Genomic DNA, 122,177 nt, shown 5'->3' on the forward strand with positions numbered 1-122,177 from the left:
TAAAGTGCAAGGGGATAGGACCCAAATGTAAAAGAGAAACAAAAATTAGGTTAAATGGATAACTGAATAGAAACTTTCACACTATATTCTCTGCCTTTTCCAGTGTATTTGTCTTTTTCTTGTCTCGGGAATCGTTTGAAGGTTGACAGTAGTTCCATTAAAGAGGTTCTTGGAAACTGTTATCAACTTTAGCTTCTTAGAACTATACCTTTGTGTGAAATGGTAAGAAGATGAAAATGATCAAAACGACTGGCATGACACTACTACATAATAACAATAGAACTATTGCTTACCTTATAACAACACTATAAAGGCATACATACATAATACAAAGGTAAACGATATCACAGGTTATTCTGCAAACAAATTGTAAATCATAGCCTGTCCACGTAACTGTCCTTTGTTCTATCTAATTTTACTATATTCATTGTTAAAAGGTTCAATTTCACTAACTGTCCATCTACTTATTTTAAATGTCCTTTCGTTCGTCTTCGTTTTATTTGATTTTTTTTTTTTTACATTTTAATTTGCTTGTTATGATAATCATGACAACTTAATACCGTTACACCTCACTCTCACATACAGCTAAAGTAATTTTCCAAACAAAAATGCAGTTTTGCTTGAATAATTGATATGGAATATTTAAAGAGTCGACTCAATGCAGCCGCACGACATTCGACGAAAAGTTTGCAAAAGTCTACAAGAATGTTTTTTCCCGTCAATTGATGTTATCTTCGTTTGTTCTTGTAGTGGGTCTGTCTACTTAGGTTTTTTTTTTTCTTTCAAACCGCCACGGAACCAAATAAGTAAAATACAAGCTAATGTCGGTGCATGGTATGGAATGGAGAAAAATCCTCCCAATACTAATTGTTAATAAAATCCCATGACGATAAGCAATGAAGAGCATGGCCAAGGTGCGCAACACACGGAAAGGAAAACGACCGAAGAGCGAAAAGCGACCCGGCTGTGACGTCACCTAATCCGATAACCCGACAGTACATCGTCACCTAGGTCACCTAGGTGAGTAGAATGTTGCGCACAACTTTCGAACTGTTTCTTCTGTTAGAATACGGCAAGCCAAAAAAAAAAAAAAAAACGAGAAAAAACAAAGTAAATTATCGCGGTAAATTAATATGTATTTTATGCTATTAAAGTTGATTAATTTCAAACGAAGAAGTTCATCTTTCCATTATATTTTGCGATGCTTGTTGAACTTGTATGACATTACCTTGGATGAAGGTTCCTTAATTTGTGTTAGAAATTCAAAGTAAATAGAAAAGGGCGAGGCTGTATAGATTATCGTCCATGCGGAATGCCGTTTGTCACACAGCGTATAGGCTTAACCATTCAGCCAATTTTCTCTATAGCACAAAGGCCTTATTCTTCTATGTCGTGAACCGATCGCTAATACTTAATGAATTTTGATTGGGGGTTGCTCAATGAGAGCAGTAAACTAAAGTGACCCCCTCAGTTGCCACTCAAGTTCCCGAAACTAATGTACACTTCCCAAACGTTGATTTGTAACCTTCATATTAATTCAAAGACTATAGTATTGGTGGAGGCGTAGGGTTGTTTCCTCTACCCCCCCCCCCACCCCACCCACCCACCCCTCGCCACTCACGCTCCACCTAAATCTTCTTAATGATATTGAACGCAGTATACTGTGTGTATCTTTTTTTTTACAGTCAAGCCAAAGGCATAGTAGGCCAACCCTTCCCCCCCCCCTTAAACCCCAACTATAATATTGACAGAAAATTAATGACAATTATCCACGTTTTCTTTGTGAAACACACTCTGGCTAAGTGGCAGAAAACCACTGAGTGTATAAAGGTTCGGATCGCTACATGGTGACCTGCAGTCGTGGTTTATTTTATAGCATATTTGGTACTGGTGTAATATTGCCAGAGTAAATAAACGTTCCCTTATACCATGATATCATTAGTAAGGGTTGATCAGTACAAGCTTCACAGTTTCTGTTATAGATAAATACTAAACCGAGACCAATAGCAATTGGTACCGTAGTGGATAGCACCCATCTTTGTTTCGGCAATAATTAACCTTATAGCTGATTCTTTCCTATCAGCAGTTATATCATAAACACAAGCAAAAGACCAGCCTGCCGAGATACTGGTTTCATAGTGTAGTATTACAAAGAACCGCGGGTTTACGTATAGCGTACGGCTGAACAGGTCCCATGTCTATATTAGGCAATACTAATATCTATATTAGGCAATACTATATCTATATTAGCAGGGGGTAGGAGCCCGGGGTCACTGCGGGCACGTGTACCCCCCCCCCCCACTTTTCCCAAAATAGCAAATTGTGCCCTACAGGTAAATAAAATGTGCCCCTTCGATGAAGAACGGTCTTTTGGATATCTTAAGCCTTTGTTAATTTTAATATTTATATTTAATTCTTTATTTTTTAGTCTGTAAATGCTATTTTTAAAATGGCATCCCATATCTTTTTGTAGCACGGTGAACGATAAATAAACAATCTCGACAATTAAAAAAAAATAATGTTGCACCTCATTCTACTAGCGTATTATTCTATACTGTACAGATGTAGGTTGATAGAGTCACGTGCACCATAATAGTATTGATAGCATACTAACACATCATACATGTGTTAGTGATATGGCCGGTGTGTATCGGTTTATAGCATAACGAGTGGTGGTTTTGGAATGAGAAAGTGCCCCTCTGGCGTTGTGCCCCCCCCCCCCCACTTTTTGGAAGCTTCCTACCTCCCTGTTTATTAGGTAATATTGTACTATACTCGTTACCCATTCATCTTAGATCACTCGATTCTGAATTTACGGGTAATAGTTAACACCAAAACGTGACAATTTGTACAGTTTTGGACAATGGACTGTTTGAGTACGGTACATATAACAAGAATGTTACGATTGTTCCACTAGCCATGGTTGAATGATGATGAAGTGTTACTCAAGATTGTTGGGCTGTTTCGCGTACTTTAGTTCTTATGTAGGAGTAAATCGTTTTCAAATCACGAGATACCGATATGTTTCTATAACACATAAGTAAGATCGGGCAGCATTTTGCAGAAACTACTAATTTGAACAAATTGAACAACATTCTGGAGTAGTTCCATAAATAAGCTTAGCTTCATTTAGTTTTGGCTATAACGTTTGGTCATTTTTCCATTAAAACTCGTTCACGGGCACGTGGCGACAATTTGGTTTCGAATCATATCCTCACTTCGATAGTTCCGAAATTACAGGTTTTACTGGGTTCTCTTAAACTAGCCAGGTATTTTTGAATGGATTCACCAGATTGTTGATTTCTCTGTCCGGAACCGGTACTAGACTCAGAAACTCCAGTTGGTATGAAATGTTAGTTTCAGAGTTGAAAAGGGCTTGGTCGTATACTAAACTAAATCCTTGGGCGGTTCTCTTATTCAAAATCATGCAACGTAATAGAGTACACAGCCCTTCTTCGCCGAAGCAATGTAGAAGTGCTTTCTTACGCTCGGCCGAGAACTCATCACGTACCTCCCCTGAGCAAGTAAGGCATTTCCCAATCCCGAAATCCACTGTTTTCATGATGGCACATCAGGCTCGCCTGGTTGTAGGGAGAAAACAACTCGGTTGCACAATTTCAGCCATCTTCGACGCCATTGTTGTGTAGGGCCGAGCGCAAGAAGGAGAGCAAAGCAAACACGGACGCCTGTATACGTACTGTATGCGTATCTATTCCATCGTTATACACTATACAAAGTTACTCATGCATGATAAGACGGAATACCTCTCATCCTCTTAGTCTTAACAGATATCACCAACGAGTTTTCCATAACAACTCCCTGATGCCACATTCTTTAACAGATATCACAAATACTTGAACGTGTTTTCGATAAACCGATCCTTTTCTACGACGAGTTGACAAACGTATTACGTGAGTAAATATGTCCCTATGGTTACTTGGACAACAACATGCAAATGAACAAAACTCAACATTGAAAAGGCTTGGTTATCGAGCCCAGGTGTAATTACTATGCAAACGAAATGCAAATTACAATCTTAATGAATATTCATCTACTATCATTAAAGTATATTTTTGATGTAGATGTAGACATCAATTTCCCCCCCCCCCTTCCCCTCCATTTTTTTCATTGCGAATAAGCCAGGATATATAAGCTGGTTGAAAGATCGTAACTCGTTAGATTACACTTTATTATTTAAGAATAAAAGAAAAAAGGGTTTAAAAGGATAAATTATGCATGTTTATTTTTTCCTGTAACCAACTAACCATAGTCATTTATTTGAAATCAGAGAAAGAATAGTGCAGTAAAGTTGGTAGCGACATATAAGTTACAGTAGGATGACGTCGATATTACATTATTGTGTCATTCGATAGCTATCTTGCACCATACAAACGATGAACATTCATGCAAAGATTGCAAGAAAAGTTAAATGGTTTTCAAAACACCTACTCGAATGACCTCGCTATACCGTCCCATCGTTTGTTACATAACAGAGATTCGACATATATAAGTCTCAAGCCACGGGAGTTGAAAGTGTATACCACATATTCTTTACATATGTGAATCAAAGCAGGGAGTTATTATGGAACAACTCCCTGATCAAAGGCAAGAAGATCGCAGAGCGTACCTCAACGTTCGGCTACCCCACGCTCGAAAATAACGAGTTAGAATTTCGGCGTAAATTTAGACTTCTGACAGAAATGCCACAATCGGATCAATACAGTCCATTAGAGACGTTAGATATGAGTTTAGGCGATTAGAGATTAAGAAAATTAATTTAAAAAAAATGAAGGTGTTTTATTGAACAAGCACTTTGAAAATTGTGGTAGTTCTCGTTCAGTTCTACGTCATCAGCAATCAATGTTCGTTGACCAGATTTAACAAAATATTAACTGCCAAACAATCTCTACTAATCGGCTAAATAAATGGTTATATGATCGCTGCTGTATCTTCACTGTGGTCGATCATTAATACATCACAAACTATAATACGGTTAGTGTTACAAAATCAAATTAACAACAAAAAAAAAAATAACAAGAATGTCCAATTGTTTGTATCATTAATTGGTTTGGAAACTTGAATATCTTAAAAGTCGACCTGAGACTGCCAAACGGGATACGACGGAAAGTGTGACGAAAAAAGAAAATCCACAAGAAATGTTCGTTCCGTTGTCCTACAGAGGTTTTCAATGACGTTTGTTCTTTGCAGATGGTTCCTTATCTGCCTCCGCTTTTAAACCGTCGCGGAGCAAAAGAACTACAATGCAAGCTATCGCCACTGGTATCGAGGAGAGAAAACTTCCTCCTAATTGCAATTCTGAATAAATTCCCAGGACAAGAAGGAAGAGGATATCCATGATACCCAACACGCGGAAATGATAGCGACCAAAAGCGGCCAGCGATCCGGCTGTGACGTCGATTACACCGACAAGACAACGATACATCGTGGGCGATATCTCCAACGGAGAGACTGTCGCAAACCTTTCGAATTCTTCCTTCTGTTGAAACAAAAAAAAAACGGAAAACAAGAGAAAAGTTATTGTGAACTCTCGCGGTCCTCCAGATATTTTTTTTTTTTGCAGGACTACGACCCATGTGGCCTACATGAGGACGGAACCACGACTCACCGGACGGACACCTATTTAACTTATAAGGTCCAGAATGCATAGAAGCTACTGCATTGGGCTCTGGAAACTGTAAACCCCAACAACTGTAAACTCCGAAAACTGTAGATAAATTTTCCCGAAGTCTGGAAAAAGTCGCCCCATCGTTTACGGATTACATTACGGACTCATTGATTACAATATATATTATATTATTCTCTAGTGAAGGCCAAACTCGAGGTTTCATAGACAAATAGGGATGCCGAGAATCAGGGACGGGCCCGGGGTACAATTATGTCATAGGATCGCTGTTTTGTAATCTTCATAAAATCAAGACATATACAGTCATTGGTGTATGAAGATATTTATCTGAAGTGAGAATAGATCTCTTATTCCATATTTCCGTGGGTCACACTAAGTTGACCCTGGTCTCGGGAATAGCCCGGCGCCCCTTTTCCCGTGTGCCTCTTAAATCATTAGGGAAGTGTTGGTTTCTATGCCGTTAAATCATAGCTAACACAAGGCTTCTCAAAACAATGAAGTTGGTCAAACAGTAACCATATAACTTTAAAGCTGCCCCAGTGTACAGTATTTGCCCAGTACCAACACGTACACCCATACATTCAAGCCCAAATTAAATTACCAAGTTTCCGAACAGTATACACTTCTTTCAGGTAAATAATAGTAACCTTCAAAATGCTTCCCGGGTATTTCAGTGGGTGTTCCAGGCAACTGCCCCCCTCCCCTCCATAACCCCCATTGTAGTGAGAACATTACTGCCTGTTCCTTCCGTCCACGTACCGACTACCTGCCCTCTATTTGTGCCATGACCATGTGTACACAAAACCTTCACAAACTTCTGTACCAAAATAATTCGCTGGCTTAAATTGATCATGGTCCCCACCCACCCCTGTTCAACTCAGAATTACTGGATACAAGCCTTACTTAGTTTTTAAATGTTTCGGACTGATTTCCTTTCTCCCTCCCCACCCGACAAAGATGATCATCATTAAGTATATATGTTAGATGTAGGCCTACTTGAGGAACACCTGATCACTTGTGACAATATCTCTGTATATGTGTGTGGGGAGGGGGAGGAGGGGAGGATGGGGGGGTTGGGGTGGTACTGGTATCTGTTTGGCATATTTGTTGACAATTACTCCCTGAGATAAAAAAAAGAGACGTTTACTTACCATGAACTCGTTACTAAGGCCGACGGGTGGGTTGATCGGTGTAAGGTTCATGATGCCTATATAGACAAACAGTAAACCGATCCCAGTCGCGATGTAATGAATAGCTTCCATCTTGGCCGCTTCTGAAATAATCAGCTGTTTTCTACTATAATTACAAATATGTTTAAAAACACTCAAGCTAAAACAGACGTTAAAGTATTAGGGTTTACGATAAACTGAAGCAAACGAAAGTTTTGATTAACGAGTGAATAGTCATGAACAGTTGTACACTACCGTGTATACTTCATATATAGCCTAGATACTATATACAGGTTTTTGTCTTACAAACAGCTGTCGTATTCGTGAGAAGCGTACGGCTGAAGAGGTCACACAGAGTCTGCCAGCTTTATATAAAATGTATTGAGTGGCATTATCCATGCGTGCCCATTTATAGGTAATATATTATGAATAGCTCTCAAAGTGACTGAACTTTGTCCTAGAGGAGGGAATAGGCAATCTAATGAGATCATCAGCGCTCTTCACAGTGTCCGTCTGTGTAGTCGATGAACTCTGTGTGTCAACAAAGAATACAAAAAAAAAATCGCATCACTCGAAACAATTATTTTTATCAATTAGTCAAAGAGTACAATCAATTAAAAATGATACAATGGACATGTTACGCAAGATATGCGCGTATTGCAGATTGATCCGTATATAAACTGGTGTCACCATGCATGGAGGGGGAGTGGATAGGCATACGTGGACCACATTCCCCACCAAAAAGTGGTTCCCTGCTCCTTCTCCGAACCCACCTCTTCTTCCTGAAAATTTCCCATGTACAAGAAATAAAGCAGGGAGCCTACACAACTCTCTGACTTTATGTTTATTCCGCGTGGACATTTCACTCCACGTCAAGAAGCCTCGCGCATGATTCGCTCGCACTGGCACACGTGACACCAGCTTTTATTTTCGCACTGTGTGCCCGCTCAACCCCTCCCACCATCCCCACCCTCCCCACTTCCAAATGACTGCGACGCCAATGACCGTATAACTTACCCTTTCGTAATATGATGGGATCGACTAACTGGATGTATTTCAGAAAAAAAACATTAAAACCTATACCGGAAGTAAATCTCATACAAAACACTAGTGGTCTCGACTAACGAAACTTGACCGAAAATTTCACAATAATACATATTTGTTATTTGTTTATCTTGAACATATTGTGTAATTTCCGGTAGATTGCGTTGGTAGAGACGATCGTGTCGTAAGAAATTAATTCCGGAACCAAATCAAGTATTTTCTCCATCTGAATTGCGCAATATAGCATACAAGTCTTGAGCAAATGCATGGATGAAATTTTGGAACTAAAATCAACACAGCATGCCAGAGTCACCATGGCAACAGGTGTGTCACTCTTCGTTAGGCTCTTTCAAATGTTTATGAAATGATTATACTCTATGCTTTGTCCATTGTTAACCGGGTCCACTCAATATTTTCCAGTGCTCCCAAATTGACGGCCCTGGCCCAATGCTGTTTCTCTTCCCCTGCCACCCCACCACCCACCACCCCACCACCCCACCCCGACTCCTCTGACGTAGTCTAACGTCGGTACATCTCTTAGCAAACTATAATGAACACACTATAGTGCAGTAACTTTTGTATACTGGGTTGACTTGTCGAAACAACCAATGGAGTTGCTATCATTGACGATGCAATATTCTATGTAACACTAGCAAGAAAGAAATTTGCACACACATGCTTGAAATATATTGAGAAAATAAATTGAGGTTCCCTTATGTTATACTCGTGGATGTAATGGTCCTAAAATATGTGATCATTCAGGTGTGAGGGATTTTGTTTACACACGTCAAAAGGTTTTTGTTTGCAATGTTGACACTAGCTACATGGAAGTTTCAACTAACCTTCGACACCTCAATATTAGCATATCGATGTAATTCTTAAAGTCATTACGCAAGTCGTTTCTGCTCCATATAAAGATTAAGGAAAAGTGAAAAGACACATTTAATAATTTTTCAAAATATGAAAATATAACAAAAAAAATATATTATTTCTTTTATTGCATTATCTCATCCAAATTTAAATATAACGTTCCTACATAAACAGATAAACTGCCGGTCAAACTCTTTGGTTCACATGCTCACTCCATCTCAAAAAGTCACTGTTGATTATCGGATACGGTTTTAATAATATGCAAATAATATGCAAATACCGTGGTCAACCTAAAGTAATAAGCGTACACTTGATATTACTAGATGGCGTCGTCAACCGCCAACATGAACAATTGTGATCTGTTTTTGACCTGTTGATACCAGCAGGCCTGACAAGACGGGAGGAGGTGAGTGCGTTAGCCCCCACCCCCACCCCGGAGGGAGGGGGAGTTCGTGAGGTGCTCTGGATACTAGACTAATCCAAGAAGCCTTTCACCAGTACAGCTGTATCCAATATTAACCGGTGACGTAACGTGTTATGCATTGCTCTTTCATACTTTCTTAAAGTAATAATAACAATGATATATTTATCGAATAATATTAATGTAATTGTCATCTGTACTGTCATGAAATTTAAATAAATGAAAATTTTCTAACACAATTCAATAGTACCTTTCTATAGGGGAATCAGCCTGAGCTTTTCTTGTAGAAAGTGAGCGATGTTCAAATGACAAAAGTTGATGGTCTCAGCGAGGGCAAATTCTTTGCAATTGGTTGTTTGTCAGTGGGTGGGAATTATTTGCTGAAGTCGAAATACTAGTGATCATTATATGACTATCTGGCACATTCAGTCATATTCATTCATATTCATTCTTATTCATTCATATTCAGTCATATTCATTCATATTCAGTCATATTCATTCAAATGCTTTCATATTCATTCATTCATCCATTCATTCATTTATCTGGAATATTCGAGCGCAAGACGTATATGCTTTAAGAGGTTTATAAACATGCGCATAGTTGGACCTGATCCCATAGACGGCCTCGAATAGACAGTGGCAGAGATTCAAATTGGGTACAGTCCTGAAGGGAAGAGAATTCTCTCCTTAAAAAGGGGCGTGCCAGAAGTTTGATCGCCCAGTCAGGATCCGCCCATTATGCATACAGCTACTCAAGGCTTCACTTCATTTTAGTGATGTACCGGTATTCGCTTTATGTTATGATATCTTCAAGTTTGATAAGTAAAAAAAAAGGACCAGACTTTTCGTACCATAAAAAAGAAGGAACAAAAGTGTGACATTGATGCAATGTAAAAATGCTTTCTTACGTTCGGCTTAGAACGTATCATGTACCTTCCCATAGCAAGTAAGGAATTTTCCAATCCCGAAATCCACTGTTTTCATGCTAGCCTGGTTGTAGGGAGAAATACAACCCGGTTGCACAATTTCAGCCATCGTCGACGCCATTGTTGTGTAGGGCCGAGCGCAAGAAGGAGAGCAAAGCAAACACAGACGCCTGTATACGTACTGTATGCGTATCTATTCCATCGTTATACACTATACAAAGTTACTCATGCATAATAAGACGGAATGCCTCTCATCCTCTTAGTCTTAACAGATGTCACCAACGAGTTTTCCATAACAACTCCCTGATGTCACATTCTTTAACAGATATCACAAATACTTGAACGTGTTTTCGATATTTTCGACAAAACCGATCAACAAAAAATATGTCCCAATGGACAAAACTCAACACTAAAAAGGCTTGGTTATCGAGCCTCGGTGTAATTACTATGAAAGCGAAATGTAAAATAATAATCTTAATGAATATTCATCGACTAACATTAAAGTAAATAATTTTTGATGTAGAGATGAATCCCCCAACCCCCAAATTTTTTCTTAAATTTTTTCTCTTCATAATATGCCTGGGTATATCAGCTGGTTGAAAGTGAAGCTCGATAGATTACAGTAAATAATTTCAAAAAAAAGAGAAGAGATTTTTATAGAATAAATTCTGCATATGTTTAATTTTCATGTAACCAACTAACCATAGTCATGTATTGGAAATCAGAGTAAGAATAGTGCAGTAAAGTTGGTAGCGACATATAAGTTACAGTAGGATGACGTCGATATTACATTGTGTCATTCGATAGCTATCTTGCACCATACAAACGATGAACATTCCTGCAAAGATTGCAAGAAAAGGAAAAGGGTTTTCAAAACACCTACTTGCTATCAGGGCTCGTATGACCTCGCTGTACAGTCCCATCGTTTGTTACATAACAGAGATACGACATATATAAGTCTCAAGCCACGGGAGTTGAAAGTGTATACCACATAGTCTTTACATATGTAAGAAAAAGGCAAGAAGATCGCATGGCGTAACTCAACGTTCGGCTACCCCGCCACGCTCGAAAATAACGAGATAGAATTTCGGCGTAACTTTAGCCTTCTGACAGAAATGCCACAATCGGATCAATACAGTCCATTAGAGACGTTAGATATGAGTTTAGGCGATAAGAGATTAAGAAAATTAATTTAAAAAAATAAATAAAGTGTTTTATTGAACAAGCACTTTGAAAATGGTGTCGGGTATAGTTCTCGTTCAGTTCTACGTCATCGGCAATCAATGTTCGTTGACCAGATTTAACAAAATATTAACTGCCAAACAATCTCTACTAATCGGCCAAATAAATGGTACATTGTACCTTCGCTCTGGTCTATCATAAATACATCACAAAATATAAAACGGTTAGTGTTACAAAATCAAGTTAACAAACAAATAACAAGAATGTCCAATTGTTTGTATCATTAATTGGTTTGGAAACTTGAGTATCTTAAAAGTCGACATGAGACTGCCAAACGGGATACGACGGAAAGTGTGACGAAAAAGAAAATCCACAAGAAATGTTCGTTCCGTTGTCCTATAGAGGTTTTCAATGACGTTTGTTCTTTGCAGATGGTTCCTTATCTGCCTCCGCTTTTAAACCGTCGCGGAGCCAAAGAACTACAATACAAGCTATCGCCAGCGGTATCGAGGGGAGAAAACTTTCTCCTAATAGCATGTCTGAATAGATTCCAAAGACAAGAAGGAAGAGGATCTCCATGATACCCAACACGCGGAAATGATAGCGACCAAAAGCGGCCAGCGATCCGGCTGTGAGGTCGAATACACCGTCAAAACAACGATACATCGTGGGCGATATCTCCAACGGAAAGACTGTCGCAAGCCTTTCGAATTTTTCTTTCTGTTGAAAAAAAAAACGGAAAACAAGAGAAAAGTTATTGTGAACTCTCGCGGTCCTCCAGATATTTTTTTTTGCAGGCCTACGACCCATGTGGCCTACATGAGGACGGAGCCACGACTCACTGGACGACACATATTTAACTTATAAGGTCCGGAATGCATAGAAGCTACTGCATTGGGCTCTGGAAACTGTAAACCCCAACAATTGTAAACTCCGAAAACTGTACATAAACTTTCCAGAAGTCTGGAAAAAGTCGCCCCATCGTTTACGGATCGTCATTGATTACAATATATATTATATTATTCTCTAGTGAAGGCCAAACTCGAGGTTTCATAGACATATAGAGACGTCGAGAATCAGGGACGGGCTCGGGGGACAATTATGTCATAGGATCGCTGTTTTGAAATCTTCATAAAATCATGATATATACAGTCATTGGCGTATAAAGATATTTATCTGAAGTGAGAATAGATTATTCCATATTTCCGCGGGTCACACAAAGTTGACCCTGGCCTCGGGAATAGCCCGGCGTCCCTTTCCCGTGTGCCTCTTAAACCATTAGGGAAGTGTTGGTTTCTATGCCGTTATATCATAGCTAACACAAGGCTTCTCAAAACAATGAAGTTGGTCAAACAGTAACCATATACCTTAAAAGCTGCCCCAGTGTACAGTATCACTGTATTTGCCCAGTACCAACACGTACACCCATACATTCAAGCCCAAATTAAATTACCAAGTTTCCGAACAGTATATGCACTTCTTTCAGGTAAATAATAGTAACCTTCAAAATGCTTCCCGGGTATTTCAGTGGGTATTCCAGGCAACTGCCCCACCCCTCCATAACCCCATTGGAACGAGACGTACAAGTAACAACCCGTAGTGAGAACATTACTGCCTGTTCCTTCCGTCCACGTACAGACTACCTGCCCTCTATTTGTGCCATGACCATGTCTACACAAAACCTTCACAAACTATAACTGTACCAACATATATCGCTGGCTTAAATTGATCATGGTCCCCACCCAACCCTGTTCAACTCAGAATTACTGGATACAAGCCTTACTTAGTTTTTAAGTTCCTCGGACTGCTTTCCTTTCTCCCTCCCCCACCCGACTTAAGAGTCAAAGATGATAATCATTAAGTATATATGTTAGATGTAGGCCTACTTAAGGAAAACCTGATCACTTGTGAAAATTTCTCTGTATATGTGTGTGGGGAGGGGGGGATGGGGGGATTGGGGTGGTACTGGTATCTGTTTGGCGTATTTGTTGACAATTACTCCCTGAGGTAAAAAAATAGACGTTTACTTACCATGATCTCGTTACTAAGGCCGACGGGTGGGTTGATTGGTGTAAGGATCATTATGCCTATATAGACAAACAGTAAACCGATCCCAGTCGCGATGTAATGAATAGCTTCCATCTTGGCTGCTTCTGAAATAATCAGCTGTTTTCTACTATAATTACAAGTATGTTTAAAAACACTCAAGCTAAAACCGACGTTAAAGTATTAGGGTTTACGCTAAACTGAAGCAAACGAAAGTTTTGATTCACGAGTAGTCATGAACAGTTGTATACTACCGTCATGTATACTATATATAGCCTATATGCTATATACAGGTTTTTGTCTTACAAACAGCTGTCGTATTCATGTGAAGCGTACGGCTGAAGAGGTCACACAGAGTCTGCAAGCTTTATATAAAATGTATTGGTGGCATTATCCATGCGTACCCATTTATAGGTAATATATTATGAATAGCTCTCAAAGTGACTGAACTTTGTCCTAGAGGAGGGAATAGGCAATATAATGAGATCATCAGCGCTCTTCACAGTATCCTTCTGTGTAGTCGATGAACTCATGTGTGTCAACAAAGAATACAAAAAATCGCATCACTCGAAACAATTATGTTTATCAAGTCAAGGAGTATAGTACAATCAATTAAAAATGATACAATGGACATGTTACGCAAGATTTGTGCGTATTGCAGATTGATCCGTATATAAACTGGTGTCACCATGCATGGAGGGGGAGTGGATAGGCATACGTGGACCACATTCCCCACCAAAAAGTGGTTCCGTGCTCCTTCCCCGAACCCACCTCTTCCTCAAATGAAAATTTCCCATGTTCAAGAAATAAAGCAGGGAGCCTACACAACTCTCTGACTTTACTACAGCTATAACAAACCTTTATGTTTATTCCGCGTGGACATTTCACTCCACGTCAACAAGCCTCGCGCATGATTCGCTCGCACTGGCACACGTGACACCAGCTTTTATTTTCGCACTGTGTGCCTGCTCAACCCCTCCCACCATCCCCACCCTCCCCACTTCCAAATGTCTGCGACGCCAATGACCGTATAACTTAACCTTTCATAATATGGTGGGATCGACTAACTGGATGTATTTCAGAAAAAAAAAACATTAAAACCTATACCGGAAGTAAATCTCATACAAAACACTAGTGGTCTCGACTAACGAAACTTGCCGGAAAATTTACCAATAATACATATTTGTTATTTGTTTATGTTGTACATATTGTGAAATTTCCGGTAGATTGCGTTGGTAGAGACGATCGTGTCGTAAGAAATTAATTCCGGAACCAAATCAAGTATTTTCTCCATCTGAATTGCGCAATATAGCATTACAAGTCTTGAGCAAATGCATGGATGAAATTTTGGAACTAAAATCAACACAGCATGCCAGAGTCACCATGGCAACAGGTGTGTCACTCTTCGTTATAGGCTCTTTCAAATGTTTATGAAATGATTATACTCTATGCTTTGTCCCATTGTTAACCGGGTCAACTCAATATTTTCCAGTGCTCCCAAATTGACGGCCCTGGCCCAATGCTGTTTCTCTTCCCCTGCCACCCCACCACCCACCACCCCACCACCCCACCCCGACTCCTCTGACGTAGTCTAACGTCGGTACATCTCTTAGCAAACTATAATGAACACACTATAGTGCAGTAACTTTTGTATACTGGGTTGACTTGTCGAAACAACCAATGGAGTTGCTATCATTGACGATGCAATATTCTATGTAACACTAGCAAGAAAGAAATTTGCACACACATGATTGAGAAAATAAATTGAGGTTCCCTTATGTTATACTCGTGGATGTAATAGTCTTAAAATATGTGATCATTCAGGTGTGAGGGATTTTGTTTACACACGTCAAAAGGTTTTTGTTTGCAATGTTGACACTAGCTACATGGAAGTTTCAACTAACCTTCGACACCTCAATATTCAGTATTAGCTTATCGATAGCGCTCCTCAAGAAAGTCGTTTCTGCTTCAAATAAAAATTAAGGATAAGTGAAAAAGACACATTTAACAATATTTCAAAATATAACAAAAGATTATTATTCCTTTTATTGCATTATCTCATCCAAATTTAAATATAACGTTCCTACATAAACAGATAAACTGCCGGTCAAACTCTTTGGTTCACATGCTCACTCCATCTCAAAAAGTCACTGTTGATTATCGGATACGGTTTTAATAATATGCAAATAATATGCAAATACCGTGGTAAACCTAAAGTAATAAGCGTACCCTTGATATTACTAGATGGTGTCGTCAACCGCCAACATGAACAATTGTTGTCTGTTTTTGACCTGTTGATACCAGCAGGCCTGACAAGACGGGAGGAGGTGAGTGCGGGAGCCCCCCACCCCCACACCGGAGGGAGGGGGGAGTTCATGAGGTGCTCTGGATACTAGACTAATCCAAGAAGCCTTTCACCAGTACAGCTGTATCCAATATTAACCGATGACGTATCGATTATGCATTGCTCTTTCATACTTTCTTAATGTAATAATAACAATGATATATTTATCGAATAATATTAATGTAATTGTCACCTGTACTGCCATGAAATTTAAATAAATGAAAATTTTCTAACACAAATTCAATAGAACATTTCTATAGGGGAATCAGACCTGAACATTTCTTGTAGAAATTGAGCGATGTTCAAATGACAAACTAGTTGATAGTCTCACCGAGGGCAAATTCTTTGTCAGTGGATGGGAATTATTTGCTGAAGTCGAAATACTAGTGATCATTATATGACTATCTGGCATATTCAGTCATTCATGTTCATTCATATTTATTCATTTTCATTCATATTCATTCTTATTCATTCATATTCATTCATATTCATCCATTCATTCATTTATCTGGAATATTCAGGCGCAAGACGTGTGTGCTTTAAGAGGTTTATAAACATGCGCATAGTTGGGGCCTGATCCCATAGACGGCCTCGAATAGACAGTGGCAGAGACTCAAATTGGGTACAGTACTGAAGGCAAGAAAATTCTCTCCTTAAAATGGGCGTGTCTGAAGTTTGATCGCCCAGTCAGGATCCGCCCATTATGCATAGCTATACTCAAGGCTTCACTTCATCTTCCATTTTAGTGATGTATTCGCTTTATGTTATGATATCTTCAAGTTTGATAAGTGAAAAAAGGACCACAGTCTTCGTAAGATATGTAACATATAAAAAAGAAAAATAATTGTGACATTGATGCAAGAAACTGACGATGCGCGATTTCTGAGGCAAACTTAAGCTCGGGACGGCCAGAGAAATGACTCCTGCAAATAAATGCATTCTCTGATTTAGAAATGAAAAACAAATGCTAAGCAATGAGTGCAAAAGTTCAATTAACGCAAAGAAAACATGATAAAATAGCATAATAATAATTGCAGGGAAGACGTACCGTATAAGTTCATTTTTGTTGCAGAATTTAATAGAAATTGCTAACAGTACTAAAAATGGGGATTTGTCATCACTGATCCCTATCAGTTTCATTAAAACGTTAGTATATTGCATCACTGTACATCAAAACTGTATACTCTAACCAGTTCAATTAAAACACCAGGAGCAGATTTATGGTTGGCGCCCCCACCCTCACACCACCTGTATCACCAACCCTACCACTGACACTAGTATTTGTCGGCTTCTCCTTATCCAGATCTTGGAGAAAGCATTACCTGTTTCTGCTAAGTAACGACATCAACTTTGTCGACCTCCCGCCTCCCCCCGCCCCCCCCCCCTCCCCACCAACCATGTCGAAACAAATTCCCTAAATCTTTTCCTACCCATTAAACGTAGGCTACCGTGCGATTACTGCACTGAAGAATAGCTATATATCCCAACACCCTGTATTTGCAATAAACAAAAAAAATTTGTTGGAGAAGCAAATCCAAGCATCATCATTAGTCAGTGTGATAGAAGTACTACTTTTTCATGAACAGCTTGTCCATATACATAGCAAGCAAACATGATTCAATTTGAGAGATATCTCACTAATAACTTTATCCACGCTCAAAATGAAAGATGACTTGAACAAGTCTAAATATGATAACATCGAGTCCCATGCGCTCCAGTTATTAGTTCATGATCATGGATGCTTTATATTAACTGCATAGAGGAGGTTTTTGCAAATGCTGAATCTAAACATATTAGTTTTCATAACACGGTCTTACATTTGGTCTTGACTTTCTTCTTCTCATTATTATTGTTATTGCCGTTACCTGTTCATAATTCACCTCGAAAATATGCAAATTAGAAGGTTTTCAACCTACACGTGGCCCTATGATGGGAAAGATGGTTTTTGCTTCTCCTTCAGATTAAAGGCATAATATAACTCCCGACAAAACAAAATAAAACCCATCCAAATACCCAGATAAAAATGATTTCTAATATGATGTATTTTTTCTGTGTTTTTTTTTTGTTTTTGATTTTTTTTTTGGCCAAATACATGTCTATCATTCACGACTATGAAATTAATCTAGTTTCTTTTATTCTTTTTTGATTGATTTGGTAATGGTGCTGGCTCCCCAGCTCCTCTCTTTAAACCACTACGGAACACAAGAATTAAAACGGCGCAAATTTCAAACACAAAAGCTGGAAGAATATTGACGAGACTATCTCCGAGCGCGTACAAAGTATACATAGCACCGTTCATGATACAAATGATATCCACTGCACTCAGGAGCCGGTAGTGGTAGCGCCCAAAGGCTAGCAGACACCCAGCCATTATTTCGATGACACCGACGATTGTGCGATACAAGTCAGGTGATAGGTCGAGACCAATAGCTTTTAATGGTGATACCGTTGCATAGCGTACGAATTCTTCACTCTGTGGGAGAAAAAAGAAGAAGGGGCAAAAAAAAAATCAAATTTGTAGTAATGAGTTCCGCCCTGGATAATTCCTCCTGGTGGCATTAATATCATTGAAAAGATTCTGAGGCCCTCTATACAAATTGAGGACGGTCAGGGAGAATGTCGGAAATGGTCTCGGTCACGACCCCCATCCCCCCCACACAGTATCCAAATATGAGTACGTGGGGGTAGGGGTGGGATTGGGGTTGCATGGGGAGGAGTCTTGACCAATAGGCTATATCCAAAGATGTAATGGGTTAAATCGTCTACATAAAAGTCATTACCCTAAGGATGATTGCCCTTCACCCTTGGTGTCGCAGGACCTGTCTTCATTCTCATTTAGTAGACCAAGTCAGGTTTATTTTTTGGGAGTTCGAATATAATCAGTGACAAACTGGTGGAACATTGGGTACGTCCAATCAGGCAAGTCTAAAATATCCCATGTCATAGGCCTACACATTGAGTACGGTACATTTTATAGCTTCCACTTGAAATGTTCAGTGCGAAGCTATACGGGATCCACTAGCATCCCAGGTATGCAACCATTTACCTCCCCTTCCCCACTTTTCCGAGCTCTCTTCTGCCCTACCCCCCCCCCAACCGGTCACACGTACCCATCCCACTTTCCATATTGTCAGAGCTCCCACTTAAAGAAAGGTCCGACAAGGGAAGCTTCAGCAAGAGGAAACACCGCATTCCAACCCCCCTTTTATCCAAGCCCCCATGTATCCACTCATTCGTCATTACTCAGTGTGATTATTATGTCAATGCAAAATTACAATGCAACAGTATTTTTTATAGCCAATGTGAAACTTGCAAGCTTGGTGAGTCTCTACCAGCAGACCAGCTCCACTTTATAGATTTTCTCAATTTGCCGGTAAAATCTCGTTAATATAGGCATTAAAGAACTACCAAAGAACCCCTTACTCACCATCACATCATATCCATGGTCAAAGGGGTTGATCGGTACAACTTTCACGGTTCCTGCCCAGACGAACAGCAGACCAAGAATAATAGCTAAGATATTTACTGCTCCCATTTTCTCTCTCAAAGTCGGTTCAAAGTTTCGTATCCAGAAAGCTCGAAAAATTAATAAAAAAGAACAATCGAACCAAGTTGTGCAGTACTTTAAAAATGATCAGAACACGTATATATATATATATACTCTATCTTATGGTTAATGCTGTACTATGTGATCTAAGACCTAAAGGCGGCGTGGTTTTATCTAGTCTGGTTCTGTTTGTATGCCACGCGTTCAAATATACATATGCACGCTATATTATAATAACACAGTAGCGGAATTAGTTCACCATATATAAACTAATCGAGTTACGCTATAGCAGTTATTATCCCGAGCCTGGTGTACATATCAAGGCTGTAAATGACATTCAACTTCGCTCGTTGAACATCTGGTTAAGATATCCTTTACCTGCTGTTATGTTTTAGAAGTAACCTTTGCGGCATGTTAATCATTAAAGGGGACACACTAATCTTAAAAGAGATCTCAGTTTTGAAGAACATGCCAGGCTTGTACGGGAATCTAATGCTTCGAAATCAATATAAGAGAACAAGAAATATTCGAAAATTCCGCAGCTCTTACGGCTCCGGGATATGTCCCTCGACCCCGACTGGTGGGGGCGGGGGCGGGAGGGATCGATGGACCCTTGCACTTCCAGCTAATAAAACTGATCCCAGCTGAATCAGAAATAGCCTACTCATATAGAGCCATGTAAATAAAGCATGCAGTCTCCGGCAGGAGAATCGCTGATCTATATATAGGCCTATGTATAACGCTCTGAAACGGTCGTACAGATTAAATATAGGCCTAAAGAAATGTTCCAGTACGGACCAGTAGAGGTAAAAAGTGTGACAGACCAGCTTTAATCGTAGCCGACTCCCTGGTCTACTTTCAAGCCCCGGGAATTATGGCAAGCGTTGGACGGAGCAATCTCTTTCGAAATGTCTGGAGTCCTTCGAAATTCCAACATTTTCTGGTTTCCCTTAGTGATTATGGCCATAGCTCATTGCATCAAACATTTCGAAAGAGGTTGTATTAATATATTCGAATTGGTAGTTAATTGTTTAACTTGAATAGCCAAGTCTTGTTGTAATAAAAAATCAATCTTCGGATCCCACTGACTGATGCTGAGAGGTTTTGATTCCCTTTTTACTTGTCTTAAACACTCTCTTTTTCCATACCAAATTCCAAGGGACGGTTGCATGGATACGCTAGGATTGGCCTCGTAAGTTGGGCGATATGCACTCTTGAAGATAAAAAGTGCTCTGATTTATGAACCAGCATACCAACCCCCCACCCTCCCCCTCCCACTGCTCACTCGTACGTGTATATAGAGGAGAGCAGACGGGAGGGACGAGGAGAGGAAACGGGAGGGGGGGGGGGGAGGAGGGCAGGGTTAGAGACCAGAGAGAGAGAGCAGAAGATCTACATACTACTACTAACACGCAACAACATACATTTATTGTTCTATAAACGAAGACTAGGGGAGGAGGGGAAGATGATTCCGGAAACAAAATAAAATGAAAGGAAACAACATCCCTTGTTGTGCATGACGTATCACTATTTTATTGTGACGTCATCAGCGTTGTACATAAATTGGAGATAAACAACCATATTTTGTTACACTTAAAAAAGAAAGAAAGAAAGAAAGAAGGTAAAATCTACAATAGATTTCGATTGAAAAGAAAAACGGTGATCTCAATAAATACGACGTCTATTCTTCACTTTGCAAAAAGTCTTCGATAACAAATTTACAATGTTTTTTTTTTTTCCCCTTTTCTTTTATTCTTTTCATATCAAGCGGGTCCGTCCAATGGCAGCCTTTGGTCTTGCATTAAATGATCACGTGGTTACAAGGTACAGTAACAACAGCTGCATTTATCATACAGTAATTTTTATTTCATCTTAAATACATCTTATTATATATTTTGTCTAGAGGAATTCCTTTAATGAGCTGTAATATCATCAAAAATGCATATTCAACAGTGCGATGCATATGCAAATGACTACCTGCTGTGCAGGTAAAACATATAATTACTTTTACAAAGAAGAGTTCACTTGCACATGTTATACACTTTAATTGGGAAAAAAATCATAAATACATTGAATGAACAACTTAAACATGGAACCAGCAACAAATGGCAATTACTAATGGCGACAGAAGTGCAGCATGAGTGCAGGACTGGTTTGGAGATGAGGGGAGTGGAAGATACCCATAAACGTTATCTGAAGCTTTTTCAAGGTGGTTGTGGTAAGAGCGAGGTGGGGTGGGTGAGGTGTGGGAAGGCAAATTTGACCCCAAAATTTATGCTACATATCTCTCAGTGAGAGATAGACATGTTTCTTACCAACACCGAAAAATGGAATTCGACTGAAAAGGGGTTGAAACAGCTCTTTTAAAAGAAATAATAAGAGGATAATATTGTACTACAGTGTTCTTGATATATCTGTCTGATAAGAGTCACTGATTTGTTTTTGTTACAAGGAAAATTACATGTTAGAGTTAAGCAAATTTAAAATATTGGGTAACAATTGTTGCTTAATATGCAGACTATACCTACCAGTGAAACTTACACAAAACTATTGTAAAATTTAGAATACTTTCATGTACCCATCCACAATCACACACGGTAATTCGCCTCATTTATTTTATTTTTTAAGTTTTCGTTTTGTGTAATATTACATCATGAGAGCATACCACAATTTAAGAAAGTGAATGTTGTGGGGGCAGGGAGGGGGGGTATAATTAAACTGAGAAGGATGTATTACTGATGTATGCAAGCAGTCCTAATTACCAAAAACAAAACAAACAATACAAAAAAAATCATAATATATTATAAGAAAAGAAAAAAAAAACATAAATTTTTATAGCTAAATGCCTAGGTCAATCTCAGGATAACAAAATGAAAAAAAAAACTAATGCAATTTATTCAAAATAAAGAAGAAAAGAGGTATATTAAATTATTGTACAATCTAGCTAAATTTGTACAGAAAAAATAAAATAATAAACTGACCCTATCAGCTATTTGTATATGATTACTTGCACAGAGTTTGCGGCAACAGAGGCCATTATCCCCTTGTATACTGCTTTTGCCGAATAAGCGAGGCAAGCTGCGATAAACCAACCAGATGCCCATGTAAAGGCATAAAGTTCTTGCTCAAATCTTGTTGGGTGTTCACACCCCTTCTCCCACCAAAAGTTAAGGACAAAAAAAAAACAAAGATACATTTTCGTCTGACCCTGTAAATAAAGTTTAAGGCCTCAAGTATGAAACTTGTTCCCTTTCACCAGCCCTGATTCCAATCTCTGGTTTCTGGCAGTAAGTTTAACCCCATTTAGATAGTGACTTTGTATTGTATTTAATACAGGATGCCTGAACTCAAATCTGAGTTTTTATGGCTGAAAGCTGCTTTTTTGCACGTATTTGCACATATTTTATGGGAACAGGTTGTAACCACTTTGCTGAAGAGCTGAGGCAAGCTGCGAGAGACCAACCAGATGCCCATGTCCTCAGGCATGAAGTTCTTTCTAAAATCTTATTGGGTGATCAAACACCCTGCAACCCAACATCTGCCCCTCTTCCCATGAAGAAAAAAAGGAAAAAAAATGCCTGAACCCCTATCTGAGAAATGGTTGAAAACTGCTGTTTGCATGTAAGATTCATATAATTTAAAAAATATTTATGACAACCTCTACCTAGATGTGCAAGAGAGGTTTTACACCTTTTTGATGGTCTCTGGTTAGGATGTAGAGAGAGACAAGAGGGAGAAAGAAAAAAAATAGTAGTTAAAGTTAAGTATCTACTCTTAAATTAGTAAAGGACACCAAATGAATCCAACTCAAAATTGAGACATTTTAAACAAATTTGCAGTGAATCAGTTTCAAGTAACATTTTTATATTAATAAGTAGTACGTACCTTATGGTTTTTGTTCTTAGCATGTGAATTATTTTGCAAAAGGAAAAACTGGGACATTATGCCAGATTTTAATTTCTTGACCCTTAGGATGATTCACGGTTATATTCTGGATAATTAAGTTGGAAAGTTGCTAAATCTTGAGAAAAGTTTTGAAGAACAAAAAAAATATTTGATACGAGTTGACAGTTTCATTTTAAATGATTTTTAAACGTCTTTATGTTTTGGATGACTGTGTAATGTTACATGAAATATTGACTTGAAAACGTGTGAAAACAGGGCATACATACATACACCCCTAAATACATACTTAAAGACAGACAGACACACTCACAATCACAGACAGACAGATATTAGCACCACAGGAAGGCAGACCACCGACTATCAAATTTAAAAGTTAGTGTCAACCGTTTAACAATATTTTCTCTACGTTTCCAAAGAAGACTTTTAATTGTACATCAACCCTTAAACACACCTGCAAGGATATGAAGTTATATCCAAGTCATGCACCCCAAGTGCCCAACCAAGGGGTTATAATGCCAAAACAAAAAGAGAAAAAAAATGGAATTCCTCTCCCTTCTTTGGTATGAAATGGATATCTACAGAACAGAGCGACATATACAACATAGCAAATTATGATAATTATCATCAATTTAACAAAAGTAAAAATTATCTTCCTAAATTCCTTCCCCTCCCCTCCCCTCCCCGCCCCCCCCCCCAATCTACGACAATGCTTGCAACTTTTCCTTTTAGTTTCAGTTGACAATTGGGAGCAAATCAAGGGTTTGCTTCATGAAAAATTGGAGACTATTTTATGTCCTACCAAAATGACAGATATGACAAAAATTCCTTTGAAAAAAAAAAAAAAAAAAAATCAGTTTTTGAGGAATACAGGCCCTACTATCTGCTAATGGTACTATCCAGTCCAATCAAATTTTGGCAGTGGTTTCATTATAAATTAATGGGATATGTAAGTCAGACGATATGGTAAACTTGCCCAATATGTCACAACTGAACCCGGTCCTAAGGTTGGAGGTGATCTCTGTTAATCAACAACTTGTCTTGCTGGTGGTACCAATAAATATACTGCGGTACCTTGTAAACCAGGAACCACTGGGACTATCGGGTTCTAACTTTGTGGGGACCTCTATTAACCAATGTCGCTTTGCTTAGGCTAGGGGTACGTGTTCAAACACCGGGGTACCCTTTTATAAAAATAAAAGTAAATGTCACACACAAACTAGCCAGTTACCACTAACAAAATCAAAGTTACATGTCAACCGTAACACCAGGGATACCATGACCTGAGCAATTCAACCACACCATACCATAGGTTCTGCCTACCATGTCATCAGAGAACACAGCCAAATTGTATCTCATCCAGATATTACAACAACTAAAACAAACCCTACATTAAGTCAACTTTCAAATAAATTTACTAAAAATTAAATCAAACATAACTTCTCAATTGAACATGCGCATGACAACACTCTCACCGCCAGCCCCACCCTCTCTCTCTGACAAACAACGTTTGATGACTGTCCAACCAATTTATGTTTGCCTCCCTCTATTTGTTATTCACATTGTCAGACCAATGGTAGTTTTCCCTCCAACTTAATATATAACTTTTTTTTAAAAACAGATTGCTCATATGACTTTTAAGGTCAATTTTTGAAGAAACAATACTAACAAAATCATGAAAACTTGTGATTTTTTTTTGGTACCCTATTACATTTTAGGTATAGAAGTTTTGAATCCAAAGGATACACTCTTGTGCAAATATATTTGTTTTATGTAAAATAATTTTTAAATAAATCATTTCCAACTTTTGTTTCCCTCTGGAAATTTGGCACAGATCAGGTTATTCAAAATTTTATTTCACTTCTGGAACGCTAGCTTCGGTGATAAAAATATCACCTACTTTTGACAAAAAAGTTAGTATATTATGTTCTAGTTCATTATGTATGAGTAGTGAATGATCATTACTTACAAAAAAAAAATATATATATTCATAATGTTTGATGATACTTGTGATTATCACCAAACTATGATGTGCTTGAAGTACTGCATATAACCATGTTAGGCTAACAGCTTAGGCTGCAGGTTGTCAAGTACAGTAGCCTTAATAGATGTTACTTCCTCAAATTATCTACAAATTTAATCGAGATCAAAACTACCGTTTAAAATCACTACCAATATTCAGCTACAATCCTAGCGATCTGTTTTGTCTATCAAGCTCATTTTTATCTGAGGAAAGCAGGAAAATTGTTGAAGGCTTGTGGGATGCCAGAAGGGGGGGGGGGGGGGGAGGGTAAGGGGTGGGTCTAACTAGAGGGTTTCCTTGTTTTCTTTGTGCCAAAAAGTGATCTTAAACGATAGCTACATGAAAAACGGTAACAGATAAAATGCTAGAAAGATCAATCTCAGTAAAGGTTGAGAAAACTTGATGGAGTGTTTCAATTGACAATTTGCCTTTCTTTATCTCTTCTATTGTATTTAATATAACTTTTGTCAACACTACCCAACAGTCTGAACAACCATTGCTAATCCACCAGCTGGATGTACTTGTAAGACAGGATAAAGCAAAACATGTCCAGTGATATCTTGAAAATGGTAGCTCCCTAAAACAGGCTGGCTGCAGTCAGATAATGTTTGGCCTAGAAGGGGGGGGGGGGTGGGTAGGGGATGGGAGTAACAACTATTTACATTAGCCAACAAATAATCCCCCTCCCCAACCCACCCCTTCCCCCACCCCCAACCCACCCCTACAAAAACCAAAATAGAAGACAAATTACAGACATATGATTTCAGCAGACTCTTTTACATGCAAACTGGGTAAGGAATATCTTTTACATTTTTAAAATGTGAGGGTGTGATGTCATAAAAACCAATTTGTTGCGCTTTTGAGAACTTACCGAGCTACCACCCATAGACACCACCCCTCCCCCTGCCCCACCCCCGAGAGGGAGACAAAGAACAAAACCTGAATGGATTACTCTTTCTTGGCGGCGGTGAACGAGGAAATCTTTTTCATCATCCAGCTGTCTGTTCTATTTCTGGACGGGTCGCAGTTGTTTATCCTGTGTTCGAGATCTTGCGATTTGCACTGAGATTCGACCAATTCCAGCTTGGTGGCCGCCAGCTCCATCTCGAGGTCCTTGATGGTCGTTTGGGCCTTCTTCAACTGGTCGTTCTCCTGCACCTCTCCGCCGGCCACCACGTCTCGGATCGATTCGACTAATTTCCCGTCCTCGCTGATGTAGTTGGCGCACTTGGTGCAAGGTTGCAGTTTTGACTGTAGATCGAGAAAACAAAAACAAAAAATAGATAAATAAAAAAAAATAATAATAAGTGTATTGTCATTGTTAGGCCACGGCCCACGATCTTTCTTGTTTTCTTGGGGACCAAGCCACGACATGCCAGAACCACACCCTTCATAATCAACGCTCAGAGTACATTAATTCTAGCTTGAGCTATGGACTTCATGATAAGAAAACGAAAAATAACTTAATCGATCTCTCCGAAAACCGAAGATAAATTTTGCAATGTCTGAAAAAATCCACAGGAAGAACATTTGTTTTGGCAACCACCCACTTTATGGTTACACCTCAATAATTGATGATCAAAGTTAGAGTTGATCAAAGCGGAGAGAAAGAGAGGGAGGGTGGACTTGAGTGGGGGAGGGAGGGGGTTGGGAGGGGGTAGAGGGTAGGACTTATCTACTATGCCAATAATGGTCAGCATTGAGGAGCCTCCTCTTATCTGGAAGTAAGGGAAACTGATGGGGTGACTTGAAGATTGAAGTCTGGTAGAATGTTAAGCTTGATATTTCATACTTCATAGGAAACAGGGATAAAAGATGTTGGATGGTATTGCTTCTACAGCTTATTTTCCTTTCACAATATTGAGCATTATGATATGCTGTATATCTGAAATGTCGTCTTTATTGCAAAAATTGCAGCTTCAACTTTTTCTTGAAGTAATATTTTCCTCTGTGAATAGTTGGGTTAAATATGATGAAGAAAAAATGTTAATTTTCAACTTAATTGCTGTGATGACATCATACACAAAATGAGACATAATTTTGGAAAATTCATACCATCTCCTAGCAAAATATGCTACGAGGATATGTCTTTAACCTAAAGATGGGGAAAGTGTCCAGCAATATTTTTTTTTGTAGCAATGGACATCAGCCACTGGAATATCTCTTTAACATTCTACAAAAGTCATATTTTACCCACAGGTTTTCCTTCAAATTTAATAACATACGTAGAGGTGTACCAAACGGTCATTTTCTCCAAGACCGGCTGACATACCTTGAGATGAAGTAGATCGTCCCTCCTCTCTTGTTGCAATTTCTCCAACCTCTCGCTCTGTTGCGAACAGATCTGTTTGTATTCGGAGATGATGGTTTCGTTTCGTTTGTATTTCTGGAGATCAGCCTCGGCTTTTTCTGTCACTTCCCTGTACATCTCTTTGACCTTGAAATGATAATATATATAATATATAATATCATAATAATATTTGCTTTGTATACAGTGCTTTATACCAGCGATAAGTCTCAAAGCGCTTAACAGACGTTATAGTACCCCTGGTCAATGATAACCTGTCCCAGAGACAATCCCTCCAGTCGGCAGCAGTTATATACTGCGCCCAATGACAAGTTACGTCACAGGTACCCATTTAACCCCTGGGTGGAGAAAGGCAAGTGAGATAAAGCATCTTGCCCAAGAACACAACGCAATGAACTAGGCAGGAATCGAGCCAGCAATCCTTGCATCACGAGTCCGACGCCTTAGCCAATTGGCCACCACGCTCTCATGATATAAACATACACATCTCACAAAATCCCTTATATAAAGAAAAAAACACAAAACATCCCACGTCTTTGCTTTGCCTTGATAAGACTTCGTTGTAACTTTGCCCTTTGTTTCAATTCTAACTGAGTGGTGAAACGAGCACATGGGTTAATAGCAAACCTATCACAAAGGTGTGTTTGTCTGTATTTACATTTGTAAATTTTATATTGCTTCCACATCTATCTTCCCTTCTGAAGTCAAATACTAACTCTTGACAAGTAACTGAAAAGACTCCAACTTGTTGTACAAACTCAGGTGTTCAGATGCACTGGATTGTTTTTTGTTTTTGTTTTTTTGCGGGGGGGGGGTGTTATTGTTTTGTTATGGTCTTTTTGTCCTATTGTTTGAAATTGTGTATTTTGCTTTGCTGTACTTTGATTGGTCTCTTTCTCTGTATTTTAGGGAGCGAAGCACCCCGTCAAGCCCGCAAGGGTTTTTTTGTTCCGCTTCCTTCACTTCATGTATTATCCACTACTACTTATTGTTACTTGTTATTTGTAAACGTTTAAATGCATGTTGTGAAAAACAAATAAATGAAATGAAATGAAATGAAATATTCAAATAATTCGGGCAAATATTTAGACTAACAGCTTCATTTGTGATGAGTATGAAATAATAAACTATCATGTTTTAGCATTACCAAATCAACATTTATATTTTTGTTTATGATATACAATCCATTTAATTCATGACAAAGTAAAAACAAAAAACCAGAACAATTTGTAAACTTTTGCTCTAGATCCATACTTAATGCTGGTCCTTTGAAAAATGTCTCATCTTTTCTCCGGAAACAAATACAGTAGGAGTGAACCTTATTTGACCCGTTCCAGGGGGCGGGGGGGGGCAGGTTCCTTCACAGTACACTACTATTTTCATAATTATGATACAAGTATTGTGCCTGCAAGTCAATTTTATACTCTATGTCACGAAGCAACTACATATGAATGGGAGATAAGCAGAATGTCTCGTAATTTAGAAAGACCAAAAGTTTTAATGCCTTGAAATTTTTTTCAAACCAAATGGAAAGAAGCAGTTTCAGGGTGGGGGGGGGGAGGTTGGGGTGATTGCTTACCTTACAAGTTTCCGACTCTAAATGGTTATTCTCTTCTTTAAACTCCATAAGTTGTAATTTTAAGGATTTGACTTCCTTGTCAAAGTCCAACACTCTGTCTCTTTCCTGAATGTTAAAGACAAAACACCAGACTCATTATTATTCTCTAGATCTGTAACTTTCTATATTTCTACTTCTTCCCCTCCATCCCCCCCCCCCCCCCCCTCCGAACCCTTTCCGCATCAAGTTTCATCTTTGAGTGAAGTACAAATATCTACCAGTAAGCTTGTTATTCCTCTCAAGCACCTGCTTTGTGACACAAACATGCACTGCACAATCCTCAATTTCTTGACAACACCCCACCCCCCAATAAACTTTAACTCAGACCCCCCCACCGGCCGCCTCCCTTATAATGCTGTCACATTTCAAGGAACATTCTTTACCAACCTTACCAATAAAAACTAATCAGTGATCTTTAGCATTAATCTAACTAAGTTAATATTAATATCTCTTCAACTCCTTTTCTGTTACATTCTTCTCTATCCTTCTTTTTCAACCTAAAAGTTTCCTCTCCAGTAAATCGTCTACCATCACCTCGGTGACCTGAATTCTCTTTTAAAAATGTTTTCTCCACTCTTCATAGCCTGAAGCTCTTTTCACTTAATTTCTTTTCCCCTTTCTGTACCCTTAAATCACCTATCAATAAAATTCAAGCACAATTAATTAAATACATTTAGTACATACAAGTTAAGCTGAATTGCCCTTACAGTACACACCCACACAGTTCACAAACTACGGGGCATGACCCAAAAGTGAGTTGCTAAATTTTTTTCAGTCGGTCGCAGGATTCTTTTAGCTAGATATCGGAAAAAGTTGTCTAAAGCTTTTCCGAGCTTGGAAGAAGATTGATTGAGTTCTTGTTTCTAACACCAAGTCCGTATTCCAACCTAGCTTTGGAGCATCGATCTGGGGGGTCTGGTGGGTCCATCATCATGGAAGATACTGAGTTATGGGGTTAAAAGTTTGTGGACTATAAATTCATCACCCTTCCTTTCACCCTTCCTTAGTTTTGTCTACCCCCCCCTCCCTCCTGAAATCAGATGCCACTTACGTTGTCCAGCTGCTTTTCCATGGCAAGTTTGTAGGTAATGAGTTCGTGGGCAAGTTCATCATTCTCCTGCTCTAATCTCATGTTGCTTTTCACCAAAGATTTATTCTCTCTCTGAAGAAATAGTAATAATAATAATCATAAAAAACAAAATGTAGTTCTCTTCTTCCCGCTCCCCCCCCAGTGCATTTGCATGATTTTGTATGTGGGGGTAGGTTGGGAGGGGGAGGGGGGATGGATGGGTGGTGGATTTATCTTTCACACAGTTATTTGATAAATCCCAAGCTAGCCTTGATTGGTTTCCTGCACAATCTGAAATGTAGGGATGCACTGACCAACACTTCCTGGTGGGAGTTTGTGAGGTGTTACATACAAATAATTTCCTGCGGTATGTGTCTGGGGAGTGAGGGGGGGGGGAGGGCTTGATGATCTGTTATTCAGTAAGTTGTTAAATCCCCATGATACCTCACTCTAGCTTCAATCGGTTCCTCGCACAAATTAAACTGTAAGATTGAGTCAGTCAAACTTTTACGACCATTCATTACATTAACATATATACGTGGTTTGAACAATGGGATGAAAGAGTTTTCAGGACAGACAGACACATCTTACAGACCGATGGACAGATAATAGCAGATAAATGTTCATCTCACCTCCATCCGGGACATGGGATCCTCTCTTTCTTCCATTTCTTTGATTGCATAAAAATCCTTTTCATACCTCTTCAGCTTTTTGCTATTAATCTGTGAAATAAGAGTCAGATAAAAAAAACTAGCAAAAATGTTCTTTCAAAAATGTATTCCAACATTATAAAGTTATTAACAAAAGAGTACTCATTCCAAGGTAAGAAGTACTCCTTCTAGCTGCAAAATGTTCAAGCAGCTCTGTGGTAAAATTAACTCCATCGTCTGAAAAGTAACAAAATTCAGATGGACTAGGCTGATACACTTACTTTACCAGTGTTGGTAAAGTTTAGGGATTGGATCTCATATAAACTAGATCACACGGTAGATAAACAATATTTTAAAATTTAAAATGATTGAATTAATTCCTTGCAATACTTGGATTCACCCTGCATAAATCGCATCACCATTTGCACCATGAATCATACCCAAGGCATCTAACATAATTTAACAGGCTACATGCAAACAAGGTCCCCCATCACCCCCATCCCCCACCCCCCCCCTCCAAAAAAAAAATCAACACCTGTGAGATGCTTAGAATCAGAATTAATATTCTAACACTACTTTGTTCATACCCATTTTTATTAACCAGAGCTGCACAACCATTTTTGCAGCTAGCAGAATTACTTCTTACCTTCAAAAGGTACGGTTTTTAACGGTTTTAACAGTTTTTCACTTACTTTAGTAGACATGGCAAGCTGAATCAGTTCCAAGGCAGCCTCTTCTGTACGATACCTCTTTGGTAAGGTAACCCTGAAGTATTTTAAGATACCTTCAAAGTCTTGACCCAACAACTCCTTTTTCGATGCCTAGAACAAATCGATACAAAACCGAACAAAATGAAAAGTGTTTCTTTGGTCCATTGTGTTGTTAAGATAGCAAAAACAGAAAAATTAAGTCACTGCTGAAGAGCAGTGATGATTTACAAAATTACATTCAAATCTGTTCTCAAGAGCACTTTCTTGACTCTAAGTGACACTTAGATTGCTTGGACATTGGATATCAGCTCTATATTAATACCTTGATTGATTGATCAACTCTAAGTGACACTGAGATTGCTTGGACATTGGATATCAAGTTCTATATTCATACCTTGGTTGATTGATTGATTGATCGATCGACTGAAATAAATGATTTGTTTTATCACTTGTCAGTGGTTCATTACTATCAGTCAGGTGAGTATGTACAGTATGATAGGGCATTTAGGGTGGGGGGGTGGGGAGGAGCAGGAGGGGGAGAGGTTTGGAAGGGGCTAACATGTGTCCTTGAATGCGTAATTATTTAAACATTCATGCAATAAAAAGATTTAAACACATACTAACCTTTAGGAGAGCTATAGAAACGTTGAAAAGTACACCCATGCCCTGTATGAAAAAAGATGAAAAAGTTGAGATGTTACTTTAGTACAGCTACTGCATGATGGTAATAATAAATGAGGGAGCTCTCAGATCTTGTTTAAATGTTTAATTATGCAAGGAAGATGGCTTATTAAATTCATATCCCCAGGTTACAAACACAGCCATATAACATACACAGTGCATTAACACACTCTAATCTATTCAGGGCCAGCCACAATGACCAATTCTGACCTTTGCACTGAGAAGAGATTTTTACATCATTCAGCTGACAGATTAATTACTAAAAAGTTTCACCATTCAAGTGTTAGCCCCATGTACAGTTCCCTTTCTTACAATATGCAAACCAAAAGAAAGTAACACGTATGGCAAGCATGACTATACTAGACTGTTTCGGTAACATGATATCATTATTTCCAAAACACAAATTTTGATTGATTGCCCTGCATTAACCCCACAAGCTTGCTTTGAAAGAAATGTCGAAAATGGGCTAGACAATAGCTGCTGCATGTAGCTATCATTAAACTATCGTTAATGTAAATAGCTTTTTCGCGATATAACTACTAGTAACATTAGCATTAAAGTATAACACTGTTAGAACAAACAGCCAGGCGCGTAGCCAAGAAGGGGGGGGGCCCTTGAGCATTTTAATATCGCTAGTAATTTCAAAATAGAAAATGGTTAGATGCAACTTACAAGGCCTGGGAAGTGCCATTTCTAGCAATCTGGGAGGTATTTTTGGCAAAACTTTTCTTCGCGCCAACCCATGGTGGCGCTAGGCTTAGATAGTTTGCCTACAGGCTTTGAACTCCCTTGGCAAATTCCTCACTACGCGCCTGCAAATAGCTTAACTAAGTTAGTAATAATGAGGGTGTCCCACTTTTCCAGCCAAAGAATATGGTAACTGTACCCTCAGAAAGTTAACTGTACATGACTATCTCTCATGATGTAAGGGAAATAACCTATAGTGATTCATGATAGGGGTTTAACAAAGATTACTTTACAACATTGTAGGTTTTGTTGTTGTTCACAACTACTATCATTGGCATACTAATGGAACATCATCATCAAACTTTAACTCTGATAAACTTACTAACTATGGCAAAATGAAATAGGTAAGATTAAGATCTTTTCCTTACCTCTGAAATAGGTAAGTTTAAGATATTTTCTTTACCTCTAAAATAGGTAAGATAAAGATATTTTCTTTACCTCTGAGAGGAAAACATCGATGATGTGGAACACTGTGGTAAGTGGAAACTTGTGAGTGAAGAGCGTTAAGAACCACTGGGAGGCGAACATGTGAACCTCGATGCCGATGTGGTCGAAATGAGAAAACAAGTCTGGCAGGAGATCCTGTGAATATGTCAACCAAAGAACATTCATTTGACATTTTAGTCATTTTTTTTAGTCATTTTCTCAATGCATCAAGTTGGTTTGACACTTTACAAACACATCATGCTGGTAATGAGAAAACATTTTCTTTGCTCGTTATATCTGCGTGGACAGGAGATCTAACACTGAAACCACAATTAGGCTTTACAAACAGCTTTCTCTCAACCTGAGATCCACGGGACAGGGGATGTGAAGAAAATGTCCAAGGTCTGTTTGGACCACCGGGGTGTGTGGGGGGGGGGTAGGGCATCAAACACTCTCCATACAGTCAGAACAAGTCCAAGAATGCCATCTTGGGCTTGAGAACCAAAAGGTCTTCCTGACCTCGTCCCTAACGATGGTGATAATACTTCCCCCCGAGGATCTCTACACATTCTTCCTTTCGCTGTTTCAACTCTAATATTCCCAAAATCTTGGAATGAACTTCACTCACATGCTCATGTTCTCTCAATCCAAAAGGCAATTAAAAATTATACAAAAGGTCAGGGTCGTATCACATTTCTGCAACTTCATCGGAGACATTGTATGATTGTAATATCCTTTACTATCCGATCTTACAGGTTTTAAAGAGGTTATGATCTGGAATTTTTTTTCTTTATCATCGTATTCTGTACACTCGTAGCTTTCCAATGATACCCAATTTGTGTCAAACAAAGCTTGCATCCTCGAGGAATAAACGGTCAAAAATTCGAGGGTAATAAAAACTTTCTAAAACTTGTTGTATTTACGGTAATGCAGCGTGACGTCAGTTGAGGAACTCAGCTCACTTCCGGGACGCTATGTTTACATTCTTAAACGTCTGAGAAAACACAATATTACACTGTTGCAGTGCTCCGGTGTTTGAAGTTTTGTTTCTACGTAAATTTATCTCGTAACTGTTAAATATGCCGAGTCGATACGTGGTTGCAGGTTGCTCCACCACAAGTAAAGACGGATTTCTAATGCACGCTTTTCCAAAAGATGACAGAAATCGAAGAATTTGAACACGACTCGTTCAAAACACTACACATACACAACGTTACGAGTGCTTGCAGGCCTATACTGTTGCCACATTACTTGTTATGACCATAGCCTAGGCCTCCTTGATGCAGCAAATGACGATTTTTTTTTGGTTACCTAATATTTTGCACATAACTTAAAGCCAGTTGGTCTTAGAACAATCAATACTAGATCTGCAAGTTTTCTTTTGTGGTAAAACTGGCGTTGTGTTGTGATTTACGTAACAGTTGGATGATACAATTACACAGGCACTGGCGGATCCAGGGCCTTTGTTTGGGAGGGGCCAAAGTGGCATTAGAGTGATATGGGGGAGGGGTCTAAGGGGAGGGGTGCCCCCTTTTGCCAAAATTTTCTATTGGTGAATGCCCTCAGATGCAATTTGGTGCGACAAAAGTGTACAATGGTGATGTTAATTTACTTCTTAAAAAAATGTTTCCCAGGTGTAATTTTCTAAAATATTTATAAAACAAAGTTGGGATCATCTTTCTCAAGAAATTTTATTTCTCATAGGTTATAAATTTCTTACAACCAGCCTGTAACTGCAAAATGGTGTTAAACTGTAAATCCTCATGCTCATACATTTACATAGCTCCCAACTCTTGAGAAGGCAAATGCTGGTCCATGCCACGAATCGCCGTCCTGGGGGGAGGGGTATAAGGGGAGGGGATTTCCCCCTCCCCTTTTGAATTTTTTTTGAATCCTGGTGATGCCTACATGTAAAATGATGGCACTTAGAAAGGCTTTTGTCACCCAAAATTTTCTGAGAAATATGCATTTGTTTGTGTGTAACATCAACAAATTGAATAGTAGGTGATAATTCATTCTTTCCCCTGGCATGAAAATGTTCACTGCTCGCCCCAATGAAAAGAATTATAGGCTAATTTGAGGTTCAAATGATGCTGTAAAGGAGGTTTTATACTCTATTATGCTAAATGCTAAAGAAATGATGGTTGCTAAGTCAAAATTTGATGCAAATTTTTTTATGTATCCTTGACAATTACAATGCGTTTTTTTCGGACGCTTGTGCGGGTCAGCGGGTTTGGGTGTTAGAATGCGGGTCTAATTCCCGCGAATTGCGGGTCAGTTGGGAGCTCTGCATTTAATTTTAAACCAGAAAACGAAAAGGTTTAGACTAGTCTACCACTGCTATCCCTCTCGATTTTTTTAATTTCCAATCATATGATTTAGCGGATGTTGGGAAACACTTTTTGGCTCACCTTTGGGGGGGCGGCCATGGCCCCCCTTGGATCCGCCAGTGCACCTACTCACCCACAAACATTTGTTACTAGATAAAAGGAATAGTTAAATGAGTGAGATATTATGGTGCATTCAATATAATACCATTCATAAATGTACTTTCTCACCCTAGCTGTCATTATTTCTCAACTGCACCACTTATAATTGATATGTAACAATGTTTTAATCCTTAATCATGTTGAATGTTGACATCTTATTGCGCTTGCCTGCCAGCTTTAAAGCAAGGTACCTGTAATTTCTTAATGGAACTTTCTGTCAGTCTCTGGTAAATACCAATTATATCTTTGTGGGAATATACATATATATTATAATAATATATACAAATAAATATATATAATATATATATTTTTTCATCATATGCTTATGTAGTTATGTAAAATTCATGCCCCATATACCTCAGTCTAAGGATACATTTGAAGGATACAGGAGTGCTTAAATCACCCCATGTTCTCTTATCTCAAATGCTTGACAAAGTTCAGTGGTGTCCCAATCTGTTTCTAACATGGGTTGGATCATGTGGGCATAGGGAAAGTGCAATCTGGTTCATGCTGGATATGACATGGCACTGAATTTCTCAGTGGTTATGGCAAGCTCCTTCCTCCTGTTTTGGTATCAAGGGGAAAGTCATCACCAAGAATGGTGGGAGCACATTTGGTGGGATGAAATAATGCTTTTCAGGGCTTAATCCAGTGCACAACATTTCACTAAAATACTTATAACTAGAATGGTGGGTATGGATAGAGTCTTGTTAACTTAAACGGAGCTTCAATCCCCAATATCTATAGCGAAGCCAGTATTGGACAGTGCAGTGGTTGCAGTGCAGTCGAGATGCACAATGACCACAGTTTCTTGCAGTTGGAAAGGTACTAAAATGATCAAATAAAACTTAACCTTCACCTGACCATTTTTGTAGTTTGAGTGCCACGGCGTCGGCACACACAAGGTCACCAGCACCCTTTGTCAACCCCAAAAAACTGTACAAATTACCAGTAAATCTGAATACCCACCCTCAACTGCAACATATTGAAGAGGGCGCCATTCCTTAATGTTATACACCAATATTAGTGTGTATTGTGTTTCAGAAAACACAAAACACACTGTTTGAATACACACCTCAATTAGAGGACTGCCTTAATTAATTTATTAAATTACCCTTTATTGCTCCCTAGGGCTTTTAAGAACAACATTAATTGGGGGACACCTAGGAATAATTAGATACCGTTATTATATTCATCAAATAGGGCTGAAAATATCCTGTTATCAAATTGCACTTTAATATCATAATGCAGAACTCATAAGCTGGTATATCGGTATTGTTTAGTGAATTCATCTTCGACACTTACACTTGTTCATGAATACTAATATTTATATGAATATTCATTTCGAACAGCAGAAAATTGTATCAACGAATCGGAACAGCTGATCAACTCTCAGAATATATAATGTCTCCATCCATGCAAAGGTAACGCCCACGAAAACCAAAGCTATATGAATGTTTGTTCAGAACCTTCAACGTCCAGAGTTTTGTAAGAAGTCAATCGATATTGACAAAAGAGTTCAGTCCCTTAGACCGTGAGAATCTGAAAGGTAAGTTACATCAATTATTTATCTCTGTAAAATTAATTGTTTAATTTTCAGTTCTCGCTATAGTATATGGTTTTATAGTCAATAATAATAATAACGTTTCAGGTATTTTGCTGTTTGTAAAAAGGCAAATTAAAAGTTATTGGTATTAGCTTAACATTCAGCATGCAAAAACCTTTCTAAAAATTATTAAAGTATATCTTTTCTGTAGTTTATGCCATTCCAAACTATTCCTTGGAATGGTGGTGTGTTCAATTAGACAATTAATTGCTTCAGTAAGGAAAAATATGTCTATTGTGACATTTCTCTTTATTGTACTTTTTTTTAGTAAATTCAAGTTTCTAAACATTTGTATTTTTCTAAATGTTTCTATCAATTGTATACGAAATATTGTAAAGTATCTCTACATTTTCCACTTGGACATATGGTTTCTGCTTTTCATTGGATATATTGATCAAGTCTTTAAGAAATCTCCATTACAACTTCCCTTGACAAGTATGTAGATATATCTTCACATATACATTTTTTCCTGTTGTCCATGCTGATAGTTTAAGAAGGATAAAACTGTGCATTGCCTTGCAGTAACTGGTAAAACACACTCTCTGAGTCTCTGTGATGGCAAAGATATGGATGTTTAAGCTTATTAACTTAAACTAAAAATGTAGCTGTTAATAAGTTATGACATTATGAAAGTGCCAGATCGATCGTCTAGAAACAGGCTGTAAAACCCCATGTAGAAAATTGTACAGTAACACCCAAGAAACAAAGAACAAAGAAAGAAATAAAAAAGAACAAAGAAACACCCACTAGAAAGAAGAACAAAGAAACACCCACTAGAAAAAGAACAAAGAAACACCCACTAGGAAAAAGAACAAAGAAACACCCACTAGAAAAAAAAACAAAGAAACACCCACTAGCAAAAAGAACAAAGAAACACCCACTAGAAAAAAGAACAAAGAAACACCCACTAGAAAAAAAGAACAAAGAAACACCCACTAGAACAAAGAAAAAATATCGGGTGTGAATATTCTCTATAGTTAAAACAAAATAGTCTCAACTTCTTAAACGATCAGAGCAGTTGAAAACGAAAAGTGGTGGAGAAAAGTTCTTTTTTAAACCTTTCTTTTGAATAGCGAATAACCAAGGAAAATCAAAATATTTATATCAAGTTGTGGACCTAGTATATGAACTTCTTCTGACAATATCTACATAGCGAAGAAACATATTTGAAAGAAATGAGGATCTTCATGGAGAAACAAAATGTTTATCCATCTTAAGTTGAAAGTGAATGATTAAAACTTCAACAATAAACTGAATCAGATTATAGATTATATTATTTTGTTTCTAACATTATTATTCATAACTAATTGAATAAAAAAAACTAATACATTGGTCCTTACAATTTAAACGTGATCAATAAAAGACGAAAATCAAAAGGCAGCCTACAATATAAATATATTGTAACCACAATACAAAGAGCAAGGACGTTGTGATGATGATATATGGGATGCATAAAAGTATAAACTAAGTACAAAAAAAGATAAAAGTTATTCCAAAACATCATCATCCATTCTCAACCTATGTATAAACATGGGATAATAGAGTTGCTGTTTTAAGTTTCTTAATAAATAAAATGTAGTTTCTTAGACACAAAATTAGTGTTTTCAGAAATTATAATATGCACATGTCTTGTCATATTCAGATTCGTAAGGTACAGTACTATCGACGATTCCGATCACTGGCGCAAGTGCCCGGGGGGGGGGGGGGATGATATACAATGCTCTGTTATATACTTCATTGTCATTTCTTACCAGCAATGACTCACCACTATCCCTGATCTTTACTTTATCGTTAAGTTTGATTATTATTAGAAACTTAGTCAAATACATGATGTTAAATGCATGATTTTCTAATCGTTTTCACTCGTAGAAACCAAAATGATCTTCAGCCGTACGTTTGGTGCTGTCATCATAGCTGTGATGCTCATGATCCCGTCTGTTATTGCCAGAAGATGGGATCCTGACCTTAAATGGTGCGGCAGCAGAGCTCAACTTTACGAAGGCGACTTCAACGGTGACGGTAAGACTGATCTGCTTTGTCACAGAACGAACGATGGATACAAGTGGATTGCTTTCGCTGATTCCAATGGCCAGTTCCCGGGGACAAGCTGGGAGCAAGGCATAGGTTGGTGTTGGCATAACAACGCACAACTGCACATTGGGGACTTCAACGGGGATGGTAAAGATGACATGCTTTGTCACGATACAAGTTCCGGTCACAAATGGATCGCATTTGCCAACTGCCAAGGTAACTTTGCTGAACGAACTAGCTGGGAGTCTGGCAGCGGGTGGTGCGGTCATTCCAATGCTGAACTTCACATTGGGGACTTCAACGGGGATGGTAAAGATGACATGCTTTGTCACGATACAAGTTCCGGTCACAAATGGATCGCATTTGCCAACAGCCAAGGTAACTTTGCTGGACGTACTAGCTGGGAGTCTGGCAGCGGGTGGTGCGGTCATTCCAATGCTGAACTTCACATTGGGGACTTCAACGGGGATGGTAAAGATGACATGCTTTGTCACGATACAAGTACAGGGTATAAGTGGATAGCGTATGCCAATAGGCAAGGCAACTTCGCAGATCGCACTGGATGGGAAGAGGGAATTGGATGGTGCCGACATTCTGGGTCCAGTCTTCACATCGGCGATTTCAACGGCGACGGCAAAGATGACATGTTGTGTCACGACACTAAGGGATACAAGTGGGTTGCCTTGGCGAATTGCCAAAACAACTTTAGTGACAGGACAACATGGGAAGCTGGTCTCGGTTGGTGTAATCATCGAGGCGCTGTCTTCTTTCTTGGTGACTATGATGGTGACTCAAAGACGGATATGTTGTGTCATGACTCCAACACAGGGAAGAAGTGGATCATTTATGCCGAGTTGACCATTTTTCAGTAATTGCCTGTTAAAATGCATATCGATTACGTATCGTTATAATATAGGAAACAAGCCCGATCTATTTGGTTTGCCTGTCTCAAGCAGTTTTCAGCAATAAAAGTAAAAAAAAATAAAAATATAGCGAATACATAATATTACTTTAATTTCATTATTTGATTATCAACTCTCACAAGCTTGAAAACTGAGCATGTGGAAGAAGAACATTCATGTTTATTCATGATGTGCACCTAATGTACCACCGATAGCGTATTGTCCCTTTCAATAGCCATTTCCTAATTGAAGAAAATATCAAACATTTTAAGTACATAATTTGTCACAGCTATCCTTTCAGGGATGCATAATTAAGGATTTGAAAAAAAAATTGAAAACCTTGTAGATTTGATATCGTTCTATTTGATATCAAGTCTAGGTTCCAGCAGCAGCCTATGTAATAATTTACATCTGCTGAACACTGCAGGATATCTATGGGATTCACTCATATGGGAGTAACAAGTTCCTATTCCTTCCGAGAATAACTTCCGAAACAATATACTGAATCAATTCAGTATGTTTTCTATACCATCCGTTTGTGAACAGATTTTGCAGTTGCTAACGTTATAAGTAGTAACTTCTGTTAAAGTAAACGGCTAACACATTGGTAAACAATCCACCCAGTTACATATCGCATCGCAAAATCACGTATTTTTTTTTAATGAGCTGCAAAACAATGTTTAAAGGTTCAAACTCTTATTCATGATGCCACACACTGAATAAAGCAACATTTGTACTTCTACCCTGTTGACATTGGACCCTATGAATCATTGTTACTATATACTTTGACAATACTTGTGAACTTTTTTTCTATTAAACATTACTTTTGTATTCAGAGCAAAAAGTCTCTTTACGATTCAGTTGATTTTTAATCTGTCAACTTTCATTGTGAAGGTCATGAGAAGGTTGCATGTCAATACTATGCTTCCCCTAGAGCAATATATAATAAAAGAAGAAAAGTCACTATTCACTTGATTTGACCTTCGACCTTTGAACTTTTGACATGACTGTCTGCGTGAAACAATTCCCGATCATTGGGCACATTCCTACCAAGTTTGAAGAAAATCAGCCCAACTGTTTTGAGCCGCTTTTTAACACAGAATTGACGACGTAACTAACCCACACTGGTCACTTTCGTTGAAAGATACTCAAATAATAGTCAATATGGGGTGACTTCTATTATTTTTGCGAAAATAAAGTTTCTGAGCTGGTAACCCCTGTTCATGACAGTACCGCACATGTTTTGTTATTACATGTTAATCAGCATTCCTACACCTTGTCACCAACCCGCCTGATCTGTAACACTAACTCTGTCACCTTTGTCGACAGATTACCAAATAATCAACAACTACAATGTTGTGGTACCACTAATCGGTGGTCTCTACCTTGTTTGATAGATTCATACCCGTAGGTAGCGACAAACACGTCCTACACATGCAATGAAACACGAACTACGACTCACAGGTTAGAAAGCACTTCCAAATCTTGCTCTCCCGTTCTCCAACTTTCTTATAGTTGAAACATACTCACCACAAAAGCAACAAGCAGCAAGCTCAAATAATAGTCAATATAGGCTGACTTCCAATAATTTTGCGAAAATAAATTTTCTGAGCTGGTATCCCCTCCCTTACCAAAACTTGTCATTGTTGTAGCATTCGCTCTGACCATAGGGCCCAATGAACCCGCTCTCCTCCCTTTCCTATTAGAAAGTTTTGAAATTCGCAGTGTTTTTAAAATGGAAGAAGACAATAATCATTTTTTTTGGGGGGTAGGCGGGATGGGGTGAGGGGGGGGTAACTACGATATATCGGCAGCCGCAGCATGGATTATTGATGTGAGTATGTAAAATATAAATATATTCCTCACACAATTTTGGCAAATTGGGATTGGCCAAACTGTCACTCCTACGCAGAAACAGGTAAGCAACGTTTTTAGAGAAGTTGCAACATATTTATTTACCAATATCAACTAGTCTGATATATATTTCAGCTGAAACATCTTACAGCCTACTCCGCGATTAGAAACTGCATAATTTAAAATTACAATTAAAGTTGCCTGTTTTGCGAGCAAACTGTTTTTCTTTCAGATTTTCATTCAAAGAAGCTAATAGTAAGTTTGTTGTAAATATTAAACTGATGGGGCCAATCGGGTTAAAGCGAGTAAATGATGCACATGATGCAGTCGCCATCTATCATCAGAGTCTCAATGTAAACATCAGACAACACTTGGTATACAAAAGATCAAGGAACATGACGATGAATAGTTACAGTTATCAGAACTTGTAGAAAATATGAAAGTATTTCTTCAACAAAAAAAAAAAAAAAAAAAAAAAAAAAAAAAAAAAAAAATGAAGGATCATTTTACAGAAGCAATTCTCATTACAGGATTTAATGGAAAACCCAACGTAGCTACAGTAAGCACAGCAGTAGGCGGTCCAAGGGGTTCATTGAAGCAGGGCTTCCAATGTTCAGGGACCACCACTGGCGGATCCAGGGCCTTTGTTTGGGAGGGGCCAAAGTGGCATTAGAGTGATATGGGGGAGGGGTCTATGGGGACGGGGTGACCCCCTTTGGAAAATTTTCTATTGCTGAATGCCGTCAGATGCAATTTGGTGCGACAAAAGTGTACAATGGTGATTTTAATTTACTTCTCAAAAAATGTTTCCTAGGTGTAATTTTCTAAAATATTTATAAAACAAAGTTGGGATCATCTTTCTCAAGAAATTTTATTTCTCATAGGTTATAAATTTCTTACAACCAGCCTGTAACTGCAAAATGGTGTTAAACAGTAAATCCTCATGCTCATACATTTACATAGCTCCCAACTCTTGAGAAGGCAAATGCTGGTCCATGCCACGAATCGCCGTCCCGGGGGAGGGGTATAAGGGGGTGTCCCCCTCCCCTTTTGATTTTTTTTTGGAATCCTGGTGATGCCTACATGTAAAATGGTGGCACTTAGAAAGGCTTTTGTCACCCAAAATTTTCTGAGAAATATGCATTTTTTTGTGTGTAACATCAATAAATTGAATAGTAGGTGATAATTCATTCTTTCCCGTGGCATGAAAATGTTCGCTGCTCGCCCCAATGGAAAGAAATATAGGCTAATTTGAGGTTCAAATGATGCTGTAAAGGAGGTTTTATACTCTATTATGCTAAATGCTAAGGAATGATGGTTGCTAAGTCAAAAATTTATGCAAATTTTTTTATGTATACTTGACAATTACAATGCGGTTTTTTCGGACGCTTGTGCGAGTCAGCGGGTTTGGGTGTAAGAATGCGGGTCTAATTCCCGCGAATTGCGGGTCAGTTGGGAGCTTTGCATTTAATTTTAAACCAGAAAACAAAAAGGTTTAGACTAGTCTACCACTGCTGTTCCTCTCGATTTTTTTTATTTCCAATCATATGATTTAGCGGATGTTCGGAAACACTTTTTGGCTCACCTTTGGGGGTGGCCATGGTCCCCCTTGGATCCGCCAGTGTACACAGGCTAGTCTGTTACACAACGTCTATTAGTTAGGTCTAGACCCCATGTTACCACTTCTAGTACTATATATTATAAAACTTACTGGTTTATATATTTACGAGTGACCCACTTACCTGTCTCCCCACAACCTATGCACCGCATTCTACCGTGTCTGGTAATCTTTTAACACTGTACACCCTCACTGCCAGTGAGGGTGTACAGTGTTAAAAGATTACCAGACACGGTAGAATGCGGTGCATAGGTTGTGGGGAGACAGGTAAGTGGGGAACGAAGTAAATATGGTTGCACTTGCACTGTGCAGAATGTCACATTTTCCTTGCACTGTAAGTAACAAAATTCTACAAGCTTCGCTACGAAGTTAAGTAGCAGGATCATCGACCTTCGAGATGATTTAAATCATATGATGGTCTTAATAACGGTGGTTTTGTTTATGCTCAACCAACCAGTTTCGGCTCAGGGTAGTCCAACCGTTCTGCTCGAGGACTTCGATCGGCAGCGACGCATCTCGGCCAGCGGGATCGTTTACAATTCTTCTGCAAGGGGCTCAATTGATAGGGAAAAACACCGATATCTTCCTCCCCCTCGAAAACTATTTCCTCCTCTTCTACCTCAAGAATTTTAATTTTCGTCAAAGCTTACGAATGTCCTGAGAGGTGAAGTCCTCGGAATCGGAAGATTCGGGAGAAGACATTTTCAATTGATGAGAACAGTGTTGTGGTTACATGTAGTACACTGTATAACACCGTATCGGTAAACAGCGGGGAGTCGGCATTGGTTGAAATGGTTCCTTTCAAAGCGTCAGATGAACTGCGGTGGGCAGCTTTGATTTTTTTTACGAGTGGCAGCTCGAGAGGTCTCTAGTGAATACTTTGACAGCGAATTTCTGGCGTTTGAAGCCGCATTTACGGAAAGTTGTGCGTGGGTGGTGTTGTAGTAATGTAGATAAACCATTCCAAGACATGAAAATTTTCCCATTTCATAACCTCTTTAATCTTTAATATTGTACGAGGTGTTAAGATAGTAAATCTAAATCATGAAAAAAAAAAAATTGGCCTTCACCGTCGCATTTCGTTCCATCTTCCTATTATTAAATTTGGTGAAGTGTTATCCAATAAATTACATGAAATTTATAATAGTGGTACCAGGTACGAGTAATAACTGATATCACTTTCTGCGTACATTTCTGTAAAAAGCGATATAAACAACCCCAGTAAAAACCAAATTGTTTACAAGCGGGACAAATAAAAGAGAGATTTATCAGGAAAACAAAACAAGGGTAGGAAATTCAACAAATGGAAAGTTTTCAAAAATATTACATTGCTTGTAAATTTTATTTCTCAGTATTTAGTAGAAAACCCGTACACATACTAATTATGAAATACGAGAAGGTCGATCCTGAGAGGGAAAAAAAACAATCACGCTCACAATACATGGAAGACTTCGAGGATGTTTTATGCAGTGATTTGTCGTAGATAAGAAAATCTTCCCCTCTGGTACTCACATAATTTCACATAGAATGCAATACCAGTCACAACTTGAAAAATGTGAAAGATCCTGAGAAAACTAGATGCCTGTTAGGTGACTGAATGGTACATTTGGAAGAAGACAGTGACATTAGAGAGGGGGGGGCATGGGGGGGGAGTTTCATGATTATCTGGTTGGTCCATGAGACATACATATTCATAATGATACCGAATCAATGTACGTCTATCCTTTCAATTTGGAGGGAAAAAAATCATGAAAAGTCTTCTCATGCAATGTCATCATCAAATTATTAATCTTTCGACTGACTCCCTTCCCGATGCAAACACCATCCATTCTACAAATTGCAAGGTTAATTGACTTACCTCAATTAATCTATCCAATTGGTAAAACTTTACATGTAAATCTTTAAAATTATCTAGGAACAGGTCCCTGAGCTGGTAGTCGTACATAATCTTGACAAGAATGGCAAAAGCCTGTTCTTCTGGCATCTGTTGATTAAAAAACACCAGACAGAGAGAGAGAGAGCAGTTAAATTATCTCCTACCCTTTTATCTTTGTGCTATTATCTTAAGAAGAAGTTTTCAATTTTTTTTTATTACCAAACTAAAAGTCTTCATAAGCTTAAACGCTCATGCAACGATGCGAGATGGGTCATTCCATATCAGATCCGAAAAGTTTGGAGAAAATTGTAGATTCCCACTATCCTTGCATAAAACAGAACACCTGGATGCAATAAGCATATTCTGACAATTTCAGCTATTATCTTAAGAAGAAATTATCAATTTTGTAATTACCAAATTAAAAGTCTTCATAAGTTTAAACGATCATGCAAGAATGCGTAATGGGTCATTCCATGAATATCAAATCCAAAAAGTTTGGAGAACATTGTGGCCAACTAAAAATCACCACCATCCCTTGCATAAAACAGTACACCACGCAATAAGCATATTCTGAAAATTTCAGTTGCTTTTTTTCCAAAAGTGACCAATTTAGAAATTCCACAATTTTGCTGGCCGAGCACGATATTTTGGCATTTTCTTGATTTTTGAGGTCCAATTTCTCAGAGTCAAGCAACAGCAATCTGTGATTTGACACAGAATAACCCAAATGTTGTGTCACCCAACCTCCCCCCCCCCCAAAAAAAATAAATAAATAAATTTTGGTTGATATTTGCAGTCAGTTTATAAACATCTAATTCAGAGACTACATCAAAAAGAAAAAAACTGCAGCAGCTGTAAAATCCCCTGCAGCTAGGCTGAATCCATATCACAGAATATAAAGAATTATCTCAGCAGACCAACAGTGTCTATTGTGTGAATCTGCAATGCCTATTGTGTGACCACATATTTCCTACATAACCTGGTATTGTTTTTTTTTCCACCTTCTACATCTTTCTTTGCCTCAAAGTTTGGGATACATTGTACCGCATGTGGACATTACGAGGTATCAACATGAAATGGAAAAGGAAGGAAAAAAATAAAGGCAAGTAAAAATTTTTGTTACTCACATGTAACCAAAGGACGGCAGTAAGGAATGACATACCCTGACAATAAGCAACATCGGGATCGTAGATGGAATACGCCTATAGAATCAAGAATAACAACACCTTTGTTAGCTGCTGTGATGACATCATTCACTCTGCAGTTGCCAGGTACATTCCACAAAATTCAAACAAATTTGAAACATTATTATCTTTGCCATGCCACCTGCTATGATTTTGACCTTAAAGATGCAGCATTCAGTTTCAGCCACCGGAACATTCCTTTAATATTTTGCAGTAATAATAATCATAATAATCAGCAGTTATTTTTACGACGCTTAAGCAACCACAAATGTGGAAGAAACCTGCCAAGGGCTTATGGATTACAACTAATACACGTCAGGTGGCTTCCAATTCAACATTTCAACTCAAATTTGGAATCTCTTCAATCTAGAAAGTCATTTCAGATGGGAAAACTATCAATTGCTCTTGGATGAAAAATCCACCTTACTATGACCGATTGCTAAGCCTCATTGCTTCAAATGCCACCCACCGCCTTTATCCAATCGGCCACTGCACCGGTAACGAGGATACCCCTTAATTAAGCCACCTATGAGATATCTATGATTAATAAACCACATGGCTGATCCTTCTCAGGGACTTATCCACTTATCCATCCCAGTATAAGACACTTTAAAAAAAAAAATGGATATAGCTTCCCCGATCTGTGACCTGTTAAAGTGTAAACTAGCATTTTTTTCTGTACCTTGCTGATTTTTAACATGGCCTCCTGGCCACCTTCGTCTTCTGTTTGGAATTTTTCATGAGCTGTGAAGGTTCTACTTATATCTCGCGTGATCATCTCCTCCATCGGGGAGTCCTGTCGAAAGAGAAAAGAGACTGCATAAAATTTTGGGTAATTTTATTATAAGCTATGTCGTGATTTGTTAGCCGAAAAGTTCTTGACAGATTATTGTGACGATGATTCCATCATAAGTTTTAACTTTACTTTTTTTACCCAGAATGGAAAACTTCACATGGATTCTGGCTGGCATTCAAAAATGGCATTTATATGTACAGTTTGTGTTATATTCAAAACAACCAGGTGTCTCTCTTGAAACTGAAAACTTGCTTGTTACCTTTGAAAAAAATTTGAAATCTTTTTGAATTTTTTTTATTTGTGTTATTTTGGGAAGTCCAGGGACTTGGCAATGTTCATTACAACATGTTAAAGTGACAGCATTGATCAATGTTTTCAGTCCTTAGAAAGGAGTTGATAAAGTCACACATTCACAGGTCCAAGTTGAATATATAGTAGAACAAGTCCTATCCCTTTAAAGGTAACAGCTCTCCCCCTTCCTCTCTTTACATCAGTGGATGGGCCCCACCAATAAATTTTCAGGTTGGCACCTAACATGAGCAATTGTGATGTTTGTGAACTTTGATTCACACATCAGCAGTAATTACATTTTGATATATATACAACCGGGAGGCGTTCCTCACCGATTATTCCCCATAAAGTTTGGTCTCTTTTAATACCGGAAAGCCAGCAGGGCAGTCCGTCATTACTTGGCTAATTAAAACATCACGGAGTATTCACATTACAAGCGTGTCGATTCCGGAAGAGTCTCACCGACATCGACATTTATCTTTCAACGTACCTCCCTTCCAGATTCATAGATTTAACAAAGAGAACTTGATCAAAAAAAACAAAATTCATTTAATCGGGAAGAATGGCCTGATTTGGTGAGAAAATACAGATTCTTAGGTGACAAAAATTGGTCATTCATTACAAAGGTTTATGCAGATTACGGAGATAAAGTTGCTACTAGTCATCTGGCCAATTACCAGAGGAAAGTTTGCACAAGAAATGAGAAAAGCAGGGTCCTCAGCTGTCGTCAACAGACAATAAATAAGGTATAATCACACTTGAGGTGAGAATTAGAATCTCCAAAACAACTGAAATTTCTCAAATCACTTTCCACTTACTGTGCAATATGCAGATATACACTAGCCTTATATTCAATAAGTACATGAACCTTTAAGGAAGGGACTGAGAGGAACAGAAAGAGTGAGGGAGAGAGTGAGGGAGAGTGAGGGAGAGGGAGTGGAGAGGGGGTAGGGGCAGAGAGAAGAGAGAGGGGACGGAGAGAGGGGACGGAGAAAGGGGACGGAGGAGAGGGAAGGGGCAAAGAGAAGAGAGAGGGGACAGAGAGAGGGGACGGAGAGAGGGGACGGAGGAGAGGCAGAGAGAAGAGAGAGGGGACGGAGAGAGGGAACGGAGAGAGGGAACGGAGAGAGGGGACGGAGGAGAGGGAGGGGGTAGGGGCAGAGAGAAGAGAGAGGGGACGGAGAGAGGGGACGGAGGAGAGGGAGGGGAGGGGCAGAGAGAAAAGAGATGGGACGGAGAGAGGGGACGGAGAGAGGGGACGGAGAGAGGGGACGGAGAGAGGGGACGGAGGAGAGGGAGGGGAGGGGCAGAGAGAAGAGAGAGGGGACGGAGAGAGGGGACGGAGAGAGGGGACGGAGAGAGGGGACGGAGGAGAGGGAGGGGAGGGGCAGAGAGAAGAGAGTGGGGACGGAGGAGAGGGAGGAGAGGGAGAGGAGGGAGGGAGGGGAGAAAAGTGGAGTGAAAAGGAGTGCCTTGTGTCCTCAACTGGCAAATGGCAAAAACCACTGTCACTCATTCAGTATAGTAGATTCTGTACCCCAAATTATATGTTCGCCCCCCCCCCCCGCCCTCCAAGACATTAACAAGGCATACTGTACAGGAGTCCCCTGTAGACATTAAACAAGCACTTGTAACACATAACTTCAAACTTCCAATGTCCACAAAAGCCATTAGTCCTTTCAAAAAACTTTTTCTTGGTAGTACTACAGTAGCTAAATTTATGACCACTAAGTTGTCAAAATATTATCCTTACTAGAAAAGTGATTGACAGACGATGCCAATATAAAAGCCCCAAAAGCCATAATATGACAACAAAATATAAACTATAACTATATGTATATGTATGCTCCATGAAACTTGAGAATATTAGTCACAACAGAAAGGTCATTCCCAAGGTCAAGTTTCATTACTTCATTGTTTAAAGTGATACACTGTTGTTTGAGGTCAAAACCAGTCCATTGGTGGAGAATGAAGGGAGACAAGAAGACATATATATCGACAATCTGGTGCAAAAGAGAGAAAATTTACCGACATAACACTTCAACTGTAGGGAACTTCAGGTTGAAAAATTCCATCAATTTTTCGGAGTTAATGCAAGGGACGAAATAACTGGGTTCGCATAGCAATTTGCTACCCAAGAATTGCCAGTTGCTAATCAATATTACTTTTGATTAGCAAAAGATGCATTACCTGCTAATGCTAATTGCTATTTCCAAGAACTGTCGAGCAATTATTGCTAATCAATTCTCTAAAACTATTTCGTCCCTTGTAATGAATTAAAATTGGTTCTAAATAATTCAACAAACAATAAAGCAGGGCTGTATAGATGTTTTTGATTGTTTTATTAGTTGAATAGAATAGAAAGGGAAACACTTCAGTACAAATCAGTTTGGTGACAAAACAACACTCCAAAAATGGGTAACCGCTGACAATGAACCACATATGAAACCATCGGGCATGTTGTGAAGGGCTCTTAATGGATCATTCTTCTTACAAATTGAGGAAGTGCAACCCTCTCTTTAAGTAGACAGGAATGAGATGTCCTGCAGTTGAGAGTACAGGCATGAGAGTTGAACTATGCATGGCGAAAGTAAAACAAGGTTAACGTACTAAACGTCCACACTTTATCATAGATCCTAAACAATCAAGCAGGTTGTGGCATTAATTTGTACTCTTTCTGGCAATTTGAATCAAATGTACAATCTTGATGATGTTCAAAAGCGCACATAATCTATCATTGAACTTTGACATCTACCTTTAATTTGCTTCCTTTATTTGCAATCCAGTGAAAACTAATTTAGTGAGCGATCATGTGATTCCACTGGATTCAAAAAAAAATTTGCGTACATTCATTTGTGCTTAATTAAGGCAAAAGGAGCCAATCGGAATCTTTCAACAATATTGGCATTCTTTATTGGTTATCTTCAATAAATTATTTGAAAATTAAATAGCCATGCAATGAATCACATTAGTACAATTTTATGGATTATGCGGTCAATGTGTATCTATTAAAGGTTTACCCAAAAATCAACTAAAAAGGCTCCTTTAGGAAGAGACCACAATAAGCAGGAAACAGGCCTTCCTGGTCAGACCAAAGTGATAAACTTGAAATAATTTCCAAAAGTCTCATCTAGGTCAAATCTCTTGATTTTTTTTTACATACTATTTAATAATATTTAATACATCAAGTTGGTTATAATTTATTCCCCTGGTCTAAGCACTGCAACTTCCAGTATAACTGGTCATATATTGTATTAACTCTTTCTTACAGGCTACTTCTGGTGTCTGGAATATATCTTAAAAGGTTCTAAGACACACCTCTATCAGATTCTATTAACATGAGTCATATCCTCCAGTAAAGATGAAATCATTTTCATACACATATTAAAGTTCATACAAACATATATACACACACGCATACTGTACATACATATATACTGTTTATTCACACATGTATGCATACATACCACTTAATGTTTTGTGAAGAAACCATATCCCAGAGACCCAGATAAAAATTTGTTTCTTCAATGTTTTATGAAATTTTTTTGACAGTGCCCAAAATATCCCAAATTAATGATCTCAAAGTTTGACAATTTATTTAATGGTGGAATCAGTGTCAAATTTGACAGATTTCTCCCAAACATACGATTGCGATTGATGTGACCATAACTATATGCAAACAATCGTTAATTACTTGTCATTTTGATGAATGGTACAGTTCTTAATCCTCTGATACGTTTCCCGACAGTTGTCAAACAATTACGGAATTGAGGATGACATTTCTTACTTTAAAGATTCCGAAACTGTGCAGACAAAAGTTAACATAACATCGTCTGTGTCTCTTGGGAGTACACTGTATATACAGTATATACATACAATATAACAAGCCACTAGAAATACCTTCCAAGAGATCTATGTCAAACCATGGATGAACCTTTGTCAATCAAATGTAATGGAGATTTCGAAAAATCCTTGGAATATTCTTCCCAGAACAATGCAGTTTTGTAGCGTTATGTTGGAAATTTGAAGTGACAGATTGCATACACTGTGCAGTGTGCTAGTCATTTTTTTTTATAATTGGGGGAGTAGTGGGGAGGGGGGCAGAATGGGAAGGGTGAAATGAACCACAATGCAAAGGAGAGGGTCAAGAAAGGCAATTGTGCTTGCATACTTGTTGTATTAAGTGTCCTTTGACGTGGTTTATTACTCCAGCCTCTGCGTTAGCCTCCCCATACATGCACCCATCTCTTCCTCCTTCCCCCACCCTGACTACTGTATGCAACTTACTTTATCATGTACTGTACAGGCTTCCATAGATTTGTGTTATAGGGAGCAATGTCCACCAGCGAGTGTCTGATGGTTTTCGGGGTGATTTTAGAGAGGTGTACTATTCCCAACTCACTAACTGCATATAATCTTACTTAAAATTCTTAATTGCCCATCTGATTTGGGAGAGGGAAAAAGGATAAGAGGAGGAGGAGAGACTGAGGGCGACAAAGAGGTTTGACAAGTAACTCTCCTATGTTGGCACTGATTTACCCAAAAGACAGAGAGAAACTGACGATATTTGGTACTAAATGATATCAGATCTACTCTTGAACTAAACCTAAATGCCCAAAACTGGGGCTTTAAAAGTGACGATATACTGCCCCGTCTCCAATCTAATATATTAAAATGCATTTCTACCTAACCCACAAAAACAACAATAATAATAATATTAATAATAGTAGTCAGCCTGGAAGGCAGTTACTGTACTATGCTATACTGATGCATAAATGTTGTACAAGCTAACATGAGTACACAATACAAAGAAATTTAGAAGGTGAAAGCTTTCCCGTTTTACATATAGAGTATTTCCTCCCTTTCTGAAAAAAAAAATATCCTCAAATTTTAATTTTTTTTGTTTATGAAATGTAATATTTACCATCTACATAGGTTTTTGTACATATTATTCCTGCACATGTCTTTCTCAATCACCAAAACTTAATCTAAAGCACAGTAGCTCTGTGATCTGCAGCATCCTACCTTAAAATACCCAGAGAATCAAAACCAAGTTACAGTAGGTGGGTCTGTGGTATTAAGTGTCCTCACTATACTACAACATGTTCAAATAAACAAGTTTCCATATTTCATAACAGAACAATAAACACCTGGATCCATCATCGTTGACAAAGACAAAAAAGAGCTGACTTTCAAAGACAAAAAGAGCCGGAGTAAAGGAAATAGTGTTGGAAGGGTAATACAAGCACTAGAACGTGCTATCTATATATAAAGAGTATCATTTCTAGTCTAAACACAATAGTCATCAAAGTGTGGTTGATTTCAATCTTAAAAAAGTAAACACAAAGAATCTGTACACAGGCTGTAAATTTTCCGGAAAGAATAATTCTATTTAAGACGTGGTTTTTTTAAACTGTCATGGAATATTGAAATCTTGAGTCTAACTTTTCAGTATCTTCAGTCTTACTGAGAACTTCAGTTTGAAGAGTTCCTCCACCCCCCCCCCTCACAACCCCAGCCCAGTACCATGTCAAGTAATTGTGTTGAAAAGATTTCAAAGCAATTCCGATACTTTTTGTCTTACCCAAACTAATTCGTGGAATAAATATTCACTGCAAACTAATTCATGGGAATAAACATAAAATGTGTCCAACACCAAAAACAGTGGCCTATGCGTGATGGTACAAACTTCCTCAAAATTTTCATCACGCCCAAAACCTTCTCCCAATCCTCACTAAAGTAAATCCCACCCACCCACCTTCCCTCCCCCCCCCCCCCCGAAAAAAAGAATGGAAAGGAGTAACTCCAAAAAAGAATAAAAGGTTACCCTGGCCCTGTGCATGCCAACAAATGATAGGCTACTGAAGTAAATTAACTCTATCTGTCCATGTCATGGTCATCACTTTAGGAATGGAATATGGATGACTCACTTCACACCACTTTTTCTAGAGATTATAATGAGAAATAAAAGTAACATAAGCTATACCAGAACCCCACCCCCTTTTCGACGAGGTCTGTATGATAACTTTGTCATAAATCCTTGCTTTCATATATCTGTACTACAGTTCATGAACACAATTACGTCCCTTTAATATAACACTTGACACTGTTTAACCCGATTAAATTCAACCTCTGTTGAAGAACATTTCAAACATTATATGCTTTTTGATGTATCTCAATTTATAAAAAACAAAACAATGTCACTTCAAAGAAAACCAATATGAAAGCAAATTAGATGGTAATATGTTCATAATTTCCATACCTTTGTGATTTGTTGTTACTTTTGTTATTCTCCCCCCCCCCTCACCCTCCCCCACCCACTTCATTTGATGAAGATAATATGTCCCTTTAAGATTATAAACTGCTACTATTAAACCTGATCATTCAACCTCTCTATTGAAGCACATTTCCAACATTATCAACTTTTCAATTTATCTCAATTTAAACAAAAATGTCACTTTGAAGGAAAACAACATGAAAGCAAATTAGACGGTAATATGTTCATAATTTGCATACCTTTGTGATGTGTCGTTACTTTTGTTATTCTCCCCCCTCCCCCCTTTCCCCTCCCACTACATTTGATGAAATAATATGTCCCTTTAAGATAATGAACTGCTACTATTAAACCTCTCTCTCAATGAAGCACATTTCCAACATTATCAACTTTTCAATTTATCTCAATTTAAACAAAAATGTCACTTTGAAGTAAAACAACATTAAAGCAAATTAGACTGTAATATGTTCGTAATTTGTTTTGGCCATTACCTGACAGTCTGTTTTGGATTATAAAAACTGCTAAATACCTCTGGGATTTTTTTGAAGAAGAAAAAACCTCACCCAAATATTTTAAATCCCTTCTGAGCCATTAATTATCCCTGACTAGGGGAGTTGCAGATTGTTCAGACTAAACCAGGGAGTACTACATATATCCATAATGTTTTTATATAAAATGACCAATGACTTCTTTCCCATATATATATTAGCCTGCCAAATCAGTTGTTATGCTAATAAAAAAAATAAAACCATCATCAAAACAGTTTCACTTTGGGTCCATAATATTACCACACCACAACAATCGGGCGACATTTATTGTACCCGAGGAAAAGTGCGAACCACTAAACTCATAAATTAGCTAAATTGGAATTTGCAGCCATTCATAAAGGAAGGACTCTTGGCTTGACTCACAGATTACATGGGAAGAGGGTAGTACTGTTATATCAACTTGTGAACTCAATAAATGCCAATGGGAGTCTTCACTCCTATATAGATAGCTAAACAGCTCTCTGGTTTTTAGTGCTTAAGTGCTTCCTTATCTCAAAGCACAGGCTGGAAGAGAGAATGGCCTTTTTTTTTTAACGACCGACAACGGACTGGACGGCTAACTCTGTCCTTTGAGAGACGGTTCGGAAAATGTGTGTTCTCTGACTTTTAACGAGTTCCAGTCAGCGGATAATAAAAGAAAGAAGAAATTTTTATTGGAAGTGTAAATTTGGTAAGGTTTTATCGGGCTGCCATTTATTGAGAGCCATTAAAGTGATGTTTCGTCTAAATGAGGAATCAAATTGAAGGTCTTCTGTTGACTTTTGACGTGGATACATACAAACTTGCTGGTTCTTGAGTAGAAGCATCCAAAGAGAGAAAAATAGGCCTTTACAGTGTCTCTATGGATGGAGTTTTGTTGTGGACTATCAAAAAACAAGAAGCTTGTGACAAATGCAAAACATTCCCACGGATAAAAATATATAAATAGGGATCTCAATTACAAGGTAAGTGTTGTGAGATTGATTTCAATGAATTTAATTTCTTTCTAAATTTAGAATTAATAATAGTACCCATCCTGTCAACCAACATTGTCTCTTATATAATTAGTAATAATGAAGCAATAAAATAACAATACTACAGGCAGTTTGTGACATCAGCTTTCGATTTGCAGAATCTTGACGGGCGATATAGTCCGAGAGAGATGCTGCTGAAAGTCACTGACACTTTAAACTGTGTTCGATCTCTATTACAACATTTACAGAGCTGTGTAATACAATACTTTACGATACAGGTGTATGTTCTCTGGGAGATAGCATAAAGGCATTGAATGACAAATAAAACATCGGAGCATTATTTTTCTGTTACAAGAGCATGCGTATAGAGCAGTGTTAACTTTACAATGTCCTCTACGACATACATAATGCTGAAAGAAGAGTATCGAATTGGAGTATGAATGAGTGTAATTTTGTATTCAAGTGATAGCAGATATTGTTTGGGCTGAAAGTCATCAACTAAAATATTACTGTAAGTATGAGTCTCATTTTCTATCAAAGATGGAGCTTTATAGAGCAACGTTAGGCTAGGTTCCCTGGGAGAGATGTATATACAGCGGAAAGAGCCCTACAAGCATAAACTATTAAAGATAGAGCTGTATAGAGCAACTTTAGTTCTACGCTCCCTGGAAGAGATGTATACGGCGGAAAGAGCCCTACAAGCATAAACTATTAAAGATAGAGCTGTATAGAGCAACTTTAGTTCTACGCTCCCTGGGAGAGATGTATACGGCGGAAAGAGCCCTACAAGCATAAACTATTAGAGATAGAGCTGTATAGAGCAACTTTCATTCTACGCTCCCTGGGAGAGATGTATATACGGCGGAAAGAGCCCTACAAGCATAAACTATTAGAGATAGAGCTGTATAGAGCAATGTTAGTCTACGCTCCCTGGGAGAGATGTATATACAGTGGAAAGAGCTCGACAAGCATAAACTATTAGAGATAGAGCCGTATAGAGCAACCTTAGGCTAGGCTCCCTGGGAGAGATGTATATACGGCGGAAAGAGCCTGACAAGTGTTAACTATTAGAGATAGAGCTGTATAGAGCAACGTTAGTCTACGCTCCCTGGGAGAGATGTATATACAGCAGAAAGAGCCCTACAAGCATAAACTATTAGAGATAGAGCTGTATAGAGCAACGTTAGGCTACGCTCCCTGGGAGAGATGTATATACAGCGGAAAGAGCCCTACAAGCATAAACTATTAGAGATAGAGCTGTATAGAGCAACGTTAGGCTACGCTCCCTGGGAGAGATGTATATACAGCGGAAAGAGCCTGACAAGTGTTAACTATTAGAGATAGAGCTGTATAGAGCAACGTTAGTCTACGCTCCCTGGGAGAGATGTATATACAGCAGAAAGAGCCCTACAAGCATAAACTATTAGAGATAGAGCTGTATAGAGCAACGCTAGGCTACGCTCCCTGGGAGAGATGTATATACAGCGGAAAGAGCCCTACAAGCATAAACTATTAGAGATAGAGCTGTATAGAGCAACGTTAGGCTACGCTCCCTGGGAGAGATGTATATACAGCGGAAAGAGCCTGACAAGCATAAACTATTAGAGATAGAGCTGTATAGAGCAGCGTTAGTCTACGCTCCCTGGGAGAGATGTATACGGCGGAAAGAGCCCTACAAGCATAAACTATTAGAGATAGAGCTGTATAGAGCAGCGTTAGTCTACGTTCCCTGGGAGAGATGTATATACAGCGGAAAGAGCCCTACAAGCATAAACTATTAGAGATAGAGCTGTATAGAGCAGCGTTAGTCTACGCTCCCTGGGAGAGATGTATAAACAGCGGAAAGAGCCCTACAAGCATAAACTATTAGAGATAGAGCTGTATAGAGCAACTTTAGTTCTATGCTCCCTGGGAGAGATGTATAAACAGCGGAAAGAGCCCCTACAAGCATAAACTATTAGAGATAGAGCTGTATAGAGCAACTTTCGTTCTACGCTCCCTGGGAGAGATGTATATACAGCGGAAAGAGCCCGACGAGCATAAACCTCCACATATTATTTTCCGTTAAGAGAGCTGTGTATAGAGCTGCGCTAGTGTCACCCCATATACCGTCTAGAAACAGATCTGTCTAGCTAAATGTTATCAAATACACAAATTATGTACATGAATAACATTTTCTATTACAAGATATCTATGCTGGATATAGCAATGTTAAGATATATACATGTTCTCTATGAGAGAAGTATGTTGCCGAAAGTCATTTACACCACCATACCTGAATGTACTGTAGGTGTCAAATTTTCTATGAAAATGTTACCATGTATACATGAATGTACTTGTACAGAGCTAATAGTAATGTTATAATGCAATATTAGGAACATACATAATGTATCATAGTTAAGTGCACGTCCTTCTGTGGGAGTGTTGCACAGAGTTTACTGTAAAGACACGATGTATCAAAGTTTTCTGCTCTGGATGTGTAAAATTTAAATTGGGGTACATCTTAGAATATTAAAAAAAAAACAAAATAATGAATAAAAACAAAATCCTTTCCTACAGTATCATAACTTTGACGCTCTTATTAAAAACCTGGGGGGGCGAAAAAAAATTCCCACCGGCATCTTCTGAGTTTTGATCTAGCATGAAATTTTACCGACCATTTCACAAACCCAGTCTGCTCTACAGTTAAAAATCTTTTTAGCCCTTTCGGCACGTCTCAGAGGCAAATAATTAAATGTACAACCCTCCTTCGAAGAAAAGAACGGAGCACAAAAAAACCTCTTTTTTTTCCTCTTCATGTAAGATATTTACATTAGCTCTGACATTTACGTTCTCGACCTTTTTACGTGAGGAAAATTTTCAATCAACCTGACAGATGAGTAAATAGCAGACATTTTTGCTATTCTTCTCCTCATCTTTTCAACTTCCATCCTCCTTGAAATTTGATTTTGTTCCCATTTCAATTCTTACATGTTTCAGCTATCAGCGTGAGAATTTGACGCCTTACTTCCCGTCGAGAATTCCTTTAAAGCTGTACGTGGCAAACGGCTGGAAAATTGCCGAGAAGGGAAGCGATGAAAGAGACGAACACCGATATAAAAGCGGTGAACATATCGTGAGAATTTTTTTTTTTTAAATCCTAAGCAAAAAGGACCCGAAAATTTAAAAGTATGCACATACTTTGTTTATCCAGTTCCACGGTGGTGAGAGACGTCACAAATTTGTCGAAGAGATGCCAAACGGGTCATGTTTAGTTCATGTGGATGGATGAGTTGTTCATAAGGAGAGAGAGCAGTCTTGGGAGAACACAGCTCATGTGACGTTATACTTCGCTGTGTTGGACGGATCCAATTTAGAACCGTCCCAGGGAAAATGGCGGTATGAATTGAAATGGATTTTCTTCTGAATCTTGGTTAAAGAGCAACAACAACAAAAAATTAATGGAAATGGAGGCCACGTGGGTAACTCCTCTTATGGATGAAACGGTAGAGAAATTCTTTGCCTTGGGAGTCACCGCTACTCCAGGTGTCACCGGTTTGGACAACAGTACCACGGGTAGTCCTAGTACCGAGGGACCGCCGACATGGATGTTAAACATTCACATCATCTTACTCTTTGCATCTTCATTTCTCATCATCACCAGTAACCTGGTCGTCCTGCTTGTCTTTCATTTCAACCAGTCCTTACACGACGTGACGGGAATCTTCGTACAGTCTCTGGCAGTCGCGGACCTGGGAGTGGGCATCGGCTGTGTCGTCTCCATCCACGCCTGGTTCAAAGACCAAGAGGAACTGCCCTACCCTCAACGGTTCTGCACATTCACCGGCTTCGTACTCTCGGCGGTCATCATCGTCTCAATCCTCTGCTTACTCCTCCTAAGCATCGACCGATATATCGCCGTGACGCGGCCCTTCCAGTACGATTCAATCTTGACCAGACGGAGAGGCTACATCTGCGTGTTCCTCGTCTGGACGTTCAGCTACGCCGTATTTTTACCGACCATTTTCTTGGACAATTCGTACTGGTACAACCCGGACACTTTTGAGTGCTCCTTCGAATACGAAGGGCAGGTTATGTTCTCGTCCCTGCTCATAGGATTAGTGGTAATCCCAGCATTCAGCACCTCTGGGTATTGCTACTATCACGTGCTTAGGACTTGCTGGAGGCACCAGAGACAAATCCGTAAGGTGAGCACGTATTTCCAAGGGGAAGAATCAAATGAGGCCACCACCATTCGCAAAGACAGCAACCTCGCTAAGGTGTTCTTGGTCGTGGTCAGTGGATACTACATCACATGGTTGCCATTCCTGATAGTGAAAGTCTTAAAGGGGTATATGGACATCACGATTCCACCTTCCATCTATTTCTTTTCCCAGTGGTTAGGAGAGTTTAACAGTTTTATTAACTGCATAGTGTATAGTATCGGCCATGCCTCCTTCAGGGAATGCTTTAAGAAAATGATCTCGGCAGGTCGGAGAGAGGTTGCGAAAAAGCTCTGGCAGAAAGATCAGAGGAAAAAAGACCAAAGGAGGAGAAGAAGGCAAAGCACTGACCGGATGGTTAAGACAGAGAGTGTGGTTTAGCAGTAAACACTCATAGGGGAAACATAGCACTGACCGGATGGTTAAGACAGTAAGTGTGGTTTAGCAGTAAACACTCATAGGAGAAACACAGCCCTGACCGGATGGTTAAGACATAAAGTGTGGTTTAGCAGTATCACTCATAGGAGAAACATAGCACTGACCGGATGGTTAAGACAGTAAGTGTGGTTTAGCAGTATCACTCATAGGAGAAACACAGCCCTGACCGGATGGTTAAGACAGAAAGTGTGGTTTAGCAGTATCACTCATAGGAGAAACATAGTCCTGACCGGATGGTTAAGACAGTAAGTGTGGTTTAGCAGTATCACTCATACGAGAAATACAGCCCTGACCGGATGGTTTAGACAGTAAGTGTGGTTTAGCAGTATCACTCATAGGAGAAATACAGCTCTGACCGGATAGTTAAGACAGTAAGTGTGGTTTAGCAGTATCACTCATAGGAGAAATACAGCACTGACCGGATGGTTAAGACAAAAAGTGTGGTTAAACAGTAAACACTCATAGGAGAAATACAGCTCTGACCGGATAGTTAAGACAGTAAGTGTGGTTTAGCAGTATCACTCATAGGAGAAATACAGCACTGACCGGATGGTTAAGACAAAAAGTGTGGTTAAACAGTAAACACTCATAGGAGAATACAGCACTTAATCACTGTAATTAACTCAAAGGGAGAAACGTAATCAACCATTAGCTCTAGCTGTGATATCATACAGCGGTGTCTGATGAACCACACATAGAGCGGGTACTGTATGTGCATATATTTATGTAGGGATATTCACCAGCATGCTAGGATAAAGATAATGGTTGGAGTTTCAGGAAACTTGCTTTATTTTGTTACAAACTTTGAACAGGATAGGTCTAAATTATAAACTTCCTGCCAGTTCCAATTGTTTCACAATGAAACTGCTTGATGATTTTGCTTGATACACATGTTCTGTACAGTATAGACTGCACAAGTTTGTCTTTTGTCCACACAATGTACAATTCTGTTACGTGTAAAATGAACTACGATATAAGGCACATATCCTGTGAGAATTGTTGCAAACTTGTACAGTGCTTTAGATTTTGATTTGCAAAAGAAAAGTGAAAGAAACTATATTTATGCAATGTCATGAAACATAAATGTCTTTAAGAATAGATAGTGATATCTATACATATGTATGTATACATATATTTGTAAAAAGCCATTCTTTCATGTCGAGAAAAGTGACATTGTCAAATTGGTAATGATGGAAATGCAACACCTTGATATTTTGAACGAGAAAAATTCCACAATTTAGCAGTATTAATTATGATGCTAGTTACCTTTGGAGGTTTCTATTTGTAGTAGTAGTATACATATATATATATATATATATATATATATATGTTACAGGTTAAATTAGTCAAAGCAATTTAAATGCCAATTTCAGTATTTGTTTAGAAAGGAATCTTAAATTAAGTCTAAACTTTAGCCAAATTTATATACAATTGACAATCTGACTATTATGACCAATGTAAAATGATTGTCATAGAAAAAAGTGGCTTTAATAAAAAGAAGGGGAAAAAAGATCATTAATTTTAACAAGCAATGTAGTTTGTGTGGGTTTTCTTGCATTTTTTTAAATAAACCTGTGTTAATAACATTGTGTGTGTGAGCATGTGTATGAGTGTCTGTGAAAGAACACACAAAATACATAAGTTAATTTGCTTTGATGTTCGTGTGGCCTTTGTTGAATACTCTAAGAAAAATAGCAAATCCAAATTTTAACACAATTTGTTAAACCATTAAACAACAGATGTTTCCAGATGTCCCCCCCCCCCTACTCTTTAATACATCCAGACTGTACACCTCATGTGATCTGTATGTAATGGAGACTGGGGTTTGATATTGCATGTTATATATACTTCGCTGTTTTCTTCTTCAAACATCAGCAACCATCGTTTGCATTTACTAGATTTTATCTAGATTTTACTATATACTAGAAAATGTGATATCTAGAAATGTTCGTGTTAATAGTGATTACAAGTGACGTCTTTCACCGTAGGTACATCGGCGATGATAACATCTTCACAATACTTTTTAAGAGTATCACAAGTCCCTTGACTGAGTCATCCACTCACTTATTATCACATCCCATAGTACGGTATTTTAAATTCTATCTTGCCAATAACCACAGATCACTGTATATAGCATTCTTGATATCCACTTCAGGCTGTTGACAGATTGTGGCATTGGCTCGTGCCGGTGAATTCTACCAAACTGTCACGTTCATCCTCTCTGTCCTCTGTGGCTGTGTTTTCGACCCCCGTGACATTAATCCTGGTTTCTCGCCACATCCATCCTGTGACCTTTTGTGCATTATCAGGCACTTTGAGTGCACATTCATCATTCAATCATCACAAACAGACCTTAGTTATTAAAGAAGCCTCTTCACATGTTCTTGAACTTAAGTCGAAGCCAAATTCCATCAATGATGTCTTTACGAAAGGAGAACTTGGGGGGGGGGACATAAATTCTGATGTGTCATGTTCAATACAAGCATACTTTGAAATCATATATTCTTTCCCTAATTGGCAAGACAAATAGCATGGAAGGAAATTTCTGCCATACCCTTCAACTTTGTCCCCATGCTCCCTCCCTCCTCCTCCCCAACCAACCCCACCCTCCCCTCAAAATATTAACAACAAAAAATTAACAAAAAATTTCTTTTCCAATAAAGCGTAGGTATGACACTGACCTAATTGGCATGGTTATGGCAGTACTCATACTAACTTATTTACAGTAAATAGTTAATTGCTTTATTTTATACATATATATTAGTATTGACATTAGTAAGGTTCCTTCTCTAATAATATACAGGTAACTTGTAACTTAAGTCTTAAAACATCATCTTATAACAACAACAACTTCTTTGTCCCGATTCCTACGCAAGTAGGTTTAGGTTTGAGGGGTGTTTGAGGGGTTTGGGGGGTTTGAGGGGGGTTTGAGGGGTTTGAGGGGTTTGAGGGGTTGATGTTCATGTTGAAATAGAAGCACAGGCTCTCAGCTGTTGTCCTGACACTAAACCGCACAACAAACTGACACTAATACACAAGAACCTACAGAATATACAGTCCAAAATAGTATACCACATCACTCTAGGCATTGTAGAGAGTGCTTAGGTTGTGAGGAGACTGGTAAACAGGAAGATAATTTAAGATTTCTGCGAATAAATGTATAAATTTAAGTAAATTGAGACTTGACTCTGCACATAAACAAACATCAAATCAACATATGTATATGTATATACACATATAAACTATATTCAATTATATATGTATATATATATATATATATAAATGAAAATCGTAATATATATATATATATATATATATACATACATATAAACATACATACATATAAACATACATACATATAGGAAAATAAATTCACTTGATTTGGAAGTCTAACTGACCAACGAAATTACTTCTGTAGTTCTAATGTCCAAATGATCTAAGTTATTTTATAGACCACACAAATCGATTTCCTCATGATTTGAAACCAGGAAAAGGGATCGAATGGAAATCTTCCATGACTAATTGTTTCCAAGTCATTTTGCTTGTATTAAACCTCACCGCTAATGGTAACAATGTTAGCTCAGAGAACAAATTAGCCGTCAAGGAATTGCCCCGTAATCTCAAACTCTCCCGCAGACTTAGAAACCCGAAGGGAAAATTTCTCCACCGAGATGCTTTAACGACATCGAGTATACACGCCGAAATGAAGCATGGAGGTTGTCATTTCTTAAGATGTTGCTAGGCTATTTATAGCACTGAGCTTAAAACAATTAGCAGTGCTCAGCATCGTCATCAAATGATCATCTGCCTCTGTAGATTGTACCTAGCAACCATTGAAGTGGACTAATGGAGGGAGTGTCACAGTATCTTTACCGATCATGGAAGGAAAACAAACATGGGAAGTATAGACCTTTAAGGATGTCATACAAGTCTAGAAATTGTGCAATTTTTGTGATGGAACTACACATTTCTTTCCATCACCTTTCTTGTTTGTTCTGGTTTTATTTTTTTTATTATTATTTATTATTTTTTTAGGGTGGGGGTTCTGGGGGTGAAGGGTAGGGTGGATGTTTAATAAGGATTTTGTTAACAGTTTGTTAACAGTTTTTTCTTCTCATAGATTAAAAATCACATTCACACTGTTTATATCGGTATATACACAGTCACAGTTAAGGACTAGCAGACCGCAAAATCCACCAGGATCAACAACCATCCACCGGGCCTTTCACTTTGTCCAGATGAGTTTTTGCATATTCAAATTGATTGCTAACATTGTTGAATACCTTTTGTATTATCTTCCATTATCTTGCCATGAATTAAACATCATTACGCAAATAGAATATGCATATTTCATATGCAATATTTCAGCAGGTCGTCAAAAACTTCCTAATGCTTAAACCACACCATACTGTTCTCTCATATCATCCTTCAAAGCACTCATACTGGCAGTACAAACAGTTCCTAACCTCTGACTGTAAACAAACACTCTTCAAACTGCTCATACTGTCAGTACAAGTGCTTTGAAGCAGGAAATGACGGTGTAGATAAATTGCCCCAACTGGGTGCAACAATATATCATTGGCTACCTCTCAAATATACACATAACAGATCCATGTGGGTTCACAATCATGGGACTGGATACATCATTGGTAACCTTTTCACCTTTTACGTTCAAACCAGCAAATCATTTGTGTCCAACAAAGTTAACACATTGAACCTTTTCGTCTCGCTTGCAAAAATGCTGTACTAATTTACTCCATAAGTTACAGTAGTTGTTCTTGAGCACAAACTTACTGAACAGGACTTGGTAAACTAACAGATTGCATTTTAAGCTTATCTGATCTTTCTTTTCTTAAAATAGTCCAGTCATACTTTTCACAACAGTGGTTTAAAAAAATTCAAAGTCAAAAACTACAACTTTAAGATCAATCTTCAAATAATGGTACATCACTCCAGATACCGCAAATAAAGCTTCCCCTTTAAGGGCACCTCTTTATATGTTTTCATTCCATGTAAAACAAATTTCACTCAAAAGTGACCCATAAAACAAGCTTCAATGAGCAAATATACAGAGTGAGACACCATTAGGGTCGTAAATGTCGGCCAAATTGTTTATGTGGTTGTAACCACTCACATCCCCTAATTGTACATGTGTGTTGTTGGAATGTCTCGCGAGCAGCAGTGAATGTAATTGTGACTATCTCCAGTATTGATCAGCCAGCTTTATATCTAAACCAACATACAGAAGGAGGCTTGCTAAAATATTTACAGAGCCATCTCATAGCTTCACGAGAGAAAATTTATCGCCTTCCCTTCGTAATTTCTGGGTTGAAATTGGAACAAGACTGGCGAGACATCCCTGTGATGTGTGTCTTCAATCCAGTGTGACTGTGTGTTGTTGAAAGGGGTGAGGAGGGGGAAGAGAGGGGGGCTATGAAATTGTGAGTCATTTGGGAGTGATCTAGAAGAAAATGTGCTCTGGTAGATGTCCTTGAAAATACTTCAAACTCTGTGAAATTAAGTTTCTTGCAAGTCTGATTTTAAAGGCATAGTCTCTCCTCTCATACAGTAATGTGGCTGAAGGTTGCCTATGTACTATACTCCAGAATTCAAGGAAATGAAATAAATGAAATGATAAATGAAATGAAATGAAAGTTGCATCATTAAACACCAGTGTCATAACTCTGGCCATTTGTTCTCCAAAATGAAAACACTCGATAAGACTTGTGTCATATTTCCCATAACTCAAGTCACTGCCTCCGACTTGAGTCACTGCCTCCCACTCTAGTCACTGCCTCCTACTCGAGTCACTGCCTCCTATTCGAGTCACTGCCTCCGGCTTGAGTCACTGCATCGGACTCGAGTCATTGACTTGGACTCGAGTCGGGACAATCGCTGATAAGGACATACCTCAACTTTGACTGACTATAGACTACACCGGACTGGATAGTTCAGTGGTTGAGAGTGATGGAGGTAAACCCAAGACCGTGGTCAAAGTTTCCAAGCAGTATACTCCCCTCTGACCAACAGTTTCATTAACGATGTAATACCTGTATACATTAATTAACCCAGGTCAGCTCTCTGTTCTTGATTATTTGCATACAATATTATTAAACAACAACCCCCCATCCCCTGCCCCTCCGTGACTGTGAAATTATAAACAGATTTTGAAAGAGTAAAGACATTTATTGCTAGAATGAGACAAACTTAAAATTTATTGATATCAGAGGCAAGAAAAGTTAGGCCAGAGTAGCCCTTTGAACTGAAAGAATACTTTTTTTTTCCTCAAAAATTCAACACAACTGTTTGCTGGGGTAGAAATACTTTACGACTGTGTCCTCAAAATGACTCATCAAAGAAATTTGACCCAAAAAAGTTGGAAATACTAAAGAAAATGAATCACTTAGTGCAACGATGACTATAGACAGCATTTTGACAAATATCAGTTCATACCTATAGAAGCAAGGTACTTTATTTAGTTTCAAACAATGGCCTAAACTGATCCATAGTTTATCTTTTGACCTCCAAATCCTGAACACCATACAGCATATGAACGACCACTGAACATTTGGTGACTACCCAGGAAGGACCCCGATACTTTCAAGTAATGAATTAAGGTTTATTTTTAAGAAAAATGCTATTTGACCAAATTGCTGAGTTGCCCACATTGGCAACGGTTCTGTAAATTTTTCAGCGTTTTTTATATAATGTACCTGAATAACTCGTTAAGATTGGAAGTCAATTAGGCAGATAATGAGACAAGGAGGTGGACAGAAGAAACAGACAGAAAGAACAAAGGATTGACTATAATATTCAAGCCTAAACATACTCATGATAACAAAACTGGAAGGTACTTTCAAATTTCAAATTCAAATTTCAAATTTCAAAATTCAAATTCCATCTCAGAAAATTCAATGAACTGTGATTCAATATCTTGCAACTCATTTGTAAATGAATGCAAAATAATTCATGTAACAGGTCGATATTTGGGAAATTAAGAGCATTTGTTGCTAAAGGAAAAAGTGCCTGATCCCATCTTAAGTGGAAAGGACTTTGTACTAAAATTATATATTTTAATTAAAACACCTTCGACGAGAATTGAACATCTGTTCGTCCTATAGTCAAACATAAAAATCTGTCTTCGTGGAATCATTTAATGAGATGCACAGATAAGATTACATCTGGCAACATACCAGATGACTATGTCGAGTAGACTAATAGATCATTCTGACATCTTCCTAGAGTCTAGAGAATTATGACTCAGCATTATGGTATTCGTATTCCCCTATTAACAATCTATCTTTCAAAAGACTATTTTATCTTCCACACAGACAGAAAAAATCGTTCTTTTATATCGATCTGGATAATTTATTTTTTTCAATGTTATTCCGTACTGAAATCTGTACTGAAATCTAATGTAAATGTCATTTTAGCTTGATTTCTCCTAGCCATCTCCTATTCCAAAAAATGAGGTGAAAAGTTGACAATTTCAAACTATTCCAATCTGTTAGTTTTGTATGTGCTTAATACTACTATGAATAGTGTGACTACACGACAACTGTTGAGTATCCAATCAAACTCCTTTATCCTTTATTCGGGTGTCAATTTTTTGGCTCAAGTCTTCAAAAGCAATTTTCCTGGAAGTTTCTGATTTTCCTCCATTCGTTTGATGAAGATCAAACTTAGATTGACACATCAGGTTCTGAAATTGCTATAAATTTATCACCCCAGATACCAAAAAAACAAACAAGCTTTTGGGAGTAAAATAAGGTGGTGATTGGTAAGCATGTTCGAGTTTACTTTCACTGTACATTGCCAATGAGTAGTACACCTTATGAGGGCGCTATTCCAGATTGTCAAACCAAGAATGTGAGACCATCCTATTCACAATGAGTAGGAAGTGTCCAAGTAACTAGAGCATATTCACCAAAGCTGGACTAATTGTGAGAGCATGTATACAAGGTTTTCCGATGTTGACCATTGCTGACCTCACATGATACTTGACCTTCGACAAAAGCGATACCGACCAAGAATTGGTTAAGCCGCGACTATGTAGAAAGTATGGAATTCATCAAAGCCTGTCATGTCAAGAGGTAGCTTGTTTACAACATTTTTAATCTGACTGTTGACATCATACTTGATCTTTGACCTCATTATTGGGCACCTACCGACCGACTATGAGATTCATCAAACCTATACTGGTTGACAAAGTGGAAGATGCTTTTTTTGACAATTGTCATATTACTACTCACCTCAAAATGACCTTTAACCTTCACCAAAAACAATGCTATCCAGGAACTCATTAAGGGGTATCTACATACACAAGTACGAAATTCAACAAAGCTGGACTTATTTAACATAGCTTGTTTTCAAGGGTATTTACGGTTTCACAGCAGTTGATCACAGATGACCTTTGACCTCCACCAAAGCTACTAGTATGTAACCATTAAGAGGCACCTACCACCTGACTGAGATTCATCAAAGATATAGTTTACTGAGTAACTTTGTTCACAAGGTTTTTCATCTATTGACCACTGTTGACCTCAAATGACCTTTGACCTCATGTAAGGGTCATCTACACACCACATATCGAGTTCATATGAGGTATCATTTGGTACAAGGCAAGGCATTGTATATGAAACACATGCCCATGCCATCACCAACACAGATTCCTTTTGCCTTCAAGAAGGTGTTTTAATTAGGAAAGTTCAAAACAAACATAAAAACAAACAAACAAACAAAAACAGAAGTAAGAAATAGGTTTAAGCTTCGACTCACTTTGGTTATCAGTACCCTGTATCGTTCAAACAGATGCTCGCTCATGTGGACGCCGGATAAGAGCTGCCACACTTCGCCTCTGAGGGCCTCAGGGATACCCTCCCTCACCAACGGTTTCAGTTGTTTTGGGCGCGTTGTGAAGTCGGTGCGCCACTTGCTCAGGATGTTTCCCCAGGTGATTAGGATGTCTTCAGCGCAGTCTTTATCTACGTTGCCCGATCCACTCTGCAGCGGCTCGTCATCTAAAGAAACATTCAATTTCAATTTCTTTTTTCCAGTATAAATTACAAAATTTATAAATAGGACACATAATAATGATACACAAAAGACGTTAAAATTTACAATCATGAAAGCATGAACAAATAAGAAATAAGATGGAGGATTAGAAGTTTGAAAGATTAAAAGCATTATAACAGAGATTCTAAGAACCCATTTTAAATATAAATGGCTGCTCTGTAGATTAGTGAGTTCTTAAAAAGCATAATTCTAAAAGTTGGCAAGATAGTAGGATTTTGTAGATTGTACTTGTTGGTTCTATTGCACAGAGAGATCAACTCGGAGTGACGTGGGTGATCTTTAGAACTATACAACGCATTCAGCATCGATATCACAAAGTAAACGCATCTCAACTATCGGGTACGGTAAGGATTGACACAGGAATCACAACATTAAACCTTCAGTCTGTAGTCTCCCTCACCTTTCTTCAAGTACCATCCATCCCCTACTACCTCCCATCCACTCATCTGATCTCCCAACCCCCCAGTTTCCCAACCCCCCCCCAACCCTCCCATGATCACATCCTTTCTCTCTGCATAAGATTCTTACCACGACTACTTGCAATACAATTAAGAACAAAACTGATGTCTATCATTTTTACCTCAAAGGTCTTATAAGAAAATTGAGGAAAAATGAATGCATTTCATTTTTCCGACATCCCTTCCATGAATTAACATTTCGGTAAAAATTTTACATCTCGTTACATCTCGACTGGAATATCTGTGGATTTGTTTCCTCAGAACTTCAAAAAATCCCACTTGAAGACATTGTCATATAGAGAAAAAAATGTCTGTCATTTTATCATATTAGGCCTCACAGAGCCTAACTCTCCAAGCTGAATGAAACAGGGACTAATGCTTTTTAAACGTACCACTTTCTTCTTCCTCCTGGTAAGAGCTGAGGCTATCGGGCGTCCGGACCGACGGACGCATCCCGCTTCTCGTCTGGAGCCTCTCACGCTGCGTCTGACTCTCCAGACTCAAGACCTTGTAGGAAAATTCATTCTCCACACTTGACTCCTCCTGCAAGATGAGAAACAACGACGCTAATGACTCATCTTCTTTTAAACCATAAGACAGAGAAATCGGAGCCAGAACAGTCGTGAGTTTGATATGTACACAGAACAGTCGGCACTGCATATATATAATCTACAGCCCCCATGGCAAATCAAAATTCTACTTCATACCCTCACTCAGCACAGGGGTACTTCCACATCAATCAATATAATATGCAGGCTTGACTAAAAATCTGTTCAAAATCTGTCTCGGACGATTAAACGACGATGATGATGATCATAATGTGCTGGCAACCTTGGGGGAAATTTTTGACGGTTAAATGGTCGGGTTTGGAATGAATCCATGCTAGACTCTAGGACAAATTCAGGATGTTTTTTTTTTCAGGGCACTTCAAAATCTGCGATTACTAAAGGGGGAGGGGGAGGGGGAGAAAATAACAGACAGATGTATCAATGGTTGCTATGTTCCTTGACTCAAACCTGTTACTGTGCACTCTTAAGTGAACACTAAAAAAAGTGAATGTTGCTGGCAATTTTGATTTTCATAAGATCATATATTGACAATAAAACGACATGATTTTTCCATGTGTTATTTGTAGTGTTGATATATGATAGTGCAGTAAACAGAAGGAAACATTAAGGAGTTTTTATATATGAAGGACAGATCGCACCTACTGAATGATCAGTAAGCTAAATGGTTCGTTTGCTCTTATCGATCTGTCCGGCAATTAAACCACTTTACAAAACAAGGATTTGGCAAATATTTGGTGACACAGGAAATGTGTTTCCATGGTAACGTAACCACCTCTCATCAGAAGCAGTAAATAGAACTGCAATTAAAGATTCATAAGCTCTGTAATAACAGACTTCAAGACACTGACGACAAGAATGAGATGAAGGCAGGTTGAGAGAAGATGAAGAGTCACTGCACGAGAGAGCCAGTGTTAATAAAGGTAATGACAGCTAGTCACTTTAGGGTTGCATACTCCACATAAGAGTCTATATAGATCCACCTGAGTGTTCACAAAAGCGACGAAAAAGCAACCCGAGAACACCTGTCTTGATATAAGATCACACAATATTTTTTGACTTGTTGCTCGGATGTCAGAGATGAAAAATGGAAGTACATTTGGTGCAAAAAAATTGGGTCAATTGAAGCAATATTAGACCACCAAACAGTCCTCCTCCCAGGGGAAGCGTAAGAAACTTGTGTAACTAATGAGTAAAGCCATTTGTTTTCAAGTGACAAAAACTAGAGCTAACAACTTGAAATATAAAGGTGCCATTAACGGCCCACGTTTCAGCTATCCGGTGTTGGGTAGGTAGGCTTTAGCCAGAGAAAACTTCTTCAAGGACTTAGAGACCACATTAGTGTGTAAGTCAATTGGGCAAGTACATGGGAGCAGTGTTCGATTTTTCCGGTATCGCATCGCAAAATGCGATCCAAAACGACAAACTTGCGAGACGTTTCCAAATCAGCATTGCACATTGTGCCGATTTGTGCGATACAAATTCCTAGTCAGATTTGGGAGCAGACACTCAAACCTTAACTTACGAACTGTCGATCACAATGTAGAAGTTATAATTTATTGAGTTTATACTCAATGTACAACTTATTCACTTGACCGTATAGCGAAAAAAAACTGAAAAAATATTATCCTACCATAGTTAAGTGTAAAGCAAATAGCCTAACCACCTCGGCGGTTACGGATCTCACGTAACTAAACTCCCTGGCAACGTGCCAAAAAAATGTTAACAAACAGGTGTTACACAGGGGATGAGCTCACAGTTGTTGGGAAGTTACCTGGGCAAATTCGCAGCACATGTACCGTGGTACAGTAGTTGGGTATAGGGTTAAACACTGCAGTTGTAAAAATGTATGCATATAGTGCAAGCTATTCATTGTTAGGCAGTCTAGAAACGGGGCTTTGCTGAACTTTGTTTGTTTCATAATATCGGAAGTTGAACTGTAAGTTGCACTTTTTAAAGATTGAAAGACAGATTAAATCTCTTTTCATTTTATAACATAATATAGCTACTCTAACTTGTCATTTTAAAATTTTCATCAGTTTCGTGACAATTTAAATAAAAAAAGTTGTCAGTATTTTGCATCCTCAACTGCGAATTTTTTCATCGCCAGACATCGCAAAAAATGACAACAATTTTCGGGGGCTTTCGCCCCCAGGATCCCTACGAGGGGTTCTACCCCATGACCCCACCATAGCCCTAAGACGGGCCCCTGGACACCACGCCTTTATGCTCGCACGTTATGCATGCTAGGCAGGCGAACACCGGCGGGAAATCGGCAGAGTGTTCGCGGGAAATTGAACAAGGTTTTCCAACACTGCTGAACTGTGCAGTTACTGTATGCATCATGTTCAAGGTTTTCACGAGGCCTTTGAGGAAATGAATGGTTAGTACAGTGTATATATGCTGCACTAATGTTGTGTGTAGCCGTGTAGGCCAAGGTTCACGAAGGTCATTGGTTATATTCGCGCGCCGTAGACGTGTTTTTAGATGTTACGGTGAGTCAGGTTTCCATGGATATTAATCGAAAATGAATCTGAGTTTAACTGACGCTAAAGAAATGGATCGTCTTGGGCAGATAAACAAATCATTGCAAGTATAAATAAGTACAGGTAGCTCTGCTGTTAAAAAGAAAAGTTCAATATCGGTTTGCTGTTATCGGCAATTAGGCAAAATTTTACCGATACCGATATGCTGCCGATATTGCAAATAGCAACACTAGTATAAATAATAATAATAAACAAACATTTTGTAGTTAATACATTGATCGCCAACATTTGGTCCGTTTTGTGGTAATTTCAAAACTGCTATTCAATATTGGGGAACTGCTATGCAACAAAAATATTGTATAGCAATTGTCGAAATTTGTTGCTATGCAATTTTTTGGCCATAAGTCGAACACTGCATGGGAGTATGCTACCCTAGACACTGTAGAGCAATCTTTCAGAATGTAATATCAATGTGTTTCCATGGTAACACGAACTCGTCTAGTAAGTAGCCACAATGCATTATATAATAGGAAAGTTGCAGAAAGTTTGTGGAGACAGTTAAATGTGAGGAAGCCAAAATAAAATCATAGAACCTGACAGATTTAATTTTCAATCTTTTATTGGGCATGAATCAAATATCGATGATCAGTTGAGAAAGGTTGTAAACTTGATCAAGTCCCTTTCTGTGACAACTCACCTCCTCCAAGAGAATATAAAAGAACTCTTGGACGGCTTTCTTGTTGTACATCCAGAACTTCTCGTTCGGCGAGACGATTATGACTCTGGTTTCTAGGACGAATCTCACTTGCTCCTGTATCCCGGTCATCACAAGGTCAACAGCAATTGTCATAAACATGCTTTTGTCCACTAGAAATTGAGAGAAGACGGTGGAAAAAATAAGATGTGTCCGGGATAGTATTCCCGACTGACTCGAGAACTTTCGGTTCTTACCTTTTATGCAGTGTGAAATGATATCCTACAGGTACAACATGGACAATATGAGGTCAAATGGCAGAATTTAGAAACATTATTATAGAGGTATTGTTTCTACAATGTTTCAAGAACTGTGTTGAACCTCACATGACCTTTGACCTCCACAATAATGTAGGATTCTTATAATATGAAGTTCAACCAATCTTTACTTATGGAGTTATTGTGTTTTACAAAGTTTCTTTTTCTTTTTAACATTTTGACCTCTACTGACCTTAATGATCTTTGACCTCAACAAAAACAATGCCTCAATACTCTCAACACCACCACCATTAACCAACCGCCCCCCCCCCTACTTTTTCCCTCTACCTCCAACTCCTTTAACCACTCTTCTTAAACCTGGCTTGAAAAGATCACAACAAGTATAAATCTGTTATGATACTATCTGTGGAAACTGTGTAAAACACATGTACAAATGTCCCCAAAAGCACATGTACAAAACTACCAAGAGAAATTTTAATATTCCAGAGCCATTCATCAACGAACAACAGATCACAACATTTATATTGAATTTTGTAGGTGGCATAATGTTTGGCCATGGGTGCTCACAACATTCTGACAGGAGTCATAAAATCTATCCCTCACAGTACAAAGGTCATCATAATTTTATATCAAAAATACATAAAAAAACAGAAGTCTCTTAAATTACAACAAATATTGATTTCATAGGTGGAAGGATGCTTGGCCATGGATGTTCACAACATTCCAAACTGAGTCATAAATCTATCCCTCACAGTACAACGGTCATCATAATTTCTATCAAAATAAATCAATAAAACAGGGCTCTCCGATATTATTTCCCAATCCATTTTAACTCCTTTATGTACATAAGAAATGCTTGCTCTGTAAAATACAGAGAGCATTTCACATACACTGGGGGAAATTCCAATACCTATATCTATCCTCAGTAGTGATTCAATTCCGACTTGAATTATTGTTCAGATGTTAACAAACTTTTCATAAAGTGGGCAGGTTGATTTATCAAACGATGCTGGTTTGGATGGTTACTAATGATAAACAAAGCTGTGATGAATATATATAAATTTATGCTTTACTTTTGCATGTTTTTGTGCTCTGTTTGGGTGACACTGTTTTGCTAGATCGAGATTTGAGACACAAAGTTGGAACATCAGAATCAGAAATCAATTAGTTCAACGACATGTCATAAACTAAAAGGTTGTTACAGTCCAATAGTAGCACATTAATTAATTTTAGAACTTTGTAGATTTTGTAGGAAAGTTACTTTTTTATAAGTTACATTCCCCCCCCCCCACCCCAAAAAACTGAAAACTATACATCAAATATTGTAACTTCTCTTTGCTCTAAAAGCATTTTCAATGAAGAAAAAACGCCCAAATTTATTTAGCAACTCCATGTTCTTATACACATTTTTGGAAGGGTTCTATTTAGTTTGTAAAATATTTGTAACATAAAAATTTGCCAAGTTTTCTGTGAACTGCCAGACCCTCATTAAGGAGTCCTGTCTTGTAGCACGGAACTTGACAGGTGTCCCTACTTGTTGTAAGCAAATACAGGGTGGAACTGTTTGGTTTCCCAGACACTGAATCATCAATTCCTGATGAATCCAGCTCATTTATTAAAATTAAAATTAGATCTTTCAGCCACTGTTACACCAAAAGTCTTATCTAACCTGTCTATAATAGAGAACAACATTACTAGGAGTTTGTCCCACTTTTACAATTTACACAAGGCAAGCCCAGCCAGACGCCACAATACCCTGTATACTGTGTAAACAGGAATCACACCAAAATTTAACAAGTAGCAGGTAAGAGATTTCAAGGGTAAAAGTTTCAAGAAAATCATTTTTCTTTGTATGGGTTTATATAAGTGAACGAATAACCGAACAGTGATTGGCAAAATTGTAAAATAAGAATATGAAAAGTGAACAAAAACTTTGGGCCCAAACAGGATTCAGAGCAGATTACGAACCAGTGCTCGGACATTGATCAAACTTCTTGAGTTAGACCATCAAGCTTTTTTTACAAAACTGACATATTGGGGGGGGGGGGGGGGAGGGGGGTAGCCATGCAAGCAATGTAATGGTGTTTAAATATGTGACCATTTTTGGTCTTCCTAGGCTATTATTTCGGGATGACATTGATTTCATTTTTAAAGTTTAGCTCAGTGCTTCTTGTTAAACATCAGAAGACTGTTTTGCTTATGAAAACAAAATACTCACCAAGTCCCGGAGGCGACTCTGTATTCAAAATAGTTAGATCGTCTAAATTAGGATCCCACAAACTGGTCACTGTAAACTGCTTTCCTTCTTGACTGTGTTCTTGACGAACCTAATCAAGCAAGCCAAAAAAAGTTTTGTAGTTATCAACATATTTGGAACTGTCAGAGCTTCAACCATAAAGTTATGAAAGTTAGGGAGGGATCTTACAAGCGGCATTACTATGAGTGGACCAAAAACAGGCATAAAAAATTAAAGACGTTCCCTGGGACCCCTTGTAGTGCCCCCAGGACACCAACAAGTTCAAAGATATTGACTATTATATCCAACCAATTGCAACTATATTGATAACGACCAGGCGCGTAGCCAATGGGGGCATATTTTTTGTATTTTTTTATGATATCGCTAGTAATTTCAAAATAACAAATGCTTAGATGCAACTTACAAGGCCTGGTAAGTGCCATCATGGTAGCATTTTTGGTCAATTTTTTTTATGTAAGCTTTGCGCCAACTCATGGTGGCGCTACGCTTAGATAGTTTGCCTACAGACTTTGCCACTCCCCCCTTGGCAAATTCCTCACTACGCCCCTGATAATAACGACGGTCCTTTATACAAATGAGATTAATATTCTTCAATCCACAAGTACACACTTGAAAAGGTTGACAACTTCCTTCTTCCCTTCCTGTTCCTCTTTCATACCATTCTCTATATATCCCATTCACAGAAACACTGATGTTATTATAAATACATCTGCAACACAGTGCAGTTGCAAACCAGGAACAAATTCCTTATGCCTCCTTAACTTCCCTCTTTATCCAATTCACAAGCAAACAAACGTATTCATACATTTACTTCCCCCTGCTTAAAAACACACAAACACACACTGACACAGAAACAGACAATCACAGGTTACCAGATATGAAAGTCATGATGGTCTTTCTCAAGACCAAACCAGGTTTTTATGGTTGAAGTCTATGATGCCTGTTACACACCAATGACGATGTTATGTAAAAGCTACCAGTAGTAGGCCTTACTGTGATATCCTTCGGTGTTAGGTAAGGGTACGAATAAAGAATGAGCAAAGAGGCATAGGGCAAACAAGAGACGTGTGTTATGAAGCTCTACGTACTATATTCTAATCCTCATATCTGTCCGTTATCGTCCAATACGGTAAACAGAGTTAATAACAGAAAGGTGGCGGTATACAACTTCATGTTTACTACATTACACTAACCAATCACACTAAGTGTACACATCCAAAGTTGAACATTCTGGACGAAAAATGTTCTTTTTTTGCCAAAAGAGGAAACCTTTTCATGAGTTGTCGTGAAAATAAAACTTCTTCGTGAGTAGTCATGAAAACGAGAATTGTTCAACTAAGGATTTTCCTCACTCTTCCTTTAGGGTTAAACTTAAAAATGCAACAACTTTCAAGACCCCAAGATAGAGGTTTTCAACTTTCTCTACATTTTGCACTCTTTTTCCAATTTTTTCAGACTCCCTTGGAACCATGTGATAGAAAGGATCACTTCTTTTTGTTAACCTCTTTTAATTAAAATAAAATAAAACTGTTAGCAAACTGCTTATCCACTAGAGAGCCTGTGTAATAGAATGTGTAAAAGTAAGTTGGCCTGACGTTTCGATCCTAGCAGGATCTTCTTCAGAGGCTAAAAAAAAGCCTCTGAAGAAGATCCTGCTAGGATCGAAACGTCAGGCCAACTTACTTTTACACACTCTTTTAATTAAATCTCTTGTCCCAACATTTTTGTGGGGGGGGGAGGCAAAGAATACAAGTGATATTTGAAATATGGAGCATTTATGTTTTTGGATGGGGCTGTTTTGTTCATCAATCTCATTGATTCTTCTATTGCAATTTTCAATACGACTGGACAGATAAATCTTACCACATCTAGAAGATGAAGGTCTCTATCTGGGACATTCCTCCCTGGACAGATGAGGACACCAAAACATCTACAAGAAACGAGAAAAGGGACGGGTAAAACTATATTACCGACCCGACAGGGAAGTATTTATCCAGTATCGCATCGCTAAATGCCATGCAAAATGGTCGAATTGTTAAAAGGAAAAAGATTTATAGCTGGGGTTTTTTCTCTTTAAAACAGAAACCATAGCATTTTTTATAAGACACAATACTCAGGGACTTCAAAACTGCTACACAAAAGTTGAACATATAATTATTCCCTGCCTGACTCATGATATTCATCTGCAATACTCCTTTAATTGTCAAAATCAAGGATGATGTCATATCCAAAGTCCAACCTAATTGTAAAATACTTAGCTTATTTTGTAAGGAAACAAATCGCTCAAACAGGTAAGGAAAAAATAGTATCCCATTTTGACGATATTCTGGTGAATAGGATGGTTAATACGCGAGTATAACTCGTGGGCTTGAAGAGGAACACGAACCATATACAGTATGGTAAAATTAAAGAGTGCGATGAAAATGTGTTTTTAACCATATAAGGTTAGTTTATATCCATTGCCTGCAATAAATACTGGAGTATGAACCACTCTTTAATGACAAGACTGAAGACTTGAGAAAGTCTAACTATGACATCATCGAGCCACCTACTCTTGAATACACTTTAATGCCTTTCCCTGATTTGCAGTATTTCGTTCATTCTACTTCATTAGTTATTAGGATTTGTACTTCCTGATCGAATAATACTGAAGTATTCAGTAAGACCTAATATTGGCATTGCTTTCAATAACAACATGTTTACATTTAACATGAAAATGTGAAAAGATATACAAAAGGGAAAAGCCAAAGATTTTACCATCTACTGGCATGACAACGGTCACACATTGATATTAAAACGGCAGCGTCCGATATGACTTTAAACTATCTCCAAAATGGAGGAGAAGGGGGGGGGAGCATAGTACAATTTTTAATTTTTTATATGTGTCCCTCTACAAGAATCCACACTTGAAAACAAAAAGTTTGGAACAAATTTTTGTAGAACACTTGAAGTAAAACTGAGACTTGGTGAGAGAATATGAAAACCTTATTTTCTGTTCTCAGAGAGGCAAACAGTTCAACATATGGCCTCCTGGTTGCTATTAGCCTCAATGCTTCACTGTTCAAATGCAGCTGCTTTTATTTAATGCTTGAATGTGGCACATGTAATTTGTTTTTGTCTTTTTGGGAGGGGGGGTGTTTTTTTTGTGTTTTTTTTTTTGGTTTCTGAATAATATTTTTGTATTAAGACATTTATTAATACAATATGCTTCTTATGTTTATGGTGATGAGTTCCACCCAAAGATAGGATTCCATGGAAACCCCAAAATTGACAGTAAGATGAGAAGATTCCATAGGAGGGAGCATAACACCAAAACATCATCTGTAAAGATTACGGCAAATAAGTTCATTTTCGACGAAGATTAAACTCGTTCTCCTGACGGCTATTCTGCAAGATATAGAATCCTGAACAAGCCATGCATAGTTCTGTACATGGTATATTTTAACCCACTTTTATAATAAAATTTAAAAAAAACTTTGACAGAAGATTTGCAAAGATTAAGAAACATTTTTTTTTTTACCTTTCAATGTTTAAACTTTTGGAATTAGTTGGTTGGACCGTGACGATGATTTCCTTCCTAGCTCCCTGTCGCATCTTAAAGCACCGGTTATCTCGCGGGATGGGCGAGAAACTACCCCTCCCGTCATCCTCTCTGATGTCTACGAAGACTGGAACGGTGAGATTCAGGATCTTCTCTCTGGCCACCGGTCGGACGTGCATCGAGCTCTCCACGGACTGAGGACTTCGTGGAACTCTGAAGAACGCTTGCTTGAAGCAGGACAGCACTTTCTGTACCTTCATTGAACAAAGAGGAGAGACGAGGTATATGTTAACGAAAGGAAGGTGGGTTACATGGCAGTGGTGTGTCTAGTTTTGACGGTAATTTCCAAAATTTTCATTAAGATTGGCAACGATAAGAGATTCTTCATACGTCTTCACTTGGGTCTCATCGATCAAACTTTAAGAACCTTTTTATTACTGACTTGATTTGCTTGGTATCATTTATAGTCCTCCAATATTAAAAAGCAATGACCTAATTTATATTTCTGTACTTTGATTGCCGGTACGAAAACTTGCCAGATTGAATTATCAGAGAAGCTGTAATATTATGAGAACACCATCGACTATGGATGCCAACCCAGAAGTTGAGTTTAAATTATATTACATATTTCCATGTTTGTTAATCCACTGAAAAGTAAGGTCATTACCACCATGACGAATCAAGTTCTCTAATATGAAAAAATATGAACCAGAAAGCCAACATGTTTTGCCAATCCTTGGCTGCATTGTAAATATTTAGAAACACCTGTAAATTTACACACACGGTTCTTGTACTACTGTACTCCAGAAACTAAAATGATCTTCCCCACAATGTACAGTCCTTTTTGGGCTATAATTGTGTTCACAAGCTACGATGTCACATACACAAACACTCACATATTCAGACTGAGGACCCCATTGTTTTTTACCATTGTTCCAATCCACCTACCATAACCTTAACAATACCCCTTAACAATGGAATTGTTCTGAGGACATAGGGTGTGTTTTTATTTTTCAAATGACATGTGAGGACTTAGAATTCTTTTGTTCAAGTCCTCAGTCTGAATGTAAAACAAAGTGTATAATCACACACAAACACACAGACTACCACCACAGTCTTTGGCAAGGAATAAAGAAGAAGTTATGTAATATTTGATCTGATCTTATTATTTGGAAGTGCTCAAGTAACCAAAACTGTCTGACACATCATATTTGCAAAGATGCAAAAAATGTTTCATTTATCTCTGCTGCTTATGGTTTGCTGGACACTACAGATTGGTCCTATATGAAAATCAAAGCTTTCTCCATTTATTAGACTTAAATCTTCCAATGACAAGACTGCATACAATTCAATCATTCATTAAATAAAACAGTTTGTATTGAAATAATGTTGGTAAGCTTTGGATTGGAGAAAGATGGTACCAAACAACAAACTTCCCCCCTATAAGACTTGATTTTGTGTAAACTATTCCATAGACTAGATCATGTATCCTTCAATTTATAGCAGCAAACAATTACTGAAACTATCAACACCTGCCACCAAAATAAGAACCAGAAAAAGATGGCCAGTTTGTGCCATCACTCAGACAACAGATGTATTCAACTGCACGACTCTCATAGTAAAACTCATCTGATGGTACTTTTGAAGCAAATATTGCCACTAGGTTCGTCACACTATGCAAACACTCTGATGGGGAGATAACATCTTGTTTTATTCTTCCTACACAGATCTTAATTAGTTAACTTGCTAATCGACATTTTCTCAGTCGAGCTCATTATCAAATGAGAACATCAGTGAGATAAATAAGCTTGACATACTTGTCAGGTGTATGGACAAAGCCACATTTCAACCGACAGTTTATAACTCATCCAGTGGGCAGAATGTTTTTTTGTTTTTTTTAACGACAACAATTTTCCGGCTTCACAATGTCACTACATTTTGAATATATGTCCTGTTATTTTATCACCACTATGAAAGCCTGGTTGGTAAAGTAAACACTGCTGCTAGAAATGACTTCATAAGACTAGCTAAGAATATACATAGTTCTAAAGATCACCCACTTCACTCCCAGTTGATCTCTCCGTGCCATAGAACAAACAAGTACAATCTACGAAATCCTACTATCTTGCCAACTTTTAGAATCATGCTTTTTAAGAACTCATTTATCTACAGAGCAGCCATTTATATTTAAAATGGGTTCTTAGAATCTCTGTTTTAATCCTTTTAATCTTTCAACCTTCTAATCCTCCATCTTATTTCTTATTTGTTCATGCTTTCATGATTGTACATTTTACGTCTTTTGTGTATCATTATTATATGTCCTATTTATAAATTTTGTAATTTATACTGGAATAAAGAAATTGAAATTGAATATTACAAAGGGACCTGTTATATCCTCAGTGGCAAGACTTCGGTTTTATCTGTTTGGGCAAGTGGTACTTCATTACCATCTTACAATCACCTACAGCAGCTTACTGACTCTGGTCGGGTTTCTTAACTTTGAAACTTTTAAGAACACAACATTCCACACTGAATATGAAGAACTCTTCTCCCATGTCATAAAACCCTTTAACATTGCAGATGGTTTGTGTACAGTGATCACATTAAATACTGTGTGATTGGCTTTAAACATTTGCAATGATAACATTTTGAACTCACTAAAGTGTATCCACATACCAGGTATGATCTTAATCTCAGATAATCTCTTTGTAGTTACACTGTCTAACACATTTTCAGACTTCCCCCACTGATGACCTCAAACGACCTTTGACTTCTCCAACGATGGATAAAAATTCTTGTATATTCACTAAAAATAGATCTGCATACCAAGTATGAATTTCAATGCAGTTTCACTTTCAGGGTTTAATATCATTGCTCACACTGTTTTACACTTCCGACATCTGGTTAACTCTTCTGACCTTTGACCTCTACAAAACCCAGATGTTAATCCTTCATGTAATATTTGAGTTATCCTGTTTACAAGCCAAGGACATCACATGTAAACACAAACCACAGACATAAACTCACACTAATCCCATTGCATATATACATTCCTTTTGCCCCTGGGAAGAAGTAAAAAACCAAGAATTTTATTAGACTTGTAAGGGTTCTCCAGCAAGCATAGAAGGTTTTTGTATCAATCAATGATGCTAGATTTTAAAGACTTACCGCTTCGGGATTTTCACATCTAAAGACGTGACATTGGAATAGTTGACTATCTTTGGAGCCGTGACTACACGTGAAAGCAAAACAGTCGGACTCTGCGCCGGACTCCAGACCTCGACAGCAGAACAAGATTTTCGTGATGCGGAAGTGCGAAATCTCCGAACGACCGTCTCGTTCCAATAATCTGTGAAGCCAAAATTTCAATTTTATTGTGCTGCAAAAATCAATGTAGTTGGAGGCAGTAGAAAATCAATTACCAACGATATATAGAAACGATTTTAACCTTTTTGCCTTTACAAAGATTTTTCATTTACCCCTGGGAATAATTTTGTGTCTCTTATAGGCCTGGAAGGTAGTTATTTTCATGATGCAAAGCGGTCACATGATGACACCAGAGGCAGGTCATATATATGTCGACACGTCAGTATGTTTGGTAACCCTTGGCAGGTGTGGCATCTCTGAAAGTGTCTACTCGAATAATAATACATGGCATCACACGACAGTGTGTGGCACCATACATGTCAGTGTATGCATACAGTACCATATATCAGTTATGTACAGTATGTAATATGTAAGATTACATATATGTATATGGTACAGTATTAATGTAATGTTTCTGTTACCACTGGCATACATGTCAGTATGTGTGGTAACCATTGGCAGGTGGGGCACCTCTGAAAGTGTCTACTTGCATTATAAGTTCATGGCATCACACAACAGTGTGTGGCACCATACATGTCAGGGGATTGCATACAATACTATATATCAGTTATGTACAGTATGTAATATGAAAGAATACATATATGGTACAGTATACTAATGTAATGCATTTGTTGCCACTGGCAGACATATATATATGTAGCCATGCTAGGTGGGATACCAATGAAGGTTAACCCAGGCTGCTAGGTGGGGTACTGTAACAATGAAGGTTTACCCCTGCTAGGTGGGGTACCAATGAAGATATGGGCCATTCCACACTAATGGGGTACTAATTTGTGACATAGTGGGTGAAAATTAAAAGTCATAGGGAAAGCATGAAACTTGGTTTGAGTAATGACCTAGAGTCTATAGCAACTGTATATACCCTCAATGAGATAAGTTTTGGATAAGGTTGGCAATGACAGCCAAGCAAAGTATAATATATGGCGTGTATTACGTACGTAACAAGGACAGATATCTGAGCATAAACAGGCCACAAACAACAATTGTACATGAGTTTTAACAGTTTTTGTTTATTGCAAACTTTGTAATTATAACAATTAACAAAGACAAAATGGATCCAAGGGTGAAAAACTGGAAAAAATATGAATCTTTGATAATACAACGAGAGGGCATTTCAACATTCCCTATGCACAGAACAAATTTTAGTGCCACAAGTACCTTTTTCCCTGAGTATTTGTTACAATATATCTCACATCTTAATGAAAACCACTGCTAGAAGCTATAGTGCAGAAAATGATATGGACTTGCATAAAGGTAGGATGTATGGTTACCATGTTCAGGGTCTTACGTACGTAACAAGGACAGAATATTCTTCAATCTCCACATTAATTTGTCATCAGAAATTCTATGGATTACAAATTATTATTTTCAATTGAATGTACATCTGGGCACTCATTTGTAGCTGTTTCTTTGCTGCTGTACTTTGGAATTATCATGAAATTGTGATGATATATCATATCCTGTGGGAAACAACAACTTATCCAGAGTGGTCTGTTTAAGATTGTAAATGTCAGAGTCAAATTAAAGAAAAATTAAATAGTTGAATGAATAGCTGTAGGCTTGCATGTGATTAATTGCATATATCTAGCAAAGTTAAAAAGATACTACTTATACTGACACCTCTAATGTAGGTCATTGAATTCATTGTTGAACTGAAAATTGAATAGTTAACAATTGAATATTTATAAAATTCAATAATTTCAAAATTGCATATGAATAGTGAAAATCCTAAAATTTCATATAATGCAAGGATTGTTAAGCTGTAGACTTGAATACAGTATGTCAGAAATTTTAAATGAGTAAATAGTTGAATTCATAATTGTAAACTTGCATACCATTGGAAAGATATCAAATTACAAGAGGGTATTAGATACCAACAATATTATCACCAATGCAACACTAAAATGTACCAATATGTACACTAATATCATGTTTGAAACATGGACAGACGAAAAACCATAAATTGTTTTTACTTTTTTATCAAACTGGCTAATGATTAAATGTTCACTTTTCAAACTTTCTGAAAATGTATCAGATGAAGTGGGATAGCCTCACATGTCATGGAATGGAATAAACATAAATTTGAAGCTGTTTTCAGAAAAAAATGCTAAAAAGGAAGCACACACTATCACAAGCATATCTGACTGTTTCTTTTTGCTCTTTTCCATATAGTCAAGCATGCAGTATATTGAAGACAAGCAATCAAGCAAGAACCTAAAACATCTAAGATTCCTGCAGAATAGATGCTGTCAACTGAAACTGTACACAGTACAATTAGCTAGATGGAAAGCCAGAGTGTACTTGTTAAAACTTTGAAATATATACAAAATATGCATTATTTATGCTTTACCACTTTAGAGCTCAGCTTGTGTTATTGCTTTCATTTCAGCATATGTTTTCTCCACATTTTCAATTTCTTGCACAGAAAATGGTCCACTGCCCACCAATGTAAGGGGTCCATCGATAACGAATTTGCCTAAAACCTTCTCAGAATCTGACCTTATAGGCCAATCATACATCTTAGATGCACTGCAAACTCTATGGAGAAACTTAAACAGATATTCCTCCCCATCTTTCTCAAGCAATCGTCCAATATAGAATTTGTTGTCATAGAAGACAGCATAATACTCTTCAGGGCGAATTTCAATCCCTCATTGCTGTGGTTTTAGTAATGCCTCATGCTTGTTCTCTGGTAGGCAGACATCACAGAAGAGATCTTTTAAGACCTTTTCATTCAACACATCCAACTGTGTCTGGACAACTTCAGATTCATCATAATCTGTAATTTATGAAAAGACCAAAAAAAAAATTAAATAGGAAATATTCACTGGCTGTCTTCAATCTTGATGACTGCAATGACCAACCAAATGGTATGGGCAATCCATAACAACTATTCCAGCATTTTTCACGAAGAAGTGAACTGAAAGTCGACAACTCACCCCACCCTCACTTTTGATTAGAGTTCACTGATAAGGAGTTTCAATCTAATTAATGAAATCAAGGCCCTTAATAAAGTTGAGTGACATATCATTTCCCATGAAAAGAAACACTGGAATATGCAACATCAAACATAACACTTCTGTTGATGCATTTTGTTTTTGATTCTGCAAATAGAAGGAAATCTCTTTCAATGTCATGTTGCTTAGCACTTAAAATTTAAGTAAAAAGGGACTGACCCACTTTGTTGGAAATTAGTATGCCACCTGCATTACCCACTTCAGATAAGTCCCCTGTCTCAGATCTTTCAGATGATGATTTACCCACAGTTGCTCCAGTTGCATTATCAGTTGCACTCTCAAGTGTACAGACCGGAATCTCATCCATCTCAGCGTGACCTACATCTGCAGCTTCCATATCACTGCTAGTAGTTGCTTCAAATGAAATCCCTTTAGCAGACATCTTGCGTTCACTCCAAGACTTCACAAACTCCAGATTGATGCACAGTGCTACTGAGTTCAGATCCTGACAGGGTGAACAGAAGCATGAAAGACGCCTTTTGTGCAATTAGTATGGAGAGATCCCAGCTACAGCATGCAACTTTCGTGTTCCAGCCACAATGTCAACATTTGTTCTGGTTGGCCTTTCCCTCTGTATATCACCTTCCTTCACTAAGTAAAAAGTACGACGAGAGTGGTTGCACGATCCATCTGGTTTCACTGGTGCCTTAGCAAGATTTTTGGAGCAGAAGTCATAGAACTCCCAGGGTCCATCAATGGTGATGTTGACATCAGACTTCACTGACCTTGTGACTGCATTTTTAACCACCCCCACCCTCTCCATCACATGGATTTTTTCCATGGCATGAGCCAAAGAAATGCCGCTCAACTTGCACGCCAAAATCTATCGAGATTCAAATCGAGATTTGTATTGTGCGCCACACCCATCAGTGAACTGGATCAGTCTGTTAAACTCCACTTTCCTCTCCACCTTCAGATGTGTGCAGGCCAGTTTACAGAAGTGGGTAACTGCATGTGTATCATGTATGATATCCTCGCTTCCTGAGACATGGTTTGACGATATTCTTTCACTCGCTCAGTCTCTTTAGCTTGATACTGAACATAACATTCCTGATCAGCTTTTATGCGGCCTCGATACCTGCGCATATACATTGCTGCATTGCTAAAACCAGTTGTTCGTTGTCCTTAAATATCCTCTAGTTGAGGTACCTTCCTGTTTAAGGAACGAAGGCGAATTTTCAGGCTCATCTTACCTGAGAAGAGAATAATTTGTAAAACAAAATATCCTGGAGCAAATAAGGTAACATTTTCCATTTTAATATGGAAGTTAAGGAAAGACAAAACTTGGTTTGTTTCAAAATACAGGAGAAAGTTGTAATCCATGGTATGGTAGAAGAAAGTTTCAAACCTTCAATACAGGAGTGTCAATTTCAATGGTGAAATTGTTGCCTCCATAAGCTTTTAAATTAAAGAGATTTGTCATCCACTGGAATTTGCCAATGATGTTATTTGTGTTTGATAACAGTTAGAGCTTACATGATAATTAAAAGCAGCCTGTAGGTAATTACGTGTAAAGACAGATGCACCTCATGCATATATTATATTGTAAGCTGCCTTAATATGGAAGAATGTTGTGTATGGAATTAGGCTGTTTTGAGATAAAGAATCAGGGGCAAGCTGCAATGAAAACTACCACCAGAATTTTTAATCAGAGGTCCCAAGATACTGACATTTGGTGGCTAACTCCCTAATTAGGCCAGCCTGTCCCTGAGAACAATAAATACACTGTGGGTTCTTTAGGTCATAGATAGTTCTTCTCATTAAAGCAATTACGATGAACATGCCCATTTTCAGTCCTCGCGGATCAAACACAATGGTAAGTTTTAACTAGAAAGCAAGACGATACATGTTGATTGTCGTTTTTTGTTTGTACTAAAAATGAGAGTTGAATAAACAAAAATTTTTATTTTTTATTTTTTAAATTAGACCTAGGCAGGCCTAGCCTACACATTATATGCATCAGTAATGAGAAAACCCAGTGTTAGGCTTCGCCTACGTGTCGGCCTAGTTGCAAATTAAAATACGTAATAAAACATGAAGCATCGTCAATTGTCTGTACTGCATTTGTTTAAAACCTAGGCTAGATCTGCACGAAAATATAACGCTACCCTTAACGTTAGGCTAGTAGGCCTAAGTTCGTACTCAACCAGGGAAGATACTAACGTTCGTAAAACAGACCGACTGGGCAAATATGTCTCACCACAGTTGGATTCGAACGTGAGCTTTTTCAATTGAAGCCTAGCATGCAGGTCTAACCTAATCTTTGCTTAATGAAATATTGTTAACTTTATATTTACGGAATCATCGTATGCACTCAGTTCATTTACATCGGTACGTCGACATTAGATTATACATCAAAATACCGAAATCATGCTAACGTTCACACGAGTGACCGAATCTGAAATCTGTCTACCAACAATTACGTTTGAACGTAGGCCTAGGCTAGTTCATTTTAACGAAACTGCTATTGAATTGCACTTCAATGCCAATGCGAGATGAACATTCGTGCCCAGTAAACATTTAGCAAGTTTCATGGTATTATCATGCACCTTTACATCGAACTAAATGAATAATGGAGGTCTTTTGCCAACGTTCGTAACTTCAGACATATTGGCTCAATCTGTCTGCAGTTACGTGCATTAGTTGTGTTTTCTGTCTCACGCAGTGCAATTATACCAAAGGGGGCAACTGCATCTACGAGTCCGCTCACCTAGCGGTGTAACAACTTTCACTTACTGAGTGAGAAATCTCTAAATTGAACCATACCTTGATCACATTGCAAAGTGCTTTATTTTCGGTAAAATTGGTAGTGATTTCGAACGCTCGTAATTTGACTTGCGCTCGTAACTTACCGAGATTCAGAAGACAGATCACAAACTTCCCTCCATGGTTTTAAAAGTCGGTGGGTGACCAAGGGTTGTTGTTTTCTCTGAAATACGCATGCGCCCAAGGATGTTTATCATACTAAACACTCACATGATCGAATGCGCGATTTCCGTGAAAAGTGATGTAAAAGTACGTTCGAACGTAAGCTCTCTTGGACAGATTTTTTTAAAGCTAATTTGGCCGTCGTTTTCCGGGGGATTGGAACACTCAACTCCCTCAAAACCATGTTCATTACTGAGATACGATGTTGTAACAAGGCACAACATTTTATCTCCGCCAAATGTTTTTAGATTACTTTACTCATGGGGCAAGTTACGCTCGTAACTGTTAGGACAGATGTCAATTACGAACGTTTATATATTTTTGTGTGGTCATTTTCTCAATTTTCACGAGTTGGACAAGAAAGAAGACAACAACAGCATTCAGATGATTGAATTCTTTAATCATTATGATACATTACATTGGTCATTTTTGTAACTAAAACATAAAACAAGTGGATTAAAAATCTCCATTAATGCTCTGTCACATATTCCTTGCACAAATTGGTGAGACATGCAAAGAGTTTTTTTAAAATAATTACCAATGAATTGACATAAAGACTTTCAACTGTTAACACTATTTTGCAATATTAAAGTATGGCATCAAATACTTCAAACCATGCAGTTTGTTACTGCCAGGAAGCTTTGTAGACCGATTTCCAACAAGGCTTTGCAGTAACATACATAAGTACCCTATTAGTGTGGAATGGCCCACATACATTCACAGTACATGTTGTATCACATGTCAGTGCACTTTGATATGGTACCATAGACTGTCAGACTTTATGGAACCACAGGGTAGGATTTACTGCACTAACAGCCTGTAGACATGTATGTAGGTCACAATGATACTCAGTAGTCTTTCAATTCAAGCATATAAAATCAATGGTGAAAAACAACAGGTTACCCTTATAGGCTCTGCATGGTTGCACAATCACAATGGAGATAGTGAAGAGCTCTGAGAGCTTGTTGCACTGAGTAAGGTGGAGGCATACACTTTCCATGTAGACACACTTTTGAGTCTGTACGGTGGTCCTTATGTTTATCAATGCCGAGTAGATGCAAAATGTAACTCACTTCGGAGAGTATATATACCATAACTGAGAAACCTGACAGTGAACTTTGTCAGATACCAAACACAATGAGGAAAGAAATAAGACAGAGGGTGTCTCAACAGAGACCTGCCCCCATGCTAGACTGGTACAATCAATCAATCAGGGCAAATATATTACCTCCCCTACCACCCCCCCCCTCTTTATATTAGCTATATCTTGGATTATAAAACCAGCCATGAGACAAAACCCAACCATCACGATGAATCTACATGATAGAGATAACTGCCAGGAACAACCCTTCCCCCCTCCCCACACACACACACACACACACACACACACACACACACACGCCTCCTTTCCCACCCTCCACAGCCACGAGACAAAATACCCATCCATCATGATTGGTCTACGTGATAGAGATAACTGTCATGAACAACCCTGCCCCCCTCCCCACACACACACACACACCTCCTTTCCCACCCTCCACAGCCGCGAGACAAAAACCCCATCCATCATGATTGGTCTACGTGATAGAGATAACTGTCATGAACAACCCTGCCCCCCTCCCCACACACACACACACACCTCCTTTCCCACCCTCCACAGCCGCGAGACAAAAACCCCATCCATCATGATTGGTCTACGTGATAGAGATAACTGTCATGAACAACCCTGCCCCCCTCCCCACACACACACACACACCTCCTTTCCCACCCTCCACAGCCGCGAGACAAAAACCCCATCCATCATGATTGGTCTACGTGATAGAGATAACTGTCATGAACAACCCTGCCCCCCTCCCCACACACACACACACACCTCCTTTCCCACCCTCCACAGCCGCGAGACAAAAACCCCATCCATCATGATTGGTCTACGTGATAGAGATAACTGTCATGAACAACCCTGCCCCCCTCCCCACACACACACACACACACCTCCTTTCCCACCCTCCACAGCCGCGAGACAAAAACCCCATCCATCATGATTGGTCTACGTGATAGAGATAACTGTCATATTAAACAACTTTGTCAACAAGCTAAGAAAGCTCTTTTTATCCATATGAGAGATATCATGGTTGGATTTAATTTTCCTTCACACAATACTCTGAATCTACTTGATCAAGTCTAAATATGGCATCATCAAGCAACATGTGCTTCATTTAGTGTTGGGTTGTTTTCTCTTTATTTATTAACAATGTTTATATTCTCTATTACATAGATATGAGTTTTTGAGCAATTTTGCTGATTCTAAAATATTGAAGCTCTCTGTATGACCAAATAAAGGCATTGGTTTGGGTGTCAACACTGTTAGCATTTTATCTTGAAAAACATGAAAAGAAAACCACAACTTCAGGGAAAAGTTTTTCTGACCCTGACTCACTATGATATCACAGATTGCCCCATCTCAACAAAAAAAAGGATATCTCTCGAAATGGAGCAAGAATCTTTCTTTGCTGTTTTGGGGGTGTGGTTCATTCACAAAGATGTCTGTCACATCTCTAAAATAAGATGATAGTTGGGTTGTGTGTCTCCTTGGGTCGAGAGGACCATGTCTTGGTTATTAACAAACAAAGAACAGGGATGATCACAGACTTCACCTCCTTCATGTCACACCTGAAAACGCATCTCTTTCAAGAGCACTATAATGATGGTTTCTAGGATTTTTTAGATTTTATGATGTTCTGTCGTGTTGGTTTTTAGGTTCTAGCTTCAATTGGAATTTTCACTTTTTAACATTCAAATTGTAGATTTTGTAGTCAATCTGTTTTATCGCCTTACTCTTCACCGGTGCTTTCATTTCGTTTTTCGATATCATTTTCCTGTATATATCTGTATATGGTATGTATTTACGGTTTTATATAGTTACTGTTTTATGTCATTGTTTGTAAAGTGCACAGATGCATGGCGCGTAGGGCGCTATATAAGATTTTATTTACATTACATTACATGCTCACCTGACAGACCCTTCTGAAGTTCTTGGCACCGAGAGGACGATTTTTATTGCTGTTTGACTCTCCTGTTCCCGCAGTATGGTCATATTGCGGGCGACCTCCAGCTCGCTCTTGGGAGCGTTGACGGTGGCTGAACCCAGATAAACGATTCCGCTAAATAGGGTACACGTCTTCTCCAAAGGATTGATCGTCAGAGAGCCAACTTCCGGGTCACTGCTTCTCTCCTCTGAGAAAACGATAGAAAGAAAATAATTAAACCATGTACAATGATAGTTAATGGTATTGAAGTATCAACACAGTTGTAGTGAGAGTGTCAAAACTTGACAACTTGAGCAAACTTTACAAACAAACTTCCATATGTGAAAAGGATGTAAGGCAGGGTTTTCCTAACTTTATCTCCCCACGAACCCCCTGTGGATGTCAGAGTTGTCCACGAACTCCCAACTTTTTGAGACACGATCTGAGTCATTATTACACTATAATACCCATTACAGCCTGTGTCTGTTTCATAATTCAATTATTTATCACATGCACGGTACGGTACTACTATGGCAACATATGCGTATGGAATGCGAAAGAGTTTGTCGATAGGTACGATTGTTGTACATTTCTAAATTATATGATATATCAGATTTAAGTTCAACAAAAAGTACTCTAGTTTTGACTTTCAGAAACTCTAGGATGGACTCACGCACCCCCCTGGGGGTTCATGCAACAGAGTTAGGGAACCCCTGATGTAAGGGATAACAAAAGTGTAGGATTAAAAAGTATATGTAATATACAACAAAGACAGAAATGACATTAGTCCAATTTCCATCTTGATAGCGGGTTCTGTCGGTGAGATACAGAAAACTGTTGCATTCGTTCACTTTGGAGTATATTTTATATGATTTGTGATGTTATAAAAAAGGACAACACATCACAACTGTATCTTTTGCTGAATTGTTTCTTTTTCACAATGAACTGATCTTTGGTTTTCGTCATCTCTCACACACGTGATAAAAAGAAATACTTTGATCTTTGAACAGAATAATTAATGCATAACTTCAACTTTGTAAACAAACAAGGGAAAAACCCCATAGGAAGCAAGCTGTCCCTGTCTACATGTAACTTGTATTACAGAGATTTCTAATACTAGAGAGTACCACTTCTTCGAGCAGATGCAAATCACGTCATGAATGTAGACCTTCTACTTCAGAAAGTTAGCTAGGGCAGGAAGTAGATCGTGACGACAAGTGAGTGGGTACATGAGAGCACACAGTGCTCTTAAGGTGAAGTATTTACCAATTTTGGCAGGTTTAGGGTAGCTGGGAAAAATGCGTGTAACGGAGGAGGAGGAGTTCTAACCTTCTTTTGAGGAAAAGTAAAAGGAAAGTGGCATTTATATAATTATGATGAAGGACTTACCATGTGATCTAGGCTCCCAGGGGTCAGAGGTAACATTAGGGGGTGGGGAAGGCCCATCATCTTGAGGAGAATCGAGATGAACGTGAGAGTTGAGAACCTTCTGTTCAAGGGTTTTCATTTGTAATCGAGACGGAGAGAGCGGTTGGTGCCCTGCCTCTCCTTCGGATGTATCGGTCTTCGACGAGGACACAAAACTTTCGGTAGAGGATGTCGCCTCCGTGCTGGTATCGCCACGATCGCTACCCGTCTGCTCGTCTAACACCTCCTCCAGATGGTGCTGAAGTTCTTCCATGTTTCCGTTTCCGGCAATCTTGAGACCCTCTTCGGATCTGACCGACCCGGCTCCGCCACTGTTGGCCATTTCCGATGGCCCTTCTGAGGGAGATACGACCACAAATTCGTCGGTCACTGACAGGGAATCTTGGCTGACTTTATCTGCCATGACCTTTAACACGGCCTAGATGAGCAGCTCTGACGCACGGTTTCACCGTCCGATTAGATCAGCATCAGAAATTATCCAGATGATCTTTGAAAAAGACAAAAGAATTAATGCATCAATGTGCATAATTACACTGATATCATGAGGCAGGTCTGAAAGAAACAGATGCAATGACTCCTTGCAGACAAACATGAGCGAGGAATATGTTAGCTTAAAAGACCTTATAAACTTTGCTAAAATGGTTTACTAAGTTTAAACACCCAACATAAACTTTTCGGAATAAGTTTGACCGTTTTGGAATATTTGTTTACCTGGTAATCACACATGTTGCAAGGCATGCTTTTTGGAACTTGTCATGTTTCATAATGATTATAGTACACTGAGCAAGGCCGAGATTCACAACATGAATGGTGCACCATCAGTCTGTAGTACCTCAAAGTAGCCTAGGCTTAACTTTCTATTTAACACAGGTGGATTAAATAACGATTTTCACCAAGCCTAAATATCAACATAGTTTGTATCACAGGCATGCAATGTTAGGGCAAAAATTTTGAGGAATTTTTCTGTTTTGTTTTGTTTTTGAATGACCTTTACAGTACACTGTAGACCTATGACTGTTTTCGTTTCCTTTCAGTAACTCCAAAGTGACAGTAGCTGATGACTTATTATTCTACCTATTTTGGGGTATTTTAATAGTTACAATGCAATCTCAATTCGACGGACGAAGCTAGTCTTGACCTGAAATATGAACCTGGTGATTAATCTGAATCTTGTGATAAATCCTGGAATCAATCCTCGGATGAATATGGGGATAGCGTCAGGTTGGTCCAATTGATGTTTTGCGCACTGCATCAATATAAGGCATGTGCTGTGACAAATAGGCAGTAAGCAGTTTTGACTTTGGAAACTCAAGAATGAACTGTATATATACTGTATTTACAATTTTTCAATAGATGCAATTACTTTCCACTGTGGCTTGAGTGAGTCTCTCTGCTCATGGATTGTGATTGGGTGACTAAGCAAGCGACCCATAATAATTCAACGCACAGTCGTTTAAATAGAAATTACCCATGTGATATGATGGGATGTCAATTTTATTCCATATTTTAACATGTGATGTTCATTAAACGATTCTCTGGCCATGATGACGATTGATCTCATGCCATACTTCGCCTTCACGGTTACAGTGTAGTGATATTATTGACTACGACTACAGACCTGTCCTACATATACATGTGTAATTCTGTACAATGATATGTGAGTCTGCCTAATGCTGTGTATTAAATCACATGTAATTTGTATGCCTAGGTGTATTTTATTCAGCAGTTATAATCTAATTCTATTCTGGGAAGAATGCTGATATTCTAGGGATATATATAGCTAACATACATCCCTGGTTATTTGATTGTTAATGGAATAATGGTAATTATGTAGTTGGTACTGCCACTTGGTCACATGTGACCAGTTGTGCCTTAGGAATTTAGAGAGGATAAGGATAGAGAATAGACTAGTATCAGAGTGTCTCAGTCCTGTTAAGTTTCTCTGCAACAGAAGACAAGGTACCTTCGACATGAGAGTAACTATAACTATGAAAGATCATTTCCATTATGCATTTACACAGTGGCATTTGGAGTAATTGCAGAATACCCAGCAACTTTGAAGCAACACCCTTAAAGGAGGTTGGATACGGCTTCTGTATCTACAGTAGGGGGACTAGTAATACATAGAGAAATGCCAAAAAATAACTCTTAAGTCCAATGCATCATGTTGTTGTGGCTGTTGGTTCATTTATGCATAGGGAAGTTCAATACTAGTAAGGAGAAATGTCAACAACAAAAAAAGTAAAATAATAAAGTAACAAAACAATAAAGTAAAGTAAAAAGAAAATATGTATTATGCTGTTGTGGCTACATAGCCTACACTGTCAGGATGGTTCATATTTTTGCCATTCCTACTAAGAATGACCTATCATGACATTGTTATAATTATTACTATGGGACCTAATTGAAACTAAATTTATGCATCTAGGTCTATATAGGGAATTTCTATGCGAGGAGAAATGACAACAAAAAACTAATATCAATGTGTTATGCTGTTGTGGCTACACCATCAGGAGTGCGACGGTTTAGCCAGATACAGTGTGGAGCTTTGTGTTCAGGATATTCTGCAATTAAGAATGACATAATTTATATTCCTAACAATAACAAATACTCGTTAGACCTGTGCTTCATGCATTGCATGTGCAGTACTATAAAACTAAGTACATTCGAGGATCAATAGCAAGAAAGCATAAGCCTAACCTTGAAGTATTAGTCCCAGTGGCAGGTAAATTTTACAAGTTTTTTGTCAAGAATTTTAACGTTGCTTCCGCTAGGCATATCGTTACTTAGTCATGGTCCCCAAATTTTTGAGGGAAGGCTAGGTTAGGCCTATACGCATTGTCCGACTGTAGTATATAGCCTGCTTAATCTGGCCTAATCCCAAGGTTGGCATAAACTAATGACTAACAAGGTTCCTAACAGTAATACAAGCCTAAGGTAGCCTATACTATATTTTGATATTACTACTTAGTACTGGACCGAGGCTATCCTAGCTTTAGGCTAGTCTGTAACTAGTGTAACATTCAAGTGTTAGTGATACTTCAGTACTATTACTAAGGTAGCCTAATGAAGTTACTTTGAAGAAATAAGGGTGGACATAAGACTTACCACAAATAGGAACGTTTTTTTTTCTTCAGCCAATACTTTCATACCATAACCTCACCTCTATATCATATTAAACATGTATTAACGTCGATACACTGGCTTTGACTTTCAATGAGAGTTTTTGTAGAACCCCAAAAGTAGCAGCCTACACTACAGTACATGGGCAAGACCCCTTGTCATTGTACACTCTGTACGCAGACTTATTATTGTTAGTCCAAGTGACGTAATGCACGGTAGTGCCTACATAAATAACATACAGATGCACAGTACGTAAACAGTACGTTCTTACACTGATCTCGAATTGCGAAGTGACCCCGCATGGGAACGATGGCGCTAAATCGAAACACCCATACATAGATGAAAACGTATCGGTAGTCTGTTACGATCATAGAAATTTTCAATTTCTATGGTTACGATATATACTTGAAAGACTGACTTCGGTCAACTTGCGGCTTTGTCAAGCAAATGAGTCTTCTTCGCGAGTTGCTGCTTACAGGAGGATCTAAAATACATACATACATATATATATATATACGCAAACTACAATATTTATCCGGCGATGAATCACCCTTATACGACCGTGACTGCAGAAATGGGGTCAGGTTGAATTCAATAGATAATCTGCATTTTTTGTGTGTGACTAAGCCATACTAATTAACCACCTTTTCCCTGAAAGTGTCTGGTAAAAATGAGTGTCTGTAGGAAATTTTACGCTGAACTAAACAAATGTATTAAAGCTGTAGATGTGTTACCATTTGGTATGTATAGCCCTTCGATCCTCAAGTTGCTTCAACGGGTCCAACTCCAGTTTAACTCTTTAACCCTTCCCCCAGGATGCGGTACGTGTCCCACTTGTCAACCACAGGAATATGGTTACCCTAGTGTTATGGCATGTCCCGGTTTAATTTTGATTCAGGAAACCAGCTACATGTTTGAAAATTGGAAGGTGGAAGCGGGATATAAGAGCAAGAATCAAGCTTAGATTCAAAATAGTGCTATCGTTTGAATTAAATTTGTGCGGTATACGACTTGTAAATGCGTGTGCTATCAAATGTAAGCGATTGTCAATAAAAATTGGGGGGAGGTGACAGGATGGGGCACGTCTTCCCATGCTCCCAGTGGCCACGGCACTGTGTATGTTAACTATCATAACATGTAAAAATAAGTACGGAATATATATGTGCTGGTGGGTAGTCTATATGCAGGTATCTCGTAGCTCTATCTTGACCCAAATGGAGATGTTCTGTTTTCATATTAATTAGGACGACAATCCAGTGCCATACGACGCACTCTGACTACAAGTGTCAATTACTGAATCAAGATTAAAAGTTCAGATAAAATTCGTTCGATCTATGCTTCAGTATGGATAATAAGTAAAACTACGGAACGCCATCTATTTCACAATGTAAGGAGAGATTATCAGTTTGTCAGGAAAATATCGCCATGTTACAAGTTAATATCAGCATGCCACTATTAAAATCAATATAGTATGTGCAATATCAATATATCAGAAATATTATCAACATGTTACAACTCAATATCAGCATGTCGAGAATAGTTTCAATAGTTTTTTTTTTCAACCTGAAAAACGTTTGAATTTTGTTTTGACCCTATCGGCGTTCATGGACGGTTCCATTCGTTCCACACCAACATGTTATTGACGAAAAAATATGAGGGTGTTACAATTTAAAATAAGCATGTCATGGTTGTTATTGATATATATTACACTAAAGTATCAATATGTAAGGGGAGAAAAATCATCATATTATACCTCAGTCTCATCATTCCACGATACATTCTACGTACGCACTTGTCGAATATTTTTCTCATGCAATAAATAAAGCACAACATTGGTGTCGTTCGTTACACACTTTATGAAGAACCTCAAAAGATGCTTGCCCATTTTCATATAAACTTGTAATGGTGCCCTTTCGATGTTTCTAAAAGTGACCTCTTTCTTTTTTAAAGTGCGATTTTGTTGAAAACATTTCAAATACATCATACATACAACTCATATAAGTATGAGCATAATATATTTTCACGCAGCCTTTTGTGAAGATGTAAAACAGGATTTCGATATTAAAACAGTACAGCGCCACCATTTCAGGTTCATCTCTCACACGTTAGTGGGGTTTTGCGATGTATACCATTAACGTTTTCCTTGGTTCTGTTCCGAAAAAAATGCCGTAATGGTCTCGAATAAGATATCACACAATCATTAATAAGACAGGCTTTCGTTACTTTAATTAACTTGATAGAAGACTTGGCAATTTTAAGTAGAAGTTCCAGATATACTTCTTGTAAAAGACATTTCTCAGCGGGTGAACTCTTTTTGAATTTTTGCTAGGTGAAACTCCCCGAATCCAAGTGTATCCTCTCAAGTGAAATTTCCCACGTGATTTTATTTGTATTGTATAATGCAATGTAAAACTATGCCTGAGTGGCATTTCCATGGCGCAAATTTGCGCAAGAAGCGTGAGCATGCGCAAACGAGCCCCTTGGCAAAGACAAATTGAAGTTATGTGATTGTTTCTTAAATAAAACTGGTTGGGACGATTGTCTACATTGTGAACCATGTCAACATTGTGACAATTCGTACCCAAATATCCCTTCACCAGAATATTTATTTTAAATAGCTTTTAATTAGCTTAAATTGTGCGAGCGACGTATATATCAGGCGCGTATCCAGGATTTTCTAACCCGGGGGGCGCGAATTACTATCTAAGCGTAGCGCCACCATCGGTTGGCGCGGAGCGTACAAGAAAATTTTTGGTTTTGATACCCCCCAGATCACCGGAAATGGCACTTCTCGGGCTTGAAAATGAGCAACCAGATGTACACTTTTGCCTGAGAACCAAGTATTTCCCAAAAGTTTTTTTTCCATCCATAACCTTTTCGAAGATTGTCACCAGTCACACATCATGTTCGACCTGATTGCATGTCCTATGGATCATTGCTTTTGTAGGTGATTCTACGTCACGGCCCACAATATCCGAAAGCCCCACTTTTCAAGGTTTTAAGCCCATTATTTGTTGAGAATTTGAAAACTCACATTTCTCAAAATCACTTCAAAGCATACCCATAATGTTGCACAAAATTCAACCTATGGATAACCAATTTAGAAAAACCTCCTTCAACCCCTAACAGACAGGTCAAAATTGAACGAGTAGAGGAAAGTATGATGAATAATGTTGGTGAGGAAATTTTGGAAACTTCAGACACAGTTAATTTATTGGTGTAGAAATATTGCAACCTCTTATTATGGCTATTATAAAACTTGGTTGAAGGAACAGAAAAATAGCAGATATTTCCGATATCAGGTATATCGAAACCGAACACTACACACATAGGCGTAGGTCCTGTAGGAGGCGGGGGCTGCAGCCTTCCCCCCCCCCGCAACCAAATTTTTTCCAATTTTTTTCGGACACCTACTGAAAGAAAAATAAATAGCAATGAATAGCTTAAAAATGATCTCCGTGGTATTTAAAATAAAGTTGTAAGCTTGGCCGACAATACTACTGTAAAAGAGAGTTTTGACATAAATGGATCTGTATGGTTTTTCTCCATCTACATAAGATATTTCGTTGTTTACATTTGGCGGTATACTGTGCAACTTTCACGGACCGTGCGGTCCACGATGCCATGCAATATAATGACCGATGTTTGCTTATATGATATTGGCATCGATATGTTGAACGCGCGCTTTGCGCGCGAAAAATTTTGGCTTTTTTTTCGGGCAAGTCATTACAGCCCCCAAATCCAATTGGGCTCCTACGCCTTTGACTACACACATAGACAGTTTTTGAGGCTGTTCATCGTTGAAAATGCATTTCAATGCTCACTGATATTATGTTATATCTGCTCTTTGCATTACAAATTCGAACAGGCGTGTAGCGAGTAATTGACTGTAGGCAAACTATCTAAGCGAAGCGCCACCATGAGTTGGCGCGAAGCGTACAAGAGAAATTTTGGTCGAAAATGCCTCCCAGATCGCTGGAAATGACACTTCCCAGGCCTTGTAAGTTGCATCTATAAGCATTGTCTATTTTGAAATTACTAGCGATGTCATAAAGAAAATTTGCTCGGGGGGGGGGGCGGTCCCCCCTTCCCGAAATGTTCCCCGACGACTCGGTCGAGTTCAAGACCAGCCACAGTTGGTTCCATATAGCACAATTCTACAATTGTTTAAGGCGTCCATACACACACACGCGTTATGATAGACCATATATAGTATTTATATAGATACATGAGTGAGAGAGGAAAAATGGAAACGTCAAAAATGGAGTTGTCGATGTAAGGGGTAGGGTGAGGCGCACACCCCTTCCGTAATCCTTGATCTGTCACTGTCTACCTGTGTATATAATAGGGATCAGCGCTTTAACTATGACTGTTCCTCTTTCTCTTCCCGAGGTCTTGGCTATCTTCTACTCCCTCCTTTCTCCTTTTTCCCTCTTGTTTATTTTTTTCTTTTCCCTTCCTTCCTCTCCTCCTTTTCTTTTTTTTCCCCCTCCTTTTCCCTTTTTTCTTCTCTTTTTTTTCTCTCCTCTTTTCCTTACCCGGGGGGCGCGCGCTCCCAACGCCCCCCCCTGGATACGCACCTGTATAATATGTGCAGATGAACTAGTTGACAGTTCTATATGGGACTAATATTATGTGTGTAGGACACACTAGATCACCGTAGATCAAGTTTAACCGTTAACCTCGGTTAATCGATATAATGTCGATGGGACTCTAGGTACCTACCTCACTTGACGTATAATACTGTAACGGATCATGCGGTTTAGTCTCATCGAAAAGAGACTTGGAGTAAGAGTGGATCAAGCAGTTTACTCTTTCGTACCAAGGCTCTACCTTAATTGGGTGAATTTTCTTTTGAAGAAAACGAGTACTACGAATATTTCTCCAGGGGCCGAAATATTGAGATAAATTATTTGCTTTCATCATTTATTGAATCTTCACTTGGTGAAAGTCGATCACACTCAATCTAAGTTTGAGTGATAATCGGAAGGTTTCTTTGTTATATATACATACATATATATATATATATACATATATATATATATATATATATATATATATATATATATATATATATATATATATATATATATATATATATATATAATATATATATATAGATATCAATGTTCACTGCTATACTTCAAAACACACAAAAACTTCCTACATGTCATACGCTCCAACTCTATGAATATTCATTAAACCACTGTCAGACGTAAACCAATCGGTCTGACAAATAATCCCTGACAACTTGTGATTGGGTGTTCATTTAAGCGATTCAGTCAGGCGACATGTTTAAACGGTACAATTAAAGCGATGCTTATGGACTTATTGATTTTTGTTATCAAACTCCAATTTTTGACTGGTAGTGTTAAACGGCTGTTAAAAAATTATCAGGGCCATAACAGAATTAGCTTTGGCGTGACTGCACGTATATTTAGCATTGACTGGTTCTTAAGTCGTAAATCACGAAGGTTTCATCATCTCTGTTCGAAGGAAAGTTTATTTCTTGCCGAAGGAAAGAAAGAAGACATTTACGACATGGTCTAAAGAGATGTCCTTTTATTCTACTATATACAAAAGGAATCAATACTCTCTTCTTTTTTTCCTTCAAATCGTGTAGGATTTTCTTTTTTACCTTTTTTTTTGTGTATGTGTAAATCAATTGTTTTTGATACTTTGTTTAATTTGGAAATATTGATTTCAAAGGTTAAACGGAAACGATTTTCCATTTGCTTACATTGATTTGGATGAAAAGTAATGCAAGAAACATGGCCTCGGGAATGCCTGGCTTAAAAGACGGAAATGTTCCTTTAAATTATTTCTCCGAGAAAACTATTTTTAAAATGGAGGATATCCATTTGGAGGAGAGAAGAAGAATTCAAAGAGACGCTGCCAAGAGGATCGAGTCTAATACAGAAGAAGAGGGAGGAAGGTTGGAAGTCAAAACAGTTGGAACTGATCAATCAATAATTACCAATAATCCAAGAAAAAGACCAATTCGACATTCTTTCTTCATCAAAGACATCCTTAGAGATGACGGGAGAAATTTTGACAATGAGAATAACAATAGTTTACATAAGTCACATAACATCAAGGAAGATTTGAATGTTTATTCAAAACATTCTAATGATAGGACTGAATTTTCTACAAAGAGTATGTTGAAAAGAAATATGATGAAAGATTCGGAAAATCTCGATGTACAAAATTCCAGGCAAAGGAATAAAGGTAAGGTTAATGTTCAGTAATTATGTTTGTGTTTAACTTCTTTTGTTTTCGTTGTTGTTGTTGCTTTGTCACAATTAAGCGATTAAGAAAAGAATTTAAATGACATATAAACAACAAGGAATATTTGAATGTTAATTCAAGTCATTCTAATGATAGGGCGGAATTTTCTACGAAGGGTATGTTGAAATGAAATAAAATGAAAATAAAATAATTTTAAGTTTAAACCTGCATGTTGCAATTATCAGTTCGTTTATATTTGATTTTTAAAACAAAACAACAACAAAAAGCAACAACAAAACAAAAACAACAACACATGCAACATTGTTTTAAAAGATTTTACTTTATGTCAGCTTCAGAAGAATGACGTCACTGTCGGATCAAAATTGAATTGATTGATCGATAGATGGATGGACGGAAGTTTTGGACATCTAGTTTGTGTTATGGATGGATAAAGGTTACAGAAAAGTGTATAGTCGGATATATAGCATGGAAACTGAAGCGATCCGTTGCTGGTGTGGCGATATATCTTTAATTATTGTTATGTCGTAATTAAGGGGTTGGTGTAAATTAAAGTGATTCCTTCCTAAATCGGCAGTTAGAGCGATCACAGTAGTTTCTGTATGGTTTGGATGATTTTGTGATTAAATAATAAACCAAAAATCTTATTTGATGAAAACTATTACCGGTTTAAACAGACATAATAATCTGACTCGGGTTTTACAGTTATTTTGCTTTACGTTATATTTTGATGGGGTAGTCAACAGTCCAAAAGTAAAGAAAAAGACAATAAGCTGCTGAAAAAAAGCCCTTTCAGCCAGAAATTCTGACTTGGGTGGGGGGGGGGGGAACTAACGATATAAGAAGGACCACAGTACTCGTGTCTTGTAACTTGTGGTGCATACGATTGTGGCAGAGATGCATATATGAGGGGTGGCACAGTAGCCTAATCGAGGGGTTAGCCGGGCCCCCTTGTGCCCCTGCCTGGTTACGGGCCTGGCTGAAAATATAACAACTTCTGTCAAATATATTGTCATATTTTTACATATTTATCACCATTCGATTTGACAGCTTATTTTATAATTTACATAAAAAAATTTGTTTATCACAAAACGAACTTATGGCAAGAATACCTGCACGATTTTTACTGACAAATATAACAGATTTACTATAGCAATATTGTACATTGTCCATCACCAAAATTTCAATAAAAGCCTTATTATATGCATTTAAGAACCGCATATGCTTAAAAACTCATTTTGCCTGTTGACAATATCTTTTATATTGTGATAAGATTCAAAACTTTTAGAAATTACATACGGGTAACACTGTACTAAATTTGAAACCATGTACACAGATTTACCAAATGAAAAAAAAATGCACTGTGGTTACAATTCCTATATAGCTTATACCATGCCTAGATTCCAATATATATTGTATGCTAAATATAGCTAAAAGATATATCATAAAATCAGTGACCGTATCCAGTCTGAATAACAAGTACATTCTTTTGTTTTATATTCCTACCCCCCCCCCACCCCCCATCATTTTACGGTTTCTGACCACAAACGTGATTTCGAGAGTTGAGGTTCTCTCTACATATTTTAGGAAGGTGGGGGGGGGGGGGGGAGGTGGAAATATACAGGGCCGTATACTTTATATTGACAACCAATACTCGATAATGCATTAACATGCACAGGACTAGTCGAATATAAAACTACCAACCAGACGGCAACAAAGGAAGGATAATTTTTTTTTATCACATTTAAATGTTGTATTTTTATGATTTTGTTTTCTTCTAGTTCAACATAAATTACGTGATTTACAAGTTTCCATATAAGCACATAAAATTCCCTAAAGTGGTCAAAATTGTAAAAAGTAAGTTGTAAAGTAATGTTCCTGACCCCTCTCCCCCCCCCGCCCCTCTACCTTCCCATATGTATTAATAATGATTTGGCCGTCAACTTTGAGAGTTACCATGTTTGTAAATAACATAGTAAAAATGCAGTAATGTACATATGTATTTATAATACATTTATTGAATCTATGTTTAACTTTCTAAATTTTCTACCTGTAATAGATATTGAAGAAATCGAAGAAGAAGGGGAAGAAGAAGAAGTAGATGAAGAAGGAGATGAGAAACTGAAATGTAAAAAACCTCGAAAAACCAGAACAGCTTTCACTGATCATCAACTAAACCTCCTAGAGAGAAGCTTTGAAGCACAGAAATATTTATCAGTCCAAGACAGGTTGGAGCTAGCGTCCAAACTCGCCTTAACAGACACGCAAGTCAAGACGTGGTATCAAAACAGAAGGTGAGTCAGTTGTTTTATATGACCTTATACATGTGCGTGTGTGTGTTCGGGGTGGAGTGAGACGGGAGGAGAGTTGGGGTAGCTGCAGTTAAAGAGGGTAAGCTAAGGTGATGGTGCGAGAACGGGGCTGAGGGAGGGGGTGAGGGAGTTGGGAGGTAGTAAGTTACTAGAGGGCATACTCAGCCTTACAATCGTTTTACCAAAACTAATGGCGAATTGGTGGTCCTATCACATCATCATCCGGGTGTTTGTTTGTCTGTACTCGAGGGTTGGCTAATTTGATGGGCGAAGGCTGGGGTGGTTGGTATAGCTAGCGACATCAGCATATTAGTCGTATTAATGAAAATGTGTTTAATTTGCATATTTACTGTGCGATCGATCGATCGATCGATCAAGTTCCTCGATACAATGTTTTTTTTTTTTAAATAGAAACAAAAAAAGAATTAAACAAGAAATATTGACTTGAAAACACTATTTTTAAAAATTTGAAAACAACTCTTTCATTTTTAAAGAGCAAAATATTACGTTAATTTTTCGATAGTCAAGCAGTTTTTAGTATAGGCCTAATAGGCCAACCTGTTTAACGTATGATCACTGCAGATTCTAGGTAATGCTAAAAGCCTATGTACCTGCTCGCAGACGTTTACCTTTAGATTATGGCGCCAGAAACAACTAACATGGTCTGTTTACCATGCATGTATATGATAATATAAACTATACTTGAACACGTGTCACTAAATATTTAATGTTATTCATAATTTCTTCTTTTTCCTCTTCTTCCTTTATTACTGACCTTCTCAGGACAAAGTGGAAACGTCAATCGTCGTTGGGAATTGATTTTCTACACGAAGCTATCCGATTAGGCGAGGTTCCACCTCATCGATTGTTCCCGCATGCGTCATTTACCTGCCATATTCCACGCCCTGCGTCGTTACCGCCGATGCATGGCATATACGAACGCACCTGCTACGAACAACCGCTTCTCGCCGTCGATTCTGCGTCTGACTACACGCACTCGCCACATACAGGTTTCCAAACGTATGTTCGTAGACCACACCCAGTTATTCCAGATATCAGACAGCCAAGTTCACTGATATCACCCCAGTCTTTGAAGCTGTTGGAACCAGTCATCCCACTGGCATCCTCTATGCAGTTATCTCATCGACACTTACTCGCTGACTTGTACACAAGCTGACTCGTTTCATCAAGCAAAATGATGACTACTTATGGAAAACATTTTGTAAAGGACCTTATCCATGGACGCCGATCTGGACGGAGCGGGGGAGGGGTTGGGGGAAGGAGTGGTGGTAGGGGGTGGGTGGTGGTGGGAACGGGGAGCAGGGAACAGTTAACGTTTGTAGCGGCAGCACTCACTCCACACGGGTTTTCAGACGTATATATCGTACAGCTGTAAAAAGTTGGTTGGTGGTCGCCATATTTCAGTGTGCTGATTAATTTTGGTAATTATTATTAAAATGAAGCTTATAGTAATCTTCTCCCTGTATTGATGAACATTATGGCATTATGGCAATGTGCGAGTGTCTGCCTGTTAGGTAACAGTATCTGATCGGTGCTGGTCGGTATATAACACTGATGCCGATCAACACCTGATGGGGAACTGAAGTTTTTTTTTTATAAGTTTTGAGGTTTCTAACCAACAATTAATGATTCAGAAACAATTAAAAAGCAAATGTGACGCTTTATTACTAAATTTACATATCCGGCGATACGCATGTTACCAGGATTAATATCCAGCTTGTAATCAAGTAACTTTAAGGTATAGTAGGCTAAGTGAAGTAATACTTCCCGCCTAAAAATGATGCATGGATGCAATGATGCAATCGGCTGTAAACTCACTTAATCACGTGATGGTTATAGCACTTTCGTATATAGGCGTCAGTTTCATATGCAACTTTATAACGTTAGGCCTCGGTATCTTTGTTATGAAAGAGGCACATGCCAGGTAAGGCCTGTGGAGCCTGTTTCGAAAGTATTGTTCACTTTTCTCGAGATATTAAAGATATGTTGTGACAAATGTACTAGTTTTATTTGGCGGGAATAAGGTACGAAACAGGAACATAAAAGTGCTGTTTTAATTTTTGTTTTGTTTTTATGAGCATAACGTAAAATAACGTCTGCTGGGTGGTGACGTATTTATCGTTTCTATGGAAATACATGTACTCTCCAAAAGAACTACTATTCTGAAATAAACAACGACTGACATAAAATAAGAGTGAAAGGGGAACATGATAATGCAGGCTATTTAATGATGTCTATATGTGAATATTATTTATTTAAAACATATTTTTAATCCATTCTTATGTAAAATTGAAAAAAAAAATGAAATTAATAAGAAACACGATGAAGCTGTTATTTTGAGCTATAACGCAAAGCAAGTTTTGTTATTATTCTATTTTTTTTAATTTTGTACCCTTTTTATTCAGAAAGAATGTTAGAGACAAGGTATAAATACCAAATAATAAAAACAACTCAGAGAAATAATTAATTTATCTGAAGAGATTTTAGCTGTTTTGATCTATCGGCGGCAACTAGATGAATAAAATATATAATTGAACTTTCCGCAAATTAATTCCAAAGATAAATGTTAACATCCCGTGAGATTTTCAATCGACAGTGTGACATTCGGCTACCCTGGCATGCAGGGTATAGTTAAACAATTTTGGAATATATGCTCACCACACCGCGGATGGCCGGGTCGTGCTGCCGAACATTTGCGAGCGGGATCGGACCATGATCTCACCTTCATCGTCAGTCGGCTAAAATTAATTTTAGTCGGGGTGAGGGGGGGGGGGCTGGATTTGTGACGTTCTTTCGGGGAAGAATGATGCGGCCACTCCTTGCTTTTCGACATAATTATAACTCTAATTTAATAGCCTAAATGTGCCTCAGAATGCAGCATTTGACGTCTAAACACTTATGATCAGAGGTGGACCCCAGACCCCCTTCATTCGGGAGTATACCTGTCAACGACCCCATGGGCCACGCCACGTATCCTGCGCTTACCTTAATTTATTTTAGAATTTTCCCTTCCACCCCTCCCCTCCCCACCCTCTTAGAACCCCTGTACACATCCCTGCTTCCGATCTAGGTCAAGAGATAAGCTAAACACATATTTAGCTGTTTGTATATATTCCATATATGATATTTCCATATACGAAATCCAACACTGCCTGTATGTATAGAGGCATACCTGTAAACCAAAATCGTTTAACTTCTCATATTCGATTAATGATATGGCGGCCTTGAAATTCAACTTTATATTTTCCATGTTTCAAATTACTATTTAGCATTCAATATCATTTTTCATTAATGAAGAGATAGTTTTAGTCAACTTCGTTACATTGCAAAACAAGAAAGCAAACACAACAAAATTAAAATAACGAAAACAAGATTATCTTTGTACTTTATCCCATAGTCTCTCACACACACATATGACGCCCATACACACACACGCACACATACATACGACTATGCTTGTCAATGCAATTAGCTTCTTGGGCTCAAGATTTTCATTACCAAAAGTCAATCATATCTGTCTTTGCTGAAGAAACCTCTGTAACAAGGAAACAAGGTTCAATAATTCGCTTGTGTAAACTAGTTAACAACCCTCGCACACCTGGACTTCCTTTTAACCCTTGTTATTTTTTTTTTTTTTTTTGGTTTTTGGTTTTGGTGTTTTTTTTTTGCTCTTTTCTTTAATAGAAATACGATGTTGACATCAAAGCGGCAAACTGAACTATAGAGTCGATTAATACACCAGTAATTTATATTGTAATCCTTATTTTCGTATACGATAAACCATTATTCGCCCCAATGGACCCATTGAGTCCAATTTTCACCTGAGCATTGTTGCCAGAATTTGATGAGGACGTCAACCCTATATGTACAATAAACCTGCATGCAAAAAGCCTCTTACACTTCTCGGCTTTCAGACATCGCTATTCAGACAAACAAAAATCTATTTAAAATTTTCAATGTATGGTCTTTAACTTTTTCAATATCAACGAAAACAGTGTTTATGAAGTTATTGCTTCAGGCAATTGACGGCTGGAAACACCCCGATTGTCTGAGGAACACCTTTTGTGGATAATATACTTGTATATTATTTATCTGCTGCTGAAGGCTTATTCAATCATGCAAACAAGAGGGTAAAAAGCCTAACGGAAATGGACAAAACTGTTTTTGACTAAAGCCACCCCAAAATACACAGGAGTTAACGAGATTTGATTCGCACTCCCATGCATTTAACTATGGCAAGTGGGTTTGTATAGACTTTACTGTAGTATGCGGTTTATGAGTGAACTGTGGGTTTATGTTTGATGTAGGACAAACAACATGTGTATTGATGATAAACTGCTTATAATGATGTCTGATAAAGAAAAAAACGATTACACATTTACGGTATAGGTATTATGTTTCACACTATCTATATCAATTTTACAAAATCAGATAGATTGAAAAAAAGCTTAATCTAGCTGATTAAATATCCAATCAATAGGAGAGGGCGAAAACTGCATGTTAAGACTATGTATATATTTATATACTGCAGGAAGCAGTGTAGGTAATTATATGAACGTTATATATGCCTGGCAGGATCTTCTTCAGAGGCTGTAGCTGGATTTTCTTCCATGAAACTTTCAAAAAAGGTCTTACTGGGATCGAAACGCCTCTTACTTTTGATCATAATTTCACTTTAAACCATTGTAGTGCAAGTAACTAATCTGACCAGACAAAATAGGATCACCCCTCCCCCCCCCCATTTTTCTATCTCTCTTTGCAGGTGTAAACAATATGATCATTAAACTAAAAGTCGTTAATATCATATACTAAAAAATTATCAAACCGTTTGTAAATATCTACAACCATGTTATCTCCATCTTAACGGTCAACTTATAGACAATATTTACTTTAATTCTTGATTTTGGAAGAAACTTTCGCGCCACTTTTAAAACAAATTGACTCACGGTTTTGACAGTCAATCATACATATATTTTTTTTAGCAATAGATTATAAATACACTTAAGGATACAAAAGTTTGATAATTTATTACTTTCACAGCTTTTTTTCTTTCTTAATTATCTGCTTGCTTCATTCCATTAAGATGAGGTGAAATGCTTTTAAAGCATTCTAAGAAAAAAACACAGATACAATATATATATATAACGGCATGGGAAAAGTGATGCTCCTGGGAGGGAGCGGGGGGGGGGGATAATGCGTGTGAGAAGGTGTCTCACTAGTTTTTACCAACTTAGCAATAAAAGTTCACGGCGTTGCTGAATCATTCGACTAAAGCATTTGAATTGAGGAACAATGAGTACCAGGCAACATAGGCGTAGGAGGCCGGGGGGGGGGGTGCTGGGGGTTGCAGCCCCAACCAATTTTTTTTTTTGTGAAAATGCGGGCAATATGCTGAGAATTTTTGGGCACCTACTGAAAGAAAAATAATTTGCAAAGTGTTTTTCAATGGATAAACTGATATAATTATTATCATTATTATTGTAACGACTTCCCCAATAATTGTAACCAATATTGAAGGCTAATAACACGGAAAATGATTGTATGTTATTGACATGTGATGTTATAACCGGTGAATGCCTATATGATATGCACGTTAACACGTTGAACGCGCGCGGAGCGCGCGATAAAGCTTGGTTATATATTTTTCGGGCAAGTCGTTATAGCCCCCCAAATCAAATTAGGCTCCTACGCCTATGCTAGGCAATCAAATGATAAACTATCAGTTGCATAAACCTTATAATCCTTCAAATATTATTATCTTTTAAAAGTGTGCAAAAACAAATGGATATTGCTCACGAAATGGCCTTCCTAAAATCGTTACAAGGTAAAAATTGTGCGCTTAATAACGTCCGTTGGACACCTGACAACTGAACTTCTTCTGGAGTCAGGACCCTTGTAATTAAGCCACCCCCCCCCCCGCCTCCGCTCTCACGCCAAATTTTGGCAGCATCTATACGTTATTGAACATTTTATATGAATTACTATGCTGTGAAATGGAATACGGTTTTATGAAACTGAGTAAGTATAAATGAAAGGAGACCAGATGCTTCAATGTTTACGAGAGCGTATTTGTTTCCTTTAAAGTTCATGATCGTCGGAACTTTTCAAAGGAAAACACCTTTGACAAAAGCATACCTTAAGCTATATACATCGATTGTATATGAATGTTTGATCAAGATATCAATCAGTACCTTCACCATAGAATTGGTTACAATGTGTTGTGTATGTTCTAAATTTTAGTAACGTCGTCTGCGCAGCTTTAACAAGGCTTTCAATAGGCATTCATATCTTTTGTATAAAATTATAATGACATGCACACAAGCACTGAATGTATTAACCAGCTTTATACAAACATACACACATACCCACACCCATATACATACATCATCTTCGCTTTCGGATATGACGCCATTTCAAATATGTATATATATATATATATATATATATAGAGGAATAACGGAAAAACTGTTAAACAACTATGCTGCATTTAGAGAAAGGCTGAATCTCGAGTGAGATACATTTTTATATATATATATATATATATATATATATATATATATATATATATATATATATATATATAAATGACGTCATATGCGAGAACGAAGATGATGAATATACAACCAGTCATTTTCATTATGTGTTTTCAAACAAGATGATACAACAAAAGGGTCTATGCAGACAAAAAGAAAAGTATTTTTAATCTTTCTATCCATCGCTTACAACAACCCTCAACCCAGTCCCGAGCCCCATTTATTTATGCATTATTTATCAATCTAGTTAATCTCTAACCGTGAATTCGAAGGCTGTAATCTGAACCAAAGTGTCTTAGCAAACGTCTCTCTCTCCCTCTCCCTGTCTCTCTCTCTCTCTCTCTCTATATATATATATATATACATCTATATACATCTATATTAATATATTAAAATGTTACACTTAAATAGACCAATCAATTGATGAAAGGTTCATTAATTCTGCAGTTTGCCCATTTTTCTATTTCTTTCTTTCGTTGGTTAGTTTTTCTTTTCTTTTACTTTCACCTTTCTGTTCGTTTTACCTCGTTCCGTCGCTCCGAACGGCACCGTCATATGACAAGCCCATTAGACTTACATACGATATGCCTGTCTCAAGACCAACTCGTCCTATTCATGAGTTTTAGATAAGAAATTAAACAACAAATTGTTTAAGATTGGATTGTTTTAACAGGTGCACGATGTAGGCCGTTGTCGGGGGTCGTCTTTATGGGGTTTTTTTTATTATAAACTTAACTTAACTTTACTTATTCTTCTTCTTTTTTTATTATTATTATTATTTATAGTTAAGAGGACACAAAGAACATCAGCACAAGGACGCCCATCCCATAATGATTGCCAACTAGACTACTCCAGAGGAGGCACGTGCCGTGCGATAAAACACCCCCAAATCTAAGCGACTCGTTTCTCGAGAATCAATTATGACATAATAAATTATTTATTAGTATAGCATAACCCGGTAGAGATCAAATTCTCGGTACCTCTTATCCGAAAAGGCGGGGGGGACAAGTCTGCAGTTGTGTGCATATATTTGGCCGGCATCAAGCACGCTCTCACAATTTGCTAGAAGCGAACGTCTTTTTGATTAAGCAAACAATTGGATAAGTGGTTAAACTAACACGTTAAGGATTTAATATATATATATATATGTATATATTTATATATATGTATATATATATATATATATATATATATATATATATATATATATATATATATATATATATATATATATATATATATATATATATATAAACTTAAAGATTGTGTTATAGTGGGTTGTGGAGTGATTAAAACCACCGTAATTATTGTTTTAAGATCTTTCTGATGATGACAGAATTGAGTGAGTTGGAGATGATGAGTTGATTATTCTCATTTGTGTCCGTGTGCGTGTGTGTGTGTGTTTATTATAAAGATAAACAAACATAGCTGTATAACCTATCTACTCCTTAATGTAGCATATATTAGTTGCATAGCGCGTACTGGGAACAATAGAGACTGAAAGCAGACGATGTTCGCTTGTCAGATAATTTGAGAAGGGGATAAAAAAAAAACGGATGGGAGGATGTCGAAGAGGGGAGAAGTCTTTTGACAAATGTAATTTAAGAACAGGAAACCAATAAAGTGGCATCGGTTCTTCATCTCTTCAAATTTCTTCTCCTGTTTTTTTATTATAATATTTTTTATTTATTTTTTACTTTTTCGACAGTTCAACGTGTCTTTTGTTCATATACAGGCCTATATAAGGGCGACCGCGATACCGTGCAGTTTTTTTACCGGTCTTATTGGAATATTATGGGAAGCCGTTTATGCAGGTATAATTAGTTTGTGATATCAATTGCACATATTCTTTTTTTTTTTGGGGGGGGGGGGGGTGTTAGATCTCAGGTATTAAGTTGATGGAGTGTTATATGCATAGAGCTATGGATATGGAATGATGAGCCTAAGGGGGTAATCACAAGGAAAGTCAATAAAAAAAACACAAAGGGAAAACGTTTCCTTGTTAGAAGTGACGTCAAAGTGACGTCAGCAGCTTTTTTTTTCTCGTGCGTAGTCGTTTATTTTAATACGTGACCAGTAACTAAAGAAAAAAATATTAATTCAAATAATTACTCACATAAGACATGTTGTTATTACTAGAACCGTCCCCACAACGAGCGTAACACAAATTTGTGCCCCTCGCCCCCCCCCCCCCCCTCAAAAAAAAAAATCGGTTCAAATGGGTAGGTATGGCCTCCCGCTTTTCACAGACCTAAGTCCGCACCACTCGTCCACACTGATTCTATTGGCGTGACTCAAAAAAGTGGTAATACTGTGTGTATTGTCAGATTCAAAAGCACCAGGGGTGCACTCTGTACAATCGTAACACGTGCGTAATACGCTCTCATTGACAGTTGTACGTAGCCATTAATACGCATTAACACCAGTAGAATCACTATGGCTGAGTGGTACGGGCTTAGGTCTGTGACAAGAAGGTCCGGGGTGCGATTTATACCTTCGCCTGATGAGTCCCACAAGGAGTCGACGAAACCGGGAGTGAAATGGAATTTTTCTGTTGTGTTAATCTTTGTTAGTTAAATATATATATATATGTAATATCACTTGATATATATATTTATACATAAAGGGGCACTGATGGAATTAATACCAAATAAACTATATATGACTATACAGGATGCGCATTTGGGAACAAAGAAACAACGGATTACATATATTCGTGGAACTGGTAGTTGTTAATGGGTCCAAGTCTTTGTTGGGGTCAGTGATTTGCGACTATATACGAAAGATCCAATCGATTTCTTTTCGTTTATACGTTCAGTTACAGATTTGAAGTTCGAGGCAATTACAATACATTTTAAGTTTTTGAGGGAATGTCTTTGAAGATTGAAATGTTCGGAAACGGGGAATCCTGCAAAATTATGGCACGATTTGACTTTTTGTGATTCTTAAAACGAAAGCGGAACCGAGAACCTGTTTCACTTACATAGGTGCCCTCTTTACAGAGAATACAGTAGAATATGTAAATGACATTTCTAGAATCACAAGAGAGGGAAGGGGGTCTTAGACCATAGTCAACATTGAGCAGTGGCGTAGGAAGGTACTTTTGAGTGGGGGGGGGGGGCTGAAGACTGATGGCCGGCCTGGGGGAGGGTCTAAGGGGAGGGGATGTCCCCCTTTTTGAAATTTTTTGCATTTCCAGGTGGCCCCAGATGCAATTTGGTGCAATATAGCACACTTCAACACCCACTCCATTTGGTAAATAATTTTGCATTTTCACCTGGCCTTAGATGCAATTTGGTGCTCCAAATGAGATTTTTTTATCATTTGGAAATGAAAAAGGGGTTTTCTGACTTGCGAAGCGGGGGGCGGAATGATACTTCCGCCCCCATATTTTTCACTGGGGGCTGGCGCCCCCAGCCCCCCGGTTCCTACGCCCTTGACATTAAGAATTTAACCATGTTGAGTGTCCGGGGTAATATGTGGCACCGAGGGTTTCCGCAACGGAAATAACCAGCGGAGGTGGAAACTGGGTAAGGAAGCCTGGAGGAAGTAAGTAGAAATCTAAGGTTGGGGGAAGGGGGGGTGGGGTTGACGAAAAGCTAGCATGGCGGATACCTTAAAACGATTCTCCTACAGACTGATCGTCTTTGAATTAAGTAAAATGCTGTTTGATAGAGCTCATGAAGGATCCGATGGGGGAGGGGGGGGGGGTGTTGTAATCAGTCAAAAACGGAATTTTTGTGCTAGGATTTGTGGACTTTTTTGCTCAATTTGTCTGCTTTAGAAATAGAAAGTATAATTAAGTGAAGGGATTATCCGACGTTCAAGAAATAACCAGTTAAAATGGATACCTGGTATCCATAATCACGTGGGTCGGGGCAAATGCGTTTGAGTCTAAGGCATAATTGGCTGTATAAACAATATAATTCTGGAAACTATGTGGAAGTTGCAGACAGACAGACAGACAGACATGTATATAATAGTGTTGCACTGTTTCGTATAAAGTAGTGCATGTCGTGTAGGTACACACAGAGTGTGCTAAGAACACCTGTTGTTATTTTGAGCTAATTTAATATTTAAGCAGTATTTAAAGGGACTCTATTACGTAGCCCCTAGATTGTACTTTTAACCGTTGTCCATGTTGGAGTTCGTTGTATTACAGGGGGTTGTACTTTTTCTCTAAAGAATTTGCGGTTATACCCTTCCGTAACAATTAACGTTGTTTACCATCGAATGACAAATCGGCATTATGTCGGGACTTCAAACAATTTTTCCAGATTTGTTGAACCTTAAACGAATTACTTTGTTGCACCAAATAAGAGTGTCTATCTGCATTTGTCACGCTTAACGGTTTGACTTTGGAAAAACAATTTCGTCGTGTTAATTGTTCTGAAAATCACAGCAGAACGAAAATAATCACTTGTATTACGATTCTATCAATGACCTATGATAATATACATTGATGAGGTCGCTTTTGGAAGCCAAGTTATTTGTTTGCATACCAAAGATTTTTTTTTTGTGTGTTCTTCTCTCTTTTCATTTTTATGTGGATAGACTATAACACGGGCGTTCAACTTAAGAAGTTGAAGATAAACTAAATAAATAAGGATCTCGTCATCAGTATAAGTTATAGAAAGAAAATGGAATATCTATACAGAGGGCTCACTTGACAAAACCATTAGACCAGGCTCTTCACAGGCTTGCTCTTTAATCACGATGTTCCTGTTTCGTGTAATCGTTGAAGGAAACAAAACAGACAACACAAACGTGAGACTATTTCGCCCCAGAGCTGTGTAACGCGTTTACATTTCATAAATTTGTGGTAATAGATCCTATTACTAAACGCGCTTTTGGTAACTGAACCCTATATATCCAGACCAGATTAAGTTTTGAAAGCCGGTCGGTTTGTCACATGATGGGAGACTTTATTGAGTCAATAGGGAAAACACGTGAGAATATATATATATATATATATATATATATATATATATATATATATATATATATATGTATATACATACATACATTTATGCACCCACATATACATACATACAAACAAAAGTACTATATTGAGGGACGGCTGGATCTCCGTAAGATCTATACGAAATATAAATTTGGCTACAAAGAAGGAAATTAAACAGCCAATAAATTGGTTTGCACATCTTTTGAGCAATCTATATAGCTCTTATTTAGTGCAGGATTATTCACATACATCTCTGTTACCGTACATGAAGCTTTAAACACCCTAACCCTCCTAACATCACGACATTCTGGAAGTTTTTCATCTTCTTCTTCTTTTTTACGCACACATCCATGTGCCACACGAACAGAGAACAAAACCTATTATTTTGGTTCAAGAGGGAAGATGGCCCTTGTGTTGGTTTCTTAACTTTTGGTGCGCTTTTGTGTGAGCCTAATTAAACATAATGACACCTGCCCCTTCGATCGATAGAAAACCCTGCTGTCATGGCAGGATCATAGCGTACACTATCGTGTTAGGCTAATGACAGCAGGCTGACCAAGTTATGCCTGGCGCGTGCCATACCCGTCCACGGCGGTTAATGAATTTTATGTCTCCCCTCATAAATAATATGAAAGAGGAGATATTGATTGGACTTGGATATGAATAGTATTGGACGGGTTTCCTTTCCCTCTTTCTAAAGACTGACAAACAACCGTGGAAAGCTTATAGGCCTATTCAAGTATATAATGGAGGAGATATTTTTTTTGTGGTGAGGGGGAATGTGTGGTTTTGAGGTATAAAGTGTTTGTGAAAACACTTTAAATCGAGTTATTTCGTTTTTTATATACATATATATATATATATATATTTTTTCCCCCTTCTCTCTTTTTAACATGGTTAGTTTAATACGGGGGCCGGTTATACATCGATCTCTTTTTGTGTTTTTGTTTAAAGATTACAAGACGCATTACTGTTACAAAACGGGACAAATTAACAAGATTCATTGAAGCTATAGTAAATTGGAGATATGTGAACAAAATGTAATAACTTATTAGCCTTGTGATAGTTAACCATGCAAGCATTTCATTAGCGTAAATAATAGCGAGTGATTGGACATAAAGGGGCAAAACGGGGGTATGAAGCAAAAGAGAGACAAAGAGATCGTAATCGTTGTCATGAAGTGGGGATTAAATCGTACGGCTTAGACTATGCGGCCCAATACTGTGTAAATGGTTATTGCGAAGTAATGGTGGTAAGGGTAGCATACGCCCATTTAATGCCCCATTGACTTACACACTAAATCACAAAAGTAATGTGGTCTCTAAGTCTAGATAGAAGTTCTCACTAGCTAAACGCTACCCATCACTGGATAGCTGACAAGTTGGCCTTTCATGGCACCATCAATTTTCCGTATAATAACCGTGATTTTTTTTTTTTTTTATATGTGAGCCTGAAGTTTTCGCCACTTGTAAACAAACCTTTTTACTCAGTAGTAAACAATTTTCGTACTCTGCTCTTCAACATCCAAGCAACAAAAAACCAGATCCTAATTGATAGCATATCAAAAAAAGTTGTTCTCATGCTGCTTATTGGCACCTTTCCTGAAGTAAAACACTTGGGCGGATTGATATTGACGCTAACAGGGGTATGTCACCGTATTGGCACTATCTGCGTGCGCGGCTCTCCTTATTACAAAAAAAAAATCAAGACAGTCGACAAGAAGTAAACCCACACTTAGATTGGTTCAATAAGGCCCACAGACAGGACGTCTGATCTGCTTCTATCGGAGGTGGGGGGGGGTGCGCCCCCAAATGCTCACACTATCTTCAGACTGGTTAAAATTGTATAACCCACGAAGTAGGCAATATTTAAACTTGTACAACATAAACGTGGTTATAAATTGATGAAAATAATAGCACCAGTTTGCACCTAAGCCGAAATAAAAGTTTCTCAAAGTGGAGGGGACATCCAAGTGGGAGGGGGGGGGGGTGCATGGTGGGAGTAGGAACGAAACTTGGGCCCCAACATGGCCATGGGCCTGAGTGCAACCTAATATAAATGCATCATAATTACAAGTGAAATGTGGAAAATTATATTTTTGCAGTTCGTCCTTACTGAGAATTGCATATAGACTATGGGAATCTTCGAGATGTGGGAACAGGGAGGTGGGGGGGGGAGGGTTAAATGCGGGTAGGGGGAAGCGGTGTGAGAAGCAGTGATTCTTACTCTAAGAAGAAAGTCCTCGAGGCGAATAGTTGAACAACAGCCGAGACTAAAACATGCATGCTCTTTGAAGTGCATGTATAAGTCGCCAGCCTATACATACACCTCTCCCTCATAAATCCATTACACATTCCCCTTTGTAAGATGTGACAATGGCTATGTGTACTGTTAATGTTTAACATGATCACTGCTGAGTAGGTACACTAAATTCGTTTTAGTTAAACATTAGTAAACGTGTCAGATTTCTTCATATATGTATAATTTACTTCATACAAACTATACACCGTTCGGAAAACGTGCAAAATGATGACGGAAATAATAGTTATCATCATCATAATATTAATAATAGTAAAGAAAATGAACTGCTATAACAACCGCAAGCTTATCTACTGAGAAAGGCAGGTGTGTACTTTAAACGAGAAAGTATAGATTAGTTAAAGGCGTGACGTTTTGGTCGTGGTATGTAGGGGTCTTTATCAAACGTCAAACGTAGGTTCAAATGTTTACATTTGATAAAGATGGAATCGGGCGTCAGCCGGCTCAATCTATTAACCTTACTTTATGTAGTTTACACTTGAACTTGACATAAATATCTTTGCTGCAATGGGTTACACAAGCTGCCGAGTGAAAATTGCCTACGTCATGCATTGGCTCGATTTACTCAACTGTGCCGGGTGGAATTTGATATATAGGCATGTCACTGTAATGTTAAATACCCTCAAAACCAGAGGAATCAAGGGTTTCCTCTCATGGGTGGTGGGACGTGGAGTGAGGAGCGGGGGGTGAAGGGAGAGTCTCGTCCACACCAAATTTTTAGTGTGGAAGAATTTATCACCTTGAATACACATCACTATATAATCTTCGTACAAGTGATTTCAAAATTTGTATTTTCTTCGAATGTTGGTGGGTGGGGCGGGGGGGGGGGGCGGAGGAGTGGTTTCGGCAACAAAGAGTCATGGTATAAGTAGGCCCTACATAGTCATAGCCAAATTTATATTCAACCATCACTGCTAATTGTTTTATCATCGGTACATTTCTTGGACAATAACCACTCTCCTTCATGCAACCTTCGTATGATTTAATACGAAAAAAAAAAAAAAAAAAATGAACAGGTAGGGCAGATCACTAATTTTCAACAGGCATGTAACTCACCACACAGACAGACATGTACATACAGACACACAAACATGTTTATGCAAATTAACAGAGAACTTCCTGTCGCTTTAACCCACATGCACCTGATTAGAATTATTGCAGTCGTTTATTACACAAATTTCTAACCTATTGAACTTTCAAACTTTGACATCCTGAGTTTATTTTATTGGTTATTCCACTGTTAACGTTCAGTTCTTAACAAACAGAGACAAAAGAAAATCCCAAGGTAATTGGTTGTGTAAGAATGTTTTCCTAATTTTGAAAGACAAGTCAAACGTTCCAAATAAGCATCGATATATTTAATTCAGCCCGGGTCATAACATTCAAATTTTGGGTAGAGGGTAGACATTCCCCAATTGTTTAGTAGTGTGGTACTAACACATTTCTCCCACCCTTCACCGCACCCCACTGTTTGTGGTATGGTGCCCTTACTATACTACTACTACTACTACTTCTACTACTACTTCTACTACTACTACTACTACTACTACTACTACTACTCCTACTTATGATAATATTTTTTACGAAGTTTAAGCGACCACGAAAGTGGGAGAATCCCGCAAGGACTTACGGATTACAACTTTCACGCAGGGTGGCTTCCAATTCAACATTTTACTTCAAATTTGGAATTTTTTTTCAATTTAGAAAGTCATTTCAGATGGGAAAACCGTTGCTTGGTCTTTGGATTAAAAACCCACCTTACTATGCCACCGCCTGTATCCACTCGGCCACAACACCGGTAATGGAGTTTCACTTTTCCCCTCTTTGTTTTGTCAGTTAAACATGGGATAATAAATAACCTCTGCATACACACAAAAACAATTAACAGCGCACACACTGGTCTAAGCAATTTGCTCAATACTCATTAGCATGCTCTTCGACAGCCTTCTGCCGGGCGCAGAAAGCTTGCTTGCCCGCCAGTTAAATTTTGTGCTTAGCCCCACCCCAAGAAGTATGGCACTCGGTTAGACTCGATGTCACTTAACGATACTGCAGAAATGTTTACTACATGTTTCTAAATCAGACGAAAGCCCAAGAAATAGTTAATATATCTGAATTATCTGAATGAGATTTGAAAAGTATAAATAGCATCGAAATGGAATTACCGCGTAACTTAACTTTAAATGATGCTACTTTAAATAGGGGTCCAATGTAGTGGGTGGGTTGGTGCAAGTAAGGGTACATTTGTATAACATTATGTTTTTTTTTTCTCCATTCGCTGATCAAGATTTTGTAATCAAGAAAGAGGTGGATTATTGTGTATATATATATATATATATACAATAAAAATTTAAAATAAAAATTTATTTTTGTCTTTTTTTTACGTTTTTGGTCATTTTGTTAAACTATTTACTTTCTGTAATGGAGGTGGGTTTGCTTGCAAACGCTGAATTAAAAATATTGGAGGTCTTAAAATGACCATGGGCGTAGGAGGCGGGGGGGGGGGTTCGGGGGCTGCAGCCCCCAACCCCCCAAAATTGTGAAAATTCTGGCAATATTCTGAGAATTTTTCGGGCACCTACTGAAAGAAATATAATTTGCAATGTGTTTTCAATGGTTAAACTGATATTATTATTATCATTATTATTGTAACGACTTCCCCAATAATTCTAACCAATATGGAAGGGTAATGACACGGCAAATGATTGTAAGTTATTGGCATGCGATTTAATAACCGATGCATGCCTCTATGATATGCACATTAACGTGGTGAACAATTTTGGTGATATGTTTCGGGCAAGTCGTTACAGCCCCCCAAATCAAATTGGGCTCCTACGCCTATGAACATGGCCTTTAAGTTATAGTGATGGACATTAGTTTCACTGTCGACACTGTCTAACATTTCTACATTGAAAATATGAAAGGAAAAGAACAAGAAAGTTAAAAGGCTCCACATCTCAGCCATTGTATGACATCACAGAGTCACAAACTAACAGCTCCCAGAAATGGCTTTTAAAGTATGATCATATCTCTCAAGAAGCGGAAGAAAGATTTCTCTTAGCTGTTTGGGAGGAGTTGTTATTCATCATAATTATCTCTATCATGGAAGATTAAAGGCATTGAAGACTCGCC

At 38.2% G+C, this 122,177-nt stretch overlaps 5 protein-coding genes across 10 annotated transcripts; 3 read left to right on the forward strand and 2 right to left on the reverse strand.

Annotated features, from left to right (window-relative positions):
* Positions 1 to 20,935: 20,935 nt before the first annotated feature.
* LOC139963407 (rab GTPase-activating protein 1-like) lies at positions 20,936 to 97,093 on the reverse strand. Of its 4 annotated transcripts, none has more exons than XM_071964143.1 (21): positions 96,923 to 97,093; positions 93,490 to 94,015; positions 92,086 to 92,308; positions 82,914 to 83,094; positions 79,725 to 79,999; positions 78,068 to 78,134; positions 76,166 to 76,274; positions 73,673 to 73,842; positions 70,316 to 70,466; positions 69,169 to 69,410; positions 47,571 to 47,684; positions 46,832 to 46,906; positions 45,687 to 45,812; positions 33,341 to 33,484; positions 32,099 to 32,140; positions 31,457 to 31,585; positions 30,747 to 30,836; positions 30,097 to 30,207; positions 29,007 to 29,111; positions 27,392 to 27,556; positions 20,936 to 26,370 (listed from the first exon to the last, which is right to left on the reverse strand). In XM_071964143.1, exons 2-21 carry the CDS (start codon positions 93,929 to 93,931, stop codon positions 26,068 to 26,070), a joined length of 3,264 nt encoding a protein of 1,087 aa, XP_071820244.1. In that variant the 5' UTR covers positions 93,932 to 94,015; positions 96,923 to 97,093; the 3' UTR covers positions 20,936 to 26,067. The 4 variants fall into 4 exon arrangements, with proteins under 4 accessions (XP_071820244.1, XP_071820246.1, XP_071820245.1 ...); XM_071964145.1 differs by lacking the exon at positions 96,923 to 97,093 and adding an exon at positions 96,637 to 96,883 and having other exon boundaries at positions 79,725 to 79,993; XM_071964144.1 differs by lacking the exon at positions 96,923 to 97,093 and adding an exon at positions 96,692 to 96,882.
* Positions 37,065 to 40,471, forward strand: LOC139963409 (uncharacterized). Its single transcript, XM_071964149.1, has 2 exons — positions 37,065 to 37,366; positions 39,293 to 40,471. The coding sequence occupies exon 2, from the start codon at positions 39,301 to 39,303 to the stop codon at positions 40,324 to 40,326; it is 1,026 nt and encodes a 341-aa protein (XP_071820250.1). The 5' UTR covers positions 37,065 to 37,366; positions 39,293 to 39,300; the 3' UTR covers positions 40,327 to 40,471.
* Positions 54,585 to 62,445, forward strand: LOC139963408 (G-protein coupled receptor 52-like). 2 transcript variants are annotated; one of them, XM_071964147.1, is made up of 2 exons: positions 54,585 to 55,741; positions 58,730 to 62,445. In XM_071964147.1, the coding sequence occupies exon 2, from the start codon at positions 59,191 to 59,193 to the stop codon at positions 60,331 to 60,333; it is 1,143 nt and encodes a 380-aa protein (XP_071820248.1). In that variant the 5' UTR covers positions 54,585 to 55,741; positions 58,730 to 59,190; the 3' UTR covers positions 60,334 to 62,445. The 2 variants fall into 2 exon arrangements, with proteins under 2 accessions (XP_071820248.1, XP_071820249.1); XM_071964148.1 differs by lacking the exon at positions 54,585 to 55,741 and adding an exon at positions 55,773 to 56,261.
* On the reverse strand, positions 84,123 to 89,793 carry LOC139963410 (uncharacterized). Of its 2 annotated transcripts, none has more exons than XM_071964151.1 (3): positions 89,002 to 89,793; positions 86,309 to 87,342; positions 84,123 to 85,911 (listed from the first exon to the last, which is right to left on the reverse strand). In XM_071964151.1, the coding sequence occupies exons 2-3, from the start codon at positions 86,529 to 86,531 to the stop codon at positions 85,784 to 85,786; spliced, it is 351 nt and encodes a 116-aa protein (XP_071820252.1). In that variant the 5' UTR covers positions 86,532 to 87,342; positions 89,002 to 89,793; the 3' UTR covers positions 84,123 to 85,783. The 2 variants fall into 2 exon arrangements, with proteins under 2 accessions (XP_071820252.1, XP_071820251.1); XM_071964150.1 differs by having other exon boundaries at positions 88,447 to 89,793.
* Positions 97,094 to 101,998: 4,905 nt separating the features above from the next.
* On the forward strand, positions 101,999 to 106,489 carry LOC139964149 (uncharacterized). Its single transcript, XM_071965530.1, has 3 exons — positions 101,999 to 102,879; positions 104,957 to 105,191; positions 105,993 to 106,489. Exons 1-3 carry the CDS (start codon positions 102,402 to 102,404, stop codon positions 106,384 to 106,386), a joined length of 1,107 nt encoding a protein of 368 aa, XP_071821631.1. The 5' UTR covers positions 101,999 to 102,401; the 3' UTR covers positions 106,387 to 106,489.
* Positions 106,490 to 122,177: the final 15,688 nt, after the last annotated feature.

This window comes from Apostichopus japonicus, chromosome 22 (assembly GCF_037975245.1).
Source record: "Apostichopus japonicus isolate 1M-3 chromosome 22, ASM3797524v1, whole genome shotgun sequence".
Classification (NCBI taxonomy): Eukaryota; Metazoa; Echinodermata; class Holothuroidea; order Aspidochirotida; family Stichopodidae; genus Apostichopus; species Apostichopus japonicus.

Coding starts and splice junctions, on each gene's coding strand:
- LOC139963409 (XM_071964149.1), top strand. CDS start 39,301: ATGATCTTCAGCCGTACGTTTGGTGCTGTCATCATAGCTGTGATGCTC.
- LOC139964149 (XM_071965530.1), top strand. CDS start 102,402: ATGAAAAGTAATGCAAGAAACATGGCCTCGGGAATGCCTGGCTTAAAA. Junction 102,880..104,956: donor TTCCAGGCAAAGGAATAAAG/GTAAGGTTAATG, acceptor TACCTGTAATAG/ATATTGAAGAAATCGAAGAA. Junction 105,192..105,992: donor ACGTGGTATCAAAACAGAAG/GTGAGTCAGTTG, acceptor TGACCTTCTCAG/GACAAAGTGGAAACGTCAAT.
- LOC139963407 (XM_071964143.1), bottom strand. CDS start 93,931: ATGGCAGATAAAGTCAGCCAAGATTCCCTGTCAGTGACCGACGAATTT. Junction 78,135..79,724: donor AAAAGTTTAAACATTGAAAG/GTAAAAAAAAAA, acceptor CGTTTCTTGTAG/ATGTTTTGGTGTCCTCATCT. Junction 32,141..33,340: donor TCGATGTTTTCCTCTCAGAG/GTAAAGAAAATA, acceptor TTTTTCATACAG/GGCATGGGTGTACTTTTCAA.
- LOC139963410 (XM_071964151.1), bottom strand. CDS start 86,531: ATGTCTGCTAAAGGGATTTCATTTGAAGCAACTACTAGCAGTGATATG. Junction 85,912..86,308: donor ACTAATTTCCAACAAAGTGG/GTCAGTCCCTTT, acceptor CATAAATTACAG/ATTATGATGAATCTGAAGTT.
- LOC139963408 (XM_071964147.1), top strand. CDS start 59,191: ATGGAAATGGAGGCCACGTGGGTAACTCCTCTTATGGATGAAACGGTA.